The 144,179-nt window shown below is 42.4% G+C and overlaps 1 protein-coding gene and 1 pseudogene across 2 annotated transcripts; both read right to left on the minus strand.

The window, feature by feature from the left end:
- On the minus strand, window positions 255-65,106 carry RAB2A (RAB2A, member RAS oncogene family). Of its 2 annotated transcripts, XM_018058074.1 has the most exons (9): window positions 64,993-65,106; window positions 53,004-53,059; window positions 40,509-40,580; window positions 32,065-32,132; window positions 24,165-24,247; window positions 23,645-23,737; window positions 17,550-17,661; window positions 3,602-3,670; window positions 255-1,581 (listed from the first exon to the last, which is right to left on the minus strand). In XM_018058074.1, exons 2-9 carry the CDS (start codon window positions 53,020-53,022, stop codon window positions 1,486-1,488), a joined length of 612 nt encoding a protein of 203 aa, XP_017913563.1. In that variant the 5' UTR covers window positions 53,023-53,059; window positions 64,993-65,106; the 3' UTR covers window positions 255-1,485. The 2 variants fall into 2 exon arrangements, with proteins under 2 accessions (XP_017913563.1, NP_001301111.1); NM_001314182.1 differs by lacking the exon at window positions 53,004-53,059 and having other exon boundaries at window positions 1,486-1,581; window positions 64,993-65,038.
- On the minus strand, window positions 65,445-75,019 carry LOC102188689 (annotated as a pseudogene).

Consider the following 144,179-nt stretch of genomic DNA (forward strand, 5'->3'; position numbering starts at 1 on the left):
GCTAAAGTCAGTGAATAGATTAAAAATAGCTGCTTTCATTCTTAAAAATACTTGCTTATATATGTCATCAATAACAAAGAATTTTAATACTGTTGAAAAGATTTTTATCACATTCTAGCAAAATTTTTAAAAGGGGTAGTGTTAAAACATTCTGACCCTTTAAAAAAATATGCTTAAATACACATCAAAGCTGTGGATGGACTAAAAAATTAACTTCTAAAAAAGGATGTGGTCATAATAAAAAAAAAAGAACATTTTTATACATAGGATTTTATTTTGCACTGCTATAACAATTTCATTATAGACCAAGGGAGATAAAAGAAAAAGGGTAAAACCACCACACTGAGTAAATTACTAAAGCTTTTCTACATTTAACAGGATTTTCCATCTGGTAGATTTATTGTCATATCCCCTTCAAAACAGACAAGATGCTTACCATATTTTAAAGATTATAGGTTGCCACTGAAAGAAAAATTTTACACATTTCACTGTACATCAAGGTTGAAAAACTGTCCTGCATGAAAAATATACTTAGAAATCATGTGAATAAAAGGAAAAGAAAACATTATTGTTGAAAGAAAGGTTAAAGTCCTCGCAACGTGCCATCTACACACGGACACTCGTTCCTCCTGCAGTCGCTCAGGGGGAGGAGTCCTTGCTTCTGCGCAGCTCTCTCATCATACTGTGTTCCTACCCAATGGGATGCATTAAGGCAAACAAATCCTTCTCTGAAGAGGTCTTACAGAAACTGTGGACAAATAGCAAACTTTTGGCATTAAAACAGGTTAACACATACACAGCCTTTAGTAATAATGTACATTTAAGCATATTTCTCTTGGACTAGTGACAAGGAAAAATGAACATGCTTGTTAACAATGTCAAAAAGTTTTAAAATTCAGTGTCCAAGCAATTCCTAACGATGCTTCTGTAGCTTTAAGCTCTAAACAGTATAGAATTTATGCAAATGCATTAAAGAATTCAAGCTTGGCAAATTACACCCAAGCAGGTTATTAAACTATATATACAGAAAGTAAATGATAAATACAGAATTAAAAGAGTCCTTCTGTTTTCCTTAGAGCCTTGAAAATTGACAAACTTTTGAGGACAGTTCTATAATATTAAACATTAGGTAACCACGCGTATGGGGAAACCTAACTCCACAAACTGATTTAAAATACTCAGGATGACTCTGTAGTGTTTCATACAATTCAGTTTGTAGGTAGGGGCACGAGACAACATTTAACAAAAATAATCACATCAATTGACCTAGAAATCAAATGCAAATAGATATGAATACAATCTCCAAAATCTGTCTTTTTAAGTGAACATTAACCATTTATTCAAAGTTATACAAGAATTTGAAGGATTAAAGTCTTCTGTGACATAAAGCCATTTCAAACAGTTTCATGTCTCAGCTGAGCAGGAGGAGAGGGTGGAAGGATAGGTGAGCAGCCCCTTTTGGGCAGCAAGACCGTACAAACAGACTCAACAGCAGCCTCCGCCGGCCTGCTGTCCTCCCTGACTGCCTGCGTGTGTGGCATTGGTAGCAGCATGCTGAGGGCCAATTTTAATGCCATTTGCCTGCAATAAAAGAGAAAAGGATAATATAAAGGTCAAGTTCAAGAAATCCTTTGGTTTCTTAATGGTACAATATTACCAAACAACTAAAATATATTTTAAAAATACATCTATTAAGCAAATTTTTGGCAACAATTAAAACAGTATCTCTCAGGAAATGTTTCTTTCTTTTAAAGTAATACTGTGGAAATATTCCTGAAGACTATTCCTTATCACGGTCAGGTACTAGGTTAACAGAAACCTAGTTAACAGTGCTGCTTTTAAGGGAATTCTCACAATGGAGAGACTGTTTAAAACAAAAGCATTAAAGGAGGAAAATGTGCAAATCTTAGGCCGCTCCCACACAGCGGACAACCTTTCCTCTAGACAGCGTTTCTGCTCCATGTTGAATCAGCTGTACAGGCTAAGGGCATATGAGTGTTCTGTGTCATCAATAATTTCTATGATCCCCAAAGACATGGCAGCTTGCCAGGAACCCACACACAGAGTGGTTCTTTCATTCATCAAACTCACACTTATGTCTTAACCCTCACTCCCTCAAGTGGATTTTACCTAAAAATACAACGCACGGAGAAAAGTAATACAGTAGCTTCAGAAATTAAGCTCTTAAGGAAACTTGACGTCACAGTAAATCTCAGATTTATAGTGCTTGGCAGTTGTTCTGCAACAGTAGTAGCCTTGGGGTTTCTGGCACTGGCTCAGTATTGACAGCAGCTGATGTGGTTTCTTTTCGCTCTTTTGACTCCTCTTTAATAAAAAGCATGCCCTATGGCTCATTGGTTTTGCCCCCTCTGGGCTGGTAGCAACTTCTTGAGGAATCAAGGAGTCAGACTTGGCAGTAGGCCAAATAAATCGCACGGCCTGTTGGCTACTGACAGCACGTTACAATCAAAGCCGCACCAGGCACAGTAAAGCAGTCAGCTACTATATGAAACCAGACAGACACAATGAACGTGCCCTTTTTCATAGAGGTCCAATTACTGTTCAATTTATACGGCATTAGTCTCTGAATGGTGTCACCGTGAAATTAACTCAAGATCTACTGCCATAGAAACTTTATCACTACAGATTAAACTTTATCACTACAGATTAAAAGAAATCGAAAAATCAAGTACTTTTTGGAAACCCTGGGTGAACTGTTGCTTGTGTTAGCAAAGAACACTGAGGCAAATAAAAAGAGCCTCTTGCGTCCTGGCCAAGAGAGACATACATATAATGTCCTCCCAACACAGGGCCTTCCTCACTGCACCTGGGGGAGGTAGAAAGGGTTTTCTCTCGGAAACAAGAAAACCTAACATGGACTCGCAAAAACATTTATGTAAAAGTAAATAATATACCCTGTTCACATAAAAATTCTAAAATAAGGATAAATGCATAGTGGGGATTTAGGTCAAAATAATGGCTTTTGGTAAACACTCTGAATTATTTGCTTCAAACTTTTAATATTTTATCCTAATCATCTTGATCAAATCTGGCTCAGAATAATTTTACAAAAAGAGAGAAAAGAAAAGCTACCCACAAAAACAAAACAACCAGCGCCAACTGCCAATTACATGTATTACCTTGGTCTCCTGAAAACACGCTATGCTGAACTGGGAGTAATTTCCAAATTGGGCATTTCCCTCTTCTGCACCAGACAACAGAGAGAGCATCCTGCACTAGGAGCACTGCACATGCACATTTACACACTAGGAAATTATTCCCCAAGGCAGGCGACACCATATGGGTGTGTGGATCAAAGTGGATTTTCTTCTCTTTGGAGGATTTCTATTATTTTGCACTGCTTGCAATAAATGGATAGGGTCACTTACTTTAATCTGTTTTCATAGATAAACTGATGCTTTATAAAACATAAAGATTCAGCTATTAAACAACACATAAAAAACTTTCAATTACATGATTATAAACTAATGTTTAACTGACAGCATAGATCCATTTTAGGAATTTTTAAAAATATAAATTCTTGACTCAAGTAATTAAAATTCAATTATAGATTAATTATTAGCCAATTATATGTTTATACCTCATTATTAATGTCAAAGACTCCTTCTTGGATTTTTTCATAAATTTCTTTTGCTGTATTAATAAATGCCTGAAATATAAGATAGAGAAGTTAATTTATTGAAAACCACATAGTAAAAGAACATTATATAAAAAGGTCTATAAAATATCATAATGTTCAACATAAGAAAATCAACCAATGTAACACATCATATTAATAAAGGACAAAAATCATATGGTTGTTTTAATAGATGCAAAAAAAGCATTTGACAAAATCCAAGACCTTTTCACAATAAAAGCATTCAACAAACTAGATATTGAAGGGGACTTCCTCAACCCGATAAGCCATATCTAAGGACACCCAGAGCCAGTGTCAGACCCAATGGTGAAGTGTGAAAGCCTTGCCTAAGATTCAGAACAAGATGAAGATGTGTGGGAACTAACACAATCAGTCATAAAGTAGAAACAACACACCTGTTCACCAGCTGGTGAATGAAAACCAAAATGTGGTGCAACTCATACAATGGAATAATATTCAGCCCTAAAAATATAAAGCACTGATTCATGAGACAAGGTGGATGAACTTTGTGAAGTAAAGTAAGCCCAATATGAGAGGTCACATAATACGATTCCATTTACGTGAAACGTGCAGAAGAGGTCAGTCCACAAAAGGAAAATAATTATTGGCTGCCAGGGATTATGGGAAGGGAGGAATGGAGTGATGAAAATATTCTGGAAGACAGTGGAGATGGTCGCATGACTCTGAACATACTAAAATCCACTGAATCATACCCTTTAAAAAAGGGTGAATTTTATGATATGTGAATTATATTTCAAAAGAAAAAAAAATCATGGCTGGGGAGACCAAAACGTAAGAACAGCACACATGTGAAAAACACATCAACTAGATAAGCTGCACAGACACCCATGATGTAACCAGCTTATTCTTGGAGGTCACTGTTCCACATAGGATCCTGTTTGCCTGACAATGTGTTACTTAACATACAGTTCAGGGGGGAAAGGATCAAAGGGTGCTTATTATAAAGAGGTAAAGGCAGTTCAACTTCTATGTCATGTTGAATCAAGTTTCATCCTTTTCCCACACAGCATACTACTAAATTAATTCAGAAACAGCTTACATTTATGTTAAGATAATAAGATATTTTACACATTATTCCCAGTGCTACAGAAGATGTATACAAACTCAGCTTTTAAACCACCAGATTTGAGAGGTAACAGTGTTATTATATTCAATTAGCATTCTATGAAAATTCATAAAAGAAGGTTGTTCTCCACTACTACTGATACAGACAATTCGAAATTTAAAAAGTAAACAGGTCTATGGAGCAGAACACATCATACCTTCTGTCTTTTCTACACTGGCAACAACTGACTGCTGAACTTGCCACCAGAGCTTTTGTTTCCTAATTAACAGGACTGATATGTTTTCACCTTTAAAGGCCTTACAGCTCCCCAGAGTAATCAATCTCCTGCAGCTCAATTACTGCACCAAGAACACACCAGTCGGTGTTGGGACGTGCGCGACAGTGGCGGAGGCACAGAGGTATGAATATGCATCAGCTCTAAGTGGCTGATCGAATCATCAGAGAGGGTCATGAGAACTTGCAGCAAAATAATGAGAAGAATTAATCACTGCAGATTCACAAGGCACTCAGGAAGCCAATGTGCTTTTCATGTGTGCACACTGGAGTTAAAGTGAAGGAGCAATTGGCTTTCAGCCAACTATGAATTGATTCACATTCCTCAAAATGGAGGTTATCCTTATAAGTAAGGGAAAACCTAACTCTATTTCCAATAACATGTCAATTACAGTGATGGCCGGGCTAACTAAACATTAAAAGTCAACAGATTCATAAATTCACAGGGTTATAATCCTTTTCAGGAGCACCCACACTGTGTACGTTTCATTAGAACATCAGACAGAACTACAAGGTCGCATAAATGAGCTATAACTTCATATAAACAAGGATTTTTATTATGAAAATCACTACATGTGCCGATGGATGTAAACAAATTGACTTTTTTGCCAATCTGTTGATGAATTTACTTAAAAAACTGGCTTAAGAAAGCTACATTTTTATTTATGCTAAATTTTCTAAATCACTATTAGTTTTATCATTTAAACAGTACATTAAGCAAGCACCTTCAAGAATAGCTGTACCCAATGGATGTAGGATGTATTTTATATCTGAAAGATATGCAATTAACTCAATTATAATTAAATATAACAGTTATCTTTTATAATTCCTATCATCTCAATGAAATGCTATTTGGACAATACTACATTTACCTGTCATCCAACTCTGATTACATATTAAAGACACTGAAATAAAAATATTTCCCACTTCTTCCAGCACATTATAGAGATGATACTATATAAATGGATCAGTTCATTTACACCATACCAATGATTAATAGTTAATATATATTACTAAGTGATTAATGATTAATTTTAATGATACCTCAAGAGTTCAGAATCAATGTAACAGATGTAGGCAGTAGTATACCTCTTTTATGCACTGAAATTGAGTTCCCAAATATAATGACACATTAACAAAATACTGTTAAGGTTTAGTAGCGATAAAACTTTTAAGAGAAAAGCCTTGCCTGTCACAGATAGTAACTGTCCACTAAAGCTGCAAAGCATTTCAAAACTCAGAAAGACAACAGATACATTATCTGTTATAATAACTGACTAGAATTTTCTTTCATTGCTCATTTCACTCTAGTCACTGAAAATCAATCTCCATAAATATTTTCCTTTTTTTGCTGGAGGTTAATTGCTTTACACTGCTCCTGCTGTACAGCAGTGTGAATCAGCTGTATGTATACACATATCTTCTCCCTCTTGAACCTCCCTCCATCCCCTATCCCACCCCTTCATATATATTTTTTTAAGGAACAGATGTAATAGTGTGAAATACCTCTAGAACATAGAAAAAATCGAAGTAATTAAAATTAAACCATTACAAAGCCTTTATACCAGGCTCATGTTTTGCTTTTATTTTTTTTTTTTTTCGGTTGCACTGCATTGCATGCATGATCTTAGTTTCCTGACCAGGGATTGAACCTGGGGCCCCAGCAGTGAACGGGCCAAGTCCTAACCACAGGTCCACCAGGGAATTCCCTAAAGCTTATGCTTTAATAGGACAGTCTTAAATTGAAATTCCTTCCAATTTTAGACATCATTTTAACTAGTTTCACTTTTTCTATTCCCCAGGCTACCGAAGCAAATTATGAAAAGGAGGGGAAAGAAGACTGGGAAAGCGAACGAGTGAGAAGCGTGTATCTTGAGTGGCCGGTGGGGATGTGCACACAGCATCGGGGACTGAGCCAGGCTCTGGATTGGCTGCGGAGCCGTGGGCCTGTGCAGACCGGGCTCACCGCTCCTGAGGGGAGAGGGCACCTGTTGACCAAGATAGCCCAAGTCATCAAGGAGAAAGGGGCTCAGGATTCGCTGTTTAACGTAAAACAAAACACATTTTTGCCTTCATCATTCTTACAGATTTCAACGTTACCAGGGAAAGACTGTGTAACAATTAACTTATCTGGAATAGTTATTTCCTTACTCTCAGAAAAATGAAGCAAGATGATGGCAGAACTCCAGAAAATTTTCAGCACTAGTTAATTAACATAATACTTTGAAAACATGACATCCTAAAGATCATTGCAGCTTTCTGCAACACATTAAGTCAGAACCACAAATGTTACATTCATCTCTATTCCATGTTTCAAATAGTCAAATCTGAATAGGTTACAGGACAGGAAAAAAAACCCTGCTGAGAAACTGATGTGAAAGGATTTCATTAGGCCTGTGAGACAACCCAGGCACATCCATGGTTAAGAAGTATAAACAGATTTCCTCGCAGCCAACCTACCCTGGCGAGGCCTGGCCTCCCATGCAGGGCCTACGCCAGCACCTGAAGCCCAACTCTCTCCGTTTCCCATTAGCTCTCCACTCTGCTCTCCTTAATTAATTGCCATGTCCAGTTCCTTACCTTTATTAGCCATTAACTGCCTTCCACTTCAGACACTAATCTTTCAACCCCTGGCAGTAGTTACCTGAGTGATGCTTGATAATACCTTGCCTTACTGAGGTTAAGTTTTCAGGGACTTCTATAGCACAAATTAAAATATACATAACCACAAGAAATAAAGCGTATAGCCCACCTACCACCTGGCCTTTATCTAAGGGTACCTACTCCATTGTTGACTGAGCTGGTACTTCTCGGGGTATGGATGAAAGGTTCGGGGATAAGGACGATGTAGATAGATCCTACTGCTGCTGAACTGAACCAGTTTAGTCAAAAGGATCTCAGCATGAGTGCTGATATTTCAGCTGCAGATGCAGGAAACGTAAACCCTCTGCCCTGACTGACAGAAGGAGGGTGTGTGCAGGGCAGGATGGGGGTAGGGCCGGCTGTGGACAGTGCGCCCAGAGTGCCTTCTCAGCCAACAACAGGGAGCACAAAGGGGAACACGGAATCATGGTTTGTTTTTATTAGGGGTTTTACAGTTTTTAAGGCAAAATATTGAAAATAAATTGTCTACAACAGAGTAACATTTAAATTACTTCCTTGTGTAACATGCTGCCACCTGGTGGCTAGATAAAAGTTACAGCATCTGTTAGGTGAGAATTCAAAATAAATAGAAGTACCTCAGTTTTACTTAGACATCTAGAATAGATGTAAAGAGCAAAGTGTCCTGTAAAATAAGCGACTCTTTGGTTCTCCCTGAGAACTGGGAAAAGGAACTAGAGTGTTGCTGAAGTCTCACCTCCATTGCTTAATCAATGCCATGGACAATACTGGTGTTGACTTGCCAAAGCTTCTATTAACCCATATTTACCAAGTATTTACTGTATGGGCCAGTTACTATGCTAAGTGATTTACACAGGTTCTCATTATTTCTGAAAAGAAGTTCAAAGTATGTATAAAAATGAGGAAGTTAATTTTGTGGGTTGAATCTGTACCTGTAAGCTTGTTAGCAGAACAGAAGGTGGGGCTCTGAACCAGGCTTGGGGTTGGGGGGTCAAAGGCCAGTGTCGCCTCTTACCACATGCAACCTCTCTGTCAAATGGGGGCCACAATGATGCCTACGCCACAGACTTGTTGGAGGAAGAAGGTTAAGCACTGAGACCAGTGCTTGGCTTGTAGGTAGACCTTGGCGCAGCTCCCACCACCACAAGGATATGAGGGCAAGGGATAGCTATGGGAACCACAAGAGCAGCAGGTACATAAGAGCAGAACCCCCAGTGAATTAAAACATCCTAATTAAATAAAACTAAGTATCAAAAGGTAAACTAGCAACACATAATGTGTACACAGTGAGCCCTCCAGAAGAAAGTGCACTGAGATAAGACTTTGATATTATGCAGAGATAGGACAGTCTTGTGAAAAGGATATCAGACTAGAATTCAAGATGGGGCAGTTTATACATGAAGCTTCTTCAAATTCTGTGACTGATTCTATCTGCTTTAGCTTCAAGGGGAGAGGCCTCCCACACACAATAACTCCTAACGTGTTTCACGGACACCCTCCGCAGGGGCCACCCCTGGGGGGATGAGTGAGGAAGGAGGCGGCCACTGGCAGGAGAACCAGGGCACAGCCCCTACTCCACAGTAGAGCCATTCTGCTCTTTCGTCTTTCATCTAGCTTCCTGTGTTCTCTTAGAAGAGAGAACAGCTGCTGAATCTACTGACCTGTAATAATTCTCACTGTACAAACACCACAGACTGAGCTGCAAAAGGAGAAATGACTTGCCCAAGAACAGGCAGGCAACACTGGAGCAGAAGCAGGATGAAGATCCTGCCCACATTTATCCTCTTTCTATTAGGATTTTTTATCTTCAGTACAACTCAAAGGAATTTTTATTTAATTTGCTTACGTGGCCATTACAACTGAACATAAAAAGCACACACTTCTCATATCCTTTAAAAAAAAAACTTCTAGCTAGCTAGAAGCTGTTTTGGATGGCTAAGTTTGCTTCCGTGTTACTTATAACACAGAGATCTATTCTGTGGTTAATTTAGTTCTTCCATTCAACAAGCGCGCTGAACACCTGATTGATACCCGGCACTGAGCATGCCGTCGCATCCTCAGGTACATGCACGTTTTGATCTCAAGGATGTGGCAACACGGGACAGATGTGAACCCAAGACTGGAACACAGCCCAGAAACTTCCAAAGCAGTTGTTTAGAAGGGTAATAATGTGGCATGACTGCTTCTACTGGTAAAAAAAAAAACAAAAAAACAAAAAACTGTCCGGAGAAAGCCCTGTGAACGAAGGCCTGAAGGATAAGTAAGCTCCCACTCATGTATTAGAAAAATCAGGGGAGGAAAGAGCACCCTGGACAGAGGGGCAGGTTTTAAGCTTAGCTAACGTGGAAGCTGGGTAGTGAGCCATGGGAGATGAGGATAAAGAGGTGCCCAGGGAACTCTGAAAAGGGATGAAGTCTGGGGACAAAATCAGAGGGTAGCTTAGAGGAGGAGTTAAGAGGAGGCAAGGCTGGTGACAGGAAGGCCAGTAAGGAGTTTAGGACAATAATCAAGGTAAGAGGTAAAGGCCTGACAATTTGTAACAGCGGCCACCAGAATAGAAAGCAAACAAACTTAGTATCTCCTATGGAGAAATTAACAGGACTTGATAAAGAACAGGGATAAGATGATAAGATGTTTAAGGATGACTCCATTTTTGGCTTAAGTGACTGAGATGGAAGGGTATGTCGTGATTCAGGTTTTAAGGAAGGAATGTAAAGTTTATTTCAGACACATGGAACTCTGCCGCTGATGGGGAAGCCTTGAGAGCTGGTGATCTATAGAGTCATGTGAGTGTTTAAGTGTGTGACATGCACACAGCAGCATGACTGTCTTCAGAAATGTCTAGCTTCCCTGGTTTAGAAGCAGAGAAAATGGATGTAACTTTGAAAAGTTAGTCTGGTTCTGATCATTCCTGAAGTTCCCTAGGATGATGGCCAAACAGGGGGTGGGGAGTAGAGTAGGGGTGGGGGTGGGGGAAAGAGGAGAAACCTTCTAATCTTTGGAAGGGAGCAGTAAACATTTATTACACTAAATCCCCCCTAGAGGGATGCTGGAAACTTGCTAAGGTCAGGTCAGATTTACAGTGAAAAGCCCTGTGGAGAGCACATCATTAGAAATGCCAGGCTGGATGAAGCACAAGCTGGAATCAAGACTGCTGGGAGAACTATCAATAACCTCAGATATGCAGATGACACCACCCTTATGGCAGAAGTGGAGAAGGACTAAAGAGCCTCTTGATGAAAATGAAAGAGGAGAGTGGAAAAGTTGGCTTAAAGCTCAATATTCAGAAAACTAAGATCATGGCATCTAGTCCCATCACATCATGGCAAATAGATGCAGAAACAATGGAAACAGTGAGAGACTTTATTTTGGGGGCTCCAAAATCACTGCAGATGGTGATTGCAGCCATGAAATTAAAAGACATTTGCTCCTTGGAAGAAAAGCTATGACCAACCTAGACAGCATATGAAAAAGCAAAGACACTATTTTGCCAACAAAGGTCCATCTAGTCAAAGCTATGGTTTTTCCAGTAGTCATGTATGGATGTGAGAGTTGGACCATAAAGAAAGCTGAGCACCAAAGAATTGATGCTTTTGAACTGTGGTGTTGGAGAAGACTCTTGAGAGTCCCTTAAACAGCAAGGAGATCAAACCAGTCAATCCTAAAGGAAATCAGTCCTGAATATTCATTGGAAGGACTGATGCTGAAGCTGAAACTCCAATACTTTGGCCACCTGATGTGAATAACTGACTCACTGGAAAAGACCTGGATACTGGGAAAGACTGAAGGCAGGAGGAGAAGGGGACAAGAGAGGATGAGATGGTCAGATGGCATCACTGACTCAATGGACATGAGTTTGAGTAAGCTCTGGGAGCTGGTGATGGACAGGGAAGCCTGGTGTGCTGCAGTCCAGAAGTGAACTGAACGGCCCTGTGGAATTCACGACACTGAGTACAGGGCTAAGGGGTCAGCAAACCCCTCAGTTTACACCCACATTCCAGCTCTACAAAACACCTGTTCTACCACTTACAACACAGCCCAAGGCAAGGAAGGTGTCATCTCATTTGGAATTCAGTCTGCAGGATCTCCAAGGACCAGGAGCGGACACCAGTATTAACAAGAGGCCTTGAAACTGGTCTTCTTGGTTACTGAGGTCTTACCGTCACGCGCTTCCCCCCAAGACACAGAAATCCACTGATCCTTCAGGTTAGATGGCCTGGCAGATTACTACGACCTGTCTCTGGGTTAGCATGCTGTATTTTCAGTTATCATCTTGGCTCTTATCTTTAGTACTTTAGCAGCTAAATCAGGAATTTTCAGCCCTGATTTTTCAATAGTTTAAGATATTTTTAATTACTAAACTTTTGCCGCAATTTTTTTCACATTTATGTATTTTTCCTGGTTTCCCACAAATTTCCAATCTTAACTTTAAGCAAAACTGATGAATATAGGGGGAAACCACCCATCAAATGGCTAAGAGACTGGGAAGAATATCTGACACAGTGACAACAGTTTGACAAATAATATTTCACTGACACCACAGTCACCTTTGGGCCCTAGAGGGAAGGCAATAATGTCAAGTTTTGGTAATTACAACTCTGAGAAAAAGAAATGTTAATGTAGAGAGGAAATACAAAGAAAAAAACAAGGTAGGAATTATAGAAGCAAATATATCACTTCTAGAGCATTTGGACATCTTCAGAAAGTTGGCCTGCTGCTTCTGGGAAGGGGTATTTTCTCTCGCCTGCCGTAATCTTTGAGGCAGTTATTCCTGGGTCTGAAAAACCCTTTCAAACCACAAAGACTCCAGGAAGCTACCAGAGGGAGCTCCCCATCAAAGGAGAAGCCAGTCTATTATCAGTGTTTTCAACAATCTCACAGGTTTTAGAACACTTAGGGCAAAGAAGGTTTTGGACAGAATTCCACCTACAGGTTAACAAGCGGGACCAAAGCAGAAGTTGACTAAAGACTGCAGCGAGGGGAGAAGGGCTAAAGAAATTAAGGAAATACTTAACCATCCACACATTTACCTACTGTGTGGGGAAAAAATGGTGCTAGATATTTGTAGATGCCAAGATACAAAGATGGTCTAGGTTTTCAAGGACTTCTGTCCTTAGTTGAGCCAACATGAAAAACAAGAGTCGTGACGGAGTCCTGAGAGTGTGAAGATGAAGCCACGGCCAGAAGGACGCAGGAATGAGTAAGCACCGAGAAGCAAGCACATCAGGGGACTGTGGATGGCGGGTGACAGTGGAGGGGGCGGGCTGTTTGTGCCTGTCCCGTGTCACGGCATTCCATGTGGAGGAAGGAGACTCGATGACATCCTTGGAGGCTCAGGTTGGAAAGGGGGGATTTCAAGTGCCAAGAAAACTTTCTGTGAATGCACTCCCAGTTTAATAAGAAGAGCGAGGAGGGGAGGACTGGCAAATGAAGGGCCTGTCTTCCAAGCCAAGGAGTTTGATTCTGAAGTGGTGGGGAACCACTGGAGGGTTTTAATAAAGCTGGAGAGTGACATTCAATTTTCCTTTTTTAGAAAGGTGTTATAGGCAAGAGTGTGGAGGACTGAAAAATGAAGATGGGGAGTCCAGTTAGGAAGCAATCATAGAAGAGGAGAGTGTGGAGAGATACTCAGATTAATAGGCAGAAATAGTGATACACATGTGGAGAGCAACACATATAACTGAGTGTGAAGAGGCAGGGAAGGGGGTGCTCTGGGACACAGGAAAGGGGACTTCGCAGACTAGAGGAGAGGAGGGGCAGCAGCAGTGGAGCTGGACACACAGTCCAAGAAGGGTATTCCTGGGTTCAGGTGATAATTTCAACATGGAAATGTAAGACAGTAAAGGAGTCTGGAAGGCACAGATAAAAAGATTATGATATCACGAGCTAAGAGAAAAGACAGGTTGTAGAAGAGTGAGTGGTCGGAAGTATCACATACCCCCCAGGGACTGTTAACATTAGGAAGAAAAAAGTTTTGTTAGGTGAGGCAACTAGGAGGTCCAGCAAGACCCCGGCTGTGTGGCTGAAGTCAGACTGGGAAGCTAGCTCTGGAAAACAATGAGGAAACGGAGTGCGGTGCGCAGGCTGCTCCCTGCAGTGGCTTCCCGCGCAGCGGAGCTCAGAGTCTAGGCCCAGGGCTTCGGCAGCTGCAGCTCTCGGGCTCTGGAACACAGGCTCAGTACACAGACTTAATTGCCCCATGGCACATGCAATCTTCCCAGACCAGGGATCAAACCCGTGTCCCCTGCACTGGCAGGTGGATTCTTATCCACTGTGTTTCCATGAAGTCCCCTTTTTGTGTGATTATAGATGACACTGTATTTTAAATTTTGGTGTTCACTGTAGATATATATAAATACAGTAGATTTTAAAATATGCCTTGTATACTATGAACTTGCTGCATTAACTTATTAGCTCTAGTTTATTTTGTACATCCCTTGGCCAGAGGACTGGAAAAGGTTAGTTTTCATTCCAATCCCAAAGAAGGGCAATGTCAAAGAATGTTCAAACTACCACACAAGTGTATTCATTTCACATGCTAGCAAGGTAATGCTAACAATCCTTCAAGCTAGACTTCAACAGTACATGAACCGAGAACTTCCAGATGTACAAGCTGGATTTAGAAAAAGCAGAGGAACCAGAGCTACCAGAGATCAAATTGCCAACATCTGTTGGATCAGAGAAAGCAAGGAATTACAGACAAACATGTACTTCTGCTCACTGACTATTCTAAAGCCTCGGACTGTGGAAAACTTGTAAAGAGATAGGAATACCAGACCACCTTACCTGCTTCCTGAGAAACCTGTATGCAGGTCAAGAAACAACAGTTAGAACCAGACATGGAACAATGGACAGGTTTAAAATTGGGAAAGGAATATATCAAGGCTGCACACTGTCACTCTGCTTATTTAACTTACATGCAGAGTACATCATGCAAAATGCCAGGCTGGATGAATCACAAGCTAGAATCAAGGCTGCCAGGAGAAACATCAACCACCTCAGATATACAGATGATACCACTCTAATGGCAGAAAGCAAAGAGGAACCAAAGAGCCTCTTGAGGAAGGTGAAAGAGGAAAGTGAAAAAGCTGGCTTAAAATGCAACATTCAAAAAACAAAGATCACGGTATCAGGTCCCATCACTTCATGGCAAACAGATGGGGAAACAATGATGGACTTTATTTTCTTGGGCTTTAAAATCACTGTGGATGGTGACTGCAGCTATAAAATTAAAAGATGCTTGCTTTTTGGGAGAAAAGCTATGATAAACCCAGACAGCACATTAAAAAGCAGAGACAACATTCTGCCAACAAAGGTTTGCATAGTGAAGCTATAGTTTTCCCAGCAGTTATGCACTATGGAAGAATTGGACCATAAAGAATGCTGAGTGCCAAAGAATTGATGATTTTGAACTGCTGTGCTGGAGAAGACTGTTGAGAGTCCCTTGGACAGCAAAGAGATCAAACCAGCCAATCCTAAAGGAAATCAACCTTGAATTTTCACTGGAAGGACTGATGCTGAAGCTGAAGCTGAAGCTCCAATACTTTTGCCACTTGATGCGAAGAGTCAACTCATTGGAAAAGACCCTGAGGCTGAGAAAGACTGAAGGCAGGAGAAGGGGATAAGGATGAGATAGTTGGATGGCATCAATGAATCAACGGACATGAGTTTGAGCAAATTCAGGGAGATAGTGAAGGACAAGGGAGCCTGGCGTGCTGCAGGACAAGGGAGGCTGGCGTGCTGCAGTCCAGGGGGTCACAAAGAATTGGACACGACTGAGAGACTGAACAACAAATTATTCTTGGGATTTCTACAGAGATAATCATATCATCCACAAATATAAACAACTTATTCCTTCCTTTTTGAGCTGTATGCCTTTATTTTCATGCCTTTATGCCATGTACTTATATCTTCTGGAAGGAACAAAACAGAAGAACACCACAACTTTCTGGATTGCCACTTACTCTCGAACCCAACCTGAGGTATATGAGCCAAGGGAATAAAAATAAGCCAAGGGAACCCCTGATGCATCATTCCTCAGATCCCAGGGTCTCTAGCTGGTTGGCCGCCTTCCTGCCACCTTTCTGTCTTCTTATAACTGTTTTACATATAATGCTCAGAGTTTTAGTTGTACTCAGCAGGAAAAGTAGGTGGAAAGTCAGTCTACTCCATGTTCCCAGATGCAGGAGTCCTTTGGTTATTATTTTCATGTTCAAATGATTTCCTTTGGATCACAGAATGGACTTCCATCTTCTTATTTTATCATGAAACATTTTTAGCTTTTAGGTAAGATCTCACATGTTATATTATGCAATGCTTATCTATGAATCCTTTAAAAATGGAATTTAAAAAGATTATCTCTTAATATCCTTGGCTTCTGAGAGGCAAATTAATTTACATGATTAAGAAAAGTGCTGTTCTCTCAAGACTGTGGAAAATTCCTGCCCTGATCAAATTTAAACAATTATCTTCATTATTAACTGCAGATACAGAATTTTTATAATAATGCTGCCAAAACATTAATGAAATATACTTCATTTAAATGTTCAGTCAAATGACAATAGTAATTTTCTACTTATAAATAAATACCTATTGTGACTTGTTAAAAATAAGAAAATGAACACAAAGGCTTCAGAGTTAAAACTAGAAATTCAGAATTACTTTCCGGCAGTGGCTGTCTTGTCATTTGACTTCATAGGACAGCTCTTTCATAAAATACAGATAGTTCTGGTTTTAAGGTTCTCAAAATCAACAAGAAAATCCACTGTTAATAATCAATAAGGATATGTTTCATACGTCTTGAAACCACCACAACACACTAGCCCCTCCAGTTTCAAATCCAACACCTCTAGGAAAAGAATGTATCACTGAAACAGGCAGCTTTCTATTTTAAGTTAAACAAGAAGACAGAATGGATTTCTCTCTGGGTTTGCTGTGTAAAGTAAAACATTTTCATATGTCTTCAAGTTGCAATTAATTGGTAACACAGGTTAAAGCATCAGTTGGAGCCTGTAAGAAACATATTAAGGACAATCACAGAGCACCTCATTAAGTGGAGATGAGCAGGATATCTTACCTAAGAATTCTTCAGTGAAAATACCAATGCTGCTGAACTACTATAGTCAACTTCTGGGTTCAACAGGTAATTAGATGAGTATTATTCTTAATAAATATGTATTCACTGTTTACTATGTGGAAGGCACAGGGCTAGCTGTGGCCTAGGACCCCTATCCTTAAAGCACGTGCTTCTCCAATCATTGCAGAATCCCTTTCTGCAGCTGCTTTTAAAATTCTTACCCAGAAGGCAGAAACTGCAGCATTACACTGTGCAAACTACATATTTTCTTAGGTCTCATTTCTCCTTTTAGAGAGGATTAACTGCCTACTCCTGCATGTGTAGTAAATAAATACCATATCCCACATATACAAAGCACAGGAAAATATGGTGTGTTCAGAAAACTTCCACAGTTCAGGTTGACAACAGAAATAATTGAGATACCACAAATTTATTTATTAAATATGGCCATGTTGTGTATAATGTTACATAGCAATAATACTTCCTCTATTTAAGCAGAAGTGGATGCAAACAGCTACAAATGTTTAGTGTCTTGAAACACTTCCAAATTTCATTACTGTTCTTTTTTTTCCGTCTTCAGCCACATTAAAAAAGATTTTAGGGAAAGTATATACAAAGATCCGTTAAATCATTCTGACTTCAAGAGAAGCGTCAGAATATAATTTAAGAATCTAATATAACATGAATGTTACAAGGTATTTCAAAGGAAAGAAATTTTCTACTTTCAACAACTATCTGTGTCTAAAAAGCTTGTGGGGTATAACCAACAAATGATTAACAAATGATTGCTATTATGTAGAATGATAAACATTTTTAAAAGGCCTTTTATTTACCTCTTCTACATTAGAAGCAGTCTTAGCAGAAGTTTCCATGAAGATAAGTCCGTGTTCTCGTGCAAAAGCTTCACCTTCTTCCTTTTTAACTTCTCTTCTAGATTCTAAATCACTGAACATGGGAAAGAAAGGGCTCAGTTATCAACCAACACAGTACAATTAGATTCAAAGTTGTGCTGACCATTCTTCCAATTAATTTTTCACACATAATCATCAACTGCATTATCCTGTGTATTACGAGAGTCAAAGTACACACTGCTGAGCTTCAAAGAACTAACAATCCAAGCAAAGAAAGATTCTAAGTTAGAGTCCTAGAATGCTAAACCCAGAGAAACTCAAAGGGAACATCAAGCCTCAAATCCCACCTTTGAGTACAGCAGGTTCCGAAAGAAGGAACTATCTTACTCAACATAGTTCACTAGGCTCCTCATCCTGCAGCCAGACTCAGAGTCTGAACATGATTTAAAATAAGTCACACAATCCTCAGAGACTACAGGAAGTTGACTGATAAAATTCAAAGTACTACTGAAACATTAATTATTATTCATCCTAGTTGGTTTAATTCCCAATAAAACTGTTAATGAAAGAAGAGAGAGAAAAAAATAGAAGTCTAATTTAGAAAGTTTGGACAGAAGTACAGTATTCATTTTTATCATACTGGAATTGTATTAGTTAAGGTAGGGGTAAAAAGTAGCTGTCTCTTCATCAAGTATGTTTTATTGTTAAAAAAAAAAATTAAATTCAGTCTGCATAACTGGATGAAGACAATCTATCCAACAGGATCTGGGGACAGACCACTCATCAAATCAGACATAAAACACCTCGCCCCCACCTACCCCGGCCACCTCATGGAGCTTATATTCTAGCAGGAACAAAAAATAACGGTTGGGGTACACCCTCAACAATGATATGGCAGTGTGCTACTGTCAGCTCCCTTTTCTGACAATCATTCTTAAGACTTTTGTTATCTGAAATTAGCCTTAAGTTACACAAAATCTTCAAGAAAATACTTTCCCTTCACTGCCCTTCATCCCATTTTATGTGTATCAGTTCAGTTCAGTTGCTCAGTCGTGTCCAACTCTTTGCAATCCCATGAACCGCAGCATGCCAGGCCTCCCTGTCCATCACCAACTCCCGGAGTCCACCCACACCCATGTCCGTTAAATCAGTGATGCCATCCAACCATCTCATCCTCTGTCGTCCCCTTCTCCTACCCTCAATCTTTCCCAGCATCAGGGTCTTTTCCAATGAGTCAGCTCTTAGCATCAGGTGGCCAAAGTACTGGAGTTCCACCTTCAACATCAGTCCTTCCAATGAACACCCAGGACTGATCTCCTTTAGGATGGACTGGTTGGATCGCCTTGCAGTCCAAGGGACTTTCAAGAGTCTTTTCCAACACCACAGTTCAAAAGCATCAATTCTTTAGCACTCAGCTTTCTTTGTAGTCCAACTCTGACATCCATACATGACCACTGGAAAAACCATAGCCTTGACTAGCTGGACCTTTGTTGACAAAGTAATGTCTCTGTTTTTTAATATGCTGTAGAGGTTGGTCATACCTTTTCTTCCAAGGAGTAAGCATCTTTTAATTTCATGGCTGCAATCACTATCTGCAGTGATTTTGGAGCCCAGAAAAATAGTCAGCCACTGTTCCCCATCTATTTTCCATGAAGTGATGGGACCAGATGCCATGATCTTACGTTTCTGAATGTTTGTGTATGCCATGTTTTATTTAAATAATCCCTTATTTGGGGATATTTCAAGTTACTCACAAGTTTTCCCTACCAGTATCTCTGATGATGTCTACATTTGCAAATGTTATATTAGCAGAGGGTTAAGGATGTGTACATATAAGGGGTTGTTTGAACAAAAGAAAGTGGCACTTCAGTGCTCAGTTCTTCTGTTTTAGCATGCATTTCTTCAGTTTTCCAGGCATAAAATCATATTATTGTCTTTGAGTTTTCACCCCATTAATCCCACTCAAATCACTTTTACTACTTAAGTATCTTTCTTTCCTAAACCATTTTCTTAACTTATGCTTTCTTGTTTAGGGTATTCTAATCCTTTAACTATTAAAAACTTTGATCTTTGTAGACTCTGCTTTCTAATTTCCTGTATAATCAATTCCCAATGCCACAGTTAAGAAATATCTATGTCATCTGTCATTCTGACTAGCTCACTACCTTTCTCAAATGGTTCCACTGGCTCCCTACAGCTTAATTCACCTAACTCAAAAACGGCTTACTCTCTGTCTCCAGGTTTACCCCAATTCCCCTTATCTGATGATAATCCCATTTATCTCTGTTCACTGCCATTCACTCTTTGAATGTCATACTTTTTTTTCTTAGTTTCTTCCCTAAAATGTCTTTCCATAGCTAGTGTATCCTAAAGAACTACCCTTCTACAATCATTAGAAACATGTTTGGTATACACTATATTTTGCTCTTTCTTTTCACAACTGAACTTACAGGCAGCAACCAAATTTAAGCCACCTAAGTGGCTTCCCCAGTGGCTCAGTGGTAAAAAGCTGGCCTGCCAATGCAGGGTTCGCTCCCTGGGTTGGGAAGATCCCCTGGAGAAGGAAAGAGCAACCCACTCCAGTATTCTTGCCTGGCAAATCCCATGGACAGAGGAGCCTGGTGGGCTATAGCCCATGGGGTTGCAAAAGAGTCAGACATGACTTAGTGACTGAACAACAAGCTGCCCAGTCTCGTTTTAGACACAAGGAAAACACTGGTAAGAGAAAAGTGTGAAAATTTTCTTTATTCCTCAAATATTCTCCTCTTATTATTTCACACATATGGTAGTATGAATACTTCCATATTACTGAATACAAAGACCAAAGCTTCCCTCCAATAGCCTTAATCTTAAAAGAATTTTGATATCTGAGGGGAATGACAGAATCAATCCCCCATGGATATGGAGGGACAATTGTATGTTCTCCTAACAGCAAACCTCAATTAAAATAACACTAAAAAAATTTAATCTACTCAGTATAATATTTACTTGTTATATTACTTTTTTAAAACAGCTTTATAGCAATATAACATTAAAAAAATACATTTAATAGAAAACTTGATGAGTTTGATATGTGTATACCCTGTGAAGCCACCATTCCCCACTGTAATTCACCTGTTCCTTCCCCTGTGCCCTAGGCAACTAATGATCCGCTTTCTGCTATTAAAGAACAGTCTGCATTTGCTAGGGTTTTACATAAATGGAACAACATAACATGTCTCCTTTATCCTCTTTTTTCTCGGGTAAATACTTAGGAGTGAAATGGCTAAGTGGTATAGCAAATGTGTGTTTATTTTCTAAAGAAACTCCTAAATTGTTTTGCAAAATCACTGTATGATTTTATATCCCCACCAGCAGTATGAGAGTTTCAATTTCCTCTAAATCCTTGCCAATACTTGTTAAGTTGATCATTCTCTATGTAAGTAATGTTTGACAAAATCAGAATCCCTAAAATTTAAAATGCTTTCTTCTAGAGTTTTTAAAAAAATATCTTTAGCTCTTACATTGAGGTCTATAATCAATTTCCAGTTAATTTTTGTATATGGTGTGAGGTAAGGATCAAGGTTAATCTTTTGCACATGGCTATTCAATTGTTCTAGCTCCATTTGAAGAAAAGATTACCTCTTCTCCTACTGAACCATGGCATCTTTATCAAAAAACAAACTATATATGTATAGATTGACTTCTGATTCCTCACTCTGTTTCACTCATCTATGTATATCTATGCCAATATCAGAATTACAGTAGTTTTACAATAAATCTTGAAGTCACTTTACTGAAACCAGCAAATCCTCTAATATTAGCTATTCTATGACCTTCACGTTTTTAAAAAAATTTTAAAATCAGCTTGTCAATTTCTACCTGCTTAAAAAAGGCTGAAGCATTTTGATTGGGATTACAATGAATCTGCAGATCAATTTGGGAAAAGCTGACATCTTAAAAATATTTATTTTCCAATCCATGAACACGGTATCTCTCTCCATTTATTTATTTTTTGGACTAAAAAGATTCTACAGATAAGAAAGCAGTCATCTAATAGAGGAAGTTTACAAAGACTATGGTAACTACAGTTTAGAACTGGGAAATCAAACAGCTGTGAAAAATATATATTTTTAAAATTGTTTAGGGATTACTTATTTTTTGAGACACAGTTGACATATAACACTGTAAGTTTAAGGGATACAATGTGTTGACTTGAAGCATTTATATAACACAATATGACTACCACTGTAGCATCGGCTAACACTTCCATCACATCATGTGTCATTTTATTTTATGGTAACAATGTTTAAGATCCTTTCACAGCACCTGGTACACAGTGCAGGACTGTTAACTATAATCACAATGCTGTACATGAGGCACCCAGAACTTACTCATATTCTAACTACAAGTCTGCACTCCTTTAACCAACATCTCCCCAATCCATTTGTTTACACTACTCTCTTACTATCCCTTTAATATCTAAAGGATCTGTGGTGATGATACTCTTTTATTCCCAATATTGATAATGTATGTCTTCTTTTCTCAGTCTTCTCAAGAGCTGGCTTTTAGTTTTACTGGTTTTCTTTTTATTAACCGCCTTATTCATTTTTGTTTACCTTAGGTTTAAATTGCTCTTACCTTTCTAGTTTTAATCTTAATGTAAGGTTTAGGTTACTGATTTGAAATTCTTCCCTAATAAAAGTGTTTTGTGTTATAATCTCCCTCTAAGCACTGCTTTAACTGCAACCCTCAAGTTCTCAAGGATTGTAGATATACTAAAGAGAAACTAACTTATGAAAAACAGATACTAATACAAGTAATTCTTGTCCATGGAAATGCAAGCTGAGCCCTGGTGGAATACAGCTATCAGTCTGTGAATTTTGTTCAGTTTTGTATCCATCTGTAAATTCACTTCAGCATTCCTTATTTGATTATCAACGTGTGGTATTTTGAGTTCTCTTTTGAACCAACTGTATTATCTTACTGGTTCCCTCATTAATGGATGAAATAAATAAAAGCTTTGTTGGGTTCATTACCATGTAACAGTCATGCTTTTACATTTCTAAAAATATTATCTTTTAACACTATTTTATAAACCTGAAGAATGAATGAATTCTGTATCTAGCAATTTAAAAATACTAGTTTTAATTGTTACCACTGTAATTTTCTACTAAATTAGTGAAAAATTTCCTACACTCTTTAAAGTTTATAGAAACTATGGTCAAGAAACTGTTTTCTGATGTATTATACTATCATTAAAAACATAAACACAAGGACATTCATTGTAATTAACAATACCTAGAGATATAAAGTAAAATAAGATTGTAAAAACAATATTAAGATGACACTAATATGTAAGTCCTAGAGGTAGGCTTAAAAGTACTAAACATGGTATCTATTAAGCAATATTATTAATAAAAGTGCTTCAGCCTTCAAGTAGAAATACACCTGATTAATCCATGTATTGCATTAACTCATATAATACATATTATTAAATCATTGAAAAAGGGAAAAAATGTTTTTCTGAGTTCTACACAGATCCTTATTTCTATTGCCAAGTACTCTGGATAATACTGAACTTAGCCACCAAACAAATCAGTGGGTTTTATTTTAAATTACTTATCAGATCTGGTGGCTCAGATGGTAAAGCATCTGCCTACAATGCAGGAGACCCGGGTTCAATTCCTGGGTCTGGAAGATCTCCTGGAGAAGGAAATGGCAACCTACTCCAGTATTCTTGTCTGAAAATCCCATGGACGGAGGAGCCTAGAAGGCTACAGTCCATGGTGTTGCAGAGTCAGGTACGACTGAGTGAATTCACTTTCACTTTCAATCAGATAAAACTCCACAAAAATATTCTTTAAAATACACCTTCCAACAAGAACTATTTCAAATAATAATAAATTCCAATAAAGCTTATGATCTGTATTTTAAAAACCAAAAGAAACCTCTTATATTCTAAAAATCTCATCATTTAAGAAATCAATTACTTATATTTTGGACAATGTACAAGACAGGCACTTTAACAGTTACCACATAAACAGCTATCCATCTTCACCATTATGCAATAAAGATTTAAAGAATAGTCTTTTTACCTTTTATTTCCAATAAGCATAATGACCATGTTGGAATTGGAATGCTGACGGGCATCTTCTAACCAGGTTGTCAAGTGGTTGAATGTGTCTCTCCTAAACATAAATGATAATTTGATGACTATTTTCAAAGTATTTTCCCTAGTGCTATACAGTGAACAGTATACATTCCATTAAAGATTATTTTTAGCCATATGCAATGATGAAACAAGAAACAGATTTTAAGTACAGTATCTGGAGTCATGGCTCAATGACTTTAGTTCAGTTTAGGAATTAAATGTAACCTCACTTCAGGAAATTCCAATGTATAAATGTCATTACCAAACTGATCAACTTGGAATGCTTATTTATATAAGAGAGAAACTAAGTTACAGATTTCTGTAGGAAATTTAAATTTAATTCAAGATACACAGGTTTTAAAGTCAAGCAGTCAGGACAAAAAGGCAAAGTTATACTTTTACTACTGATACTCAGAAAAATTCTCTGCATTGACCACTGAGCGAAACAATCTGCAAGTTCTCACCTTGTAATATCATACACTAGCAAAGCCCCTGCTGCTCCTCTGTAATATGACCTTGTGATGGAACGGAAGGACTCTTGCCCCGCCTGTGAGGAGAGAAGAAAAGGTTGAGAGTTGCCTTTAATAAGCAGTCCTCTACGATTTCTTATTATTCATATGTGGAATATATGGACAGGGAGAGAGTACACAAAGGAAAAGAAGAAATCCTAACTTCACCAGTCTTAGGAAAAAGTCACATCATACCACTACTGCTCAAGTCAACGAGACGCACATGCAATCCACACCCCACACTCCCCAAAACAAGACCTCGAAACCTTTTTTGGCAATCCCTGACAACCCAATTTACTGAATGGCTTCACAATACATGAATCATTATTAGAACACAGAATGGACTCCTAGCAACTAAGCTCTGAAGACAAATTTGAAAGGAAGCAAATAACCCAGAGCCTCACATTTGAATTCAATAACCCACTCCCTGGGGCAGCTGTTGACACTAGAATAAATAAAGTCCATTGTAAATAAATGATGAATGACATCTTTACGCCCACCATCTGCTGGTGTAAAGGTTGTTGGAAGGCCAAGGATGCAGATTTTATCAGTTATATCATAAACTGCAGTGAGCTTTCAACAGCGATCAGATGGAATTCTTTGAGCAATCATTTTATTATGAAAAACAGAAAACGGTTCTGAATTTATGAAATTCTTTTCTCTACACTTAATCAATTTTCTCTGTATTTGATATATAATGCTTGTCAAAAGGCAGGAGGGCATAAAAGTCATCTTAATACCCACTTGTGAAAACAGACTTCAGAGATACTAGTTAATTTCTCTCTTCTACTAGTGGCACTAGTGTTCTGCTTTTTAAGAAAGGCTGGTGTGGGATATGCCTTTTGCCTGAGTTTAAAATTGAGGCAGTTCTTATCGAAAGTAACTTCATTTTTAATCATTTCAAACTTTGAGAAAAAAATGGCATGTAAATTAAGTACACAACAAAGCCTGTTTTCACAATTTTTTAATTAAAATAACTCCTTGCATTCTGAGTTCTGATCTTCCAGCGTAAATATTCAGTCCATCTCACCCTCAGAATGCACACGGACAGCTCAGGTTCTGCCCTGTTTTAGTAGTAATACTCAGGTGCTGTTACTGTGGTTCTTACTATCCTCCCAGGGCCTAGAGAAAGCCTGCTGAGTGAAAGAATGAATTCTAATGTCTCAGGCAAATGCACCACATGATTATCACTCCATCCTGATGTCACATCCATACTGGTGTCCACCTAAATGAGTGGACATCAGTAAGTCCTAACATACTAAGATTCAGTAACAAAGAACTCCTCCCAGTGGAAACTAAAGAATGAGACCTTCTTTTGGTAACTTAAAAGAAATTCTGGCACTATGTCTTGCGATAAATTAGATACTGAGAAAGCCATCACACAAAAGGGCTGTAAAAAGAGCCAACTCATTTCACAGAGTTTGAGGTTAAAACACTAGATACTAGCTGGAAGTATGAAACTACTTATATTTTTATAAAATTTATTGGGACACAGCTTAAGAAAAATTCTCTCAAATCCAAGTTCAAAAGGCCAGTCTTATGGGAATTGGCTCTTTAACTGCTGAGCATGGGAAAACTAAGGACTAGATTTTTAACAGATTTACTTCACTGTGAATGATATATACCAAGGAAGGATTACGTGGTAAACAATACAAAAAAGGTAAGTATTTTATGTGTTCAATACGAAAATCACGTTTAGAGCTCTTCTATCTCCCAAGTCTATACAAAGAGCAAACGTAAAAGTTCTTTAAATCGATCTTGGTGGGATCTTCTGTGGGATGAATTAAAATGAATATAGTTGACCTTTGAACAACATGGTTTTGAACTCTGTGGGCCCACTTTTATGTGGAACTTTTTCAATGGAAAATAGTCTGAGGTTGGTTGAATCCACGGACATGGAAGAACCAGGGATAGGAAGAACCATGGAGAAGAAGGGCCAACTATATATCCAGATTTTTGACTACGGAGGGTTGGCAACCCTAACCCCACACTGTTCAAGGGTTAACTGTACATTGCTACAGGTCATACAGAATAACTCTTATGAGATCAGCACATATCTGTATATCATTTCCATTCCTCCTAAATTGTTTTACAAAGAACAAACATGTTGCAATATGGAAATAATGTATATTATGCATCACTTTATACTAAATCCACTGGATCTGGATCTTGCCATAATTACAAAATCAAACAAAAATTCAAGCAAAAAATGACAACATTCCAAGTGATTGTTATGAACGCAGCTATACATCTTAAAATCTATGATTACTCTGTAATAAGCAAAGATCAGTATTCACAAGTTTCTTGAGACCTGATTTGTAGGAACAATATTCCATACTCTGGCCTACTAAACAACTAACTGCAGAAAGCTAGCCCAATGGTTAATTATCTTGATCATATTAAGGCAAACTAATCTAGTCTTTAAAAAACACTTTAATATAAACCTGTCCAAACTGTGATCAACTGATACTGTTTTAAGTGAAAAGAAAATCAATTTATGATATATAGATGTTTTTCATCCTCTTCACTATAAGATGGTGGCTTAAAGAGATTTTAGAAGTTTGAAACTTAACAAGATACAGCATTATTTGCAGAAAGGGACTCCTAAAAGCAGCCAAGGATATAAAGATTCCCCCAAATTGGCTTCTCTATGTGCCTTTCTGTTGATAACAATTTTTGTAGTAACCTGTTTGGTAATTTAACTGCTCCTCCTCTTCTGTTACCTCCATTAATATACAACTCTACATGCATCAAGCTAGCGTTCAAAAATCCTTACCCTGAAGGTAAATCCTAACCTCTTGGGCATCTGATTTCTATTTGTTTCTCTAGAATTTTATATTATTTTTCAATAAAAGTCTTATTCATACAGCCATTTTTTTCCTACTGGTATTCTATCCATATTCTGAATATTCCTGCTTCTGTGCCTCTGTTTTAACTCTTTGTCTGAAAATTTTTCTCTTCTACTTCCCCACTATCTATTCCCTCTGAGGACCAGTCCAAGCTCCATAATCTTCTCACAAAGCTAGGAAGCTTGTCCACCAGAGCCTATACTTAGCCTTTCCCCCTCACAAATCCAAAAACAACTTCATGTGATCATTTGGGTCTAATACTATTGATTAGATAAAATGAACACACTATTCACATGCTTATCTTTTTTCCTCCTTAGATCTCCTTGTCGGATAGCCCAGTTCAGAATAGTGAAGTTTATTTATAGCAGACACTCAAATGTGTCATCTTGAATGATCCCAAACAGCCAATAAAGTTAGAAAATTAACATTTGTGAGAATCAATACTAGCAGTAATACCTTTTAGTTTCATTGTTAGTCATTTATCTAACAACTCTAGCTACATGGAACACAGCTGACAGCCAAAAAGAAAAAAGGATTTCTAAGTAGCCAACTGAGCTGTCCAGGGCCCAAACATGGAATCTCAGGTACTTTACTCAACTTAAAAATCTAGACCTGTGATCAAGGACTGCTGTTATCAAGGAAAAAGATTCTGAAGTTTACATGCAAGAGTAAGACTTCTGGTTTGGATGATGGCAAGATTAACAAGAATAACAGTAATTTTTAGGCTGTCTTAGTGTCAACAGCCAATGGCACCCCACTCCAGTACTCTTGCTTGGAAAATTCCATGGACGGAGGAGCCTGGTGGTCTGCAGTCCATGGGGTTGCTAAGAGTCGGACACGACTGAGCGACTTCACTTACACTCTTCAGTTTCATGCATTGAAGGAAATGGCAACCCACTCTGGTGTTCTCACCTGGAGAATCCCAGGGACGGGGGAGCCTGGTGGGCTGCCGCCTATGGGGTCGCATAGTCGAACACGACTGAAATGACTTAGCAGCAGCAGCAGCAGTGTCAACAGCAAGGATGGAGAAAAAGTCAACCGGGACTATTTAATTCTAGGTTTTTAAAGGGAATTTCATATAGAAACTTAAGAAGATTCTGAAAAGAAAAATAAAGGTTGCAAAGATCTAGGAAAGAAGAGGTGTTGAATGGTTTGACAAATTTAAGAATATTTACTTTGAAAAAAGACTTAAGAGGATGTAACTGCTGACTTAAGATTCTTTTAACATTATCATGTAAGAAAAACAGGAGACCACAGGTGGGAGGTAGACATTAATGTAGAGTGACTTCAAACAAAGCATTTATGCGAGGCACAATATATGAAAAACATATTAAAGAATAAGTAAGTAGTTTAGTTCACACTACAGTAAAGGATTTGGGTTGCACAAGAATGTTTTATTAGCTAAGGAAGAAAACTGGTTTCTGTAAAACAATCACTTCTGGAAAAGAAGAAAAACTATCAATACAGAAGTAGACAATAATTTCCTTTTGGTTCAGTTCAGTTCAGTTCAGTCGCTCAGTCGTGTCTGACTTTTTGCGACCCCATGAATCGCAGCACACCAGGGAGTTCACTCAGACTCACGTCCATCAAGTCAGTGATGCCATCCAGCCATCTCATCCTCTGTTGTCCCCTTCTCCTCCCGCCTCCAATCCCTCCCAGAATCAGAATCTTTTCCAGTGAGTCAACTCTTTGCATGAGGTGGCCAAAGTACTGGAGTTTCAGCTTCAGCATCATCCCCTCCAAAGAAATCCCAGGGCTGATCTCCTTCAGAATGGACTGGTTGGATCTCCTTGCAGTCCAAGGGACCCTCAAGAGTCTTCTCCAACACCAGCTCAAAAGCATCAATTCTTTGGGGTTCAGCTTTCTTCACAGTCCAACTCTCATATCCATACATGACCACAGGAAAAACCATAGCGCTGACTAGACAGACCTTTGTTGGCAAAGTAATGTCTCTGCTTTTCAATACGCTGTCTAGGTTGGTCATAACTTTTCTTCCAAGGAGTAAGCGTCTTTTAATTTCATGGCTGCAGTCACCATCTGCAGTAATTTTGGAGCCCCCCAAAAAAGTCTGACACTATTCTACTGTTTCCCCATCTATTTCCCATGAAGTGAAGGGACCAGATGCCATGATCTTCGTTTTCTGAATGTGGAGCTTTAAGCCAACTTTTTCACTCTCCTCTTTCACTTTCATCAAGGGGCTTTTTAGTTCCTCTTCACTTTCTGCCATAAGGGTGGTGTCATCTGCATATCTGAGGTTATGGATATTTCTCCCAACAATCTTGATTCCAGCTTGTGCTTCTTTCAGCCCAGCATTTCTCATGATGTACTCTGCATAGAAGTTCAATAAGCAGGCTGACAATAGACAGCCTTGACGTACTCCTTTTCCTATTTGGAACCAGTCTGTTGTTTCATGTCCAGTTTTAACTGTTGCTTCCTGACCTGCATATAGATTTCTCAAGAGGCAGGTCAGGTGGTCTGGTATTCCCATCTCTTTCAGAATTTTCCAGTTTATTGTGATCCACACAGTCTAAGGCTTTGGCATAGTCAATAGAGCAGAAATAGATGTTTTTTTGGAACTCTCTTGCTTTTTCCATGATCCAGCAGATGTTGGCAATTTGATCTCTGGTTCCTCTGCCTTTTCTAAAACCAGCTTGAACATCTGGAATTTCACAGTTCACGTAGTGCTGAAGCCCGGCTTGGAGAATTTTGAGCATTACTTTACTAGCGTGAGATGAGTGCAATTGAGCGGTAGTTTGAGCATTCTTTGGCATTGACTTTCTTTGGGATTGGAATGAAAACTGACCTTTTCCAGTCCTGTGGCCACTGCTGAGTTTTCCAAATTTGCTGGCATATTGAGTGCAGCACTTTCACAGCATCATCCTTTTGGTTAGAGATCATTAATTAAAATCTCTAGGAAAGAAGGGAGTTTGCATATTTTACTTTTCTCTTTTCTACGCAGTTTTGAAGTCTCGTTGCTTGAGAGAACATAAATCCTGAAAATTACGAGATGCTACGAGTTGGGGGTGGGGGAAACACTAAGAAATGGTGTATGCATAAACCTGCACTGCAGAAAGAAGAAACAAGGAAGCATAAAAACAGAGTCCCATATATGATTCTGGAATAGAGCAAGGCAGAGATTTAGAGTTTCGCATTTTGGGATGACTGTGTGGTACACAGGAAAGATAAGGAAACCTAGGTCTCATGACAGCCTTCAGAAATTCGCTCGGCATTCTTGAGAATCCAGTCTGAGAGACTGAATATTCTTCAAGGTACCTTCCTTCAGTAACGGCTATTAAAGGTGACAGGTGAGACACTAAGACTGCAAGATTAGGAAGAAAAAAAAAGACCAGGGGCATGCAGCAGTAAAATTCCCTGTATTTTCCATTTCAATTACTAGTTTAGAGACACGCTGTTTGTCGTCTTAAACCTTTTGGGTTTTCTCAACTAGGGTTCAGTGAAGAATTAAGTCCTAATCGCCCTAAGGTAGTGGTGCTTACAGTGGGATACCTGGACCCCTGGGAGTCCCCGAGACTCCTGAAGGGCCCATGAGGCCCCCCATTCCCCAACTACCTATTTGTGTGAGGTTGTATTCTCTTCATCAGTTCAGTTCAGTTCAGTTGCTCAGCTGTGTCCGACTCTTTGCGACTCCATGGACTGCAGCATGCCAGGCCTCCCTGTCCACCCTCACCAACTCCCGGAGTTTATTCAAGCTCATGTCCATTGAGTCGGTGATGCCATCCAGTAGCATACTGGGCACCTACTGACCTGGGGAGTTCATATTTCAGTGTCTTATCTTTTTGCCTTTTCATACTGTTCATGGGGTTCTCAAGGCAAGAATACTGAAGTGGCTTCCATTTCCTTCTCCAGTGGACCACATTTTGTCAGACCTCTCTACCATGACCCATCTGTCTTGGGTGGCCCTACACGGCATGGCTCATAGTTTCACTGAATTATACAAGGCTGTGGTCCATGTGATTAGATTGGTTAGTTTTCTGCGACTGTGGTTTTCAGTCTGTCTGCCCTCTGATGGAGAAGGTTAAGAGGCTTATGGAAGCTTCCTGAGGAGAGAGACTGAGGGGGAAACTGCATCTTGTTCTGATGGGCGGGGCCATTCTCTTCATAGACTTCAAGAAAACAACACACAAAAGACTTGATGCAGAGGGCGACACAAGAATCCAGCCGTCTTCTACTAAGCAGAGTGTAAAGACAATTTTCAAAATGTAACAAAATGACACTCTTCACACTGGAAAATAGCTTTTTGTCTTGGGAAAATGGTCAACTTCCATAAAAATTGCATTGTTTCAGGGTTATTCTATAATCAATTAATAACGAACTGTTTAATATGTTTCTCAGCTTTAATCTCTAGTGATAGTGATAGTTATAAGCCACATAAGCAAAGGCTCTTTGAGGTCTCTACATATCAAATGTATACAATAAAGTACTTCTCTTTTATGCAGAAGATGGGAAAATAAAGAAAATAGTCATGCAAATAACTTTCCGTGGTTCAGATGAGAAACTGCCATTAAAAACTATGTGACAGGATACTGAACTGGCATTTAATGAATGTAAACGACAGGACTGGGAGCAAAGTAGCGTCAAGTGCTCAGGACTAGATCATACTTTTAGAATAAACTAATAAACTATCAGATCAAGTGACTCTATGGTACTGACATTCATATATTTTAATTCACATGTATACTTTAGACATACTGCTTGTTTTTCTTAAAAACATAGTTTCTGGAGCACTTCTATTTATATCCCATAGCCTGAGAATTTGCTCAAATATGTTCCCCTATACCTGACACCCAGCATACCTCTGTTGAAAATATTGCATGATAAAAATGAATCTTTTCTGTTACCACATTTTATGTCATGGTTGCAGGAACGTCGGTGTCTAACAAACCATAACAGTCATAAGATAACATTAAAACTGAACAAACACACAACAATGTACTTATACAAAATGACTTTACTGAGGTCATACAAGGTATTTTCGCTATACTTACCGTATCCCATATCTGAAGTTTTATCTGTTTTCCATCAATAGTTATCATTCGAGCACCAAACTCAACACCTGAATAGAACAGAAAGTGTTTTGTTAGGCAAATTAGTGGAAATATATTTCACATTTAAGGATTTTTTTTAAAAAGGGTATTTCTAGGACATGCTATGCAAAATAATACACAGATTAACAAATACAACTCCCATCCTTAGAAAATGTATAAGGCAGAGGTATTCATAAGACATAGGCTAAGAATATAATTTAACACTAAGATATCTGAGTCTTGTGTAGACATCAACTGTGGCCTTCATCTTTTGCAGGCTCAATAATATTAAAAATAACTAGAAATGAGATTCAAGAACCAATTTCTTAAAAACTATTAATGTGGTTTAACAATCACTAAAATGGACAGATGAATTTCAACATCCTAGTCTTAGTTCCATCATGGGTTATCAACTAGGAAAGAAATCTGCAAGTTCATTCACTAGAGATGACCACTGTTTAAACATATTTTCAGACATCTCAGCATGAATAAATATACCTAGAAGCATACAGTTTTATATAAATGGGAATACATAAATGCTGTCCTGCAATTTGCTTTTCAGTCACTATGTCATAAACATTATTCCATACCACAAAGTACTTTTTCAATTAAAAAATTATATAAAACTATACCATTATTTTTAATGGCCACATAATAGTCCTGTGTGTTATGCATCTTTAGATATACATGCATTTTATTAAGTTGGTACTCTATTGCTACAAATTTTGGTTGTTTTCAAATCTTCACTAAGTAGTTAATGCTGAAATAAATTTTCTGCATATATTTTTCAACTTATGATTATGATTTTTGGCAAATTACAGGAGACAGGATTGCAGGTTAAGGGAATACAAACTTTACACTTATCAGCTTACTACTCTGGCTTTTTTCCTTGAATTTACCATCTTTGAAAATACTCATTCAATCATCAAAATAGGAGGAGGAGAAAAAGAGGGGATAATTTCAGAAGAGCAAACAGCTGTGAAGGAGACTCTGCAAGAAGTCTATCACTTACATTACACCAAATCATTACTGCTTGGAGTGTGTTCTTTCAGTATTTAGATCAGAGTCAGGGTGACGGGGAGACACACATGGTCCCCAGAAACCAGATGTCATCCTGGCAGAAAAACAGCTTTTAGTTGCCCAGGGAAGGGCACACTGCCCAGTGCCAGAATTTCATTTCAGCATCTCCTATAATTCCCCCAACTGTGATCAGGAAGGTGAGCTAGAAAGGTGATTTACCCTTTCAGGTAAACTTGATTGAGTTTTTATTCTGTATTTTATTATTTTTTCCATACTAGGGGCAAAGTCAATACAAAGAAACTAATGGTATGTTTCTCAGACTCAGAAATACAGGAAAAGCACAGAGAAAAGACCTAGGAGTCAGGATGTACTAGAAAGAAAAATGCAAAACTATACAATTAACCTCATATAAAACCACTACAGTGTTTACACATCTACCTATCTATATGCATATAGTCATATACCGTCTATGCCACAGGGTGGGGGGATACCCAAAACAACAATCCACCAGCTTACTCAGTGACACGAAAATGAGTGGCTGAGGAAAGAAACTAGCGGCTAAGGACGGTACAGGTGCTCTTTGAAATGCCCACTATTTAAAAGGAATGTCCTAAAGTACAAAATTCTACAGATCAGCAAGACAATTGAGAAAATGGAAGCCTTTTCATGAATCTATTGCAGCCACAGAGAGAACTCTCGGTTTTCCTCCCACTGTCATGGGAAGGCTTTTAACCACTATCCAAAAACATCTGCACTGCTCAGTGGGATTCAAGATTTCTTAAATCCAATATGTAACGTCAAATTTGATGAAAACCAATGGCAAATTAGAAACAGACCCTTGACTGACACCATGGATGGGTAGGCAAGGCAAGCAAGGACCAGCACCCTGAGCAGAGGGATGAAGGTACTCAAACTGACTGGCAACCATTCCGTCCTTTGACAGGAGGATGGCTGTTATGGTTTCTGCTTTCCAGCCTCTTAGGATGCTTCACTCCTGCCCATTTCCAAGTCCATGTTCCCAACCTCTTGTGAATTCTACATTAAACTCCAGACACTTTAATATCCCTAATAATCTAGATACTCTAATAATCCCTTTGCTTAACTTAACCCACAGTTGAGTTCTGGCATATTTAGCCCTTTATTCAAAGTACATACAGAGACTACTGATGCTTAAAAAGTCTTCAAAGATTTTGCCTCTAAAAACACACCTAATTTTAAAACCACGTTATATGAAAATCAAGACTGTTTCTAAAGCAGGAAAATACAGAAAGATTGCCATTTTAACTTCACTTATTAATAGGATCAGGACAGAGAACAAAAACAAGAAGCCAAGAAACTAGTTTTAAAAGGCTACTACTATATTATCCAGGAATGAGATAAGAAAAAACTGACAAGCACAGTTGATTACTGAAAAACTATGATTTCTGTTTTCCTATCAAGTGAAACAGAAACAAAGAATTCAAGTTTAGCTTCAAAAACATAACTCTTTCCAATTTACCTTCTCATAACTGGGTTCATTCAGTGCTGGCTTTACCTTTGTATTCTATATGGCAAAAGAAAATGCTGAAAGCTGAAGTGTCCTAGAAATTTTAGAAACAAACAAAAACCCCAAACCTTACACATCTCTGGACTGAAAAAATTTTAAATCGTTTTAGTTAAGTATATATTTGTACGTGTGTGTGTGTGTGTGCGTGTGTGTGTGTGTGTATGCTTAAGAAGCTTATTTAGAAAGTTTTCTTTTTTTCTTAATGAGATAAACCATCATCCCCTACGCCCTTGAGCCTCTCTTCCCAGATACATTTTCAATTAACAGCCAATTCTGGCTGCCAAAGAAATTATCTGTGGAGCCAAAGGCCAGGCCTCATTTACCTGACACTGTCAGGGAGTGATGCTTATTTTTTCAGATGTTACACTTCCAACCTTCCAGGACAAAATACTCTGAGCGTAAATACACACTTTCTAAATTACCTCTGGATCGTGATCATCCTTGTAGAGTAAGTGCTTGCATCCTTGCATAGTAAACATTTATTTAGTATTTAACAATCAATACCAACTAATTGTGTGACCCTGAGCAAGTTACTATATCTCTTCTGTTTTAGTTTTTCTTATGTGTAAATCATATTAACAATACCCATCTAAATATTTCTTCCAGATTAAGAGTTATTACATATGTAGAATCTAAGAAATGATACAAATGCACTACAGACACAGAAAACAAACTTATGGTTATCAAAGGGGATGGGGGGTAGACATAAATTAGGAGTCTGGGATAAACACATACACACTACTACATTAAAATAGGTAAACAACAGAGACCTACTATATAGCACAGTATTCAAGATCTTGTAACAACCTATAATGGAAAAGAATCTGAAAAAGAACACATATATGTACATATGTACGACTGATTCACTTTGCTGTACACTTGAAACTAACTTAACATTGTAAATTAGTTATACCTCAATTTAAAATAAAGTTACCACATGCCTTAGTTACCATATACTTACTGCCTGGCACACAGTAAGTATTTTGCATGGATGCATTATTATTTCCTACTATACTCCAAGATTTCTAACTAATGATGACACAACCTCATGAGGTGACTGCTGCTGACAGCCCCAGTGAGAAAGGGCCCCCTGCCAGAGCCAGGGCACGTGGAGGTGCGGAGGCAGGGTGAGGCTCCTCCCCGCAGATGGCACTGCCAAAGCAGACAGCAGGGCTGGTATCAAGTTAACAGCCATAAAGAGCCTTCCTTAGACCGTCTTGAGAAAAAAAAAGGATGTACTCCTGGAACTTAGAAACTGCAGAAGTTCAAAACAGAGACTGGTGGCAAAGAAAGCTGATACTCCTAGAAACAAAACTATAGATACTAGCAAAAACAAAAGGTATAGATATTAGCTAGGAAAAAACTGACTTACAGATAAGGCCAAAATATCTACCTAGAACATGCAAAATAATTAAACAATAATAATGGTGGGAAAAACCTGTTTACAATAGCAACAAAATCCATAAAATACAAAAATAATGTCAAAGCACAAGACCTTATATAAAACTTTACTTAAAAGCATTTTAAAAGCTGGAATAAAAGAAAACATCTTATGTGTATAAACTGCTAATCTTAATACAGTAAAAGCATAAACTGTCTCCAAACTAGTCCATAAATTTAATATATTTCCTACCAAATTTTAAAAGCCTCACTAAATTTTTTGCAATTTGGCAAACAGACTTAAGTTCAACTGGAGAACAAATATACAAAAATAAGAAAATTCAGAAAATTTTTTAGAAATTTAGAAAATTTTTAGAAAAGGAAAACCGTCAATCACACATTAAGTAACTAGAAAGTGACTGTAAATGCCAGTATGATATTGCCTCATGAAATAGAAAAAAAAAAAGAGAGTCCCCAAACAAGCTGACATATATAGAGATTTAGCACATAACAAAGGCTAAATCAAATAAGAAAGAAAGAATGGCTTATTTAATTAATGATGTGGGGCCACAAGTTATGTAGGGATTAAAGAAAATAATCTACATGACCATATACCAGATGAAGTATAAATTCATAGTATGAGAAGAATATTTTAAAGAATATGTATATAACGCATACACACGAAAGGGGATCCCTTCCTTAGTAAGGCTTGAAAGTCAAAACAAAAAGCATCAATGAATTTGACTAAAGAAAACTAGTAGAAGAGAGGGCAAAGATAAAACCACATAATTCAAAGAAAAGACACAGAAGTGTTTCTTAAACATATTTTAAAAAGTTCAGCCGCACTAAAAACTAAAGAGTTGAAAAGTCAAATAGCGACTTTTCTCCCTCCAGTTCACAAATATTAACGTCATTCACAAGCTGCAGTCAAGGCAAAGGTAAGAACAGGTACTTTAGTACATCAGCGGAGGAAAAGCAAAAATGAGAACAGCTCTGTATGTGTGTTTATAATATATTTAAAAACTCTACAAGGTGATACACATACCAAGTTCTTCACAGTGGTTGCTGGAGGGCCAAAGGCAAGCTTACGTGGGGAATTTAACTTTCTTTGGATTTTTACAGTGTTTTCATAACAATCACACGGAGAAGGCAATGGCAACCCACTCCAGTGTTCTTGCCTGGAGAATCCCAGGGACGGAGGAGCCTGGTAGGCAGCCGTCTACGGGGTTGCACAGAGTCAAACACGACTGACGCGACTTAGCAACAGCAGCATAACAATCACAACCCGTCAGGAAAGTATCCTTATGTTCTAGGATCAGGAAAATGGTCTTTGTGAGATCTGAACTGGATGCTCAGAAGGTTTTTTAAGCTATCTTCCTAGTTCTTGGCAATGACATTCTAAACAACTTTATCAGAAAACTGAACCCCAAATAAATGAAGCATACTTTTAATTGATCTCTTGTGGGGCACCTGATATGGGAAACAATACCACCTTTTCCCCAAGAGTATACTTTCACTTTCAGCAGTCACTTCCTAGAAGCTGATGGTTTAAAGCGGGGGAGAGAGGAAGCAAGGTGTAATGAACATATAAATGGCCTAGCTTCTGGATCAGTATTTGTCAAGCTGTCCACTAGAAAGAAGTAAATAAACATAGTGGGAATGAGTGGGCTCTAACTAAGAGGGAGGACAAGGCAGCTGAGGGTGTACACAGGGGTAATTATAATGATGTAACTATAAGGCTTAGAATTAAAGCTGGGTAAGGGGAGAAGTAAGAAAGCAAGAGAGGTGAGAGTACAAAGATGGCAGAATCAATGGATTTTACATCTGATGGGGTAAATAAACTTTTAGTGTTAGGAACCAGGTGTGTGAGCTGAAAGGATGGCAGGGGTGGTCAGATAGCCAGTCACATGAATCCAATCCAGAGTAGTTCCAGACTCTGGTGACAGAAAGGTCCTGGGCAGGACTGTGCAGATGAGGAGCTCAGTGGAAGCAGGATCTCAGAAGAAGCGCAAGTAAAGGAAGCGAGGGGCCAGGATGTGTGTGGATGTGTGCACAGGGTCAACAATATGAAGCCTATTTCCACCTGGGGAATCCACACACATACTCACAAAAGCCACTGATCCAGTGATTCTCAGCCTTTAACGTTCATGTGAATCACCTGGAGACCCTGCTGAGCTGCAAAATGGGAGCCAGTAGATTCTGTAACAACTCCCACACAATGCTGATTCTGCTGGTCTACAGAAACAGCCCCTAAGCCATCCTCTGGATGGCAAGGCTGGAGTCTGGATCTTCAGTGAAATTGTGCCCAGGAAGCTATTATAGATGGCTCTTTGATTCCGGCACAGTTCTCACTGAGATAGCAGTCAAAGGGTAAGGAACATTTTATATAGTCTTCCCTTGCCTTTTATTTCCTCTTTGCTATCAGTTAATAATTCTTCATCACGACCCAACCTTAACCTTGTCACCTTCCTCTATTCATCAAGCAAAAGGCAAGTATGCAGCAGGATCAAGACACTGCCTCATGCCTACTTTAGCAATCATTCTACACTCCTCGAAAAAGTATGTACTAAGGACCTTCTAAATGATTTCTGTGTCAGAAAAAGAAATTCTAGTGATGGGTGTCATGAATATAGTAGTTGGCGTCCAACCAGAAAAATAGAAATCATACTTAAGCATTTAAAACAGAGGGGATTTAAAGTACGGAATTGGTTACACTGAAGGAAGGGCTGAGAAACCCAAGGAGCAGAAGGTAACGCAACCCAGAGATCAGTAACAGCCGGAAGTTGCTGCTGTCCCCAAGCCGGGGAGGGGCAGAAAGAGAAACCAGGATTTCCGGAGCCCAGGAACCAGACAGCCAGTGACTCTGACAGGCAGGGGCTTGTACTGAAGCCATGGAGGACACACAGTAAACCCTGGCAGAGAGGGGAGAAGACCCTCAGCTTTTTTTTGCTTTTCTCCTCTGAATTCCCAGGGCCTCCCATCAGCGAGCCCAGAGGGAAGCCAGCCAGTGCAGTCACATGAGTTATGGTTTGCTGAGAACGCCTTCTGACCTACTTCCCTATCTCTCTTCACAGCAGAGCCTATCCTCTGACAGCAGCGAGGCTCAGGCCTATCCTCCCTACAGGGTGTGCTTCAATGAAAAGGAAGACACTTTTGACAGCACCCTATAAAAAAAATAACTGGCTAGCTGTCTCAGGACCTAGTCATGCCTAAGAGGTGGCCTCAAGGTGCAGACCTATTGAAGAACAGATCGTACAAAAAAGGAGCTCACCCAAGTTAAAACGCATCATGAGAACCAGCATGAAAGAGCAACACCTGTCTTACCCATCATTAGCAGATATAATTAAAACTACCAAGATGAAAATGGAATCTGCATGTTCTTACTATAAGTAGCCAGTAAGGAAAGATGTTTAATATATGCACAAAGTACATTAGGCTTGGGTGAATACCATCAACTGATCCAATAATCTGATTTATAAACTGTATCTTCGACTTGGTACTTTAAAAATACACAGGACATGAGAATCAACTTATTATGACTAGTGAGTTAATGATACCTATAGAAAACAAGCAGACGCTGGCTGAAAACACACACTAAGCTATCAGCTGCAAACTTTAACTAGATTTCCAATTATCTTATTTATACATGGCTGACTAATCTCTACTGCAGCCACAGAAGAAGAAATCTGGATTCTTTAGCTTTCGGGGTATAACTTTTTAAAACAGATTAAGAACCCTGAAAGAGCACACTTACTTCAAGTTTTTTGTTTTTCACTTAATTTTATACTTTTGCATATTAATGAATAATATCACTAAAAACAACCAGTAGAGCTAACAGTAATAATAGCTAAAATTTGTTGACCATCTCTTACCAGGAACTCTCATTTATTCTTCACAATTGAGGAAACCAAAAAATGCTTGATGGTAGTTTTTCTGGATTAGTAATTACAGGCAGGCCTGGAGCACTTACCACACTGCTAGGCACTGCTTCAATGCATCACATTTATTAACTCACTTACTGTTCACAACGATTTTGTGAGACGGTCCTACTACTTTTCTCATTTTACAGACAAAGAAACTGAGGCATGGAGTGGGGAAGGGGTGTGTCCAGCTAGTGGCAGAGCCCTGATCCGAACTCCAACAAACCGGTCCACAGTCTCTGCTGCTACCCAGCCGTCTTGAGATACACTGTCTCCCAATCTTCTGTTCCATCGTTAAATACAATCAAGATCAAGTATGACTGTCTGCTGCATTCCAACCACTCTTACAGAGTTGTGTAATATTATTTTTACTGTAGATACAGTTATTTTAAACCCAGTGATGGAGACTAAACTCTGGTACAGCAACAGATCTAGTTTCACTGATTTCTGACTCCTTATTAATGCAATGAGCTCTCTAGCATATTCCATGTCCACTATCCCAAATTTGTGAATGCGTCTCATCTCTTTACAACACTTACCAATAGTAAGGTCATGCACTGGCTGAAACCTCTTGTCTGTAAACTGTAGCAATAAGCATGATTTACCAACACCTGAAAATTAAAAAAAATAAATAAGTAAGAGAAAAATTCACAGAAATTAAGAAATACTTCATAAAAGCACTTGGAAGAGAGACATTCAGGGTTCCCAGTGCTCTGAGAGCAACGTGCCACGCTTTCTCAGTGCTCTACCACTGATCTGAGCGGAAGGTGGTGACCAACCCAAAACAGCCTTTAAATCCTTCATGTTCATTCAGCACTTCAACCTGAAAGATGGGAGTGGCAGGAACTCCCGGAAGACAACCAAGCAGCCTCTATCCCAGGATTCATGCAGGGAAGTGTTCCTGCACGCTTGCTTTTTCTGTAGTAGTGAAAACATTTAAAAAACAGCACTTTCCTCTTTTTACAGTTCATTTTACCTTGGTCTCAGAAAACAAAGAAACAAGAAGCAAGTGTCTGGGATCTGCTTTAGTGGGAAAAGCTGCTTGTTCTACCTTCTGGCTGATTCACTTTGAAAGTGAAAGTCGCTCAGTCGGGTCCAACTCTTTGCAACCCCACAGACTACACATTCCATGGAATTCTCCAGGCCAGAATACTGGAGTGAGTGGCCTTTCCCTTCTCCAGGGGATCTTCCCAAGCCAGGTCTCCCGCATTACAGGTGGATAGATTCTTTACCAGCTGAGCCACTAGGGAAGCACTGATTCACTTTGGAATCGACTTTAATCTGAATGGTATTCCTTTACTCTTATCATTGAAGTCTTGAATAACTTCCCAATATTCAAATTAAAGGCAAAATTTCTATATATATCCTACTTGCCCTCTGAGAAGAACTGAATATTCATACCACTTCCTACTCATTTTCAGGCCCATAACCTTACAGGAGACCAAATCTGCTTACTTGGTAGCATCGTGCACTTATGAAACACAAAGGCAGTCACCATTCATTCATCCATTCACTTATTCAAAAAGTCTCTGGTGAATGCTAACTACGCACATGGAAAACTGATTTGCTTGCTTCCTTACAGCCTAGCAGAGGGAAAGAAATTGAGCAGAACAAATGCCCGAATAATCTGTATGAACTGGAACTTCAAATAATTATAATAACTGCCATCTGAAAGAAGAAAATAAAGTACTATGAGAAGAGTAACAGAAAAGACTTCATTTAGACTGAAGGGCTGAAGAAGGTCTTTCTTAAGTGACACAAACTGAACGGTTCAATGTCTTCTAGGTTATTCACTCAATGAGAGAAGGACAATGAATACCTTGTCACTTGCTACCTGTCTTAAGGCAGAGAGAAGTCACTCAATAATTTTGCTGAAGTGTCAAAATGAACAATAACAAATCAAAGATAAATTCTGTGTGTGTGTAAGTTATATAAGTTCTCTGTGTGTGTATCTATATATAGTGCTTTTTTTTTTTTTAACTTTTCTTTTAAAAAATGTTTTGGCCTTAAGGGGCAGCATATGAGATCTCAGTTCCCCTTGCGGTGGAAGCATGGATTCTTAACCGCTGGACCACCAGAGAAGCCCCCCATATGGCTGTGTTTTAGGAAGTATTTTATTTGCTCCAAGTTTTTTGAATGTTTTAAGAGTCTAGTTAACTGAAAATAAGATGGAATTTCAAAACATTTGACTTTTTTTCTCTTGTATTCACAATTTCTCTTTTACATTACAAAAGGCACAAACCCATTAGATTTCTAATACCCCTTCAACAGCCTTGCAGGTCTAGGAGAGAAAGGAAAATTATTAAGTGTTAAGGTACAAAATAGGTGAGCAACTGAGATATGAATCTTCCGTTCTGCTTTTAAAAAGAGACTTTATTTTTGGGAGCAGTTTTAGGTTCATAGTGAAACTAAGCGGGAAGTACAGCAAGATCCCATAGCCTCCCTTCCCACGGGAGCACAGCCCCCTTCACTACCAGCCTCCTGCACCAGAGCTGTAACACCTGTCCCAACTGATGAACCTGCCTTGACATACCATCACTCAAAGTCCGCACTTCACATCTGGGTTCATTCTCGGTGTTCTCCATCCTATGGATTTTGACAAATTATCATGTACCCAGTTACAGTGTCACACAGAACTTTCACTGCCCTAAACATCCCCAGTGCTCTCTCAGTCCTGCCCCCTCACCACTCATCTTCTTCCTGCTCCGTAGTCCCCCCTCTCTCTGACTGTCACATAGCTGGAATCATAAGGTATGTAGCTTTTCCAGACTGGCTTCTTTCATTTAGCAATATGCACTTAAGATTCCTCTTTTTTCTTCATTTCTATTTTTAGCATTCAAAATTTCCCCATATGGTAGAGAAAAAAGTTATAATTAGAAATCACAGATTTTATTACTGAGGGACCTCAAGAATCATCTCACAGTCTGGTAATTACTCTAGTCATACAAGAACCTGAAACCCTCTTACCATCTCACAACAGAGTATGGATTGCTCTGCTAATAGCAATACCACTTACTCTGGCCAAGTACTGACCTCACTTTCAAGACACCACATCCTTTCTTCAGGGAATCAAAGTATCTTTCAAAGCAGAGATTATATCCAAGGGCCACTATGGTGTTTCCCAGGCCTCCTTAGTCACCCACCTACTGATCATTTGTCAGGACCAGTTAAGTTTCCAGATAGCTTGTCTTATTCAATATATGTTGACTTCTACTATTTTAATTCTGGATAAAATACTTGGGGGTTCTGGCTCACAATCACGGACACTTTTCCAAATTGCCAAATTGAATTAGCTAGGCTTTTTCTCAGTCCTCAATTTATTTGACCCAGAAACATGATCTATTTGTGCCATAAAATATTTCTGTAAAATTTATCTACCTACAATCTCCTTAAAAATTACCACTTCTGGCTTTTTCAGGCTGTAATCATCTCCTTGGTCCCTTAATTCTGTGACAACTACTCCTTTTCTTAAATACTGGAGGTTTCACCACCATTTCATCTTTGGTTATCTTTTCTCTTCAGCTGACAGAACTAACCCAGGCCTATAGCCCCAACATACATCTATAGTGATTGCCAGACACATCTCTCTAGCCACCATCTTAATTAATTTCATTCTCATTATATCCAACTGCCTTCTGAACATGTCCACTTTAACTCTTTCAGGTTGGGAAGGCAAACTTGTAAAACCTAATCCATTCTGTTTCATGTTCCTGCCTACCATTCTTCCAACAACTCAAGAGTCACCTTCAGTACTTCTTTATCTCTGGAGTTGGTTCCCAATGGATCACATCAACAAGAAAATCTCTTAATTCCTTTTCTTCCTACAGCTAATGGCTCACCAATCTCATCAGTTTCTTCAGAAATACCTTAAATTCCATGCTTTCCCCTCTTAATCCTCAGTGCTCCATTTCTGGCTCTCAATAAGACATGGTCTTGGCTTCCCTGGTGGCTCAGAGGTTAAAGCGTCTGCCTCTAATGCGGGAGACCTGGGTTCAATCCCTGGGTCAGGAAGACCCCCTGGAGAAGGAAATGGCAACCCCCTCCAGTATTCTTGCCTAGAGAATCCCATGGATGGAGGAGCCTGGTGGGCTACAGTCCACGGGGTCGCAAAGAGCCGGACACAACTGAGCGACTTAACTAACTTTCCGCCTTCAACCTTTGCCTCAAATCTATTTGTATAAACCTCTGAAAATTTTTGCTAAAATGCACATATATAAAATTTAAGCCCTCCAAAAGAGTAAATGATGTTCTTTGAGAAATTGTTATCCCAACAGATCATATTATCACACCATGGTCTACAGCCTGTGGTTAAGCACAACACATCACCTTCTGTCCTCCGAAATGACACTACATTCTTCCTCTGGCATCTCTTACCCAGGAACTTGTCACTCCTTGGCAACTCTAAACTCATGCTTAGAGATTCCAATGCTTTCTTCACTAAAGCATTCCTGTTCCAAAGATGCTATCAATTCCCACGCAGAGCTAATATGGGGATTAGTTCCTTGGGTTTCCATAGTATTTCCTTTATGCCTCAAAATCCTGGTAAGAATCCTAGCTCTGTCACTTACTAGCTATAACATGGGGCAAGGAAATTGACCTTCTGAGCTTCAAAATTCTATCTATAAAATTGGGGAAATTCCTACACTTTCTTTGATGCATTCTTGCAAGAATCAGATGAAATAAATTTAAGAGGGTTCCTGTACAGTAAGAGTTACCTGTGTCCAGTTTACAAACCTTCTCTGAGCTATATATTTAGGACATGTGCCTTTTTCTATAAGCACAATATACTTTAATAAAAATGAAAACACTGTGATGATCTTTCTGATGCATCAACTTGACTAGGCCTTCCAATTACTGGGTGCTGCTGTGAAGGCATTTGGTAAGATATAAGTCCACCCTCAGTTTCATATGGTCTAAGTTTCATTCTTTTGTATGTGGCTGTCCAGTCTTCCCAACATCATTTAATGAAGACTGTCCTTTCCCCACTGTATATTCTGGGCTCCTTTGTCAAATTAATTGACCGCATATGAATGGGTTTACCTCTGGGTTCTTTATTCTGTACCATCAATCTATGTCTGTGCCGATACTAATACCATACTGTTTTGAGTACAACAGCTTTCTAATATAGCTTAAACTCAGGGAGCATGGTGCCTCCAGATTTGTTCTTCTTTCTAAAAACTGCTTTAGCTACTCAACCACTCTTTAATAGAAACTGCTGCACTTAACAGCTGTTAGAGTTTCTACTGTGAAGTCACCTTACCTTCTTCCTTTGCTGCTGCTAAGTCGCTTCAGTCGTGTCCGACTCTGCGCGAACCCACAGACAGCAGCCCACCAGGCTCTGCCGTCCCTGGGATTCTCCAGGCAAGAGCGCTGGAGTGGGTTGCCATTACCTTCTCCAATGCATGAAAGTGAAAAAAGAAAGTGAAGTCGCTCAGTCGTGTCTGACTCTTAGCGACTTCATGGACTGCAGCTTACCAGGCTCCTCAGTCCATGGAATTTTCCAGGCAAGAGTACTGGAGTGGGTTGCCGTTGCCTTCTCTGACCTTCTTCCTTTACTAAGGGTCCAATACACTGTCCTCAGTAGGCCTCAGTGTTGTGGTGAGAACTGACTACCTGATTACCACATCAATGCCAAACAATTATAAGTAACACTCATTAAAATCGTAGATTCCTAAAGCCTCGCCCCAGAGATTCTGATTCAGTCTTTGGTTAGACCCAAGAATCTAATTAATAAACCGCCAGCGATGTTTTTAGGCAATGGAGCCTTCTCCACAAGGAGGATTGGTAAAAGTACTAGGTATTCTACTGAAGTTTATTTTTCTAGTCCTAAACCAACTTCTACCAATTTCAAGATAATTTTAAAAAAATTGATGATTGTTCCATTTTAAAAATCATAAGACAGTTTAATTTAAAATATGTGGGGGAAGCAAAGATCTAAAGTTTCATCCATCTTTTATCCTGAAATCATAGCTACACACTGTCATCTACGATGTTGGGTCCCCAAAAGCAGAATGAACCAGATGTTCTACAAATGAATGACCTGTCTTCATGACTAAAAGTAATGCATTGAAGAACTCTATGTTTTAAAGTCATACCAAAGAACTGACAGACCTCAAACAGACTATGCAGAGAGGTGGCAATCTGGTGTAAATATTTGTGGCTTATTTTGCAAAGAGAAAATTTTATTCTTCATGTTAACATTCCAAACCAAGAAACCCGTGAAACATGACACAACAATGAGGTCTGCTCTTTTAAATAGAAAATTAATAAACGCAGCAAGATACATTAAAAAGAACATAAGCTTTATAGTTGTGACACCAGGGTTCATCTGTATTATTTCATAACTTGTAACCTCAGACAAAATTCATTATAGAAACTAAGCTCCATTTCCACATTTGTAAAATGGGAAAAAGAAAAACATGCCATTTCTACTTCAAAGGAATATCATAAGGTTCAAATTCCAAAATTTTGAGTTTTTCATATTCAAAATTTTTAATGAAAACAGTAGAGGATTCTTCAAGATGAATACAGTTGAGAAGCAAAATCTCCAACCAAACTGATCTGACCTTGAGTTCACATTTTTAAATATCTAGTTTCTACAACTGAAGAAAATATTCACAATCTATAATTATCTTTTAAATAAAATGACTTCAGAGTTGTTTTCATGCTGCTGGTTTCCCACACATCATCCCCCTCACACCTGAGACAGCAATCCTTTCATTTACTGCTATTAGATACTGCTCTGATGCTGACTGGAGTGCGTTAAAGAGACATGTCTAAGTCCCAACTCCTGGAACTTCTGAATGTGACCTAACTTGGAAAAAGATCTGTTCAGGTATAATTAAGGATTCTGAGATGTGATCAGCCTGCATTCAGGTTGGGCCTAATTCCAGTGATAAATGGATACGCAGGGGAGAAGGCTGTCTGAAGACAAAGGAGGAGACTGGACTTGTGCTGCCACAAACCCAGGAGCCCCTGGAGCCACCAGAAGCTGGAAGAGCAGCAAGGATTTTCCTTGGCGCCTTCAGAGGAAGCACAGCCCTGCTCACCCCTAGATTTTGGACTGCTGGCCTCCAGAACTGTGAGGGAATAGGTTTTTGTTGTTTTGAGCTCTGAGACAGGTTTCTTAAAATGCTTAAGTAGCACAAGAAACCCTATAAAAATGCACTCATGAGGAGCAATTTTTCCTTCCTCCCCCTCCTTGGACTCCTTGGTCTCTCAGTCTTGTTGACTCCATCTCCAATGATTCCTACTGTGGTCAGTAAAAAATAAAGAGACTCAAACACCAGAAATATTAAAATAAGGGAAGAGGCAACAGGAAATACAGAGCATTTATTTGAGAAACCTCTCAGTGAAGGCTAAGAGGGCAGGGAGGAAGACACTCTGGATCCTTCTATGAAATGGCCAAGCCATCTCCATCTCCAGAGCTCTGATGGACTCTACCAGCACTGCCAGACCAGCAACCCCTAAGGACAGGAACACATCTAATTTGCTTTTGAAATTCTTCTCAGAAATGTGCTTTACATTTGGTAAACTTTTACCATTGCAGCCTCCTGTATTTCAATGTACACCACCAATTTAAGAGAGAAACACTGGACTATATTTGGACCCCACATGTGACAACGGTAGAAAAAGCTGTTTCAGGTCTCAAGGCCTTGTTTGCTTATCATATCACGGTAATCATACATTCACTTTACTCAGAAAGCTACTGCAAGGAATAAAAGAAATGGCACGTAAAGAATAAAGGTAACAAACACATCTATGCTTCCTTCCCTTTCCTGGCACAAATTCAGACGAACACTTCATTGCACGCTGCGGCCATAGTGCTCTCTACACACTTCATTAAGCACCTCTTGTATCATACTTCTATTATCAATTCACACATCTACCTGCCTCCCTTAGGAGCAATAACATTCTGCATTTAGAAAACCACTCTGCTCTGTGGCCTGGCTTAGAATTAATAGATGCTCAGTGAATGCAGAATTTATGGCCTGAATGCGCGCTGAAAGGATCAAACAGTGACATACTCGCATTTTCTATATAATGACTAACAAGTCTACATTTTAAGAAGTCAATTTCTCAAAAAAATTTTTATTCCCAACAGTGGCTTTTTCAGGTAGAAAAATGATGTTGGAGAATGAAATCATGACCACGTGACATTAAGAACTGTGTCTCTGACACTATCCGCCCCTGATTTAAGTGTAATTTCCCTCTGAAAACGTGAGGTCTCCAGGGAGTGTTCCTTCCTCCCACACTCTGCCTCTGTCTTAGGGACAGTGGCTGGGCCCTCCACCTGCTGTTCTGTATTCTTTAGAATTCTCCTAGTCCACTTCCCCATTACTCTAACCCCACATTAAAGTCAGTGGTTCTTTATACCAGACTTCCCCTGTTCAAAATTCTGTTTGTAATTTCCATCTCCTACGGACTCTTAGAATTAGTATGATTAATCCATCCTTCATCAGAAGAAAATTTTAATTTGGTGAAGCTGAGGGTTTTTTAATATAAGCTGAGTTTAGATATTCTTAAGAAAGACCTAGCTTGTGCAATATTTTCATGAAAACAAAGCTAGGTGCAATTTATAACTTTTTAAAACTTAAAAAATAAAATGGAGCACTAGCTAATTTACATAGAGAATAAAAGACAGAATATTAAATTTAATAGCAAGTAACATAGCAGAAATGTGGTTAAAAATAGCATCCCTTTCCTTTTTCTCCTCCCACTCTTGGGATTTTCTCGAACTAGTTTGTTTTAATGGTGGAAAATGGCTTAGAGTGAGAAGAATCAGAATGAAGGAAACTGAAGTATACCTCTCAGAATCTTAGAAAGTCACAGTATGTTGGAAGCAAAGGGGCCCTCTGTGCAATGTTCTCTAAATAGTAGGTTGTAACCAGTGAAATCAATTTACTGGATTACAACTAGCATTTAAAAAATGAACTAGAACAAAATAGCAAATACTAGACTGCAGGGACTCAATAAAGATAGGACAAGTGCTATATGCAAGCTATTGCCATACACACACACACACACACATATGCACTTACACACATATTTAAACCCTGGGCTGCAACGTAAGATGTACCTCTTATTGTGCTGATAAGACACAAATTTGGAAATTATTCTCCAGCATCTCATCCAATCACACACCCAGGCAAAGAACCCATCCACAACATTTATGCTAGGATTCACGGCAAACAAATCAGCTGAAGAATCTAGATCACTTCTGTTCTCTTTTAATGAATATTTACAAGGACAGGGATCAAGGAAAAAACAAGACTAAATCATCACAGTTGGAAATTTAACATAAACCAATCAACCAACCAACCAACCACCCACCCAACCAACCAACCACCCAACCAACCAGCCAGCCAGCCAAACAACCAACCAACCAACCAACCAACCTTGGGTACCATGAGTCATCTAATAGGGGACAATTCTATTGCATAACCCTCTTTGTAAAGATTTTTCAAACAGGTAAAATGAGGATGACACTGTATCCTTGTTTGCCAGGGACAGGCTTAGTTACCCCTGGTGTCCTGATGAATTAGGGATCAGCCTAGATGATGAATTACATGCCTTCACTAAAGCGCTGATTCCCTAAAGTGCGCTTCTCCAGAACAGCAACATCAGCAGTACCTGGAAACTTTCAGAATGCAAATTATCAGCTCCACCCCAAACTTAATGAGTCAGAAACTCTGGGGTGGAGTTGTTAAATCAGTGTTTCACCAAGTTCTTCAGGTGATCCTGATGTGCCCTGAAGTCTGAGAATCACGGGCCTAGCTATAGTCGACTAAAATACTGGTCTCAGTGTCCAATCCTCTTTAGTTTTCCAGCTACAACTAATATGACACCATTACCTGCTTGGTATAACAGATAAGTAACAAAAAATAGTGAAGATATGCTGTTGTACCTCGGTACAGGTTAAGTTCAAAACAGGGTTACCCTGGTTTCCACTTAGAATCTCTGGCGATCACTGAGCTTAGAATAGTGAGACTACCTGATACCTGCCTAATTCCCAAAGGACCCACTTCAATATGAACAAGCAGTTTTTACTGCAGCGATGGACTTCTATAATTGAGTTCAAGCTAACACACTCTTGTCTTATGTAAAATATATGCATGACTTTTGAGATTTTCAAGGTGAAAACACGCTCTCTCTTCACACACAATCTTATTTGACCATAACAGTAAGCCTATGACATCAGTAAAGCAGGAATGATAATCCCTCTTTTTTTTTTTTTTTGGCCACATCACACAGCTTGTGGGATCTTAGTTCCCCAACAAGGGATTGAAACCAGGCCATGGCAGTGAAAGTGCTGAGTCCTAATCATGGCCTGCCAGGGAATTCCTGATAACCTTATTTTAAAGATGAAGGAACAGAGGCTTAAATGACATGCCTCAAGTTAAAGCACAGTAAGAAGCAAAACTGAAACTCAAAATAAGGTTTTAAAATTTACAATATAAGTCACATTTTTCCACTGTACCACCCAACCTCCTGAGTTTGTTCTTCTCTGATACATATTACTACTTGCAAACAATACCTCCTCTAACTAAAAAGAAGCTATCTCCCTCACCATGTATTAGCATCAATAGTAAGATAAAGAAAGGAAATATTCTATAAGCTTAAAGACTCTGACAGAGCAGAAATTTAACAAAGGAAGGTTTTAAAAAAGTAATAGATCAGGTGTGTCAACGTATTTTAACCTGACCATTTTCCTGACTGTTTCATAAAGTAAAGATCTCACAAATAAATTTCAGTGAAGGAGCTTGAAGAGGATACTTTCTCATGATGCTATGAAAGGAAGAAGGTGTCTGGATGTAAACGTACAATATAATCACCATACAGTAAGTTTACTGCACATGATGTCTAAGTAGTATGTTATGATGTAAATGAGTATCAAAATCAAAGACTGTAAGCAGAACGATCCATTTCTTGCAGTGCTAGGTTAATAAGAAGTACATGATAACAGTAACTAAATCAAGCTCCTTAAATCCCTGCAGACTTGGTATCAGTCGACACAGACAATGTTGAGGCTAGCCTGTTGAATTTAAGTATTGATACGTGAATACTTAAATTCACAATTAAATACTAATATTCTTTCTAAATTCCTATTCTTAATGGAAGATGATTTATGACCTTCCGTTGTGGTCACATTTGACCTCGGCTGGGCCCATCAGATGCACCTGTTCAGAATTTGGAATCTTGAAAGAATGCGTCAATATCAGGAACCAGAAAGAATCCACAGTGGCTACAGAGGAGGTGCCGGATGACTGGCATGTACCAGCATCTGCTTCAGCAGGTTGTATTGACAGCAGGAGTCTGGCTGTGTCTTGCCTTCCCTGGTTGTGCCATTTTCAAGCTTGATTATACTGCCTTCCTATCAATTCTATGGAGCATCCTATCTTTCCAATAAAATGCTGCTCTGCCTAAGTTGACCACAGCAGGTTTCTGCTGTCTGCTAGCACAGACCAGGACTAAGAAAACTGAGGACTGACTGAGGTAATAATGATTCAGCTATGCAGGTTTTTAAAAAGAATGAGATAGATTCATTCGTGATATGTTAAGACACCCAAGATTTACCCTTAAGCAAAACAAAGGTGAAGAACAGCACCATTTATATAATCATATTGGTGGGACTGGGACAGATGGACACACACACACAAACACACACACAGACGTGTTTAAAGATGCACAGAAAATTTCTAGAAGGATACACAAATCATTACTATCCTATGTAAAATGGAGTATTTAAATTTTCATTTTTCACCATAAACATTCATCGTTTTTATAAAAAAAAATCTGAGTTTTTCAAAGGATCTATTTTAGCATCAAATACTATATAAGCAATACTTTCACTAGCCCCATCCAACAACCTCCAGTGTGATGTGGCATTTAAATAACTAGCACAACGTCTAGTGTGACCATAAATAGTCACATTAAAATACTGGTCTGCTAAGAAAATTAGAAGCCTGAAAGTAAAATAATGCATTGCGAAACTGAAGATTTTGATTTCCTTTTTTAACTCCTAAAAGCCACTAAGGAATAACTAATCAGTAGTACTTTTATGGCTAAGGCTCAACATTCACAGATTCACATTCAAATCCAATATGATTTTTCTATTTCTTGGGTAAATTCTCCAAGAAAGGAAACTGTAAGCCAAAATGGATGGGGGGAGGGGTGGGGGGTGGGGGAAATCAAGAAAGAAAAAAGGTTAAATGGTGGAAAGGCCTCAATAACTCCTGTCAGAAGTCTGAGTGAAGAGTTAGTTATCCCATTTAGAGATGGAGAATAAAGCTTCTTTTATGAAGCTGTACCCAGAGCATATGAAACCAACTCTTTATACCACACAATGCTCTTCACAGTGTGGTCCCAAGATTCCTGTATTTCTGAGCCTCCACAAATTCCAACAAAAAGCTCCATAGGACCACACTCTGCAGAACATTCCTGGTATAGAGTCATCCCACCTTCCTGGCAAAATAGAAGACTGAGGAGCTCAGTTCCATTCTCTGTTCTCCATACACAACAAATACATAAACGGAGGCAAAAGCACAAACTGATTCTACAGGATTATCAGGTAGGGAAGTTCTCAAAGCGTCTGTGTCACGTTTGACCATTTGTAAAATGGGGTCAAGAGCTATCTAGGATTACTGCAAGCAATGTATGGAAGCTACAGCACAGTTCTCAGCATGCAGTGGGTCCTCAATAAATGTTTACTAAAAACCTAAACGTCATGAGCTGTTCACTCCAGGTAGAATGAATGAGTCTTCTCCATGCTCCTTCAGTACTCTGCATAGACAAGTCTCTATTACACCATCTTGTCACTGTGGCAAACTTGTCTCCCTCTTAGGGTAGGGCAGTCCTGCTCCTTTTTCTTAACTCCAGCACCAGGAATGCCCACATAATACCTTAACTTTCTTTAAAAAGAAAAAAAAATTTTTCAAATCCAATCCCCTACTGGTTGCATAAATTTCATCTTCCATGCCCTAATGTGTCAATCAAACCTCTGCCTGAACAGCCCCAGTAACCGACCTACTCACCACTTAACACTCTTTCCATTTCACAGCGAGTCGTCTACTTGTAGTCCTGATTCTGTCTGCAAAAAGCCACAAAGGGTAAGTTGAAGCCCCTTTTTAATATGACAGTCACCTAAGTATTTGAGGTCATTGTTATATTCTCCTTTAACTCTTTTTTTGTTAAAATGTTTCAGTTATTCTTCCTTTCCTAAATATGTTGGGAAATATGGTTGGCACACCTTTGTACCACCCTGACTGGTCTCTGAGCACAGATTCCAATAAGCAGATGTCCCTCTGAAACAAGTTTCCATAACTGAACTGCAGTTGAGTCCTGACTGAGCACAACTACTACCTGCCTTGTTTGTACATTACACTTTTCCTGAGAACCACACTTCTTCCTTTGTGGACTCCTACTGGACTTAGTTATGTAAAACTTCTAAGTTTTTAGACATGTGTTGCTATTTAACCAGCTACCTCCATCTTTTATATATATATATATATATATATATTTTTTTTTTTTAAGAAAAAAGTGCATAGGGCTTTCACTTCATTTTTATTAAACTCCACTTTGCTAAATTTAGTCAGCCATTCTGGATTCTGTCTGGTGTAATCTACACATTAGCTCTTTCAACCAAAGTGGAGTTTATCCAAGTTGTTGCCAATATAAAATGTAAAAATCTAGGATTGAATATAGCAGCATTCCCTCTCCAGGTGGACTAGATGGACAGTACTTAAGGATAGTTATTCAACCAGTTAAAATTCCACTTAGCTGCAAAACCAGAAGAAATTCTTCACCCCATACCAAAGGTCATCCTGGAAAAGTGTAACAAATATTTTCCTTAAAGGATTGGTCAATTATCTCACCAGGCAAACAACTACTACTGCTTCAGTTTATAACCTAGCAACTAATTTCCCTATTTATTAATATCTGTATCAAGTAAAGCTTTTAACATAAGTGATTGTGGACAAATGTACTTTTACTTTGCCCTTTGAAATGGTTAAAACTGAACCAACAATACTTGGGCCAAACAGAGAAGATAACTTCTGATCAACAGATTCATTTATACCGAAGATTCCTGCAGACCTATAGAACTGCCTCTTTCGAAAGGGGTTCAAAATTAAAAGAAACCTTATCAAGGAACCTCAAGACACCATGAGTGAGTATAGGAAACAACTCTCTGTCTTACAACCTCTTTTCTGGAGACCAGTGAAAAAGAGCACCTCCTACCCAATATTCTTCTCATCCAAGTTTGGAAAAGACTTTTTCTTTTATAGAGTCCAGAAAGAATTTCAAGATCAAAGAACTGCCATTTTGCAGGTTAACATGTTGTTTTCCTTCTTTCAACTCAAGTAATTATAGTTTAAAGTCAACATGCTGCTAAGTCACATCAGTCGTGTCCAACTCTGTGCGACCCCATAGACGGCGGCCCACCAGGCTCCCGTCCCTGGGATTATCCAGGCAAGAATAATGGAGTGGGTTGCCATTTCCTTCTCCAGTGCATGAAAGTGAAAAGTGAAAGTGAAGTTGCTCGTCGTGTCCGACTCTTCGTGACCTCATGGACTTAGCCTACCAGGCTCTTCCATCCATGGGATTTCCCAGGCAAGAATACTGGAGTGGGTTGCCATTGCCTTCTCCATAAAGTCAGCATAGTGAATACCTTTTTCCATAGGCAAGACACCCCCTCAAACACACAACTTAATTTTAGGATACTCAACATATAAGAAAAATTATCTCTAAAATACTACCATTAATAAAGCACCCTGCAGCTTCAAAGCATCTGTGTACAAGGTTTATTTCAAGCTAACAAAAATCCTGTGAGGTAGGTAACTTAGACAGTACTACTGACATTTTCTAGATGAGAAAACTGAAGCTAAAGATGCCTGAACTTTACCAAAGCAATGAGTAAGCAGGAGCCACCATGCCAATCCAGATATTTTTCTAATCACAAACAGCAGGCTCTTGAGAAATTTTTAAGAATACAGTCTAAGCTAAAATACCCAAGAGGACTTAGAATAACGTATTATTTGCCTCCTAGATGCATAGTAGTTACTGCTGCTGCTGCTAAGTCACTTCAGTCGTGTCCGACTCTGTGCGACCCCATAGATGGCAGCCCACTAGGCTCCGCCGTCCCTGGGATTCTCCAGGCAAGAATACTGGAGTGGGTTGCCATTCCCTTCTCCAATGCATGAAAGTGAAAAGTGAAAGTGAAGTCGCTCAGTCATGTCCGACTCTCAGCGACCCCACGGACTGCAGCCTACCAGGCTCCTCCGTCCATGGGATTTTCCAGGCAAGAGTACTGGAGTGGGGTGTCATTGCCTTCTCCAAGTAGTTACTGCTAAAGGTGGACAAATGTTAAGGGGGAGCTATCCATCAATGTTAATAATGTCAGAGGCTGCAGAGCAGACATAAATGCACCACTTACACTGGTTTTATCAATTGTAAATAAATGAAGGGAAACAAACTACTGACACTTGAGTTTCAAAGACACCTACAAAGTTAGAGGGAAAAAACCCAAAAACTTAGAACACTGGTGGACAACTCTATAGAGTACACTAAGCCAGTAGTACTACCCACGTTTTACAAAGAGAAAACTCAGGAATTTAAATGAATTGTTCATTTGCACAAATAAGTTGTGGGCAGGTATCCTCTACCCAGATTGTCCTACAAGGACACTACACAAGCCTGGGAGATCTGTCTACCATACTGTTTCCTGTGTGGGACAAGTGTGTCTCCCCAGGAAGTCCACAGCAAAGGGGTAACCTGGGACCTAGGCCGTGACCCCTGCTCATGACTGAACTAGGCTGGTGCCGGATGGCAGGAAAAAATTCAAATTCACTAATGATTACATTCTCCTGGTAAAAGACAACCTCTCAGACTGAATTTTTTAAAAAAATAAGAGTACTGGGCTATACAAAAAATACTTTAAAAAAAGTGAAATAGTAGGGCTGAAACAAAGATGAGAGTTGCCAGAAAACCACTCTGGAGAAATGAGAATCAAAGATGGCAGACTTTCAAGTTATCAGCTGGCCACAAATGAGCAAGCTACCCAAGGAAGTGAAAAAAAAAAAAAAGTCAACATAGTAACTATTATGTGAACATATTAGTTCACACGGAGGGTGAAAGAAATGATTTTTGCTATGAACAGCATTATTCAAACACTATATAGCATTGGTCAAGTTTGGTTTTTCAAATGCATATGGGGAAATTCTTGAAGACATTCAAAGAAGTATAAAAATGACAAAAAAGACAAAAAATGAAGATGAACTATTAACCATTTATTTAGTCAGGGTCACACACAAAATCTCATTTAGTCATTTCATTTTATAGATGAAGACACTGAGATTCAGAGACTGAGGAGGCTGCCCAAGCTCACAGAGTTGCTGAGGAGCAGTAAACAGACTATCCTTGCTTTATTGATAGAATATTTCTGCTCAGTTTTGCAGAGTGGAGGTAGTTTCTGTTTCAGTGTAAAAGCGAACTGAGGGACTGTGTACTTCCACATCAACTCAACAGACCAAGCAGCTGATAAGCCAACACAAGAGATATGATATTGAATATGTGGGAATTAAGAAGTATGTATGACATGGGAGAGAGAGCATGGCCTTTGGAGTCAGAAAGATCTGGGCTCAAATTCCAGCTTGGTCAGTTAACTAGCTGTGTGATATGACAATCAGTCCACCTTTCTTCACTGTAAAGTAGAGCCTTCCTCATGCATATAACTGTTCAGATTCAATGAGTTGTACCCCTAGAAAAGGCCCCATATGTTCAAATATGCGAGTGTGCATGCTAAGTCACTTCAGTCGTGTCTGACTCTGGAGATCCTATGGACGGTAGCCCGCCAGGCTCCTGTGTTCATGGGGATTCTCCAGGCAGGAATACTGGGGTGGGTCCCATGCCCTCCTCCAGGGGATCTTCCCATCCCAAGGATCCATCCAGCATCTCTTATGTCTCTGGCATTGGGAGGCAGTTCTTTAGCCCTAGTGCCACCTGGGAAGCTCATGTTCAAATATACTACTTGTATATCTACATTTTTCACCATACTGTATTCTTTTTAAGAGAACCAGAAGAAAATGTCTTTCAAGACTCAATTAAGGACTAAGTATATGAGTACACATACTTTTAAAAATTGATGATTACTATAAGTAAGTAGATGAGAGAGAGTTCTCTGCAGTGCAGTTCACTTTAGCCCCAGAGTTGTGTCCAATTCTGTGACCCAATGGACTGCAGCACGCCAGGCCTCCCTGTCCCTCACACCTCCCGTAGTTTGCCCAAGTTCACGTCTACTGCATCGGTGATGCTGTCCAACCATCCCATCCTCTGACATCCTCGTCTCCTTCTGCAGTGGTGCTAAATACAGTGTCCACTTCAAAAAAGTGTACAAAGCATGGATATTAATGCTATTTCTGACTTCAATTTGTTTCTACCTACTGCTTCTCCTCAGCCTGCTGTAGTAGGGAGGATAAAAACCCCACTCCCCCCCTTCAAGATACACACACTCTAATCAATCCCCAGAACCTATGGGTATGCTACCCTACAAGGCAAGGCGCCCATACAGATGTGATTAAGATTACAGACCTCAAGATGAGGAGATTATCCTCGATTATCCAGGTAAACCCAATCTAATTATATAAGTCTTTAAAAGCAGAAAACCTTTCCAGGCTTCAATGAGAGACTGGATGACTCAAGAAGAGTCAGAAACACGTGGCACAGAAGGACCTGACCCACTGTTGCTTTGAAGATGAAGGAAGGGGGCCCTGGGCCAAATCACGTGACTAGGTGGGTAGACTCAGGAAGCCAGGAACTGATGACACCAGCAAGAAAACGGAGACCTCAGCACAGAACAATTCCGCCAACAACCTGAATGAGCATGAACCCTCCAGAAGTGAACCCAACCTGCCAAGAACTTGATGGTAGCATAGTGAGACACACATCAGACTTCTAACGTGTACTGCCACGTACATGAACTTATGTAGAACTTCAGAACTCTAAGATTTGCATTGCTGGAGCTGCTAAGAATATGGTGGTTTGTTATGTTAGCAACATAAACTAATACACTCTCTCTTACTTGCATTTAAAACTGTAGAAAGGGCACTTATGTAAGTGCCCTTAAATCCTTTTTGAAAGGAGAAATAAACTGGTCAATATGTGCAGCCTAAGCAGCCGAGGCTGCCTAGCGCATGTTCATCGTGTTTTGAGGCACTAGCCCTGTGCCTTCAAGAACTTCACTCATCATCCATCAACATTCATTTTCCTCTTTATTCCCTCAGATTGGACCAGAAACACAGTAACAGTCAGCTACCCCTGAGAATGGCAACACTCAAGAATGAACTGGAGAAACTTAGAGGTACAGCATAGCTATGAAAAGTAGAGGAGCTTGTGGGAGAGAAGAAATAGTTTGCCCCAAAGGACACAGCTCAGTTTCTTCATCTATGAAATGGTTACTTCACACAAGGCAGTTAAAGGATTAAAAGCTTTCGATACTGCTCATGAACTACAAAAAGTGTAGAGAATTCCTAAGAATCCACTAGGTAGACAGAGTGCCAAAAACTAACGTGATGGAGATTTCTCCAGGATATGCCTCAGTGGTGGTAGTGTTAGTCACTGAGTCATGTCTGACTTTCTGCGACCCCACAGACTGTAGCCCACCAGGATCCTCTGTCCATGCTCCAGGTAAGAATACGAGAGTGGGTTCCATCCCCTTCTCCAGGGGATCTTCCCAACCCAGGGATTGACCCGAATATGCCTTAGCAATTACTTGAAATCCCAGAGAGCAGAACACCTGACAGTAGGAAGGAATTAATTTTAGAAAAAGTCAGGCAGAGAGGCTCAGCATTGGCAAGGAGAGGAGCGCCACACACCACTGCAAAGGACGGTTTCAAAAAACACAGACGTCCAGGACTCGCTGCAGAGCCACGAAAACAGCATCTCCAAGGGCGAGACCCAAGTTGTCTGAGTTGAGGAACACTGCAGGCACTAAAGGAGAAGGCGATGGCACCCCACTTCAGTACTCTTGCCTGGAAAACCCCATGGACAGAGGAGCCTGGGGGGCTGCAGTCCATGGGGTCTCGAAGAGTTGGACATGACTGAGCGACTTCACTTTCACTTTTCACTTTCATGCATTGAAGAAGGAAATGGCAGCCCACTCCAGTGTTCTTGCCTGGAGAATCCCAGGGACGGGGGAGCCTGGTGGGCTGCCGTCTATGGGGTCGCACAGAGTTGGACACGACTGAAGCGACTTAGCAGCAGCAGGCATTAAAAAGGGTGACTATGAGTGTATGACAGCAGAGGGAACTCTGCATCTCTTTGATGGGTGTCCTTTACTTGCAAGAGAGGAATAACAGCTAGAATGTGGAGTATTTTAAAACCTGCAAATGAACGTGACTGATAAAAACAAATGGGGAAGTGTCACAGAAAAGGAAAAGTCAGAGAGAGGGAAGGGGCCAGTCAGTACGTGGTTGTATCTTTTGTGGCAAAGGACACAGCCTTCCAGACTGAGGATGAGCACAGAATAACAAAATGGAGCAAGCACAGCTGGGCCAGAGTGAGAGGGAAAAACAGCTGAGCTGGCAAAATTAGGATCTGCTCAAGTCAAACAGCAAAACGACAGGCTAAGAGGAGAGCTGTTGAGATAACATGGGGGAGGAGGAGCAGGGGGAGAGATAAAGGAGGAAATTAATTTCACGTTGGAGTGGGAGCAGCAATGGAGTGGGGACAGAAAGGACAGGAGCACTAGACAGAAGAGTGGGGCATGACCGGAGATGCGGAGGCAGGTCCACCAGGAAAGAAATGGGCAAAGGGATGAGAAACCCAGGGCCACGGCCTCTGTGGCTCAAAAGGAAGTCTCAGGAGCAATATAACTATTAGGGGAAGCAGGCAGCAAATACACTGTGGGAAGCAAAGGGAAAGGGGAGTCAAAAATCCTGAAGGACAGTAAATAACATGCAGAATGCAAAAACTTCAAGTAGATTCTGGGTGACATTAAAAGACATGTTTCAGGAATGTAGCTCTCATTTAATAAAACAACTAAACACATCCAAAAATGGGCAGAACTAGGCACTATAGTTTAGGGATGTGTTAAGTGAGACGTCTACGAAGAAAAGCTAAGGAAGGACGAATACAGGACTCAGGTGAGAGGAAGCCTTGTGGAGACTCAAGTGATGAGGCTCTGTATTTCTCTCGCATGGGTTATCTGATTCAACTCTATTCTCTAAACTGTGTTAACATATACTATGAATTTGTTTTACATGTATGATATATCTTATAATTTCTAAAAAGTTAATGAAATTTTTCTACTTCCCAACTTCCCAGTTTGTTTTCCTACTGTGTGTTTTCCGAAACAGTCTAACAAACTTGCTCATATAATTATATAAAACGATTAGTGTTTCTGGCCTTAGGTTTTACAACATGAAGCTCCACTTCAGATCGAGTGATTCAAAATCACTGAGGGTTAGGCCCTCAGCGACTCCTTAAAAGAAAAAAAAAAAACACCAAAAAACCAATACACCAGGTGACTCATAAGAATCTAAAGAAACTCAAATTAGAGTGTCCCAGAGGAAGATGTTTTCCTGCTGTTACAGTTCCAAACCTACAGAGAATCAAATACTGTTCTTTCCCAGAATCCTCTGGGATTTAGCCCCTGCCCTTTCTCTAGTAATTTCAAACTTTTGACCTCAAGTCTCCCCTATCCGAATAAACATACACACACCAGCCAACTTGATCTTTCAATCAACTCTAAACTTCTCACTCTTTCCTTCTCTTTCACATGCAAAGTCTTCAATAAAATGGCCCATGGTACAGTTCTGTTCTCAACTTCCCAGTATCACAGGGAGGTCTGGCACGCTGCAGTCCATGGAGACACAGAGTGAGACAACAACAAATATCACTATGTTTTAAAAACATCAATGACTGAGCTACAAACATGTACTTGCAATTATCTATTAGATATCTCCCCTTTGCCCACCTGGCAAATCAAGTATTATCTTCCAGGCAAAGCCCTGCAGCACCTCCCCCAAGAGCCCATCCACTTATCTATTAAACATGTCTGATACTGAATGCCTACCCTGACTTTTAAAACAAAGTCAAAAACATTCCAAACAAACAAACATTATTTAAGACACTGTAGCAATGGCACCCCACTCCAGTACTCTTGCCTGGAAAATCCCATGGACGGAGGAACCTGGTGGGCTGCAGTCCATGGGGTCGCTAAGAATCGGACACGACTGAGCAACTTCACTTTCACTTCTCACTTTCATGCACTGGAGAAGGAAATGGCAACCCACTCCAGTATTCTTGCCTGGAGAATCCCAGGGACAGGGGAGCCTGGTGGGCTACCGTCTATGGGGTCGCACAGAGTCGGACACGACTGAAGCGATTTAGCAGCAGCAGCAGCAGTAAAGGTGATAAAAAAGTACAAACTTCTAGCTATAAGTCCTGGGGATGTAATCTACAGCATGATGAATACAGTCATCAACACTGTATGGAACAGCTGAAAGTTAGGAGAGTATATCTTAAAAGGTCTCATCACAAGGAAAAAACAACTTTCTTGCTATGTGTGGTGATGGATGTTAATGAAACTTATTGTGGTAATCATTTTGCAACATACTTACTTACCAAATCATTACAGCTGTGTGCCTGAAACTAAAACACTGTATACTTCAATCATATCTCAAATTAAAAAATACATTCAGATGTTATTAGGATAAGGTGTGTTCAGGCTTGTCGTGTTTATTTCGACTCCACTGTCGGTACCCATCAGGCTTCTCTGTCCATGGAATTCTCCAGGCAGGAATACTGGAGTAGGTTGTCATTCCCTTCTCCAGGGGATCTTCCCCACCCAGGAACTGAACCCAGGTCTCCTGCTTCGCAGGCAGATTCTTTAATGACTAAGCTACGAGGGAATCCCTTCTCATACAACACTTGTCCTTAAAAGTTTTTAAGCAAAAAACAGGCAAACCAAACTGTGGGGGTGGTTAAATAAAGAAAGAGAGGAGGGAACTAGTACAGGGAGCTAGGGAAGGGTGGGGTTTGTTATCACCCTGAAAGAATGAATGAATGAACGGGAGCTGCTAAGGTAATAAAAAACTCTGACCTGACTTTCAGTTTGTCTTGAGTTGGGTTTTGGGGAGTGGAGCCCAGAAGAAAGGGTATTTCAGATAGAACATCACTAGGTTTGTGCTTCTGTGTACCAAGATGAGAGGCAGGAAACGAGAAGGAGGGCAGTGATGAGATTGAATGGGAGGCAGATGCCAGAATTTAGAAGCAACAATTAAAGGTTTATTATAATTTTTCTCTCCTTCTGCATTTGATAATTATCTGCTTATGATATTAGTCCAGGCTTGTTAAAAACCAATTTCCACTTTATATCTAGGTTTAAATGACACATTTTCCTAAATGATTTTTCAGGAATAAGGCGTTACCCATGAAAAATTTTAAAGCTATATTTTAACTGCACTTGGCCCTATAGTAAGAAAAGGAACATTTCAGCAACATCATGATCACTTGCAGTGTTTTCATATCTGTCCTTACTTAATCTATGGGGGGGCATGATAATAATGACTGTTTCAATAGGGAGGAAAACTGAAAATCAGGAAAAGGAGTGATTTTCTTCATTTTAAAAATGCATGTTTTCCACACTATGACGTGAAAAAAAAATGAGGATGGCTCTCCCACTATTGATCTACTATCATTCTTGTGTGTGGGGGGCCACATTAAGTGGGTCTACTTTGAATTAAGAAAACATGGTAAAGGGGTCTGGTCAAAGTTGATATAAATAGAAAGTGGCAGAACTTGGCTAAAAAATTCTTCTGTCAAGTTATCAATGTATACTAATAGGAACATTATGGCCTGTTTGGCTATTCTTTCAATAACGTAATTCAGTATCTGGGGCCTACCTTCTACTAAGCTCTTCCTGGCATACAAAACCATGCAAAAACACCTTTTCTGCCTGCAAGAGATACGTAATCAAACACAAATGCCCACCCAAGTATCTACAAAACAGTCAGGAATTAATACAAAGGGGGATACATCCAGATAAGGAGGTGGAGTCACTTCCAGTTGGGATACCAGCAATGCCTAACACACCAAAAGAACTTAATAAACGCTGACTGTGAAATCATTATGTAAGACTCTAGTCCAACTTTGAGGACAGACAAATTTGGACAGAGAGGCACCCCAAACAAAGTGCAGGAGCAGCAGTGACCAGGTAAAAGCACAGGGCCTCACCGGCAGGGGGAAGGCAGGGACTAGTAACAGTGGGAAAGAAGACCAGCGTGGGAAATCATGCCTAGACCTGGAGGTCCCTGAAGGTCAAACAAACGAATGGAAAGGGAGGGATGGCCCCTAAGAGCCCTGTCTGCTCTTCCTGGAGGGGGAGAAAGGCGGCGCAGTGGACAGTCTATTGCCAAGGGTACCTGAACCAAGTGGCAACAGCAGCAACGGCAAGGATGAATGTCTTCCCTCTGAACTGCCTGGACGCTGTTTTGGCATGAGGGCAAATTCCCAAAGAATCCAGTACCAACTTGCTAACATTTGCAGCCCCACTACTCCCAGCACAACTCCTCACCTACAGTAGATGTTTGGTAGGTATGCTCAAAGAGAGAGACCTGCAAAGGCTAATTTCAACGGTCACTACTGCTGATGTCCATAATCACCCCTTCCACTTCCCAAACCCACTAGTATTACAGTTATTGGGAATTTCCTCTTCCAATCTCACTGATACAACCTAAATTAAAATGTACCAGTAGGCTTCGAAACCTCACTTCCTTCAGCATTTTAAAAAGTATATAAATTTGCTACTTGAACATCTGCAAAACATTGCTTTATCCAGGATTCTGCATAGAGAACCATCAAGTTTCCACGCGCACGCCAAAAAACATTGCTGAAACACTATTTACAGCAGAAAATCTTTCTTTTAGGCAGCAATCAACATGCCTCTTGTGTTACTTATTCAACCTGACATATCACTAGTACAACCACAAGCTGCTGCTTACATTTCCAAAGTTGTGCAAAGGGTCCAAAGTTGTGCAAGAGTCATCACTGAAATCAGACTCTGGTATATTAATAGTTGTAACACCTGAACACGTCTTAGTTTTATTATTAGATTCACAGTAATGCCAAAAAATCCATAATTAAAAAATATATTTTCAATGAGTTTGACTACTTTGTCTGCAAAATACACTGGGATGTCACTTTAAGTGAAAAATAGCTGTATGTCTTTCTGCTTCAAATGGACATTAGGTCACCTGATTAACTGGCATTTGTGGGCCTGGATTTCATGTATCGGAAAAAAAGCCAGTATCCCCAACACGCACACGCACCCGAGAGCACTGAACGGCCTTGCATTACTATCAAATAACGCGAGTTTACACGTGGCAAAAGTCGACAGAGACAGAACTCTTCCGTGTTTTAATGACCTCGAAAAGCATTCCCCAGGCGTCAAGTAATGGGATGTTACTTATTCTGACTTGGCAGTTCAGTGATAAAAATACATATATACACACACATATATATCTTTTTTTTTTAATGTCTCCTTCTCAGCTAGCTGTCCCACGCCGGGGAGCGCTTTGCCCAGGCCGTGGCAGATGTGAACGGGTCGGAGAAGGTGGGATGTGTCAGGGAAGCCAAGACCCTCCTTCCATCCCCTTCTGCTCTCCCCGGGCCCCGCTTTTCCTTTCTCGGGGGCGGCGGCGAGGCCCAAGGTGAGAGGCTCCGGGCAGGGCGTGCAACCCTCAGAGCCAGGCCAGCTCCCCTATCATCTACTCCCCAGACCGGGCGGCGAAACGGCTGCCGCGGCCCCCGGTTGCAGGCCCGGCCTGGGCCGGGGCGGGGGCGACGGGCCAGGCCGCGGCCGCTCGCAGTGCCCACGTCACCAGCTCCAGCACTGCGGAAATGGAGCGGCGGGGAGGCGCCCGGCGGCGACCGAGGCTGCGCCGCCGCCCGACGCCGTTTGCCCCTCGGCCCCGGCCCCCGGGCCGCCGCCTCCCAGGCGGTCGGCCGCCGCGCCCCGGGCCTCACCTGTGTCGCCGATGATGATGTACTTGAAGAGATAGGCGTACGCCATGGCCGCGGCCGCTCGGTGCCAGGGCACACGGCTCCTCCTCCTGCTGCTGCAGCTCCTCCTCCTCTGCGCCCCTCACCCCGGCGCCACTCGGCCTCGAAAAGCCAGGCCCCGCCCGCCGCAGCCGCCGCCGCCGCCGTAAGCCGCCGGGAGTGAGGGGCCGAGGGGAAGCTGGACAAACTGACAACGACCGAGCCGAGGGAGACAGCGCCCGGCCGAGCACACTCGAACAATAACAGCCGCCGCGGCTCCTCCGCCCCGCCTCCGCGCCGACCCGGAAGTGCTGCGGCCGCTGGCGCCGCCGGAGGAAAGGGGAGGAGCCCTGCACGCCGGCCGCGCCCCGCCCCGCTTGCTGGAGCCCCGCCCAGCCAGAGCCACGCCCCCTCCGGAGCTCCGCCCAGCGCCGCGCCTAGCCGGCCGCGCCCATCCTCCCGGTCCACCCAGAACCGGGCAAGGCCGGGCGCCGGTCCTTCCGGCCCTTCTGAGCGGGCGACGCCGTCGGCCGAGAGACGCTAGGGGAGGGGAGGGGCCGGGTGGCTCCGTCGCCGCGACGCGCGCTCGGCCGCGTCCTTCCGCTCTGCGGCGGGGACGCGGGGTACGTGGTGGAAGGCGGAGATCGCTTTAGGCGCTGGGCCTGCCCTGGGCTCGTGACCAGGGGTTTGAAAATGATGGAGCCGCTGGGATGGCGGGCAGGGGGGAGGGGTTGGAGGGCGAGGGTATTTCTGCGCTGGGGGACGGGGCTTTGACAGTGAAAATAATGGAAGTGTAAATCTGAAACCCTAAATCAGGGAATGTGAGGGGAACCTTGGTGTACCCCTACGGTGGAATACTGCGTTGTCTTAATTAAAAGGAAGAAAAAGCCTGTCTTCTGCCAAGTGAAAATAAGGAACAGGACTCAGTCTATAAATATATACTTATGCAATGGCACCCCACTCCAGTACTCTTGCCTGGAAAATCCCATGGACGGAGGAGCCTGGCGAGCTGCAGTCCATGGGGTCACTGAGAGTCGGGTATGACTGGGCGACTTCACTTTCCCTTTTCACTTTCATTCATTGGAGAAGGAAATGGCAACCCACTCCAGTATTCTTGCCTGGAGAATCCCAGGGACGGAGGAGCCTGGTAGGCTGCCATCTATGGGGTCGCACAGAGTCGGACACCACTGAAGCGATTTAGCAGCAGCAGCATGCTATATGTATTTATAGATACAGCTATTATATGTAATAAGTGATATATATTTGTATATAAGCTGTATTGTTATGCAAATAAAGATAACTTTTATTTTTTACTATTGTGTAGAAAAATGACAGGAATACACTTAAATACCCTTATGTACATAGTCTGAAAGGACACAACTGGGACCAAGGGTCGGAGGGAATATAGTTGGGGGGAGATCTGATCCCTGGGTCCGGAAGTTCCCTTGGAAAAGGAAATGGCAACCCACTCCAGTGTTCTTGCCTGGAGAATCCCATGGATGGAGGAGCCTGGCCGGCTACAGTCCATGGGGTCCTAGAGCCGGACATGACTAAGCGAGCTCACTTCTACTTTTCACTGAGTTTTTCGAGTGCAGTTTGGATTTTCAGTGCTCATGAATTACCTATTGAAAAATGCCCTCAAAAGAACACAATGACTTCTTCATTCATTCAACTAACACCAAGTACATACTATATTTCCTGCACTGCTAGGCATTGGAACTAAAAGCAGAGTCTGTTCTAAAAGAGCACAGATTTTGGAAGAGGAGATGGAGAACAGGATAGTGTCAGAATAGGTTATCGAAAGTCTATCATCTCTGGACTAGACATATGAAGGATGAGTAAGAGTTTGTCAAAGGACAAAAGGTCTGGAAGGGAACTGAAAGTTAGGCGCAAGAAACAATGTGCAGAGGTCCTGAATCTGTTGAGGGAATTCAAAGTTGCCTAAGGGAGCTCATTTGCTAACCCGTGGCTTCTGCCCTTGGCAGTGGAAGGAGAGTTGTTGTTAGGGCAGAAGTGACTAGGAGACAGTGGCCCTGGTTCCTGTTGCCTAATACTTTCCTCTCCCTTTTGAAATCTGTCATTCTACTGCCACCTTCATGTGGGGCTGGCAGTGGTTGACTGGTATGTGGTTGAATGACCTTTCCAAACATCAGCTCAGAGGGATTTTTCTTCAGTGTTTGGAAGTGGTTTTCAGAGATAGCACTCAAAAATTTGACGTGAAAAATTACCAGGCATTTCATAACCTGGTTCACTTATCTTTGGTTTGGGAGGTGGGAGAGACGGTCTCTGCTCGAGTCCTCTGGAATTTCAAAGGTCATTTTGTCCCTCCCATCTGAGTGCCTTCACTCAAATCTTTCCTGACAACAGACACCTAGAAAGTCCCTGCCTTCCAGAAGAGACTCAGTTCCCTGCTGTTCCCAAAAGTATGTTCTTTATCCATAGTCTGCACAAGACCACTCTGTGAGGATGTTACCCAAAGGTCTAGCGTCCTTACAACCAAAAGCATTCCCATGCAGTTACAGGAAGTGAGAAATGGGAAAAGTCACTGGTGTCAGGTCATGCGGGGGCTACCAGGGGTTGGTAGCTGGGTAGTTGGCATGCAGCAGTTTACTCAGTGAACACAAGGGGAACTGGGGAAAGAAAGGTCAGAATTGCATATGTAAAAAAAATTATAGAAAGGGTATGTATGGAGCTATAGAGGCAATGAAGTATAAAGAGAAGGATTCAGGAAACCTGCCTTTGACCCTGGCCCTACCACAAACAGATAGAATGATTGTGGCAAATCTTTTGGCTTCCTAGAGAGTTTTGATGCACTCATCAATAAAGTGATCAAGTTACCTGAAAGGTCTATTCCAAGTCTGAAGTCCTTCAGTTTTATGTCTGTCCATCTCCAGATCTAAAGCACCTGTAAAGAGGTCGTAATCCTCTCATGAAGATGTCGTGGCCACAGGAATCAACTGTTTGTTGTTCTTCCACAGAACTGAGAGGCATCAGTTACTGGTCCACAGGAATTGTAACAATCAGTGGTGTTGAAAAAACAAGGACTAGATTTTCCAAGTCCCTCCCTGAGCCTCGGTCTTCTTTTCTGGACAATGTAAAGAATAATTGCCTCAAAATTATTGCCTTTTCAGTTTTGGATCAAATGAGATAATGTATATGAAGGTATTTTGTAAATTCTGAAAAATGTATACTTAATATGAGAAACCCTTCAGTTCAGTTCAGTTCAGTCTCAGTCATGTCTTTGCGACGCCATGAATCGCAGCACGCCAGGCCTCCCTGTCCATCACCAACTCCCAGAGTTCACTCAAACTCACGTCTATCGAGTCAGTGATGCCATCCAGCCATCTCATCCTCCTGCCCCCAATCCCTCCCAGCATCAGAATCTTTTCCAATGAGTCAACTCTTCGCATGAGGTAGCCAGGGTTTCACTGGAGAAACCTTTAGTGCTGCATATATTTTTAAAAATTACCTTGAGGAAGTAGAGGCCTTATCAGTATATAAATTCATGTTATAAAATCAGCTCCACTCCTGTCTCTCTAGTTTATGTCTCTACGTTTATTTTCTTCTATGTGTAATTCATATTTTGTTTTATTTTCTCTAAGCCTATACGCTATCTTGAATTCTCTTTTAAATAATACAGAGTATAAATAAAAGCCACACAGACTTCATCTCAAACATTTTATTTAGCCCCCAAAATCCAAAGACATTTTTCAAGAAAAATTTCTTAGGCAAAAATGATAGAAATAAGCTGTTCTTCCCTTAAATCGTAGGATACTTCCTAGGATTTTCCATTCAGTTTATTTTCAGCTATTTCACTCCCCTGAGGATGAATTCTAATAACCTCATCTCTCAGTCTTACCTCACATGTGATCTGAAGATCATGACTATGAAATTTAAAGATAGTCTACATTCTCCAAGGTCTCCTTGTTCAAATTTTCCATGACATTTTTAAGTAGAGCATTACATTAGAATTTTGAATTTGCTCTTCCCAATCAAACTTTTCATGTGTTTAAACTTTCTCTGGTTTTGATGGCTCTCAGACTGTGGGAAGAGAGGTAGGGAGGAATAGGATAGGAGAAGAGTGGTTTGGAGTACTGTCATCATAGGGTCTTACTTTGGTTTCCATGGTTTCCTTGGCTAGCCCTTGATGCGCTCTGGGAGCCGTGTGATCCTTGTGAAATGGTATGCACAATGCTGTGTGTATTTGCATATATGTAATTTTATGGGAGAGATCCCTGCATGAGTCCATGACCCAGAAATAATTAAGAACCACGGTGAAATGCTTTCAGCCATTTCTAAACACCACGCCAGAACTAATTTTCCTGCAAATACTAATAAGCTCAGTACCAGTTTTGGAGGAAGAAAGAGGTTCAAATCCTGAATTTATCTCCTATCAGTTGAGTGATCTTGGATAAATTACTAAACTCTCTAAGCCTTAGATTCCTCATGAGATGACACAAGTGCAATGTCTAACAAAGTGTCAAGATCGAAGGAGACGCTAAGTCAACACTGAAGTCATTTCTGCCTTCCCTTCATCCTCTGCCTGTCCTTCACCTCCAACTCGTCGCTAAGAACTGTGGGAGTTAAATAAACCCAACCAAGACACTGCCTGGAGGAAGATTAGAGTCTCTTTGTGCTAAGTCATGGGTAGTTTTGGCTTGATGAAGGCTAACGGGAGAGGTACAGTGTTATCTTAGAAGACAGAATTTTGTTCTGGGAAATAAGGGTAGATTTTACAGGAGAGCCATCTAAACTGACCCTCAAAGGACATTATCTTTCATGGTTACTGCTTTAAACCTAATCATTCCAAATGCTTCAACAGCCCTCTCCACTGTGCTTCATTCACCTTACCCATCGCATCAGCCATTTTTATTCTTGCTGGGTAACACACTTAGCACTCCCTATCTTACTTTTCTACTTGCGACCTATTTCTGACCACTTGTCAAAGCCAAAGATGACCGTTTTCTCTCTTCCATTCCATTCTGCTCCTTCTTTAAAGGTTTACTTGAAGAGACAAAATGGAATGATTGCAAATTCACATCCTTAATCAAAGTGTGTGCAAGTGAGTGAAGAAACTTTCTTTTATATGTTGTTCAGTTGCTCAGCCGTTTCTGACTCTCTGCGACCCCGTGTACTGCAGCATGCCCAGCTTCCCTGTCCTTCACCATCTCCCGGAGCTTGCTCAAACTTTGTTTGTAGGTTAGTTTTTTTAATCAGTGGACTTAACATTAATGATAGCACGGGATCTATGTAGGTGCGTGAATGAGAGAAACACTGAATATTAGAATAATAATAAGCTCATAATAAGTTCAACCAAAATTGTGTTCTTAAATTACCCACTTTTCTAAGTCCTTAACAGTGGCCTGGGGAAAGGCCCTATATTAGATTCCAGGAGGTCTAAATTATAGTCTTTCTTGCCACCAACAAGCTGACCCTGAGAATTTTTGTCATATACTCAATAGAAATAATAATTCCAGTTGCTAATAGAATTGCTGGGAGGTAGATGTGAGGGAACTCTGAAAAGTACATTATTCCTGGTAGAAAGTCTATATACCAAATCTCAGTTGAATGATTTTCTGAAAATGTATCTAAGTACATTAGAAGACTGACCCTTACAGAACCGCATTAATGTCAGCAGTATTTTACTCTCTGCATTGGTGGGTTTTGTCAGCAGAGACTAGACCATGCAGTTACTTCAAACCCTTCCCTCCACTTATCCTTGCTATGTTCTATGTCCTGTGTTTATTGGTAGGGACCCTTATTTTGGAAAAGTCAGAATCATTATAAGAATGAGGAAACATGAGACATATACCTCATGTAGTGCGAAGAGAGAACCAATTATCACTCCCATGAGTACTTCAATTTATTTTAATCATTACCCATAAAGGTCTTTAAATTTTGATAAAGGGAAAACCATTTCTCTCCATTTTTGAGGACATAATAAGCTAGCTATGTCCCAGTGGGAGATGTGGACACAGAAAACCTTCTGTCACTGATATCTTTTGTTAGAGATGGGTGCCAGGAACTATGAGATCACATGTCAACCTTCTTCCACGTCCCCGTCCTCCTGTATCAGGAAGATCCCCTGGAGAAAGGAATGACAACCCACTCCAGTATTTTGCCTGGAGAATTCCATGGACTGAGGAGCCTGGCATGCTGCAGTCGTTGGGGTCTCAAAGAGTTGGACATGACTGAGTGACTAACACTGTCCTCCTGTATACCCCTTATCTCTGCATCTAGCGATCTCATTATCAGAATATTCAACACATGGAGTGAGAGAGGAAAACGATATCAAAGAGTCACATTTTCACTTCTAAAATGGAGAAAATAGAAGTCTATTTCTTCCAGCTTTTTGATTTTAAAAAGTTATTAAAAGAATAAATCTTTTCTTCCAAAATTGAGATTACCTCTAAAGACTCACGTTTAAAAATCTGCAAGGTTAATTTAGATTTGCCTAAGAATCATTGCTGCACTTTTACTGTTTTAAATTTCTCAATTTAAGGAATCTGGGGATCAATTCTCAACAATTTCTTCAAATAAATAGATTTTAAAAACTACAGTATAACCTTAAAACAGCAATAAACATTTATTCTCACACAAAGTTTGCACATCAGAAATCAGGAGCAGCTTAGCTCAGTGGCCCTGGCTTGGAGTTTTCTCATGGGGTTTCAGTTAATCTCTCAGCCAGATCTGTAGCCTGCAGACCCCTGAAGGCTTGACTAGGGCTGGGTGGTTTATTTCCAAGGAGGCTCATGCACATGACCGAGGCCTTAGTTCTTTATGATGTGGACCTCCCAGAGAACTGCTTACTATCTTTGTGACATGGAAGCTGATTTCTCCCAGTGGGAGGGAGGTGAGAGAGTGAGCAGGAGGCCAAATCCTCAGTATCTTTCATGACCTATCCTTGGAAATCACTTCTGCTGTATCCTAGTTGCGCAAATGAACAGCTGGACATTTGGGTCTGGAGCTTAGGGGAGTGGTCTGAGCTCCAGGCAGAAATACCATATAGCTGGTTATGGTTATTGGGGCCAAATGTTTTTTTCAAGTGTCTGGTAGAGACTTGTGGTTCTTTTAGTTTTGTTTTTAAACCTCTTAATGCGTTTATTTTAAACTTTTTTTTGGACATTAAGTTTCCCTCTCAACAAAAAAGTATTGGTTGTCCCATCCCCTCCCCCATCCCCACCAGCCAGATCAGTCCCTGCTGTAAGGGCACTTCTGTTGCCCCTGAAATCTGGAAATAAATATCGAAAGAAATGGCATCAAGTCTTCATGTTGAGTGATGGCACGAAGTGGGCCCCAGAAACCTGTCATGCAGCATGTTACCAGGTCTGGACAGCCTCAAGGTGTCGTGGAGAATGTGGGGGCTTGTTGCTGTGGTTACCCGTCCCTGGGCTCGGGGGCTGCGCCGATGCCACCAGGTGGCTGGCTGCTCGGAGGCTGCCTGTAACCTGTCTGGGAAGTTGTCCACGGCTGGGATGCCTTCCTTCAGGCATTTGTGCTTGCGTGTCTCCACCACCACTTGACTGGGCAGTTGGTGTTTTTGAAGGGGTTGCCAGGCAGGATCTGCCTGTTGTCGAACACACACTGGGGGAAGGCCTGGCCACCCGTGTTGGACCTCAGGTCAGTAGTAAAGCCAAAGGACTCATTGACAGGCAGGTAGGCCTTCCACGACAAACATGGGGGTGCCAGCCAGCTGGGTCTCCTCGAAGACGTGGCCCCACTTCCTGTTCAGGACACCATAGATACCACCAGCCACTTGTTTTGGGCACTGGATCTCCACACGGTAGATGGGCTCCGCGAGCCGGGGATGGGCGGTCAGCACACTGGCATACAGGCAGCACCAGGCCATGGGGATGTTCTGGCCACCCCCACAGTGGATGGCATCAGTATGCAGTGTCACATTGTGAACGCCAGAGCACACGCCCCACATGTACTTCTCGCATAGCACCCCCTCCTTGGTGGCCCACTGGAAGCCAGCCACCACACTATCCTTGATTTCACTGAGGTATTGCATGCCCTTGGCGATGTCCGTGAGGATGCTGATGCCCATGCCGTCAGGGCCAAAGCGCCAGATCTTGCGGGCCTTGGCCACATCCTACTCATAATTCTCAGCCAGGTAGTGGGCTCCCTGCTTGAGCTCCTGGCGGACAGACACCTTGCCCTTGTCGATGTCCTTGGCCAGGCCATTGGGGAAGGGCCATGCCTTCATATAAAACCTATTGTGCTTGATGGGGGACCTGGACAGGCAGAGCATGTTCGACTGCTCGCTGACAGTCTTCTGGTATGAGACAACTGGGTCAGATTTCTCTTGATGGGGATGCAGACATGGTCCTCCTCCACGTCCTTGAGGCAGATCTCCAAGTGCAGTTCCCCAGACCCCCATGATGATGTGCTTCCTGGACTCCTCGCTGATACACTGCACCATGGGGTCCGACTTGGCCAGCTGCTTCAGGCCCTCCACCAGCTTGGGCAGGCTGGCTGGGTTCTTTGCCTCCACAATGACCCTGACAGCAGGGCTCACACTGAACTTTATCACCCATGTGTTGTGGCTACACTCAAAGGTGGTGATGGTGTCGGTCTTCACCAGGAATTGGTCCACGCCCACCAGGCCCATGATGTTGCCACAAGACACATCCTCGATGGGCTCTACATAACAGCCCATCATCAGGATTGTCCTCTGGATCTGCTTCAGGTACAGGTCCTCCTTCTCCCCGGAGTTGGGCCCCATGATGCAGACCATCAGGCCAGTGTACACTACCCCCAAGAAGACCTGGCCAAAGGCATAGAACCGACCTTTGTCAGAGGTTGGCACCATTTTGGAAGTGTACATCATGAGAGGGCCTTTGGAATCACAGCTTTTACTGCTCATGGCTGCCTCATCGCCTGGGGGCCCCTCATACAGGACCTCACAATGGTACTTCTGGACCATTACAGGGGAGGGCAGATGGATGGTGATCATCTGTAGCAGGGTGTCCCCAGCAGGCAGCCAGCAGTGCATCACAGCCTTCAGAAGTGATTTGCCCCCCTTATCCTTATCTTTGCTGTCCAACTTGATGTCTAGGTTTTCCAATTAGTTTTGCTATCTCCTCTTTCTTGAAGTTCGTGATTGCATCAGACACCTTGAAGATGGGGTCCAGGATGAGCTGGCAGAACGTTGGCGGCAGCTTCTTATCATTGAGCTGTTGGCTGACTTGCTGAACTTGCTGGTGGGTGGATCAAAGTACCAGTCTCCCCACAGCTCTTTCATTATGTCCTCCACCTTCTTGGCCCGCTCAGCAGGCCCCAGCTGGCCTTCACCCTTGGCAACAAACTTGGCCACATACAACTCTGCAAACTACTTCAGGGTAAAGGCCCAACTGTGGAGACCAGACCTGAAGCCAACAGTACTGAGGACAGGGTTGATTATGATATTGCCCATGGGGCCACTCTCGCCCTTGCCATAGGTGGAGATGATGACGTTGATGTTCTCCACAATGTGCTGGAAGGGCTTGTAGAGCTCCTTGGGCTCCTGCTGCAGTTCAAGCAGGGCCCAGTCCGTCTTGTTCATCATTAGCACCGGCTCGATGCCCTTGGTGACAGTCTGGCACAGCACCGTCTCTGTCTGCACACACATGCCCGACATGCAGTCCACCATCACCAAGGTGCTGTCGGTGACACGGAGCGCAGCTGTCACCTCTGAGGAGAAGTCCACATGCCCCGGGGAGTTGATGAGGTTGATGAGGAAGCCAGAGCCATCCCTGCTTTGCTTGATGAAATTCAAGTTGTTCTCTGAAGGCTTGTAGAAAAGGGAGATGGCCATTGACTTGCTGATGCAACACTCCTGCTCATCCTTCCGGGTATTCGTGAAGCAGGTCTCCCCAGACCGGGCAGAGGCAATGATACCCACCTTGCACATCAGGAAGTCCATCAGAGTGGACTTGGCATGATCCATGTGGGTGATGGCGCCCATGTTCCTGATGTTGGCTTTCTTGTCCATGATGGCCTGGATCTGGTTTACTGTGAAGTTCACCATGGTGGTGGATGGTGGTGGTTTCTCCCAGGCAGATCCAAGTGAGCTAGTTCTTGCTGAGAATGGTGACGATGATGTTGGAAGAGAACCAGATCTTCTATTATATGTTATCTATGTGTATGTTCTGTGTATCTAGTAAGTATCTGACAATTATTGTTAAACTTCACATACATTTAATACAATTGAAAATGTGTAACAAACCACCCAAATCATCTAATCTTAACAAATCTGGTAGCTTTTAATTTATGTATTTTTATTTTTTGCATTTTACCCTGAGAGTTTTATTTTAAATTGGAGTATAATTGACTTTCAATGTTGTGTTGGTTCTTGGTGTGCTGCAAAGTGGTTCAGTTATACATGCATATGTTCTTTTTCAGATTCTTTTTCCCTACAAGTTGTTACAAATATTAATATAGTTCCCTGTTCTATATAGTTCCTTGTTGGTTATCTGTTTTACACATAGTAGTATGTATATGTTAATCCCACTGATAGTATTTTTTTATTTAAGTACTTATTTAAAGAAAAACAATAATAATCAGAAATGAAAAAAATGTGAGAAAGTGAGAATTCTTTTGTAAAACTTGAAAGGGCAAATTGATTTTTACAAAGATGGTGAAATGAGTATCAAAATGCTTTAATACATACAAACTCTTTAACCTAAATTTCCAAGTTCTGATAATATAGCTAAAAAAATACAAAATAAATATACAGAGAAAAAAATTTTTTTGATAGAAAAAGGGACTGAGGCTTAAAGAGATTAAGTAATTTCTCATATCATGATAGCTAGTAAGTGACAGTGCTAGGGAAAGCTGGTTGTGTGGGTCTAATGAGAGTTCTGACCTCCGCATACAAATTTAGAAGTCATTAGCATATAACACGTAAGAAAAACATATTTGTCCTCCACAAGGAATTGATGAAAGCTTTATGTTCATGAAAAAGGGTTATATTCACTGTCTCAAGAGAACTCACAGGATGGTATATATAGTAAATCAGGCTTAGAAACCTGATTTCTCTGCACATCAAGAGTGAATCCATCTTTCAGAAATGGCTCACTTTAACCTAGTTTATGAATCTGATTTTTAAAAGTAGAATGTCAATTGCAGCGAGAAATCACTCTCCCAGAGATGGGAATACATAAAATTAATGCCACTAATTTTTTCTTATCCTAGACAAAGAGTAAAGTGTATGGAAATATTTGATGACTTTAAGCAGAGGGAACGTGAAACATTCATCTTATGTTTGGGATGGCCTTTCTGGGGACAAGAATCTGTGACTCCTAGTGCCTTTCATTCTCTCACTCATTTCATCAGCCCGACTATACCCTGATGTCTCATTCTGATCTGAAAGCTGTATCCATTTGGCCTCCAAAAGCATTTGTAAACCTGGTCAAATGCCCTTATGCCTGGGCACTCAGTCTCTCAGTTGTGTCCAACTCTTTTCAACCCTAATGGCCTTACTCAAGTACCAAATACTTGGATGAGTCAAAAACTCCCCTAAGTAATGTTTCAGTGAAAGTGAAAGTATAGTTGCTCAGTCGAATCTGACTCTTTGCCACCCCATGGACTGTAGCCCACCAAGCTCCTCTGTCCATGGAATTCTCCAGGTGAGACTACTAGAGTGGGTTGCCATTCCCTTCTGCAGGTGATCTTCCCAACTGAGGGATCAAACCCCAGTCTCCTGCACCAAAGGCAGATTCTTTACCTTCTGAGCCACCAGGAAATCTATAATATTTCAATAGAGAATATCAATTTTTATCTCCAAGATTTTCATTTTTTGCGTCTCTAAGACTGACTAATCCTCCTTCTGACGGACTTAGCTGATTCAATCAAATTACCATCAAGTTCTGTCCCCAGGATTCAACCTGTATTTTTAAGTCTCTCCTGTAACTTCATTTTGCAGTATATTAAGCCCCCAACTCATTAATTACCTGCCATCTGACCTACCAAAGACATCGATCCCATCTGTACTTGAGTTCCTTAGTCTGTAGAATGGGAAAAAGATCCCATCTGTACTTGAGTTCCTTAGTCTGTAGAATGGGAAAAATAGCATCAGAATCATAGGATGACGTGCAGCACCTTGGGCATGTGAAGCTATCTGTGTGTTATCACTACGTGGTTGTCATCATTGTTAACATGTTGAATTGTTAACATTAATTCTCAGGGCACAAACTTACACCTAAGTTCTTAGGTGAATGCTTGCTGTAAAACCCAATGGTTGTAATGTCTGTCATATGTAGTTCTGATGCTAAGAAAAAAATGGTACAGTGGGCTCTGTAACTTGAGCATCAAAACTGAACTGAAAAGCAGTAATCAGAAAGATTTTTAAAATTAGGAAACATGGTGTTTTGGTGTTTTCATTTTTCTTTTAGCAGTAGATCCCATTAGTATTCAAGTAAAGTTCATGGATAACTGCTCAGAATAATGCTTTAAAAGGTATAAAAAAATAAGGATTACAGGAAAAAAATTACATTAGAATTGTATTAAAATATTCCCCAAATAAATTCCTGTTAGAGTAATATGTGCACTTCTTTATAAATATATTAAAAACCAAGATCTAAGAAGAGATCTAATAATGACCATAACTTAGCAGCTGGGATGTGTGTAAATGATACGAGATATTCGTATTGATTATACTGTTAGGTGACAATATCCATATTCCTGTTAGTGACAAAGCCATAGATACTGCTAATATACCATAGTGTTGGCAACAATCATAACTGAATAAAATGTTGAATTTCAACTAGAGTTAATACAAATAAAGATCCCCTCATCCGAGGGGCATGTTCTTTACAGAGAGACAGCAGGACCTAAGAGCCTAAAAAAGATATCAGGTAGGTTACTTGCTGTGGTAAACAACAGAAAATCAACATTTTGAGATTTATTATTGATGTAAGGAATACAGGTGATTTATAGCCCTCGCTCAACAGAAAAACTCCAGAGAGGAGCAAAAAGTTTTACAAGAAAATTTCCAGGGTAAAAAAAATCTATTTCTTCCAGATGTACTCTCTCCAGAGAACTCCCTAGCAGACCTCCGTTTACACTTCATTGACCCAAACTGCATACTTATTCCTGGACCATGTCCTGTGGCAGAGAAATTCCATTCCATTGACTTACCAACCACTGGGTGAGTTCCTGAACAGTCATTCACAGGAAGCACCGTGCTCCCTCTGGACCAGTTGCTCAAGCAGAGCTTTAGCATTCAAGTGTGTGTTGGGCATTTTAGGTTGCTAGAACAACTGCAAGAGGAAGTTAGGGGTGCAGAACACCCCAAGATGCCTGAGACAGTTCTGCAAAGAGTTGCCCAGCCCCAAATAGCATTGTGCCTGGTGCTAAGAAATACTGCTGTAGATACCACCCTTGAATGTCACTGGCATCTTATAGAGCTGGGGTATAATAAGAAATACTTTTGGTTTGTCTCTATTCGTGGCACATAGCTCCTAAAACCCTTGGAATTTCCCGAGTGATCAGAGAGTCCTTTGTTATTCATGTGTGTGTGTGTGTTTTGTGTGTGTGTGTGTGTGTGTGTGTGTGTGTGTGTGTGTGTGTGCTTGCTTAGTCACGCACACACTCTTTGCCACCCCATGCGACTCTTTGCTACCCCATGGACTGTAGACTGCCAGGCTCCTTTGTCCATGGGGATTCTCCAGGCAAGAATACCGGAGTGGGTTGCCATGCCCTCCTCCAGGGGATCTTCCCAACCCAAGGGTTGAACCCAGGTCTCCCACATTGCAGGCAGATTCTTTACTGTCAGAGCCACCAGGGAAGCCATTGTTATCCATAAAGAACTCCTGTTTTGATCACCTGGGATTTTAAGCTAATACGATGACTTAAAGCTGTGTCCCTACATAGCCTCAGGATTGGGCTGGTCACCAGAAAGACTGAGTGATTAAAATGGTTGGAACTTTCAGGCCCACCCACAAACCTCTAGGAAAGGGAGAGGGTGCTGCAGATTGAGCTCTATGTAAATTTTTGTTGTTGTTGTTGTTTTTAATTTTCTTTGGAATAGAAATTGCTTTACAAAGTTATATTAGTTTCTGCCGTGCAGCAAAGTGAATCAGCTGTATGCATACAGGTGTGTGAGCCTGTGCTCAGTCCTTAGTCTTCCTTAGTCTTTGCAACCCATGGACTGTAGCTCCCCCATGGGATTTCCCAGGCAAGAATACTGGAGTGGGTTGCCATTTCCTGCTCCAGGGGATCTTCCCAGCCCAGGGATTGAACCCATATCTCTTGCATTTCCTGCATTGGCAGGTACATTCTTTACCAATGTGCCACCTGGGAAGCATATATATATCCACTCTTTTTCGGGTTTCCTTCTCATTTAGGCCACCACAGAGCACTGAGTAGAGATCACTGTGCTATATAGTAGACTCTCATTAGTCATCTATTTTATACATGAAGTGAAGTGAAGTGACAGTTGCTCAGTTGTGTCTGACTCTTTGCGACTCCATGGACTATACAGTGCATGGAATTCTCCAGGCCAGAATATTGGAATGGGTAGCCTTTCTCTTCTCCGGGGGATCTTCCCAACCCGAAGATCAAACCCAGGTCTCCTGCACTGCAGGCAGATTCTTTACCAGCTGAGCCACCAGGGAAGATTTTTATATATCGTAGTAGTGTATATATATGTCAATCCCAATCTTTTGAACAATGAGACATTGATGAGCTTCTGGGTTGGTGAACACATGGAGATGCTGGGAGGGTGGGGGATGGGGAGAGTGCCCCTTTTTCATCTGGGTGTTCCTGAGTAGTATCCTTTTTTTTTTTTTAAGTAGTATCCTTTTATAAAAGCCAGGTAAATGTTAAGCAAATGTTTCTCTGAACTTTGTGAGTCATTCTAAAAATTATCAGACCCAAGGACCCCTTGGCTTTCTGGGAACTCATTTATGACTGGTGGGTCAGCAGGAGGCCCCTGGACTTGAGATTGGCAGTAATTCAAGTTGGGGAATCTGGTGGGACTGAGCTGTTAACCTTGGGATGTAATGGTTTCTCCAAGTTCAGTTCAGTTCAGTCGCTCAGTCGTGTCCAATTCTTTTCGACCCCATAGGCTACAGAATGCCAGGCTTCCCTGTCCGTCAAGTAGAGAGGATCAGAAGTGTAAGTGTTACCCCTCAGCCTTGTCTGACTCTTTGTGACCCCATGGGCTGTAACCTGCCAGGCTTTTCTGTCCATGGAATTTTCCAGTCAAGATAGAGTCAGAATTGAATTAAATTTGTAGGACATCCAGTTGATTATCCACTGCACCTTGTAGAATTGCTCGGAGGTGATGGAGAACACTTTCGGGGGGTGAGATGGATATCTGAGCAAAAGTGTGGAAAGAATCGTAAATGGGTTTGGGGAAGACAACCGACTACAGCTGCTACAGATATTATAGATTTCAGAAGCAGAGAGCCTGGGGTTTAAATCCTGGTTCTTCCTTTCCAGCGCTGTGTGATCTTGAGCAAGTTGGTTAATGTTTAAAAGCCTTATTTTCTTTAATAAGTAAAAATGGAATAATAAAACCTACCTCTGAGATTTCTGAGAGGATTGATTAGGGAATGTATGCAAGTCTGTCAAACGTCCTGGTCCCTGGAAGGGATGCCATAGAGTGTCAGCTTCCTCTCTTCCTGCTCTTATATGCCTGCATTTCCAGGATAGCTATCTGATAGGATCCAAAGGGATCAGTACCTTGCTGTTTCCAGCAAATGTTTTTGAGGTGCTAAGATCTTCTAATGACAGCATCAGCCGTCATTTAAACCATTAGATTAGGAACATTACAGATGGTCCCAGCACAATGTGTTCAGTGTCACAGATGGCTCATAACAGCAAGTCAGTAGTAATAAGCAAGAAGACACGTATCAGTTTTAGCTCTGGGCTTTCAACCACTTCTTAAATGTACTAGTACTGTATAAAATAAATAAAATATGTATGTACACGTATGTTTGACTTTCTGTATACTTCATTTTAAATTATTTTATTATTATTATTTTTTGGCCGGGCTATGTGGCTTGTGGGATCTTAGTTCTCCAAGCAGGGGTTGAAGCCAGGCCACACCAGTGAAAGCGCTGAGTATAACTACTGGAACACCAAGGAATTCCCTCTATATGTTTCATAATCAGGTGAAGATGCATAGGAAAATGAGCTCAGTTCCATTTTATTTTTAGTTGGAGGATAATTGCTTTACAATGTTACGCTGGTTTCTGCTGTACAACAACATGAATCAGCTGTAAGTATACATATATCCCCTCCCTCTTGAGCATTCCAGTTTTGAAGGCATCTTCTTTCCTTCAAACAGAGGTCTTTGTGCACCCTGCATCCTGCCCTCCTTGTCTGGAAGAGAACTCTTATTTTTCTTTCAGAGTCCACGTGAATGATCAGTTCCTCTGGAAAGTCCTTCTGATTTTCCAGACTAGGTAGGAGCTCCTGTTTTTGTTCTCATAGCCTCACATTTTTTGCTATCTACTGATGTATTACAAACCACAACTACATTCAGTGGATTAAATACTAACAGGCTATGATTTCCCATGATTCTTTGGGTTGATCTGGTGGTTCTTCTGCTTTGCGACACTTTGACTGTAGTGCAGACATAGCTGGAAGGTCTCGAGGCCGGTCTATCACACTGGACACCAGCTGGGAGCTCAGTTGGAGTTGCTGATCAGGGCCCTTTGTGATCCTCCATAGGGACCATCCACTTCCAGAATGGCAACTGGATTCTAAGAAAGGGCATTCAAAGAGGCCCAGTCTCATTGAGCAAGTACTCATCAAACCCCTGCTGGTTCCATGTATATAATGTCCCAACAGTCACAGTTACTTATGTGGCCAAACCAACGTCAACATGGAAGAAGACGGCCCAAGGTTTGGTTCACTGGGGGCCAAAGTCTGCCACATCCAGTGAAACTTTCCTTCATAGGACTCATCATTGTCTGCAATCATGTGTATATGTATATGCCAGTTATCGTGGAACAGAACCTTAAATGCAATTGAAATGATTTGCTGAGGCCCATGCATGCATGGATGCTCAGTCACTTCCGTCATGTCCCACTCTTTTTGACTCTATGGCCTAGCCTACCAGGCTCCTCTGTCCGTAGGACTCTCCAGGCAAGCATACCGGAGTGGGTTGCCATTTGCTCCTCCAGGGGATCTTCCAGATCCAGGGATCGAACTCATGTCTGCTGTGTTTCCTGCACTGTAGGCAGATTCTTTACAGCTGAGCCACCAGGGAAGCCCTGCAGAAGTCCAAGTGACCGAGAAACTAACAGGAGGTGCCACAGTGCAGGTCTTATAAGAGGGACTGGTCCTGTCCACTGTTAGCTGATCACCTACCACCACACTATTTCGAGGATAATCATAGGTATTCTGTGTTCCCTCTCATCTCAAGCCACGGGAGGATTTCAAAATTTATTTGGAGACCTTAACGTGTGATCCTTGAATTTTGATGCACCATTCCTGTGAGCATCCCAGTGCTTGCAAGCACCAGGATTGTTTGTGGGCATCAGACCCTACAAGGGGAATGGCTCAGGACTGTCCTGCCAGGCAGCCCCTCTGAATAAAGGAATCTGTACATGTCCTTGACAGGCACCCAATGCTGTTTTCTACCAAAAGACATTAGCTGCATTTATCAAGGGCCTCTGTTTCCAGGATATCACATACATTTTTTTCTAATGTGTAGGACAACCCTGCAAGGTATGTAGATTTTATTCATGTTTTACAGATGAGAAAGCAAACTGAGATTGAAATACATGCCACCATCACATAGCTGATAAATACCAGAGCTGTGTTTCCACCCTAGGTCTGTCTGTCTTCAAAATTCCAGTCCTTTCACCAGCGCCCCACTGTCACAGTTCAGGCAGACATGGAGAAGACAGCCCACGTGCAGCAATGAAGACCCAGTGTGCTGGGTCTTCCCCAGTTGTGGTGAGGAGGGGCTACTCTCTAGGTGTGGTGCGTGGGCTTCTCATTGCGATGGCTTCTCTTGTTGCAGAGCACGGGCTTTACGTGCGTGGGCTCAGTAGTTGCAGCTTCTGGGCTTAGTTGCCCTGAGGCAGGTGGGATCTTCCCAGACCAGGGACCAGACCTGTGTCCCCTGCATTGGCAGCCTGATTCTTCACCACTGGGTCATCAGGAAGGTCTGACGCATGTCTTCAAAGGCTGACATGGAGAACAAGTTTGGGGTATATTTGATAGGGATCAGTGCCTATAAAAAGAAGGGGGTGGAAGTAGCGTTGGGCAGATGGAGAAGCTGCAGTGCAGGCATCAGGAACCACGTAGCAGCTCTGGGACATGTAGTGTCCACTGTGCGTCATCCTTCTGGATGGAAGACTGGACCTGATACCTCTGCCTTATGCAGGCACAGGATGTGCGTTGCCCCCATGTAATAGTTAATTTTGTCAACTTGATGGGGACATGGGGAGCTCGCATACTTGGCTAAATGTTATTTCAGGATGTGTCTGTGGGGGTGTTTCTGGATGACATTAGCGTTTGAACTGGTAGAGTAAGTGAGGCAGATTGCCTTCCTCATGTGGGTGGGCATCGTCCCCTCAGCTGAGGACCCGAATAGAGCAAAGGTGTGGGGGAGGGGTGGATTTGAGGTCTCTGCTGGTGGTGAAGCTGGGATGTTGGTCTTGTGTACTTGGACTGGGACTTACATCATCACTTCCTCTGGTTCCCAGGCCTTGTGATTTGGACTGGAATTGACACCACTGTTTTTCCTGCTTGCAGATGGCAGATCATGGGGTTCTCATCATGTGAGCCAATATCTTGTAATAAGTCAGTCTCTCGCTGTGTAAATTCAGTCTTTTTCAGGGCTTTCCTGGTGGCTCAGTGGTAAAGAATCTGCCTGCCAATGCAGGAGACGCGGGTTTGATCCCTGGTCTGGAAAGATCCCCTGAAGAAGGAAATGGCAACCCACTCCAGTATTCTTCCCTGGAGAATCCCCACGGACAGAGGAGGGTCCCAAAAGAGTCAGACACAACTTAGCAACTGAACAACAATCTTTTTCTATCTCTATATCCTATTGACTCTGTTTCTCTAGAGAATTCTAATACACCCAGGAAACGTCTGTCCTCAGGCAGGGTTCTCTCTGCAGCTGAGACCAGCCCCAAAGTGGCCAACAAGTGGTGTTATCTGCTATCTGCACACCCCGCAGCTGGCAGCTCGTCTTTCCTGCGCTTGGCAGCACATCTCCATGTCTACCACACATCTGAGCTATTTGTTTGTGGCATTTTTATTATTTGACTTCAAATTATACCTTATTAGTATTTATGTTTTAACAAAAGTTATCTTGACATTCATTTACTATTTTATCAGATTTGAGCATGTGATTTAAAATCTGACTGCTGGTTAAAATGATCACTTTCATGTTATGTATATTTTATAACAGTAAAATAATCTATGACTCCTACACATTACTTATACGAGAGTCTAAATTCCTTATCGTGGTCCAAGAAACCTATCAGAGTCAGATCTGAAACTATATTTACAAGCTTCTACTGTTGATCAGTCTTGCCCCATTCTCAGCCTCCCATCCCGGACTGCTCCTGCTTCTGGACAATGCTTCAGTGATATTCAAGTTTTCACTGATCCCCAAACAGTCCATCTTCTTCATCTAATTAGCGTTTTGCACAGCCTAGATAATTTGCATTATGCTTCCCTGACTTCTCTGCCTGATGAAATCCTACTAATACCATTCAAGACAAAACATAAAGGGGGCTTCCCTGGTGGCTCAGAGGTAGACAGTCTGCCTACCACTGCAGGAGACATGGATTTGATCCCTGGTCTGGGAAGATCCCACATGCTGATGGGCAACTAAGGCTGTGTGCCAAAACCAGTGAGCCCGGGAACTGCAGCTACTAAGCCCATACTCCCCAACTACTGAAGCCCGCACCCGGGAGCCCATGCTGTGCAACAAGAGAAGCCACCTCAATGAGAAGCCCATGCACCGCCACTACAGAGAGGCTCACCACAGCTACAGAAAAGCCCGCACAGCAGTGAAGACCCGGCACAGGCAAAAATAAAAATAAGTGAAATCACACTGATAAGACAAAATATAAATATTATTTTGACTCTTGGCAAATTTTCTATATCCTTGTGCTTTCCTGTTATGTAGCGTCTAAGTATTCTTGATTTACATATACATGCGTGGGTATGATTGCATTACATATACATGTCACATCATTGCATTGTGTCAGGATGGTTTTGGCTGCAAGTAGCAGAAAAATAGAGAGGTTTTGCTTTTCCATTGGTTCCATTCTTTTTAACCAATGATTCTATTTAATGTAAACATTGGATGTCTAGTGGCTACGTGACACAGTTTGGCACCCTCTGTCTAAGGTCATCTTCAGTGAAATCTGGCAAACGTCGGTAAGGCACCGTGTTCCATCCTGTGTAGCATTTGAAGAGCTGAGAAAGTCAAGATGAATGAGGCAGGGAGGAGTTCAGACAACCGAGCAGTGACCTGGGTGACAGAGATACAGGATTGTTGCCCTATGCAGCGAATTAACCGCTGCTTCTCATTTGAGAAGCAAGAGGGATCGGGGGAGGATTCCAGGTGGAAGGAACACAAGTGAGGCATAGAACAGGAGTTCAGGCTGTGGTTGGGGATGATGAAACCCTTGGCTAGAGCACAGAGCATATGCAGGTGGGCACCAAGCAAAACAACTCAACAGAAATCTGGGGCGGCATCGTGGAAAGCATTGTTCAGAGAGAGCTGAGTCATCAAGGCTTTTGAACAGAAATGAGGCTTGCTCCCGGTCCTGCTCCATGACTGTCTCCTGGGGAGCATCATGTCAGCCCTTGACTGCATGGGCATCTTATTCTCATTCTTTCCTGACAGCAAAGGCTCCTTCAAAAATAAAAAACAAAACAAATAAACCAAAAAAACCCTGTCCTTGAACTGAATCTCTTTCTAATAACTTTCTCCTAAACAACCAAGCCCATGAGAACAGGCTAGAATCTCTGTGTTGGAATCCCTTGCTTTTTTGTGTGTTTTTATTTTTGAATGGGGGCCTCAGCTGGTGGCTTGGGGGTTCCCAGGTGGCCTGAGTATAAAAGAACCTGCCTGACAATGCAGGAGATGTAAGAGACGTAGGTTCAGTCCCTGGGTCAGGACGATCCCTTGGAGGAGGGCATGGCAACCCACTCCAGTATTCCTACCTGGAGAATCCCAAGGACAGAGAAGCCTGGCAGGCTACAGTCCACAGAGTCGCAAAGAGCTGGACACGACTAAAGTGACTTAGCATGCATACACTGTGGCTTGTGGAGGTTTTATTTGCCCACAAGAGGTTGAGTCAGAGCCCTTGGCAATGAAAGCCTGGAGTCCTAACCACTGGACCACCAGGCGGTTCCCATCCCCACTTCTGTTATACCTATATATCTATCGATTGTCTATACATGTGTGGTTAGCCACTCAGCCATGTCAGACTCTATATGACCTCATATAGAGGTGGACTGCAGCCCACCAGGCTCCTTTGTCCATGGAATTTTCCAAGCAAGAATACTGGAGTGGGTTGCCATGTCCTTCTCCAGGGGATCTTCCCAACCCAGGGATTAAATCTAGGTCTTCTGCATTGCAGGTGGATTCTTTACGGTCTGAGCCACCAGGGAAGGTGGCGGATTATCTATCTATCTACCCACACACGCGTGCGTGCACACACACACACATACACACACACACATCCTACTGGTTCTGCTTTCCCTTTCCATTCCCTTCTCCAGGGGATTTTCCCTTTCTCTGGACTGCCTGAACCAACAGCTGCTGCGGCTCCTGCTGCTGGTAAGTCGCTTCAGTGGTGTCCAACTCTCTGCAACCCCATAGATGGCAGCCCACCAGGCTCCCCCGTCCCTGGGATTCCCCAGGCAAGCATGCTCGAGTGGGTGAACCAACATAAGAGGATCTCAAATTCCAGGTGTGTTAGACTCATGCAAGGTATCTTTCTCATAATGCCAAAGATACAGTGAGTCCCTTTCACATAGTTTGGCTTCAGTGAGTCTGGGATGGCCTGAAATTGTGCATTTTCACAGTCTCCTCAGTTGATTCTCACACATGTGGTGAGAGAGTCACATTTGAGAAACACTGCTCTGCATGCTCTTTCTGGAGGGTCTCATCAATTCTCCTGTCTCTAATGTTGTCTATGAGATGATTACTTTCAGATCTATTTCTCTTGGCCAGAACTCCCGATACCAGGTTTCTATAACTGTTTCACATTCAGCTACTTGTTCCTTAAGCAACTAATCTCACTATTTCCCCTATAACATCTTTTTATTTTTTCAGTTGACAAGTTCACTTTATTTTTAATATTTATTTTTATTTATTTATGTATTTGTCCACACAGGGTCTTAGTTGCAGCACATGCAATCTTCCATCTTTGTTGTGGCAAGTGAGATCTAGTTACCTGATCAAGGATCGAACATGGGCCCCCTGCATTGAGAGCATGGAGTCTTAGCCACTGGACCACCAGGGAAGTCCCTGTAACATTATTTCAGTGAAGGACATCAACATATATCTGTTCATTTAAAGGAAGAACCTGGAGTCCTACTGAAACCCTTCCTCCCGCTTCTCTTCTTCCTTAGTATCTTTTGTATCTTCCTCATCTTTCCACCCCACTGCCATTGCGGTGGTCTGAACCCCCAAACCTCTGGAACCTGGGCAGTTTTAATTAACTCTACTCCCTACTCATCCCCTACCCTCCCAGTCCAATCTCCCCTGTTTTGCCAGATCCATTTTCTAAAATCAAATCTGATCACAGTTAAACCCTTTAATTGCTTCTACAGCCCACAGGATAAAGCCTCAATTCCCAGGATGATGTAAAATCGGCCCTCTTCGTTTAGCCCTGCTCCCCTTTAGAGTAATGCCTCCCTTCCCTCTCAGGCTTGTGCTGTGCCCAGCTGTTTGCAGCCACCAAAACACACGAGGCTGTTCTTGGCATTTTTGTAATACTGGTTAACCTGATTCATCTACCTAGAATATGCTGTCTGTTCATGCAATATACATTTCACTCATCTCACAAGACTCACGAATCATCTTTGCTGTCAAGCCTTTTCTGATATTTTCAGGTAAAATCAAACGTTTCCAGTCTTATTTTGATCATATCACCTGAAATACTTTTTTGCACATATTTATTCACATTTGTGGTGTGGTGGTGGTTTAGTCGCTCAGTTGTGTCCGACTCTTTGCAACCCCATGGACTGTAGCCTGCCAGGCTCCTCTGTCCATGGGATTTACATGGGTAGCAGGAAACAAATGACAAATAATTTCCTATCAGATTGGGAATTAATTGTTCACTTTTATATCCTGGACACCCTGTACAGAGTCAGACATAACGTACAGATTATGTGTGTGCCTGTTGAATATATATGAATTAAGCATAGTGGAAAGTACATCATTCTAAATAAGGTCTGAGGATCTAATATATACCATCATGAGTAGGGTTGATAATACCATATTGTATAACTGAACTTTGCTACAGAGTAGATCTTAAATGTTCATACTCCTCTCCAGAAAAAGAAAAAATATATATAAGTATATATATGAGGTGACTGATATGTTCATTAATTAGGTGGGAGAAATCTTTTCACAATGTAAATACATCAAATCTCAATGTACACTTAAAATATCTTAGAATTTTATTTGTCAATAAAACTGGAGAATAGTTAAAAAAAGAAAGAACATTGTTCTAGAAGTTCAATTACATGAATCTACTCCTGGCTCAATGCTAATGAACTTACTGCCTAGGACAAGTCATTAATTCTCATGCACTCCAGGTAGCTTTGTGGTTTGCTGGAAAGGAAGTAGTCAAAACAGCAAAATGATGACAGAATTGGCATGTGATCCTGCTGAGACTGTCATGAGCCGCTCTAAAAATTATTATCGGTACTGGTTTATGTACCAATAATCCATGTTCTGTGATGTCAATAAGGTTTATAGTGCTAAAAGGATTGGGGCAAAGAGTGACTCATGGTGCAGAAATAATACAGATCTCCTTCCGATCAATCCGGAGGGTATGAAAGGAGAGACTTGGGGGTAATCAGAAGTCAGGTGGGGGTGTTCAGCCCTCAGAGGGATGGAGGGGGCCTCTGCATCACACAACGTGCAACTGGTATAGCTGTGGGGAGGGGCTCCCCCTTGTCTCCCATGCAGGGCACATGACCGCAAACTGCCCATCACTGATCATGAATTAGAGACCCTGGGTGGCAGTTGGGTTTTCTGATTCTATGCCGGGTTTAGGGTGGATCTATTGTTTGAAAAGAACCCTGTGTTCAAGCTTCCTTTTGCTCAACCACTGGAGGAAAAGCAAATGAAAAGGAGAACTGGGATTCTCAACTAATCATTGTTTTGATTTCTTTTCCTTGATTCAGGCACAATTCCCCTAAAAAGTTAAAGGACACTTTTTACTTGAAGCATGAGTAGGAGTGTCCCCCTTTCTTTGGGAGGGGGCGGGGAAAGGTGGTTTAGAATTAGCTGTTAACCTAACAACAACAACACAACACAACAATGGTAGCAGCTACTGTTTGGGGGACAGATACTGTTTTCTAGGCTTGGTACTAACCATGTGGCACACATTGCTCACTTAATATCTGTGATAATCCTATGTGATAAGGTCACTTGTTACCTCCCTTTATAGATGAATAAATAGGCTCAGATGGATTAAGGAACCTACCTGAAGCCACACAGTGAGTTAAGAGGCAGAGCTGAGAAACAATCTAGATCTGACTCCAAATTCCTCCTAACTACAGTCTTCTCTGAAATAATCCCAATCCATAGCATATGCTCAAAAATTTATATTGAGGATTCTATCAATATATTCTTTGAATTTCATCTTTGAATTGATTGAGCATTATCAATTGTTATATGCATAGACATGTACATGATGTATAAGAAAACGTATGACAACTGGAAAATATGGGTGTTTGGATTTTTCTGATTAAAAAACCCCTCAAATGTGGGACCTCCCCAGCAACTCAGTGGATAAAACTCTGCCTTCCTATGTAGGTGGCATGGGTTTGATCCCGGGTTGGGGAACTAAGTTTCCACATGCCGCAAGATTCAACCAAAAAACACCAAAACCATCACCAACAAAAACCAACCAACCAACAAAAAAACCCCAAAACAACCAACTAACCAATCAACTAACAAAGATCTCTTATGATAGAAACTTTCTCAGTACTGGTGAAGCCACAGGTTCATGGACTTGTGAGTCATCTGTTGAATCATTTTTACCCTCTAAAGTACACTCCATTCTCAAACACTTTATCAGTGAGAGATTAATGCATGAACTCTGAAAGTCTTAAGAATTATTTACTGTACATCTTACTTGCTCATCAGCTGTTTTCCCCATTTATGGGTCTGACCAATCATTGCTTCAGATATGTTATATTTCCAGTGATAATGTTGTTCACTCACTACTCATACAAGCTCATTTCTTCTGAGCCCTGTCTTCCACTGAGTGCTCCTTTTAAACATTGTTTTGTGATTAATAATTTTTCACTGCCGACTGCTGTGATTCATGGGTAATAAGCCTGGAAGTAGAAGACATTCTTTTTTTCTTTAATATTTATTTGTGGGCTTCCCCTCTGGCTCAGTGGTAAAGAATCTGCCTGCAGTGCAGGAGACACAGGAGACATGGTTTCAATCCCTGGGTCAGGAAGATCCCTTGGAGGAGGAAATGACAACCCAGTCCAGCATTCTTGCCTGAAGAACCCCATGGACAGAGGAGCCTGGTGGGCTACAGTCAAAATATTTATTTGCATTTACTTATTTATTTGTTTGACTGCACTGCATCTTTCTTGTGGGAAATTAGTTGAGGCATGTGGGATCTAGTTTACTGACCAGGGATTGAACCCAAGCCCCTGCATTGAGAGCGCTGAGTCTTAGTCACTGGACCATGAGGGAAGTCCCAGGAAAGACATTCCTACTTTCCCCTTAATGTGGCTATTCCAACACTGCTTTCTGGTTCACCCCTCTCACCCCTATACTCTTTTCAGAGCCCGATTGTTGTTGAAATCGTAAGCTCTGTGAGTTATACAGAAAGATCGTTCCCTGTCTAAACACTGCCTCCATCCAGACGCAGATGATTCATCCAGAAACACTGGCTATACCCGTCACCGTCCAGGACCAGCTATTACTTCCCAGCCTTGGGAATCAACACCTCCAGGCTTCAGAGATTTGTGGCTCATCTTTATCCTCTTGAAATTAGGATGCCAGGTTTCACGCTGCTGCCATCCGTGACAGACTCTAAATTCCCATGGGACACCACCATAAAAATCGCTTCCAGGCAGAGCCCTAGGCTTCCCTGGTGGCTCAATGGTAAAGAATCCACATGCAAGGCAGGAGACTCGGGTTCAAACCCACGTCTCTTAGGTCGCCTGCATTGGCAGGAGGGTTCTTTCCACTGAGCCACCTGAGTGTGTGTGTGAGTGTATTCATAATGTGTTTCTTATTATATTTTGTATTAATAAATGGGGGTTCTCAACTTGCAGGTGAAGATTATGATTTGATGGATCGTATCAGGAAAATATCGAGTCCCTTGGGCTGCAAGGAGATTAAACCAGTCAATCCTAAAGGAAATCAGTCCTGAATATTCATTGGAAGGACTGATGCTGAAGCTGAAACTCCAATACTTTGGTCACCTGATGCAAAGAATTGACTCATTAGAAAAAACCCTGATGCTGGGAAAGATTGAAGGCAGGAGGAGAAGGGGACAACAGAGGATGAGATGGTTGGATGGTATCACCGACTCGATGGACATGAGTCTGGGCAAGCTCCGGGAACTGGTGATGAACAGGGAAGCCTGGCGTGCTGCATTCTATGGGGTCGCAAAGAGTTGGACACGACTGAGTGACTTAACTGAACTGAAAGGCATATCAGTCTCTGGAGAATTGGGGTAGGGATGTGTGTTTGTTTTATTTTATATGAAAGTGAAAGAAAGTGAAGTCGCTTAGTCATGTCCGACTCTTTGCGACCCCATGGACTGTAGCCTACCAGGCTCCTCAGTCCATGGGATTTTCAAGCCAAGAGTACTGGAGCTCTGCTCACAGCAAAGTGATGCAGTTATACAAATACATATGTTCTTTTTCATATTCTTTTCCATACGGTTGATCGCACGATATTGAATATAGTTCCCTGTGCTACACAGTAGGACCTTGTTTGTTATATGTGTAAAGTTCCTGATTATAATATACTTCTCTTGCTACTTCCCCAGCACTGGCACGGGTATGCATGCGCACACACACACACACACACACACACACACACACACACACACACACAGGGTTATACACACACACACACTCTGCTGTTGTTGAGAACAATCATGTCTTATGCATCTGAATAGCCCCTATTCCTGAAACAGTGCCTGGCGCTTGGGGGTACCCAATCAATGCTTATAATTGTCAAATGGCAAAGCTTTGAAGGGTAAAAGGTGGAATCTATGGAGTTTTCTTTCACCATGCTCAGCACACACTTGGGACTTGATAAATCACTGGGTGTGATCGTGATGACTTAGTGAAAACAAAAATATAGCCATGAGAAGCTATATGAATCAAGGGCACAGGTGTGATGAACAGCCGCAGAGCGGGGCTGGCCTTCACAGCAGAACAAAGCTCTCTTTACCCCTCAATGCACTTCAACAAACCCATCCAAACCAGGAAACCTCAGGGACAGAGTGGCTGTCATCTCCCTAAGTAATAGGGCCTATCTCCTCTTAACCTTTGTGACCCTCAAAAACCAGTAAATTCCTTCTTTTATCTATCCCAAATCCTTTATATTACCCTCTAAGCCAATTTTCTGTTGTACTGTATTCAATGGGAATTGAAAACAGCTGGTCACCATCTGCTGTAGATTAATTCTTCATGTACTTGAAGCCTCTAATTAGGTCATTGCTCAGCCTTCTCTTCTCCAGGCTAAATATCTTATTTCCTTTAGCCCTTCCCCAAAGGTTTTATTTTCCAGTTATTCAATTGTCTTCCTAGTGTTACTCTCAACATCAGGCTTTGTGTTCTCTGCACACCTCAGGCGGAGGGGGCTGATCAGTGTGAAGGGTGATAGGTGTTGAACGTCACCCCTGCCACTTCTGAGGAGCTATTTTTTTTTCCCCCTGTGAGTTGTTTACTTTCAGAGGGCCATTTAGAAATGAACAGCAGCCTTGACTGCTATGCTGAAATTGCAAACAGAGGAATCAGACAGTTGTGCTTTGCTTCTACACTAACTTCAGACATGCTAGCCCATCACCTTAATGGCACACCCCGAACTATGAGATGGTCATTGCAAATTTACAAGCAGTAACTTCAGTCCTGATTACAGATGCATCACTAGAAAGGCACTGTGGAAGTGCCTTGGGAGCCTGGAAGTTCAGTGACAGCTGGAGCAAGAGTTTTAACTTGACCAAGCTCAGGAAACAAGAGTCTGGTAGAGAGAAGTGTCCTCGCTCTTAAGCTCAGGAAATAGCCCACACAGGGAATGGCCCAGGTGTCCAAGCACCATTCTCCAAGGCAGCGGTTCTATTACCTGTCTCCCTTCTGGAATTACATACATACAAGGCATTCCCTAGTGTCCAGATTTTTTATGAAATTCAGAAATATTTCACGGATCGATTGATTTTTGAAATGATTGCAATCGTATCTTCACTTCTGGAGCTTTCTTGCTCTGTCTCTCAAAAGTGTGTTGAGGGACTTTCCTGGTGGTCCAGTGATTAAGAACAATCATCTCCCTTCCAGTGCAGGGGGTGCGGGTTCAATCCCTGGTCAGGGAACTAAGATCCCTCATGCCTTGAGGTCTAAAAATGGTAACACAAAGCAGAAACAATATTGTAACAAATTCAATAAAGGTTTAAAAAATGGTCCACATCAAAAAATAAAATAAAGCATGTTGGACTTTTGGTTGGAAGAAGTTATACCCTGTTTATCTGTCCTGTAAAGAATCCGTCATTACTCAGAAATGATGACCAGGCTAGATGTACTTTGCTTAACGTTATAGGCCCTCCCTGCTCGCTGAGAGCACCAGGGCTGGGTCAGAAAGAGCCCCGAATGCGTGGATTCTGTGATGTAACGTGCACAATCCCTTCAAGAGTTAAATAAGCATCACTCTCATTTTTACAGATGACACAGACACAGAGAAATTGTCTTTAAATGTGTTTCAGTTCAGTTCAGTTGCTTAGTTGTGTCTGACTCTTTGCGACCCCATGATTCACATCATGCCAGGTCTCCCTGTCCATCACCAACTCCCAGAGTTCACTCAAACTCACATCCATCAAGTCGTGATGCCATCCAGTAATTTCATCCTCTGTCATCCCCTTCTCCTCCTGCCCCGAATCCCTCCCAGCATCAGAGTCTTTTCCAATGAGTCAACTCTTCACATGAGGTGGCCAAAGTATTGGAGTTTCAGCTTCATCATCAGTCCTTCCATTGAACACCCAGGACTGATCTCTTTTAGGACGGACTGGCTGGTTGTCCTTGCAGTCCAAGGGACTCTCAAGAGTCTTCTCCAACACCGCAGTTCAAAAGCATCAATTCTTCTGCACTCAGCTTTTGTCACAGTCCAACTCTCACATCCATACATGACCACTGGAAAAACCGTAGCCTTAACTAGACGGACTTTTGTTGGCAAAGTAATGTCTCTGCTTTTTATATTTATGATAGCTTAGCTTCCCAGGTGGCTTAATGGTAAAGAATCTGTCTGTGGTGGAGGAGATGAGGGCTCCGTCCCTGGATCCAGACAACCCCCTGGAGGATGAAATGGCAACCCACTCCATTATTCTTGCCTGGCATATCCCATGGACAGAGGAGACTGGCAGGCTGTAGTCCACGGGGTTGCGACGATCTGGACATGAGTGAGCCACTCGGCGTGCACATTCAGCTGCTTAGGCGGCAGAGCTGAGATTTGGTTCCTGGTCTGTTTGGTCTCTAGTGTCATCATGACTTCCTCCGTATACTTGTTAAACTTCAGACCTCAGGATCCCGTCTCAGATTCTGAGTCAGGAAACGGGGCCCAGGAATCCGTATTTTCAATCCAGCATTCCAGCAGAGCTGATGCAGGAAACCCAGGTCCCTTGTGTACAAAAACACTGTCTAACTTGGTCCCCGGATGAGGAAATCTAGGTCACTCTTCCTCAGACTCTGTTGTACATCTGCCCAGGAGCTGGTTGGGAAGAGGCTTGGATTCCACTTCCCAGCTACTGAGTCAGAAGCAAGGGAGGGTTGAGCCCAGATGCTGTATTGTTACTGTGCAACCTGCGGTCTATTTGTCGTTATTCAGTCGCTCAGTCGTGTCCGACTCTTCGAGACCCCATGGACTGCAGCACGCCAGGCCTCCTGTCCATCACCAACTCCTGGAACTTGCTTAAACTCATGTCTATTGAGTCTGTGATGCCATCCAACCATCTCATCCTCTGTCTCCTTCTCCTCCTGCCTCCAATTTTCCCAGCATCAGGATCTTTTCCAAAGAGTCAGGATCTATTCTAAGTCATGCTGAATACTGAAAACTGCTTCTGTCAGTCTCCCTGCCAGAGATTTCCTATCCCCAGCACTTCTAGATGCTTTGTGGAAGATGGAGTCTGGTAGGGTGAAAGACAAGAGGCTGTGGGCTTAGGGGTCTTGGCTTCCTGATTGTGGAAGGAGCTCTTGACTAAGAGAACAGTTGAGGTAACCCCTGAGAATGCCTGTTGCCTCACCTCCCACAGAAGAAACCTTTACCCTAAGGATGAAAAGCCAGGGTTTTGAAAGTCAAGTGTTATATTTGATATCAGAAGTCCAGTGAAGAGATAGCCATTCCTTGCAGTGATGTAGCAGGTAGTGTTGCCTTGGCAACATAGCAGGGGACTTACCAAGAAGACAGACGACAGATGAACAGATGGGCAGGTGTCATTGCTTGGAGAACGCAGGGGTGACAAAGAGGTTTACTAAAATGAGCAACTTGAAAAAAGACTTGGCACCCTCAGAAATCCAGTCATTGAAGATGAAAACTCACAAGTTTTGGTTCTATGAATACATTTTAAATCTAAAAAATATGTTTTAACAGCAGGAGTAAAAGTGTCATCACAGACGTCTGAGAAATCTTTATTCTACGGACCTCCTTTGCAAGTAGCTTTCTAGTAAGTCACATTTTGTACCATGTGTGGGGAGAATGAGTGGAGTGTTTGCACTTAAAAGCCAAAGCTATGCCAAGATAATTAAACCGTCACTGGAGGACCTGAAGAGAATCAATTTGATTCAGCATGGCAGTTTCTTGAATCAGTATTTATCAGGTATGTAGGTGGTAATAAGTTTCAAGGTTCGTGTACACTTATATTTAAATTTCAGTTTTATTATATTCTGTTCAAAAACAGATCTAATTTTAATTCCCTCGATGAATTCTGACTCCTATTTATTTAATTCATTCTTACTTTGAACTAAGGAAAGTTTATTACTTGACACTTCAACATTTATACTCCATCAATTTCCCAGATACATGATAACCAAATCAAGACTATTGGGGTGAAGGGACCCTCTGGACATCAATAATTCAGCTTCACTAGTTCTTAACGTACCACATTTAAATTGTTTAAAGAGGAAACATATGCATTCTATACAAATGTTTATCTCATCACTTGATACAGATCAAGCAGGGTTTTCTGCTAAGTTAGGCAGTAAACAGATGCTGACCTTATCAGCTAGGGCAGGGGAATTCCTTACATTTTTCTCCTTTGAATTGGTCCCTGAGCTCTAAGGATGCAAAAAAGAAGGACAATTTACACACGTGAATGAACTCGCCTCTGAACGCTCCTTGGGATACACGGAGAGAATGCTTCCTGTAGGGAGGTGCGTAGGGCTGCTCCTCAGCCCCGTGCAATTGTACTCTTCTTCCTCGTGACTCGATGTAATTCACCTATTCAAAGTCTCCCTTTGCTTCAGAGAAATGAAACGAACAGCTTCCAATCAGAGCATCTCTCTGCCTGGCATGTCTCTGGGCGCATTAGGTACTGCCTTGGGTCCCTGTGTTCCAGGCTGCCTCACAGATCACATCTTCAGCTTTCAAGGATGACTCTCCCTCACTGCTTCTTCCTGTGAGATGTGGAGCTCTTCAAATCCAATTCTGAAGCAGGCAGACTTGCTCAGGACATCAACGAAGAATGGAACTAGGCTCTTGACTCTTTGGGACCCACGCTGTCTGTTCCCGGTCACCAACCCCCACTTCCCCCAAATCCCACCCTTTCTTCATGTCAGCACTGAGGAGGGTAATCGTGGTGAAAACTGAGACCAGCTTTTAAGGTGTGACCAAGTGAGGAACTTGTAATTCCATGACACAAACAGGTTGGGATAAAGATGGTCAGAGTGAGGCTATGACCTACTTAATGATCTAACATGCTCCGCCTGTCTTTCTAGTGAGTCTGTGTTTCTAATCATGCTGACGGCTTCAGTCGTGTCTGACTCCTTATGACCCCATGGACTGTAGTCCACCAGGCTCCTCTGTCCATGGAATTTTCCTGGCAAGAATTCTGGAGTGGGTTGCCGTTTCCTTCTCCAGGGATCGAACCCAGGTCTCTTGCACTGCAGATGGATTTTTTTTCTAACCACTGAGCTACCAGGGAAGCCCTTCTAATCATTCCTGTAGCCTTAAAAGTCTCAAAATGGAGCTTGTTTCTACAAAAAAAGGAATGCCTCAAACTCTGGAATGAATCTTTGCTACTTAGGACTCTTGTTTGCAAATCACAAAAACTGATTAGAGCTAGCCTGAGCAACAGGGGAGATTTTGTTTTCAGGTGAGGGAAATCAAAGGGCAGGGCTGCAACCCAGGACTTGGGTAGGTACGAGAGAATGGAGTCCATCGAGGGTCAGTCTATGCTGACCCTTGCTGGTTTACATTCTTGCTCATCCCTTTCTCTGTCGACTGGTTTATGCTGCTTTTCATTCTCCACATTGGAAGTGTGGGCATGGCCACAGTCAAATTGTCCGGTTTTGTTTCTTCCATTCAGGAGGGAGCCTGGCTGAAGCGCGCACACATCTGGCACAAAATTGAGGAGGGAAGATGGGACTTTGTTCTTGTTTCGTTGCTAAGTCGTATGTCATTCTTTGCGACCCTGTGGACCATAGCCCGCCAGGCTTCTCTGATCATGGGATTTCCCAGACAAGAATACAGGAGTGGGTTGCCATTTCCTTCTCCAGGGGATCTTCTGAACTCAGGCATCAAACCCGCACTTCCTGCATTGGCTGGCGGATTCTTTACCATGCCGCCAGGGAAGCCCCAAGATTGGAATAGCCTCAGTAAAAAACCTCCCACTTAGAACACAGAAAAAGAAGAGCCTTCACTGGTGAAGAGTCCAGAGCCTGTGCCTTCTATCTCTAAATAACAGGAGCCCAGAGTCTCAGGAACATCAGTGCCACCTCCCTGGTGGTGATGCTGTGAGTTCTCTGCTCAGTGGATCTGGAGGTCCTGAGCAGGTCCTGACTGCTGGGTGCCCGTGTCCAGTGTCTTTCCAACCCTACCGTGGACGCACATGATGTGTGTGTTCAAAGCAGCCCACTTTCTATCTGTGCAAATACTTGGGCTTTGGGAGTGGTTTAGAAACTGAGAAATTATAGGGCCTCCTGCACTTTTTTTTTGTTCAATCGCTCAGTCATGTCAGACTCTTTGTGACCCCATGGACTGCAGCATGCCAGGCTTCCCTGTCCTTCACCATTTCCCAGAGCTCGCACCAACTCATGTCCACTGAATTGCTGATGCCATCCAACCATCTCATCCTCTGTCATCCCCTTCTCTTCCTGCCCTCAATCTTTCCCAGCAACAGGGTCCTTTCCTGTGAGTCAGCTCTTCCCATCAGGTGGCCAAAGTACTGGAGCTTCAGCTTCAGCAGCAGTCCTTCCCTAGATCTGAGTATTCTTGGGTTTTGTTTTTCTTTCCTGTTTCCAATGCAACTCCCTTAAATCATTCTTTTAAATTCTGGGGACTCCGTTTGGTAATAACACTGGAAGAAATCCTATGTGTCTGTCTCCTAGCATGGGGGCAGGGCACGCTCTCCCTTGCCCCTGGCTTTCACCTGGAGTGATGAGTTTCCTTCTTAATCTGCCCTGGAATGTTGCCCCAGCCTAGTCTGTGAGCTCCATCACCTGTGTCTGCCAGGGGAGACTTGGGTCTAATCCCCTGCTCCTCAAAGGCTGTCTTCAGAAGAGTCTATCCAGGTCTCAGGAATGAAGGGTTGAACAAAGAGCAGCGATTATTCACTCACTCCACTCCCCAGCCCTGGAAACTGGACAGAGTAGCCACATAGCACACATGGGCTGCCTTTCCAAAGCAGAATGCACGTGGTTCTGGTGGAAGCAGTTGCATATTCTAAACAATATAACAATATCCACCATTAAATACAGTCTAAAAAGATTTAAGGCCTATCTAGTCAAAGCTATAGTTTTTTCCAGGAGTCATGTACAGATGTGAGAGTTGAACCATAAAGAAGGTTGAGCACCAAAGAATTGATGTTTTTGAACTGTGTGCTGGAGAAGACTCTTGAGAGTCCCTTGGACAGCAAAAAGATCAAACCAGTCAATCCTAAAGGAAATAAACCCTGAATATTCATTGGAAGGACTGATCCTGAGGCTGAAGCTCCAATACTTTGGCCACCTGATGTGAAGAGCCGACTTATTGGAAAAGACCCTGATGCTGGAAAAGATTGAGGGCAGGAGGAGAAGAGGCGGAAGAGGATGAGGTGGTTGGATGGCATCAATGACTCTATGGACATAAGTTTGAGCAAACTCCAGAAGATAATGAGGGACAGGGAAGTCTGGCGTGCTACAGTCCATGGGGTCACAGAGAGTTGGACACAACTTGCTGACTGAAAAATAACAACAGTGACAACAGTAAGATTTAGAGACACTTCCTTGGTGATCCAGTGCCTAAGACTTTGCCTTCCAATGCAAGGGATGAGGCTTCAATCCCTGGTCTGGGAGCTGAGATCCCACATGCCTCATGGTAAAAAAAAAAAAACCAAAAACAGAACATAAGCAACAGAAGCGACATTGTAACAAATTCAATAAAGACTTAAAATAATAATATTTAAATAATGTTCTCTCTTCCTCCTCCCAAAAGTCTGCTCACACTCACTGTCTGGTCTTCTGGGCTGAACTCTTAGCCCTGGAGTCAGAATTCATTCTCTGTGTCCTGTAACTCTGGGCTCCTTTCTTGGCTGTGTGAATGGTGGCCTTGCTATTGTTTCCATGTGTGTCTGTGGCTCCAGTCTTGCCCTTTTCCTCATGATCTCTGATCTCACTCCAGCCCTATGACCCAAGAGATTTTGGGCATCCTCAGGCTTGGGGTGAGGGGAGGGAAACACACAGTGGGGAAACACTTCCTTGTCTTCATTTTTGCCGAGTCTGTACTCAGCACTCGGGTATTGGGTCCTCCCTACTGTGGTCAACCTAACTGTGCTGTCCTTTTTTTTTTTTTTTTCAAATTATTATTATTATTTCTTTTCTTTGACTGCGCTTGGTCTTTGTTATAGCACATGGGCACATAGGATCTTAGTTCTCTGACTGGGTATTGAATCCACATTCTCTGTGTTAGAAGGCAGACTTTTTAACCACTGAACCACCAGGCAAGTGCCTGGTTTGTCCGATTTTTTAAAAAGACAAGGGTGTCATGGTTTGGTTGTTGTCTCCCTCCTTCCCTCTTTAATGTCTTTCTTCTTCTAAAGATTTGTGCCAAGCCACTTCAGTCATGTCCAACTCTTTGCAATGCCATGGACTGTAGCCCTCCAGACTCCTCTGTCCTTGGGATTCTCCAGGCAAGAACACTGGAGTGGGTTGCCATTCCCTTCTTCAAGGGACCTTCCTGACCCAGGGATTGAACCCAGGTCTCCTTCAATGCAGGCAGATTCTTTACCGATTGAGCCACCAGGAAAGCCCATCCCCACTTTACACTTAAGGAAATGAAGGCTTAAAGAGTTTAAGTGGGGACTTCCCTGGTGGTCCAGTGATTAAGAGTCCTCCTTTCAATGCAGGGGATGTGGGTTCAATCCCTGATCAGGGAAGTAGAACCCCACATGCCGTGGGGCAACTAAGGATGTGCACCTCAACTAAGACGAGATGCAGTCAAATAAATAAATATTTAAAAAATTTAAAATGGGATAAATTGAGAGAGTAGCATTGACCTATATACACTACCAAGTGTGAAATAGCTAGCTAGTGAGAAGCTGCTCTATAGCACACGGAGCTCAGCTCAGTGCTCTGTGATGACCTAGAGCGGTGGACTGAGGGGGTGGGAGGGAGGCTCAACAGGGAGGCGATATGTGTATACTTATAGCCGATCCCTCGGGCGCAGGAGGGCCGGGAGGAGCTACTCCACGTTCAAGATCACAAGGGGCGGCAGTGAGGAGATATCCCTTGTCCAAGGTAAGGAACAGTGGCTGCGCTTTGCTAGAGCAGCCGTGAAGAGATATCCCATGTCCAAGGTAAGAGAAACCCAAGTAAGACAGTAGGTGTTGCGAGAGGGCATCAGAGGGCAGACACACTAAACCCATAATCACAGAAAACTAGCCAATCTGATCACATGGACCACAGCCTGGTCTAACTCAATGAAACTAAGCCATGCCCTGTGGGGCTACCCAAGACAGGTGGGTCATGGTGGAGAGGTCTGACAATGTGGTCCTCTGGAGAAAGGAATCGCAAACCACTTCCGTTTTCTTGCCTTGAGAACCCCATGAACGGTATGAAAAAGTAAAATGATAGGATACTGAAAGAGGAACTCCCCGGGTAGGTAGATGCCCAATATGCTACTGGAGATCAGTGGAGAAATAACTCCAGAAAGAATGAAGGGATGGAGCCAAAGCGAAAACAATGCCCAGCTGTGGATGTGACTGGCGATAGAATCAAAGTCTGATGCTGTAAAGAGCAATATTGCATAGGAACCTGGAATGCCAGGTCCATGAATCAAGGAAAATTGGAAGTGGTCAAACAGGAGATGGCAAGAGTGAAGGTTGACATTCTAGGAATCAGCAAAATGGACTGGAATGGGTGAATTTAACTTAGAAGACCATTATATCTACTACTGTGGGCAGAAATCCCTTAGAAGAAATGGAGTAGCCATCATGGTCAACAAAAGAGTCCAAAATGCAGTACTTGGATGCAATCTCAAAAACAACAGAATGATCTCTGTTCGTTTCCAAGGCAAACCATTCGATAACACGGTAATCCAAGCCTATACCCCAACCAGTAACGCTGAAGAATCTGAAGCTGAAAGGTTCTATGAAGACCTACAAGACCTTTTAGAACTAACACCAAAAGAAGATGTCCTTTTCATTATAGGGGACTGGAATGCAAAAGTAGGAAGTCAAGAAACACCTGGAGTAACAGGCAAATTTGGCCTTGGAATACGGAATGAAGCAGGGCAAAGTCTAATAGAGTTTTGCCAAGAGAACGCACTGGTCAAAGCAAACACCCTCTTCCAACAACACAAGAGAAGACTCTACACATGGACATCACCAGATGGTCAACACTGAAATTAGATTGATTATATTCTTTGCAGCCAAAGATGGAGAAGCTCTATACAGTCAGCAAAAACAAGACTGGGAGCTGACTGTGGCTCAGATCATGAACTCCTGATTGCCAAATTCAGACTTAAATTGAAGAAAGTGGGGAAAACCACTAGACCATTCAGGTATGACCTAAATCACATCCCTTATGATTATTCAGTGGAAGTGAGAAATAGATTTAAGGGCCTAGATCTGATAGATAGAGTGCCTGATGAACTATGGAATGAGGTTCATGACATTGTACAGGAGGCAGTGATCAAGATCATCCTCAAGGAAAAGAAATGCAAAAAAGCAAAATGGCTGTCTGGGGAGGCCTTACAAATAGCTGTGAAAAGAAGAGAAGGGAAAAGCAAAGGAGAAAAGGAAAGATATAAGCATCTGAATGCAGAGTTCCAAAGAGTAGCAAGGAGAGATAAGAAAGACTGCCTCAGCGATCAATGCAAAGAAATAGAGGAAATCAACAGAATGGGAAAGATCTCTTCAAGAAAATTAGAGATACCAAGGGAACATTTCATGCAAAGTGGGCTCAATAAAGGACAGAAATGGTATGGACCTAACAGAAGCAGAAGATATTAAGAAGAGGTGGCAAGAATACACAGAAGAACTGTACAAAAAAGATCTTTACGACCAAGATAATCACGATGGTGTGATCACTCACCTAGAGCCAGACATCCTGGAATGTGAAGTCAAGTGGGCCTTAGAAAGCATCACTGCGAACAAAGCTAGTGGAAGTGATGGAATTCCAGTTGAGCTATTTCAAATCCTGAAAGATGATGCTGTGAAAGTGCTGCACTCAATATGCCAGCAAATTTGGAAAACTCAGCAGTTGCCACAGGACTGGAAAAGGTCAGTTTTCATTCCAATCCCAAAGAAAGGCAATGCCAAAGAATGCTCAAACGACCGCACAATTGCACTCATCTCACACACTAGTAAAGTAATGCTCAAAATTCTCCAAGCAAGGCTTCAGCAGTACTTGAACTGTGAACTTCCCAATGTTCAAGCTGGATTTAGAAAAGGCAGAGGAACCAGAGATCAAATTGCCAACATCCACTGGATCATGGAAAAAGCAAGAGAGTTCCAGAAAAACATCTATTTCTGCTTTCTTGACTATGCCAAAGCCTTTGTGTGGACCACAATAAACTAGAAAATTCTGAAAGAGATGGGAATACCAGACCACTTGACCTGCTTCTTGAGAAACCTGTATGCAGGTCAGGAAGCAACAGTTAGAACTGGACATGGATCAACAGACTTGTTCCAAACAGGAAAAGGAGTATGTCAAGGCTGTATATTGTCAGCCTGCTTATTTAACTTCTATGCAGAGTACATCATGAAAAACGCTGGGCTGGAAGAAGCACAAGCTGGAATCAAGATTGCCAGGAGAAATATCAATAACTTCAGATATGCAGATGACACCACCCTTATGGCAGAAAGTGAAGAGGAACTAAAAAGCCTCTTGATGAAAGTGAAAGAGTAGAGTGAAAAAATTGGCTTAAAGCTTAACATTCAGAAAACGAAGATCATGGCTTCCGGTCCCATCACTTCATGGGAAATAGACGGGGAAACAGTGGAAACAGTGTCAGACTTTATTTGGGGGAGCTCCAAAATCACTGCAGATGGTGATTGCAGCCCTGAAATTAAAAGACACTTACTCCTTGGAAGAAAAGTTATGACCAACCTAGATAGCATATTGAAAAGCAGAGATATTACTTTGCCAACAAAGGTCCATCTAGTCAAGGCTATGGTTTTTCCAGTAGTCATGTATGGACATGAAAGATGGACTGTGAAGAAAGCTGAGTGCCGAAGAGTTGATGCTTTTAAACTGTGGTGTTGGAGAAGACTCTTGAGGGTCCCTTGGACTACAAGGAGATCCAACCAGTCCATTCTAAAGGAGATCAGTCCTGGGTGTTCAATGGAAGGACTGATGCTGAAGCTGAAACTCCACTACTTTGGCCACCTCATGTGAAGAGTTGGCTCATTGGAAAAGACTCTGATGCTGGGAGGGACTGGGGGCAGGAGGAGAAGGGGACGACAGAGGAAGAGATGGCTGGATGACATCACCGACTGGATGGACGTGAGTCTGAGTGAACTCTGGGAGTTGGTGATGGACAGGGAGGCCTGGCGTGATGTGACTCATGAGGTCGCAAAGAGTCGGACACGACTGAGCGACTGAACTGAACTGAACTGATAGCTGATTCACATTGTTGTACGGCAGAAACTAATACAACAGTGTAAAGCAATTATACCCCAGTTAGAAAAAAGGAGCTTGAGAAACTTAAGGTCACTTAGCTAGCAAATGATGACGGTAGCCACTCTTGCAGCCATCCATGGAATCTTTATAGTAGGACAGTCACTGTTACAAAGCCACGTTCTGTGCTTCTTGGCTTTCATTATAAAATAGGTCAGGCGTGTCCTTTTTTGGACGATGGTTAACAGTGTCGTTCATACTGTGACAGTCTGTGACTAAAAATATGTGCAGTAGTTGAAAAAAATGGGAGAATATCTTTAAATCTGTAATAAAAATCACTCCAAAAATACATTTGAAAAGTCAACTCTCTTCTCAGAAATCGTTTAACATTGTATACAAATATAGCTAGAAACTTCCCTGGCTGTCTAGTGGTTAAGATTCCCCCTTTCAAGGCAGGGGACATGGGTTCTATCCCTGGTTGGGGAACTAAGTTCTCGTAGGCTGCTCGTGCAGCCAAAAAAAAAAAAAAAGCTAGAGAGTAAGGCACATTTGCAACAGTTGAACTGTGTTCTGTTTCAATTTCCTAAAGGATTTCACAGTTGTACTTATGGATATGATTTCACATTGAAGTATTTGGATAAGAAAATGCTTGTGATTAATTACATATGGACTGAGTATTCGTCTGTGAACTCAAAGAATCACTATTTTTACTTATTCCTTGCTTCTCAGTAAAACAATCAAAATCCCCTATATTTGGGGACCACATGTACACATTTATGTATAAGTACTGCTTTTCCTTCCTACCACTAAAGAGAGAACTCAGAAATCACTCCAATTAAACTTATCCGAAATGTTATCTGTGAACTGTGATTCAGAATGCTTCACACACTCCTGTAGCACTCTGCTTTTAAATGTCTAAAAGTATGGAATTGAAATGCAAGATTTTAATGGCTTAGTGGGAAGAAGGCGAGATTTATAATCAGAAAATTAGTGTTTGGATTTTGGCTCCAATATCTACCAGCTTTGTAACTTTCCAGCATCAGGTTCCTTTTCTGTCAGATGGGGACATGTTCTTTTTGTTAGTTTAAAAATATGGAGTCTAGGGAAATAAGGAGTTGATAGAAGCAGGGGGTAGGGAGTGGGGGAAATTGGAAAAGGTGGTCAAAAGGTACAAACTTCCTGTTATAAAATAAATAAGTCCAGGACATTAATGTACAACTTGGTGATAATAGTAAATGATATTGTATTTATATTTAAAAGTTGCTAAGAGAGAAGATCTTAAAAGTTCTCATTACAAGAAAAAAATATTTGTAACTATGTGAGGTGATAGATGTTAACTAGACTTACTGTGGTGATCCTTCAGCAATATATACAAATATCTAATCACTATGTTGTACACTTGAAACTAATATAATATTTTCTATGAATTACAGCTCAATAAAAATCCCATTAAATATATATATATTTATATATTATGTACATACATATATATATTAAATAAAACCTATTGTCACATCACTTTTGGTGGATTAGATACCTGGAGAGTTTCCTAACCACAAAAATTCTTCATAAAAATATAGTGTATCTAATCAACAAGGACCTACTGGATAACACAGGGAACTCTGCTCAATGTCAAGTGGTGGTGTGGATGGGAGTGGACCTTGAAAGAGAATTGATGCATGTATATGCTTGGCTGAATCCCTTCACTGTTCACCTGAAACTATCACAACATTGTTAATTGGCTATAAGTTCAGTTCAGTTCAGTCCCTCAGTGTTCGAGACTCTTTGCGACCCCATGGACTGCAGGACCCCAGGCTTCCCTGTCCATCGCCAACTCCCAGAGCTTGCTCAAACTCATGTCCATTGAGTCGGTGATGCCATCCAACCATCTCATCCTCTGTTGTCCCCTTCTCCTGCCTTCAGTCTTTCCTAGCATCAGGATCTTTTCCGACGAGCCAGTTTTTCGCATCAGGGGGCCAAAGTATTGGAGCTTTAGCGTCAACATCAGTTGGCTACACTCCAATTTTGTAAATTGGCTATGTCCAAAACAAAATAAAAAGTAGAAAAAAATATAGTGTATCTATATTAAAGAATAGAAATATGGAGGTCTGGGGAAAGAACAAGTGTCTCCTAAAGACTCATGTCAGAAACATCCCCTGTTAAGTCCTTCACATCTGCAATGACGTTAAATCCCCACGATGCTTCTCCATGGTGAATAATGTTATCCTTTACTTATAGACCAAGAGGCAAAGGCTAGGGACTTCCAGACATGCATGTGCTTATTAACAGGCAGGATCAATGGTGAAGAGCATCGAGACCACCTCTGGATAGGAGAAGGAAGCTCACACAGCTGAACTTTGTTGTGGAATCTTGTGTTCTCTAGCTCTTTGACCGAGTTTGTCTTCAGTGCACAGCCCAGGACGATGTCCGGCAAAGGCTTCCGTCCTATCCTGGTCTGAGTCATCCTCCTCTGGGGCTGCAGATAAAGGCAGGCCCTTCTGCTAAACTTCTGGTTCTTGTTGGCCCAGGTTTGTTATCTCTCAGTCCACACCTGGGGTTGTATGTTTGTATCCCTCTCCTCCTGAGTCCCATCCTCAGGAAGATTTCCTTCTTGTCTGGGACTTCTTCCTTTATCCTGAGATATCCATTCAGGATACAACATTGTCTGAAAAACAGACACACGTACATAGGAAAACACCCCCTCTTTCTTTGTGTAAATAGAGAATTATACTCTTCACTCTAAGTTTGTGAATTTATCTTTCCACCTCTTCACTTGACCTTCCCCTCCGGGTAGCTTTAGAAAGTGGGCTTCCCTGGCAGCTCAGTGGTAAAGAATCTGCCTGCTAGTGCAGGACTTGCAGGAGACGCAGGTTCGATCCCCTGGAGAAGAAAATGGCAACCCACTCCAGTATTTTTGCCTGGGAAATCCCCTGAACAGAGGAGTGACATTGGGTTTCAAGTCCAGCTGTAGTGCTGGGGTCTGTGGGTTGCTTTATCCACTCCCTTCATGAGCGTTTGTGTGAGTACCATCCCCCAGTGCATCTTCACGTTTCCTTATTCTGTGTGTGAACACGGCTGCGCTTTCAAGCTCACTATTTCTCCAGATAGGGTTCAATATAATTGACTAATTCTCCTGATTGCCTATTACAGTCACACCCCAAATTGGCCTCCTGTGATACTTCTCGAGTCCTCTTGGATTGGCATTTTGGGTGTTTCTGATCACATTTCAACAGTCTCTTGGATTAACCAAATGACTCTTACATGGAACATAGACTTGCCAGCAAGGCACTTTGGGGACTCTGGGAGGTGGGCCCCTCCATGTTGTCCACCCGGCTTTATACACTGTGGTCCAGGGAAAATGAGGAGTTTTGGTCCCTTTGTCCATCAATTCCTGGCATCTTCTTGCTGCCCTTCTTGGGGATTTTCCTCCTTCAGACAACTGGCCTTCACCTTTCTTGGCAAATGTCAAGTGGTGCACATTTAGGTCTTGGTTTCCTTCCTTCAAAAGTCACACGTGAGGGAATTCCCTGGTGGTTCAGGGGTTAGGGCTCTGCGCTTCCACCCCAGGGGGCTTGAATTTGATCCCTGGTTGGGGAACTAAGATCCTCCATGCTGTGCAGCATGGCCAAAAAAAAAAGTCCTAGGTGAGCCCTCCCGAGCTAACATGAGTGGCCCAGACTGACCTGTGGGGCTATGCGGGCCTCTAGCGGCTCCATCTCAGCGGGATTTCCTGACTGTCCCCTCACCTGTCCCCTGCTGCTCCCCTCCGGTGGGCCACCCTGCCTGCCTGCTCTCTTGCTGGGTTGAATCCTGGCCTCATGCCTGGCTCCCCGACCCCAGAAAAGGTCTGCCAGCTGCTCTCTGATGGATGATACTCAAGGACACGCTGGCAGTTTGGCCCCATCCCAGGATGGTCTTTGTTAAAGCCAACAAAATGAAATGTGCCCGAGTAGAGAATGAGTTACTTTGGGGAAAAAAGTTCAAAAAAGTATGTTAAGTATGTTCTTAAAAGTATGTTAAGAATAGTACATTTCACAATATTTTACAATGCCCGGCACAGTGCCCTGGGCTAATAAATAAAGAAACAAAAGAGCAGGAGTGAATTGTTTTTCACTGTAAAGACGTCTCGACTGCAGTTAACTCTTCACAAACATCATGCTGAGCTTCCCCTCTGGCACAGCGGTAGGTAAAGAATCCGCCTGCAATGCAGGAGATACCGGAGATACAGGTTTGATCCCTGGGTTGGGAAGATCCCCTGGAGGAGGAAATGGCAACCCACTCCAGTGTTCTTGCCTGGAGAATCCTGTGGACAGAGGAGCCTGATGGGCTACAGTCCATGGGGTCCCAAAGAGTGGGACGCAACTGAGTAACTGAACACACACACACACACACACACACACACACACACAGACATCCTGCCAAAATAATAGCGTTTTTGTTATCAGAACTCTGTGAATTAATCAGGAATTTATAAAACTTATCAGATGTTGCAGCTGTAAAGTTCATCTCCTGATTCTAAAATTTTGTTGTTAAGAACACAGCAGGGGCCAGAGCCAGGTCATCTAGAATGCAGATCTTCTTGTTCTGAGTTCAAGGCTCTTTCTGTTATAATTGATGACACAGAATCACTTCCTTCAGTGATCAGCACCTCAAAGGCAAGTGTGTGGGGAGGAAGAGGTGAGCAATTAATTGGCTTAGAACTCAGCCCAACCTGAGATCAAACCCTGGTTTTGCGGGTGCCAAGTTGAGGGACCATGAGTAAGGTAGTTCACCACTCTAAGTATCAATGATTTTCCAGCTGAGATGTCGAAATAATAATAACAAATAATGAGAATTATTACTATGTAATAAAGTAAATGGTGATAATGCACATGAAGTACACAGAGATTAGTCAAATAATAGCTTTTATTACATATATATTTATTCAGTTCAGTTCAGTCGCTCAGTCGTGTCCGACTCTTTGCGACCCCATGAATCGCAGCATGCCAGGCCTCCCTGTCCATCACCATCTCCCGGAGTTCATTCAGACTTACGTCCATCGAGTCTGTGATGCCATCCAGCCATCTCATCCTGGGTTGTCCCCTTTTCCTCCTGCCCCCAATCTCTCCCAGCATCAGAGTCTTTTCCAATGAGCCAATTGTTCGCATGAAGTGTCCAAAGTACTGGAGCTTCAGCTTTAGCATCATTCCTTCCAAAGAAATCCCAGGGTTGATCTCCTTCAGAATGGACTGGTTGGATCTCCTTGCAGTCCAAGGGACTCTCAAGAGTCTTCTCCAACACCAGTTCAAAAGCATCAATACTTTGGCACTCAGCCTTCTTCACAGTCCAACTCTCACATCCATACATGACCACAGGAAAAACCATAGCCTTGACTGGACAGACCTTAGTTGGCAAAGTAATGTCTCTGCTTTTGAATATACTATCTAGGTTGGTCATAACTTTTCTTCCAAGGAGTAAGTGTCTTTTAATTTCATGGCTGCAATCACCATCTGCAGTGATTTTGGAGCCCCCCCCAAAATAAAGTCTGACACTGTTTCCACTGTTTCCCCATCTATTTCCCATGAAGTGATGGGGCCAGATGCCATGGTCTTCGTTTTCTGCATGTTGAGCTTTAAGCCAACTTTTTCACTCCCCTCTTTCACTTTCATCAAGAGGCTTTTTAGTTCCTCTTCACTTTCTGCCATAAGGGTGGTGTCATCTGCATATCTGAGGCTATTGATATTTCTCCCAGCAATCTTGATTCCAGCTTGTATATATTTATTACATCATCATATATCCACCATTCCATCAGCCTAATCAGTGGAGACAGCAAAACTGGATGGTTGGTCAAGGCTTGTGAGGATGAATAAGAATTCTGTCTGTCTCTCTCTCTCTCTCTCTCTTTTTTTTTTTTTGGCCTCACTGCACAGCATGTGGGATCTTAGTTACTCCACCAGGGATCGAACCCACACCCCCTGCACTGGAAGCACAGAGTCTTAACCACTGGCTCACCAGGAAAGTCCCAGAACTCTCTTGTAGAACAGGGTGTCATCACATAAGCTGATGGCTCTCAGGAGAGCTTTTGGTTGGAATCTCACTCCAGTGATACTGATCTATTTCATGGTATTGGCTCCAATCAGGTTTCTATCTGAATTCCTGAAAAGAAAATGATGAACTTGCAAAATAAGTTGGAAAAAAATAATTAGATTGAATGTAGGTCATGGTGAATCTGACATCCATTTTTTGGAAAATGTCCCTTTTTTTGAGAATATAAACAAATCCTATATTTGTATAGAGTGTATAAGGGGCTTCCCTGGTGGCTCAGATGGTAAAGAATCTGCCTGCAATGTGGGAGACTCAGGTTTAATCCCTGGGTTGGGAAAATCCCCTGGAGAAGGGAATAGGAACCCACTCCAGTGTTCTTGCCTAGAGAATCCCATGGACAGCGGAGCCTGGCAGGCTACAGTCCATGGGGTTGCAAGGAGTCAACATGACTGAACAACTAACATTTTCACACTTTTCACTTGAGTGTATGAAGTACTTTCCTACCTATGATCTCGTTATATCCTTATGATACCTTATGAAATAAGTGTGTTAGTTACATCTCCATACATGGAGCAATCGAGCTTCAATTTATTTTTATTAGATTCCCATCTAAGATGCTAATTTCAGGGCTTTCCCTCCAAGTGGTGACCAGCCCTGGAGAAACAATGCCTGTATGCGGCTAATGAAAGGCAGGCTTCTTACAGACACGTACTTTTCTTGCCAAGAGCCTTTTATTGGGCTGTTATGTTTCATGGTCAACAATCACAACGACACGTGTGAGTGGAACACCTCCAGTCTGAGACAGTGTCAGTGTTTTCATGTGTGTGCGCCAGGCGTGGTCTGCTTAGACCCAGTGTCACCCTTGTTCTCTGCTTTGTTATCTCCAGAAACCACCCTTCCTAGGGCCCTCTGTCTTCTGACTTCCCCCTCCTCCAGGCGGCGGAGGGCGGGGGGAGGATGCTTCTCTCAGCTCGCCTCCTTGTGTGGACTGTCTCCATCTCAAGCTAGTTCTTCTCTGTGGCGTTAGTCCTCCTGTCCCACTGCAGCCCTAGCTCCTGCTGATTAATAACCCTGACTCCTGGGCTCTGTACAACCCCCACCTTCCTTTAACCTGCCAGCAGCCAGTCTCAGGATGACCTCTTTGTTCTATTTGGCTCTTCAGCTCTTCCATCTCCTGTGGAACCAAATTCCCTCCTTGAATCCCAGCTATTTTGTTTCATGACCAGTTCATGCAGCTACAACATGGTATTATTACCTCTTATCTTTACAACATTCTAGGGAGGAGGTTATACTATCATCTCCATATACAGTTATGGAAATTGAAGCTCGAAAGAGACAAATGGTGTGCCAAGCCTCATATGATCCATGAACAGGAGCTCTGGGGCTTGAAGACAGCATCTCCAGCTGACAAGTGACTCTGACTGAGTGAATTCCAGTGTCAGTTTCTGGAGCCCGAGTGTGTCTGTATACATCACAGCCCTCACAGCATCTCCCCAGTTACAGATGAGGACACAGAGCTCGGAAACATTAGCTCCACAAAGGCGTGAAGCTAGTAAGTAGCAGAGATGGAATTCAGACCAGATCTGTCTGACTCCAAGCTTGTTTTTGTCTACCGCTGCAAGTGCTTCCCCTAAAGTCAGGGTATATCACCACTGTGGAGGTGTAGGGTAGTTGCAATCTAAACTCTTAGTCCTCAGCCCCAGAAGTTCCAGTTCAGTAGCTTTGGGAAGGGGCCCTGGAAACAAGCATTTTGCACATCTGCCCTAAGGGATGCGGAAGCCAGGGAGTGTGGAAACCTTGGGAGGCCAACCTTGGCTATCCTCCATGCTCCCCCCACACCTGTGACACCCCGTGTGCCTCTGTGTGCCTCTCCCGCCTGCCTCTTTTCCTCATCTGTAAAATGAAAAGTTGGATTGGATAATCTCCAAGATCTCTAGGTCTATGCTGAGTCCCCATACCTGTGTGCTGGAGGAGTGCAAAACACATGGTGTCATCCTTCCGAGGAGATCACTGCCGTGCCACTGAGCCCTTCAAGTGCACCCCTGAGCACCAGGGGTCTAGGGTTTCTCAGGGATGCCCCAGGCTCTGAGATCTGATAGGAACCCGGTGGCTTGAGAGTAAAGGAGAGCCCTGTTTATCTGTTTGCAGTGGTTGGCAAGCCGGCATTTTAAAAAGGAAATGAATTGTGTGGGGTGGGGGTTTCAATTCAGGGAGATATTCGAAGACTTCAGTGTTTGCTCTGAGAGGTCATTAAATAAGTTTTGTTCCCACACCCTCTGGAAAAATGATGCTTCATTAAAATGGCAACATGAGGTGTAGAGAAAATGGTGAAACGGGGAACACTGAAAAGACACATTCACCAGATTCCACTTAAAATGTAAAAGGAGTGTAAAGAAAACAAATGGACATTTTCTTGAGGCAGCTGAGCGATACAAAACACAGGCATCTTTGTCTCCTTCTTGAAAACTTCCACAATGTGCTCTCCTTTCTTCCTCTTGACTAATCTCTGCTTCTAAGAGGTGTTGAGTTTCGGCCAAACTTTCTGCTCCGCTCGCATCAAAGGCTGCCATCCAGTGAATGGCCAGCTCTCACCTACCGATCCTCTTACTCACTCCTGCCCAGCAGACGCAGGCCATTCCCCATAATTAGCTCACAGACAGAATTTCCAGGCGGGGTCTGGGAGCATCAATCACAGGATGAATGGGAGATCGGTGCGTGGGAACCGCGGGAGGAGCTGGGTGCAGAGCTCGCAGTGGTCCCTCCGACCGTCTCCCTGAGATGCTGAGATGTTTCCTCAGTTCCCCTCGGGCTACATCTGTGCTTGACAGACAGGTTATGCTCGTTTCCACACAGACTCAGAGGTGCAGAATACCCCATCGGAGGGAGGCAGGAGAAGTTTCTGTTTTTGCTGTATCATGATGTGTGTGTGCGCTCAGGCATGTCCAACTCTTTGGGACTCTGCGGACTGTAGCCCACCAAGCTCCTCTGTCCATGGGGTTCTTCAGGCACAAATTCTGCAGTGGGTTGCCATGCCCTCCTCCAGGGGATCTTCCAGACCTAGGGACTGAACCCATGCCTCTTATGTCTCCTGCATTGGCAGGGGGGTTCTTTACCACTAGTGCACCTGGGTAGCCCACCTGGGAGACTGGGCTTCTGTTTTGTCCTTGTTGTCTTCTGCTTAACGGCCTGATTTCTTAGGTTTCAATTTTTCAGCTATAATATGAAGGTGAAGGGTCAGAACTATTAGCTATAATGAATAAGAGCGAGGTCAAAACACTGAAAATACAAAATAACGTCAACTATGACGTCCTCGTTTGCTCTTTACTAACATCCTCTGCCGGTGGTCTTGCCAAGGAAAGTGCCCCAGGTTGCCTCGTCCTCTGGAAGCTGGTTCCTGCTCACACCAGATCTTCAGAAGGAACCAGGGCCTCGGAAACGATGAGTTCGGCGCCAACCTCAATTTGGTCGGTTCTGATGCCTGGTGTATATTGTGCATTGATCCGTATGCCTGACATCTTACACACGCCTGTTCTCAGGGACCACCTCTCCACCTCTCGCCATCACCTGGTTCAAAGTTGAATTCTTTGCTCTGTGTAGGGCTGGAGGAGGGGCTGGACCCCTGCCCAGGGCAGTTCCCAAGGGCTATGGGCCGAGGTGTCTGGGGCGCTTCCTGATCCTCCAGCACAGAAAGGCTTTCCGGGGGGGAAGGGAGGGCACTTTGACACTAGAGAAAGGCAAGGGCAAAAACCTGGTGAAGTCTAAAGCAGCATCTGGTCTATGCTGCCCCCTGGTGGTCACGTGTTGTGCTAAAGCCGGCCCAGAGTCGTAAAACTACAATTACTCCTCTATCTCTGTCCTACAATGTGGAAGTCTAGAGCCCTGAGGAGTCAGTCAAGATAGCTTAAGGGCAGATCTTATCTTCTTGTAGGACTGAAGACAGAACTTTTACTGTGGGAGCCATTTAGTCTTTACCTGGTAATGCGTATAAACTAGTCAACAAGGCCAGAATAAAAATCATACATTGAATGGATTTAAATTGTTTTTGACGGTTAAAAATTAAAAATTAGAATATTTCATCTATTTTGACTTTTACCAATTTATTTTCGAGTTCCATCTCATTTTTACAGTTTACAATAGTTTGAGGGGAAGAGAATAATGTAGTTTTTTTTTTTTTTAGCTTTTTATATTGGAGTATAGCCAATTAATCATGTTGTGATAAGTTTTAGGTGGACAACGAAAGGACTCAGCCATGCATGTACATGTATCCATTCTCCCCCAAACTCCCCTCCCATCCAGGCTGCTGATAACATTGACAAGAGAGAACAGTATAGCTTTGTAAAAAAGATAGAACAATTTTCCTTTATTCTAACTTATAACAAGGCCCTTACAAAGTTGTACCATGATGACTGTTTCAATTTTTGCACTTTTTAACCTTTTATTTTATACTGGAGTATAGCTGATTAACAGTGTTGTGAGAGTTTCAGCGAAGGGACCAGCCATTCATATACAGGTATCCATTCTCCTGCAAATCCCCCTGCCATCCAGGCAGGCACATAACACTGAGCAGAGTTCCTTGCGCTGTACAGGAGGTCTTCGTTGGTTATCCATTTTAAATAGAGCAGTGTGTGAGAGAACAATATAGTTTTAATCCCTGTTTCGCTGACATGAAACAGAGTCAGGGGCCTAAGATCTCTGCAGAGTCAGGGCTGCATCTGGCCCTGCAGATGGGTCGCTGGGCCCTGGGTCAGAAGTCAGACATGGGGCAGGGCCATCAGCGCAGACCCAGGGGGCTCTCCTCTCGGATCCAGGGCCCCCCCCTCCACTTCTGCTCACTCCTGTCATTTGCACTGGGAGTTTCTAGTCAGCTGTGTACGCTATGTTAGGCATTTCAAATATGTTTCTGGAAGTTGTCAGAGCTGTTCTCTATGAGGCCTGAAGGCAAAATTCAATGTTTGTAGTAAATAAGTACTAAAATTATACCAGCTCTTGAGAGAATGGATTATTTCCAGGTTGCTTAGCCATATTGGCTGAGTGTTGAATTCGGCAGTGGTGCCAACATGTTATGCACAAGAATCTTGTATTCCTGGACTCTGAGGATCACACTGAAGGTGACGGTGAGGAATCTGCTCAGGGTGTGGTCAGCAGCATTCAAGAAGGAGTTTATGGAGATGCAAGAGAAGGTTCCGAAAACTTTGGTGGGATGGCACAGCCCTTGGGCTAGTTGCAGCATCAGAAGCTAGATGGTGTTTTACAAACAGTGGGCTCCACGGAATGTTTATTCCTGGAATCGGAGCCACCTCTATATGGGATTCTGTCTTCCCATCTCTCAGGGTCTCTGTTATGGACTGAATTGTGTTCCTCCAAAGTTCCTATGTTGATATTCTAGACCCCAGTATCTGAGAATGTGATCTTATTTGGAGAAAGGGCATTTGAAGAGGTGATTAAGTTAAAACGAGGTCATTAGCATGGGCCCTCATCCAATATGGACTTATAAGGACTACCGTCCTTATAAGAAGGGAAATTAGGGTGGGGACATGCAGAAAGGGAGGGCCATGTGAGGACACGGTGACAAGTTGGCCAAGCAAGCCAAGGAGAGAGACTTCTGAGCAAACCTACCCTGGTGGCACTTTGATTTCAGACATCCTGCGTCCACACCACCGGGAAATGAATGGATGTTGTCTAAGCCAGTCAGTGTGTGGTGCTGTGTGACAGCAGTCTGAGCAACTAAAACGGTCTCTATTTGAATTTAGGGAACATGGAGTGACTGGCCCATCCACTCAGCATCCACACCAACCAAGTGAAAACCATCAAAGCCACTCCGTAAGGAACTAAAACATCTTGAAAAACAGGAAAGTGACTTGTGAAATAACATCTGGTTGGAATGGCATCCTGTATGTTTTACTAGACAAGATATATTAGACTGATTTCTGGAGAAAAGCCCAAATACATGCCACAAATATGTGCGCCACGGCAATGATTGAATATAAATCTTTCTCCCCCCCTCCCCAGCTTTCTGGTATCCTATGGAAGGAATCCAAATAGTATGAAAAATATCTTCAGGTCTAAGTGAATCATACAGCCAAGCTATAAAGTTATTACAAGAAAAAAATATTCACCTATGTTACCCTTAATTTTTCTATAGGCTGTTCTGAGGTATCTGATGTTTAGCATATAGGTTACATTATTTTTTAAAATAATGATTTATTCCTGGCTACACAGGGTCTTCGTTGCTTCATGCGGGGCTTTCTCCTGTTGTGGAGCACAGGCTCTAGCTGCACGGGCTCAGGAGTTGTGGCTCCTGGACTCTAGAGCACAGGCTTAATGGTCATGGTGCGCCGGCTTAGTTCCTTTGAGACATATGGGATCTTCCCGGACCAGGGATTGAACCTGTGTTCCATGCATTGGTAGGGAGATTCTTAACCATTGGACCACCAGGGAAGCCCATCGGTTACATTATTTTATGGAACTCTACAAAAGACTTAGCACAAAAAAGAAACCTGAGAACCCAAGGCTTGGAATGCAGGTGTTCTGCAGAGTATCGTCAATGACAGCCATGAGGTTAACATTAGAGATGAGCTGACTTTGACTGAGCATTTCTCATGACCAAGGCACTAAATGAAGTGCTTGGAACAGGTCACTTAGGTCTCACAGAAACACTAGTAGAAAAGATATGGTATAAGCTAGCCCTTCAGTCTTGGACACTGCTACTCTTCAGCCTCGGCTTCTTGAGCAAACAACTTTACTCTCCACGACTGTCTTCTCATTTCAAAAGGTTGTTATTGATGTAGTTGAAAGTGCTTGAAATAGTACCTGGCACCAAGGAAGGTTTTGGTAAGTGTATGTTGCAGGTATTTTTGTTTTTACTTTTATTCTATGGTAGTATAGTTGATTTACAATGTTGCATTAGTTTCAGGCTATACAGCTAATTGATTCAGCTATCCATATACATACATCAATTCTTCTTCAGAGTCTTCTTAATGTCCTCATACGAGGGAACAAAGGACAACAGAGATGTGAAGCTCTTTGCTCGGCACCTCGGGTCGTGTTGTGCGGAGGACATCCAGGCTGCGCACTGCGCCAGCACATCACATTTGGTGACATTGTCCTTTGCAGATGTTGTTGTTGTTTTTCAGTTGATAAGTCATATCCGACTCTTTTGTGACCCCATGGACTATACCCCATCAGGCTCCTCTGTCCATGGGATTTCCCAGGCAAGAATACTGAGTGGGTTGCCATTTCCTTCTCCAGTGGGTTGCCATTTCCTTCTCCTTCTCCTGAGCTAGGAATCAAGCCTGAGATCCCTGCTTGGCAGGCTGATCCTTTACCACTGTACCACCAGAGGTAATTGTGACCTTATTCTTGACCTTACTCGTGCTGGGACATACAAGTGGGTGTTCTTAATATGTGTGACACATGGTCCTTTAACCCTAAGTTCTAAATCAGTGTGCATTTTCTAAAAATAAGGACATTCTTTTTAAAAACCACAATAAAATGGCCAAAGTCAGGAAATTAACATTGATCTGATAATGTCAATCTATAAACTTCAATCAAAATTTGCTGGGACTTCCCTTGTGGTCCAGTAGTTCAGACTCTGGGCTTCCACTGCAGGAAGCAAAGATTTAATCCCTGGTTGAGGAACTAGGATCCCACATGCTGAGTGGGGTGTGGCCAAAATTAATTGCCAACTGTTTCATTTATCTCCTTTACAGGAAAATTGAGTAACCTCAGCTTATAAATTTTTTTTTTTAAATTTTTTTGCTTTTCATGACTTTTGACACTTTCAGAGCATAGGGTTTTTATTTTGAAGATGACCCTTCAATTTGAAAACAGATTTATTTTTAATATGCATTTCTTAGAAACACAAATTTACCTAAAGGAATGAAAAAATAGTGGGAATATATGGACATCACAACAGACACCAGGTGGGAATATGTGGAGGTAGGTGGATCTTCTGACAACATTTAAATTGAAATAATTGGTGGATATTATGGTTGACACTGTACAAAAGTTGTTCTCTGTTAGTCTTATTAAGTCAGTTGCTTCATACCTAAGATTCAGTTCAGTTCAGTTCAGTTGCTCAGTCGTGTCTGACTCTTTGTGACCCCATGAATCACAGCACCCCAGGCCTCCCTGTCCATCATCAACTCCTGGAGTCCACCCACACTCATGAGTTGGTGATGCCATCCAACCATCTCATCCTCACCCTTCTCCTCCTGCCCTCAATCTTTCCCAGCATCAGAGTCTTTTCAAATGAGTCATCTCTTCACATCAGGTGGCCAAAGTATTGGAGTTTCACCTTCAACACCAGTCCTTCCAATGAACACCCAGGACTCATCTCCTTTAGGATGGACTGGTTGGATCTCGTTGCTGTCCAAGGGACTCTCAAGAGTCTTCTCCAATGACACAGTTCAAAAACGTCAATTCTTTGGCACTCAGCTTTCTTTATAGTCCAATTCTGACATCCATACATGACTACTGGAAAAACCATGGCCTTGACTACACGGACCTTTGTTGACAAAGTGATGTCTATGCTTTTGAATATGCTATCTAGGTTGTTCATAGCTTTCCTTCCAAGGAGTAAGAGTCTTTTAATTTTATGGCTGCAATCACCATCTGCAGTGATTTCCGGGTTTGATTTCTATGGTCTCTAGCATTGCCTCTGGCTCTGGAATTCTTGTAATACTTTGAGACTGTGAGATTTGTGCCTGTTAATGGTGCTATTTACATACTTTCTTTATGTGTTCCCTCCCTGATTTCCCCTGGGAAAGGAATATCCTGGTTAATATCACTTATCTCCAACCCATTCAATTATCTCTTCCTCTAACCTTTACAATTTTTATTCTGTTTTCTTCAAGCACTCAAATGCCTTATTTGGACTATGCTTCTGCCATGTGACTGCTCTTGGAGTGTAGAAATGCCTCAGATGCTAGGACTGTGATTCCAAAATATTTCCTCCATGGAGGAGACAATCAGCTCCCAAAGAACAGCACCACTCCTGAGATCTCAGCTCACCACCACTGCCCTGGATGCTGGTGGCTTGTTCTTCCCAGGAAATCACTTGCTGCATATACACACCTGGCAGGAACAGAACTGGGCCTCCCAGGTGATGCAGTGGTAAAGAATCTGCCTGGGTCAGGAAGATCCCCTGGAGGAGGAAATGGTAACACGTTCCAGTGTTCTTACCTGGAAAATTCCATGGACAGAGGAACCTTGTGAGCTACACTCCGCGGGGTCGCAAAGTCAGACATGACTGAACGCACACACACACACACACACACACACACACACACACACAGAGGAACAGAACTACCTGCTGAATGGCAGTGTAGACAAGGAGTGGTTGCAATGCATTGTTGCAATGCCATTGTGGATTTCAGGCACACTTTCTAGATGTTCCAAGGGCTTTATTTGCTCCATTTGGGGTAAAAGAAAGACACAAAAGGCCCATTGGAATGTTAGACTTTGGAAGTGCGTCAGAGAATAATGATGGCTAAAAAGAAAGATATCATTTTGTTAACAATGACACAGTGAAGGTGTAGAGTTTCTAGTTGCTGTTGAAATTTGAAAGAATTGGCTATTCACTTAAAAGGTAAGAAGAAGAATGGGTGTCTACAGGAAAAGGGACTCGTGAGTTCCAGGGAGCCATCTGTGTGTTGGTTACGGAACAAAAGGAAATAGAAACATTTGTACATTATGTAGCACTTGTAAGCTGGTCATGCAACCAGGCACTTGTCCATTCGCTTTTCTATTTATTGAGTGTGTCCCAGTTTCCATCCTGGGCTCTGAGGATGCAGAGGTAGAAAAAGGAGAGCCTCAGTCCATTCACGGGGTAAGACCTCGAAAAGGGTAATTACAATGTGGTAGGAGCTGTAAATCAGGAAGATCCCCTGGAGGAGGGCATGGCAACTCACTCCATTATTCTTGCCTGGAGAATCCCAGGGACAGAGGAGCGTGGTGGGCCTCAGTCCATGAGGTTGCCAAAGAGTCGTATACGATTGAATCGACTTAGCAAGTATGCATGCAGCAGCTGTAAAGGGGCCATGGATGGGATGTTGTGGGGATAGAAGAAGGACTAGGTCAGGAAATATATATGGAGTGGGAACACTTAGTCAGGATCTTGCAGTACGTGTAGGAGTTTGCTGTGTAGATGAAAGATTGCACTTCAAGTATACGAAAAGGCCTGGAGTTACAAACAAAAGGGAAATGATTTTTATGAGATCAGAGCAGGCAGAGTCCTTGGTTTTGACTGACTCTGTGGGTACGTTCAGCCAAGCAGCATCTGATTAGGCAGAATCAGCCCAGGTAATTTCAGGAAGGGGAGACACTCCCTGAAGCATCTCTGTGCACCCTCCTGTGTCTGCCTGGATCTTCCTCCTTTGATCTGTTGGAGGGAAAGGGCTCTGAAGGATCTGATTAGTGAAAGAGAAAAATGAATAACAATTTAAGAGAGCTGTTCTTACCCAGACCACACTGGAGGATCTCCTTGGGAAATTTTTGAGATTTTCGTGGCCAGGAAGTTCCAACTCAGGGATATCTCTGATGGTCCAGTGGCTAAGACTTTGTGGGCTCCCAGTGCAGGGAGCCCAAGTTCGATTCCTGGTCAGGGAACTAGATCCCACATGCAGCAACTAGGACATGGAGCAGCTAAATACATAGATAAAATAATAATAAAAAAGAAAGTCCAACTCAGAGGCCTGGCCCCTTCAACAGAGCTTCTCAGGTGCGTCCTTGGAGACCGTCTGTTGTAAGCATCTCCTCAACATGGAGTATCCGCCCACGGGAAGAAAGGACATTGGGTGCCGTACATCCACCTTAGACAGGACCTGCGGACTCTCCTGGATGAACCACATTCTTTATCCCACTGGGCTGGGAGTAAACTCTAGTGACAGGAATGTCACCCAGCCTCCCCACCAAGTGCGGCTCAATTTCGAGAGATGCTTCCAAATAAGATTTTCTAATCTCCTCTAGAGTCTCAGACTCTATTTTCATCATATTTTCTGTTAATTTTTATCATCAAGTTTGAGGCTGGGAGGGGGCACATCCAGGGCTTCTTGCCGCTTTTACCCCACAGTGACTGAATGCTGATTACATGGGGCCTTTGCGTTGCAAACATTCAGCGTACTGCTCACTTACCGTATGCGTACTTCTGTAAAATATCTTATCTATTTATTTACGGCTGTGCTGGGTCTTTGTTGCTAGGCTTTTCTCTAGTTTCAGTGAGTGGTATCTGCTCTCTAACTGCGGTGCCCCGCGGCATGTGGGATCTTCCAGACCAGGGATTGAACCTGAGTCTCCAGCATTAGCAGGCAAACTCTCCACCACTGAGCCACCAGGGAAGCCCCAGGTGTATACTTTTCAGTCAGTACGTAATACAGTATTTTTTCCAGTTCCTTTTTTAAATTAATGAAATAGGGCTTCCCTGGAGGTCCAGCGGTTAAGAATTTGCCTGCCAATGCAAAGGACACTGGTTCAAACCCTGAAGATCCCACATGCCTTGGAGCAGCTGAACCTGTGTGCTGTAACTACTGAAGCCCTCGAGCCTAGGGTCTGTGCTCTGCCACAAGAGGAGCCATCGAAATAAGGAGTGCTTACACCACGGTGAAGAGAAGGAAGCCCCTTGCTCCCCTCAACTAGAGAAAAGCCTGAGCAGCAATGAAGACCCAGCACAGCCAAAAATAAATAAATCTTTTAGAATGCATTTGAATCAGTTCTAATGACGTGGATGAAACTGGAGCCTATTATACAGAGCGCAGTAAGTCAGAAAGAAAAACACCAATACAGTATATTAATGCATATGTAGAACTTAGAAAGATGGTAATTTAACGATGACCCTATATGCAAGACAGCAAGAGAGATATAGATGTAAAGAAGAGACTTTTGGACTCTGTGGGAGAAGGCGAGGGTGGGATGATTTGAGAGAATAGCACTGAAACATGTATATTACCATATGTGAAATAGATCGCCAGTCTAGGTTCGATGCATGAGACAGGATGCTCAGGGCTGGTGCACTGGGATGGATGGGGAGGGAGGTGGGAGAGGGGTTCAGGATGGGGAACACATGTACACCCATGGCTGATTCATGTGAATGTATGGCAAAAACCACCACAGTATTGTAAAGTAATTGGCCTCCAATTAAAATTTAAAAAAATTAACTGTTAGGAATATACAAAAAAAAAATCTCAAAAAAATGGAAGAATCGTTGATTAACAGTGTACAGCAAAGTGATTCCGTCTTTAGATTTCTTTTCCATTCAGGTTTTTACGGGATACTGAATATAGTTCCCTGTGCTATACAGAGGGTCCTTGTTGTTTATTTTATATAGAACAGTGTGTAGCTGTTAATCCCAATTTCCTACTTTATCTCCGCCTCTTTCCCTTTGGCAATCGTAAGTTTGTTTTCTGTGAGTCTGTTTTGTAAATAAGTTCATTTGTACCATTTTTTTTTGATTCCACATATAAGGAATATCACATATTTGTGTTTTTCTGACTTACTTCATTAATATGATAACCTCGAGGTCCATCCATGTTGCTGCAAATGACATTATTTCCTTAAACAAATCATGCTGTAATGAATGCAGAGCCCCTGTTTCCCTTGATCAAACCCCTTGCTGCAAGCGTATTCCCAGGATGCGCCTGGGCTCTGCGCTTGGCAAGGATGCAGCTGGGGGTCCAGGCAGAGGCACCATCCCCGGTGTGTGGACCACTCCGCAGGCTGTGGGAATAGCAGTCTTGGATTTCCTGGCTTTTGTGCATTGACCGTCTCACTCACAGAGTTGCATTAACCCTGTTTCGTAGCCTGAATGAAACCATTGGCAACTTTCTGATTTGTGTTTCATCCCGAGTCCAGGCTGGTAACGGAGCCAGGAGTCCCCAAGCTTTCCCAGGCGGGTGGGCATGGAGACACACTGGGACTCCTTTTTCCTCTCCTCCGTCCATCTGCAGGCCAAGTGCACCTCGGTCAAAGGCAAACTCTGAATCGAGCTTTGTGTCAGGCTCTGGAAAGGCGCTGAGGAGCGTGCGATGGGGGAGAAGCGACGGTGCTGGTGGCAACCGCACTGGCGGGCCAGCCCCGTCACTATCGGCGCAGGACGCCGGCGGGCACGCTTCATGAGAACTGTCCACCCGCTGGAGAATGGGGCTTTTGACATCAGCTGAGGCCCCGGCTGCCTTACAATGAGAGGCCTGTTGGTGAGAGCCAGACTGTTTAATGAACTGAGAATCAGAGGCCAGCTCTAGCCATCTGGACTGAGCATCTCTGCAGAAACTCTTCACTGTAACCGGCCACTCTTGAAGCTCACGGCCTTTCTAAGAAAGGAACTGCAACAATAAATTCATATTTCAAAGTCGTGCACAATAAATTCATATTTCAAAGTTATGCACCATAAATGTATTTCAACACTGTGAACTTTTAGATACTTGTGTCTGTGTGTGTTTTGTGTGTGTGTGTGTGTGTGTGTGACACAATGGTAAAGAATCCGCCTGCCAATACAGGAGATGCAAGGGATATGGGCTCAATCCCTGGGTCAGGAAGATTGCCTGGAGAAGGGAATGGCAACCCACTCCAGTATTCTTGCCTGGAGAACCCCATGGACAGAGGAGCCAGGTGTGCTGCAATCCGTGGGGTTACAGGGTCGGACACGACTGAGCATGCAGCAGGCTCGTGTGAATGCGTGTGATGGAAAACGTTGTAGAAATGTTAGATATTATAGTACCACCTTATTGGCAGCTAAGCCTGAAAAAGCATCTCACTCTTGGCTCTGAGGTTGACAATGATAATGACGTAGGGTAGCGATGTCCTGTAAAGGATGTGGAAATACTCTCTGAAAATGAAACCCGTGAAAGCCCTCAAGATCAGGTGAGGAAGGCAGGTGATCACGATTGTCACCACTTGGCTGGTGAAATGCGGCGGGCCCAGGGAGGAGGCTGACTCATGGCCAAGGTCGAGTGGCAGGTGGGAGGTGGGGCTGATATCTAGCTGTGTCCTCCAGCCCCTGGCGCAGGGGAAGGACACGTAAGGCTGGCGCTGACTTTTCCTGGCAGGCTCGCTCTTCGCAGCCAGAAGGCAGGTGGCAGTGTTGTGATTGCTGGCCTAACCTTCAACGCGTCAATGATCCTCTCGGCTGGCGCCAGGCCCCGGCTGAGAGTCACAGCGCAGCGCCCAGGCATAAGCGACACATGCCGAGGTTTTCCTAGCGGCGTCTCATTTATTAGTTGTGTTGGAAAGAAATCTCTCACGGCTAACTGGGTACCTCTGGATTTTAACAGCTGTGGTTTACAACGGATGAGGAGGGGCTTATTTTCAAAGTGCCTTTCAGAAAGTATCACCTGCGACGGGAGTTTTCCTTCTATTCCGGGAAGGACTGACAACGGTTCTCTGCTCAGAAAGTCAAGCCTGCGAGAAAGATTGGGCTCTAATTTCTCACAAGCCATTTTAGCCAGGGTTCATTCATGCCACCTTCCCGTCTTCTTCACTGGCAACAGTCTCCATGCAAGGCCTTTTTTGTTTTTTAAACTATTTATTTTATATTGGAGTAGAGCCAATTAACAATGCTGTGATAGTTTTAGGTGGACAGCAAAGGGGCTCAGCCATACATACACACATATCCATTCTACCTGGACTACTTTTAGCTATAAATGTGTTGTCATGTCAGAAGTCACTCCTCTGCAAAGGATAGAAAGCAGACACTGGGGCAAAGGCAGAGAGCAGGAGAGCAGTTCAGACATGCAGGAAGCCAGGAACCTACCATGGCCTGAACCACCATGATTCCTGGAGACCTGCTGAGAGGTGGTGGAGTTCTGGAGGGGTTTTAACTTGCTTGTGGACTGGATTGGATGAAGGAGTGAGAGGAAGAGGAGTCAAGGATGATTCCACCTTTTTGGCTCAAGATACTGGAAAAAATGAAGTCGACTGGAAGACCTGGGGGGAGGGGGCAGGGAGGGAGGTGGTGTCAGAAGCCCAGTCCTGGGTGCTCAGTTGTGAGCTCGGGGTTGTCAGGCTTGAACTGGTTTCCTGTCACCTGGATTCAGGTGGTGCTTACACAATGAGGCACACAGTCCTGGACATGTAGGGAGATTCAAATCTGGGATGTAGAGCACACAGAGGAGACTGGGGGAAACCCACAAGCGTGGGAAGAAAGAGAAGTGGTCCAGGACTGGGTGGGTCACTCCAACGCTTAGAGGTTTAGGAACCGGAAAACCGAAGGCGTTTGAGAGGGAGCAGAGGTGGGGGAGGCCAGACAGCAGGAGGCTGCAAGGCCAGTGGAGAAGGTTCTAGGTTTCCACAAGCATCCTTCAGTGTGCCTGTTTCTTCCCTTCCAGCATTTCTTGCACTTCCCCGGGGGCTCAGTCAGTAAAGAATCCGCCTGCAATGTGGGAGGCCAGGGTTCGACCCCTGGGTTGGGAAGATCCCCTGGAGGAGGGCATGGCAACCCACTCCAGTGTTCTTGCCTGGAGACTCCCATGGACAGAGGAGCCTGGTGGGCTACAGTCCATGGGGTCGCAAAGAGCTGGACACGACTGAGCGACCAAGCACATCATTTCTTATTACATATGAAATAAAGTAGGAAATGTCGGATTCTTCCCATTTGCTTTGTCTCCCTCATTTCATCACCTTGGGGTGACAGTTTGGGTACAAAAGATGGGATTTCAGAGCCCATTCCATCCATCACAAGTGTCCTGGCCCTCCCACCTCCATCAGCTCATAGACATGGTATGGTGGGGAAGGAATGCCTTTGACCAGCTGAGGGGGAGAACCAGGGCCAAGCTTAGTTCAGCCTGGAATGAGCTTCTGGCTAGGAATGGACGGCGGCTGTCCTCTGGCCCCACGCAGGTGGGCCCTGAAGGACAGAGGGGACGGACACCCAAGAGGCCCAGAGTTGGATGGAGCACCCGATCACTCCACTCGGTGTGTAAGGAGGACAGCCGAGGCTCGTGGCTTCCCAAGCAGTGGCTGATGGCCTGGAGGGCTGTCAGAAGCCTGCGAGGGGAAAGCCTGGACCCTCAGGGCTGAGTGAAGCTGAGGAAGAAGCAGATGGTCGAGCACTTGGTAAGAAGGGCTTTGTTCCTCAGTGAGATCTACAGACTGGAGCCCCCTAGCCTCCTCTCCCACCAAATTCCCCAGGGCTGGCCAAGTGGCCTGTGGATGGAGCAGCACGGCTGGCAGGATTGGAGGTGATGCGTGGGTCATTGGCGGGCTCCTGGTCACCAGACCACTGGCTGCAAGGGTCCAGTCAAGACTGATGCTGAGCCCTGAAGTGACACCTGTGCTCCACTGGCCTCACAGGAGCGGGGTGCGCTGGCCTCACAGCCCAGCCCCTCCTCTGTCGAGTCCTGTTCTCGCCACGCCCCTCCCTTTCTCGAGAGCACCCCCAGGAGCGCTCAGCAGGCAAACATTGGTCTTTGGGGCTTCCCAGGTGGTGATAGTTCTAAAGAACCCCTCTGCCAAAGGAGACTGACCCCAACTTGCCCGTGAGTGTCCAGGAGTCTCCGGCAGAGGCGTGGGTCGGCGGCGGTCTGCTGCAGGGTTGGGGGAGCTGAGTGTAGCAGTGAGTGCATGCGACCTTTCGAAGGAGGTCACCATTAGCCTCATTACCTCCACCTATCAAACAACAGGGAGGGAACACAGCCCTGCCCATCAACAGAAAATTGGATTAAAGATTTACTGAGCATGGCCCACTCATCAGAACAAGACCCAGTTTCCTCCCCAGTATCTCCCATCAGGAAGCTTCCATAAGCTTCTTATCCTTCTCCATCAGAGGGCAGACAGAATGAAAACCACAATCACAGAAAACTAACCAAACTGATCACATGGACCACAGCCTTGTCTAACTCAATGAAACTTTGAGCCACGCAGTGTGAGGCCACCCAAGACAGACAGGTCATGGCAGAGAGTTCTGACGAAACGTGGCCCACTGGAGAAAGGAATGGCAAACCACTTCAGTATTCTTGCCTTGAGAACCGCATGAACAGTACGAAAAGGCAAAAAGATAGGACACTGAAAGATGAACTCTCCAGGTCGCTAGGTGCCCAACCTGCTACTGGAGAAGAGTGGAGAAATAACTCCAGAAAGAACGAAGGGATGGAGCCAAAGCAAAAATAACACCCAGTTGTGGTGACTGGTGATGGAAGTAAAGTCTGATGCTGTAAAGAGCAATATTGCCATGGAACATGGAATGTTAGATCCATGAATCAAGGCTAATTGGAAGTGGTCAAATAGATGGCAAGAGTGAACTTTGACATTTTAGGAATCAGTGAACTAAAATGTACTGGAATGGGTGAATTTAACTTAGATGATCATTACATCTACATTGTGGGCAAGAAGCCCTTAGAAGAAATGGAGTAGCCCTCGTAGTCAACAAAAGAGAATGAAATGCAGTACTTGGGTGCAGTCTCAAAAGTGACAGAATGATCTCTGTTCATTTCCAAGGCAAACCATTCAATATTGCAGTAATCCAAGTCAATGCCCTGACCAGTAAGTAACGCTGAAGAAGCTGAAGTTGAATGGCTCTATGAAGACCTACTAGAACTAACACCCAAAGAAGATATCCTTTTCATTATAGGGGACTGGAATGCAGAAGTAGGAAGTCAAGAAACACTTGGAGTAACAGGCAAATTTGACCTTGGAGTACAAAACGAAGCAGGTCAAAGGCTAACAGAGTTTTGCCAAGAGAATGTACTGGTCATAGCAAACACCCTCTTCCAACAACACAAGAGAAGACTCTACACGTGGACATCACCAGATGGTCAATTCTGAAATCAGATTGATTCTATTTTATGCAGCCAAAGATGGAGAAACTCTATACAGTCAGCAAAAACAAGAGTGGAGGCTGACTGTGGCTAAGATCATGAACTCCTTATTGCCAAATTCAGACTTAAATTGAAGAAAGCAGGGAAAACCTTTAGACCATTCAGGTATGACCTAAATCAAATCCAGTGGAATTGACCTAAATCAATTCCAGTGGATTATACAGTGGAAATGACAAATATATTCAAGGGATTAGATCTAGTAGACAGAGTGCCTAAGAACTATGGGTGGAGGTTTGTGACATTGTACAGGAGGCAGTGATCAAGACCATCCCCAAGAAAAAGAAATGCAAAAAGGAAAAATGATTATCTGAGGAGGCCTTACAGATAGCTGAGAAAAGAAGAGAAGCTAAAGGCAAAGGAGAAAAAGAAAGATATACCCATTTGAATGCAAAGTCCCAAAGAATAGCAAGGAGAGATAAGAAAGCCTTCCTCAGTGATCAATGCAAAGAAATAGAGGAAAGCAATAGAATGGGAAAGACTAGAGATCTCTTCAAGAAAATTAGAGATACCAAAGGAACATTTCATGCAAAGATGGGCACAATAAAGGACAGAAATGGTATGGACCTAACAGAAGCAGAAGATATTAAGAAGAGGTGGCAAGAATACACATAACCATACAAAAAAGATCTTCATGACCCAGTTAACCATGATGGTGTGGTCACTCACTTAGAGCCAGACACCCTGGAACGTGAAGTCAAGTGGGCCTTAGAAAGCATCACTACAAACAACGCTAGTGGAGGTGTTGGAATTCCAGTTGAGCTCTTTCAAATCCTAAAAGATGATGCTGTGAAAGTGCTGCACTCAATATGCCAGCAAATTTGGAAAACTCAGCAGTGGCCATAGGACTGGAAAAGGTCAGTTTTCATTCCAATCCCAAAGAAAGGCAATACCATAGAATGCTCAAACTACTGCACAATTGTACTAATCTCGCACACTAGCAAAGTAATGCTCAAAATTCTCCAAGCCAGGCTTCAACAGTACATGAACTGTGAACTTCCCGATGTTCAAGCTGGATTTAGAAAAGGCAGAGGAAGCAGAGATCAAATTGCCAACATCCGCTGGATCATTGAAAAAGCAAGAGAGTTCCAGAAAGACATCTACTTCTGCTTTATTGACTATGCCAAAGCCTTTAACGGTGTGGATCACCACAAACTGTGAAAAATTCTTCAAGAGATGGAAATTCCAGACCACCTGACCTGCCTCCTAAGAAATCTGTATGCAGGTCAAGAAGCAACAATTAGAACTGGGCATGGAACAACAGACTGGTTCCAAATCAGGAAAGGAGTACGTCAAGGCTGTATATTGTCACCCTGCCTATTTAACTTCTATGCAAAGTACATCATGAGAAATGCCAGGCTGGATAAAGCACACACTGGAATCAAGATTGCCAGGAGAAACATCAATAACCTCAGATATGCAGATGACACCACCGTTATGGCAGAAAGTGAAGAGGAACTAAAGATCCTCTTGATGAAAGTGAAAGAAGAGAGTGAAAAAGTTGACTTAAAACTCAACATTCAGAAAACTAAGATCATGGCATCCAGTCGCGTCATTTCATGGCAAATAGATGGGGAAATAATGGAAACAGTGTCAGACTTTATTTTGGGGGGCTCCAAAATCACTGCAGATGATGATTGCAGCCATGAAATTAAAAGACACTTGTTCCTTGGAAGAAAAGCTATGATCAACCTAGACAGCATATTAAAAAGCAAAGACATTACTTTGCCAACAAAGGTCCATCTAGTCAAAGCTATGGTTTTTCCAGTAGTCATGTATAGATGTGAGTTGGACCATAAAGAAAGCTGAGCACCAAAGAATTGATGCTTTTTGAACTATGGTGTTGGAGAAGACTCTTTAGAGTCCCTTGGACTGCAAGGAGATCCAACCAGTCAATCCTAAAGGAAACCAGGCCTGACTATTTATTGGAAGGACTGATGTTGAAGCTAAAATTCCAATACTTTGGCCACCTGATTAGAAAAACTGACTCATTGGAAAAGACCCTGATGCTGGGAAAGATTGAAGGCAGGAGGAGAAGGGGACAACAGAGGATGAGATGGTTGGATGGCATCACCGACACGATGGACATGAGTTTGATTAAACTCCAGGAGTTGATGGTGGACAGGGAGGCCTGGCGTGCTGCAGTCCATGGGGTCGCAGAGTCGGACATGTCTGAATGACAACTGAACTGCCAAAGGCAGGAGACGTGAGATGAAGGTTCAGTCCCTGGGTTGGGAAGATCCCCTGGAGGAGGGCATGGCAACTCAGTCCAGTGTTCTTGCCTGGAGAATCCCATGGACAGAGGAGCCTGGTGGGCTACAGTCATGGGGTTGCAAAGAGTCGGACATGACTGAAGTGACTTAGCATGCACCGTCTGTCTTTGAGTCGTCCCTGGGGAAAGACATGGAGGGACACGGAAGAAACGGAAAATAGAAAAAGAGAAAATGAGCATCCAGCATGATGTCATTGATTGATACAGAAGATGCTTCTCCTTTCTGTCTGTATCTTTCATTTCTGCAGCCAACAGGGGTACATGCAACTTTTATTTTATTGAATATTTTGGATATATCCACTAGGTGGCGCACTTGCATCAAGTTTACCACCCAAACTGTGCCGCCCCGCTTGTCCATCAAGGGAGCTGCCATTTATGGACGCGGTTATTTCTTTCTTTAACCATTATTGAGATGAAATGATGGGTTCCAACAGACAATGAGATCCATTTATGGCTCTTCTTAGTGGCCTAAGCTTTTCAAACAGTATAGGCCTGAAAACATTATATAGAATTACATTTCTCTTGTGATTGACTGTTACTGTGGAATGTTTTTAGGAGAAAAAGATTCGCTGGGAGAGGAAAAGCTAAAACTTCTACATAATCATTTTTGTTGAACGGTGACTCTTGATTAGTTTGTTATGATTTATTCTAAGCTCTTTTAGATTTTCAAGATTCTTTTTGCATCTCTGAAAGTGAGGATTGATTGAAAGATAACTGCAGATTAAGGAAATAATTTTATTCATTAAAAAGCGTATCTGCTCAGGTGCTTTGTACATTTCAATTTTCAACTACTGGGCAAAGGAATTTCTTTTTGTATGCGTTGTTATTCTTGCTGATTATTGAGAGTTTTATTGAGGTCACAGAAGGTAGGTTAATAGAATTGAGTATTCTGTGCACTCTTGGCTGTAGCTCTGAACTGTAGGGGTGTGTTCCCCATTCACCTGCCAGCCAGCTCTGCCCTGGGACCACGACCCCAGGAATCCTTGCTGCCCCCAGATGAGGCTTCTGCGTGGGCTTCTCTCCTACCACCAGGGTCAAGAGCCCTGGACAGCCGTAATGCTGTCCCAACAGGGCCTCCCCAAAATAGTGCAGACCAGAGTCTTCCTCCGAGGGCAGCTTAAAGCACAGATTAGCAAATCTAGCCCCCTGTCTGGGTTTCACAGCCATTGCACTCAGAGTGGTCTTTACAGTAGAACATTTTCAATCAATTAGACGATAGCAACTTTTTTTCCAAGATGGATTCCAGCCCAGAGGCCTATGGGGGATTTTGGCATCACCTACTCTGGGTGTGGTGCCCCTCCTTTTCGGCCCCCAAGGAGCCTTTCTGTGTATATGCAGTGTCTTATTTGTCCCAGGGATGGGAAATATATGACCTCTTGATCTTTTACTCAGACAAGGTTTAGCCCCTCTCTTTTCTTGCCATGACTGTTATCTTAAAAATGTCTTCAGGGGACTTCCCTGGAAGTCCAGTGGCTAAGACTCCAGGCTGCCAATGCAGGGGACCCGAGTTTGATTCCTGGTCAGAAAGCTAGATCCCACATGATGCAACTAAGAATTCGCATGCCGCATCTAAAGATCCTTAGTGCCTCAATGAAGACCCAGCCCAGCTGAATAAATAAATGAATAAATTTTTTTAAAGTACCTGCTGCATCTTAAATAAAGTGTCCTCCAGAGACAATGCCTGGCTATTTGCCTTGTTTTTGTTGTTAATTCTGTTTTGAAGTGCAAACAGAAGGCTGACTATAAATGTCTAACCCGAGCCCACCTAGCTCCTGTCTCAGGAAATGCAAACAAGAGGCTGGTTTCAAGTATTTGGCCTGAAGCCCACAATTTTTCTGCCCCAGGAAATGTAAACAGGAGGCCAGTTGTAAATGTCTAGCCTGGAGTCCACTTATCTCCCTCCTCAAATGAAGTGAAATATTTTCCTTTTTTTCCCTCCTTACAAACTCCATTCTTCTTATAATAGACCTGTATTGCAAAAAATCATCCTCAGTTATGATATTTTGGACTTTTTAAGTTAAAATCAGTGGGAATCTGTTTTCTCTTGTAACTCTTGTTCAGTCACTAAGTCGTGTCCTACTCTTTAAAACCCTATGGACTGCAGCACGCCAGACTCCTCTGTCCTCCACTATCTCTGAGTTTGCTCACACTCATGGTCCATTGAGTCCTGGATGCTATCTAACCGTCTCATCCTCTGCCTTCTTCTCCTTTTGCCTTCAATCTTTCCCAGTAACAGTCTTTTTCAATGAGTCAGCTCTTCACATCAGATGGCCAAAGTATTGGAGCTTCAGCTTCAGCACCAGTCCTTCCAATGAATACTCAGGGTTGATTTCCTTTAGGATTGATCTCCTTGCAGTCCAAAGACCTCCCAAGAATCTTCTCTAGCACAATTAGAAAACATCGATTCTTTGGTGCTCAACCTTCTTATAGACCCACTCTCACATTTGTATATAACTACTGGAAAAACCACAGCTTTGACTATGTGGACCTTTGTCAGCAAAATGATGTCTCTGCTTTTAAAAATGTTGTCTGTTTGTCATAGCTTTCCTTAGAAGAAGCAAGCATCTTTTAATTTCATGGTTGCAGTCATCGTCTGCAGTGATTGTGGAGACCAGGAAAATTAAATCTGTCACTGCTTCCACTTTTTCCCCTTCTATTTGCCATGAAGTGATGGGACCAGATGCCATGATTTTAGTTTTTTTAATGTTGAGTATAAGCCAGTTTTTTCTCTCTCCTCTTTCACCCTCATTAAGAGGCCTCTTTAGTTCCTCTTCACTTTTTGCCGTTAGAGTGGTATTATCTGTGTATTTGAGGTTGTAGATATTTCTCCCAGCAATGTTGATTCCAACTTGTGATTCATCCAGCCTGATATTTCACACAATGTACTCTGCATATAAGTTAAATTAGCAGGGTGCCAATGTACAGCCTTGTTATACTCTTTTTCCAATTTTGAACCGGTCTGTTGGTTCATGTCCGATATTAACTATTGCTTCTTGACCTTCATACAGATTTCTCAGGAGGCAGGTAATGTTACAAGGTATTCCCATTTCTTTAAAAAATTTTAATCCACACAGTCGAAGGCTTTAATGTAGTCGATGAAGCAGAAGTAGATGTTTTTCTGAAATTCTCTTGCTTTCTCCATGACCCAGTAAGTGTTGCATTTTGATCTTTGGTTCCTCTGCCTCTCTTTGAGACCCAGCTTAAACATCTGGAAGTTCTCAGTTCATATACTTCTGAAGCCTAGTTTGAAGGATTTTGAACATAACCTTCCTGGCATGTGAAATGAGTGCAACTGTGCGGTAGTTTGAACATTTTTTGGCATTTTCTTTCTTTGGAATTGACCTTTTTCCAGTTCTGTGGCCATTGTTGAGCTTTCCAAATTTGCTGACATATTGAGTGCAGCACTTTAATAGCATCATCTTTTAAGATTTTAAATAGTTCAGCTGGAATTCCACCACTTCCACTAGCTCTGTAATGCTTCCTAAAAGGCCCACTTAACTTCACACTCCAGAATGTCTGGCTCTACGTGAGTGACCACACCATCATGGTTATTTGGGTCATTAAGATCTTTTTGTATAGTTCTTTTGCGTGTTCTTGCCTCCTCCTCTTAATATCTTCTGCTTCTGTTAAGTCCTTACTGTTTTCTCTTATCCCTTATAGTTCATCCTTGCATGAAATGTTTCCTTAATAGCTCCCATTTTCTTGAAGAGGTCTTTTGCAATACAAGTTCCTAAATAATACTCCCATTTTGCCTTTGGATGCACAAAACTTAAAGTGCTTACTATCTGGGCTTTATCAAGAAAGTTTATTGACTCCAGTTGTAGAGGACCTGTCTACATAAAGTAGTGTTTGAAACACGTGACTTGTTTCTAGAGACAGGATTCCTGGTTTTCTTTGATCTGAAGGATGAATGTGATCACTGAAATGTGAAGAACCACCAGCCTTACTGGATGAGGGCCCATCACTGCCCTTACTACTAATAATAATCATAGTGATAACGATTATGATTATATGATGATAGCTTAAAGCATTATGAAGCCAAGGTACAAATAATGATCAAAATATTGTCATATGAATTAAAAAAAATTCATTTATTTATTTTAATTGGTGGCTAATTACTTTACAATACTGTGGTATTTTTTTTCCATATGTCAGTCAACACGAATCAGCCACTGGGGTACATGTGTCCCCCCATCCTGAACACCTCTCCCATCTCCCTCCCCATCCCATTCCTCTGGGTTGTCCCAGAGCACCGGCTTTGAGTGCCCTGCTTCACGCATTGAACTTGCACTGGTCATCTGTTTTACGTATGGTAATATACATGTTTCAATGCTATTCTCTCAAATCATCCCACCCTCACCTTCTCCCACAGAGTCCAAAAGTCTGTTCTTTACATCTGTGTCTCACTTGCTATCTTGCATATACAGTTGTCATTACCATCTTTCTAAATTCCATATATATGCATTAATATACTGTATTGGTGTTTCTCTTTCTGACTTACTTTGTATAATAGGCTCAGTTTCATCCATCTCATTAGAACTGACTCAAATGTGTTCTTTTTTATAGCTGAGTAATATTCCATTGTGTATATGTACCACAACTTCCTTATCCATTCATCTGCTGATGGACATGTAGGTGGCTTCCATGTCCTGGCTATTGTAAACAGTGCTGTGATGAACATTGGGGTACACGTGTCTCTTTCAGTTCTGGTTCCCTCAGTGTGTATGCCCAGCAGTGGGATTGCTGAGTCATATGGCAGTTCTATTTCCAGTGTTTTAAGGAATCTCCACACTGTTCTCCATAGTTTGCCATATGAATTTAAGGGAACCTAGGAGAAGGCAATGGCACCCCACTCCAGTACTCTTGCCTGGGAAATCCCATGGACCGAGGAGCCTGGTGGGCTGCTGTCCATGGGGTCGTGAAGAGTTGGGCACGACTGAGCGACTTCACTTTCATGTTTCACTTTCATGCATTGGAGAAGGAAATGTCAACCCACTCCAGTGTTCTTTCCTGGAGAATCCCAGGGATGGGGGAGCCTGGTGGGCTGCAGTCTATGGGGTCGCACAGAGTCGGACATGACTGACGCGACTTAGCAGCAGCAGTAGCAGCAGAGTAGGGCTGAAATGAATTATTAAAAATTTGTGAGTAATTCTTCAGTTCCAATCACCAAACTTCTATTTTGCTGGGACTAGGGTAGGTACTTGGTTTTTGTTTGATCAGCTTTATGACATAATGTGAAAAACAGGAACCTCCTTCTTTGATGCACTTGAGAAAGGCTTGGTGCTTGGCACTGGATGTTTAATTTGGGCCTGTGATTGAACGACCTACATGAACACAATTAACTGGACATTTGAACTGTCAAAGGCACAGAATTTGGGTTATGCCATCATTTATTCTTATGAATTTGAAGCTAATTAAAATTTGTTTTATTGGGGTATAGTTGCTTTGCAATATTGTTGTGTTAGATTCTGCTATACAGCAAAGTTAATCAGCTATTTGTATACATATGGAGCACTGAGTAGAATTCCCTGTGCTATACAGTAGGTTTTCATTATTTATTGCTTTTATACATAGTATCACTAGTGTTTATATGTCAGTTTCCATCTCCTAGTTCATCCCCCACCCCAAAGAAGTTAATTAACCAAGATGGAGAGGACTGAGGCTACAAATAGTATTTTGGGGCATTCCCTACATTTTGTAGGGCCCACTCTGTTGTTTAGGTAGTGACTGCAAGACTCTGAGGAATTAGCATCTTTTAGAAAACAGAGAGGGGCAGAGAACCTTCTGAGAACCAACAGTGATTCCTTAGAATGCAAGTTCGATAATTTAATTCCATTCAGTTAGAATTTCTGGAAGGCTGAGTCTTCCAGTCTTTTCAGTTCCTGTCCATGTGAGTATTCAGATAGGTTAAATGAACATTGGCCACACCAAACACGCCCTTCCTTTCTTGAGCTGGCTCCAATTCATCCGCTCTGCAAAGCAGGTACAAAGCCCCACCCACTGGAAAGAAGAAAGGTCTGAAAGGAAAACAGAGATGAGACCACTGCCTGGAATCACAGACAGCAAATTCTTGCTCAGCAACCTTGGAAGTGCTTCTCAAGGGACTGTCCTTTTTCTCCCAAAAGGATGCTTGTTCTGGTTTATAAAAAGGAGGATTCAGACACTTTCTCCTTTGATTGAGCTGTTTGTGTTGTTGTGAATTCTGGCAAATGTCTCTTAGGGCTTAGCTGAGTGGTTTGAGTACATCGTCACTGACTGTTCCAATTTAAGAAACTCTCCCGAGATTGCAGGGAGACAAAGAGGCTGCTGGGAGTGCAGCCTCTAGCACCTGGATGCTCTAATCTGAGCAGTGTTCCCACAGTCCTTTCCAATCCTCTTGTCCCCACTGCAGCCAGCAGCCTAGGGAACGGCAGCTGGAGCAAAAGTTGCAGGATACAGATTTAATTCAATCTAATAAACATTCCCGAGGTGGTGCAGTGGTAAAGAACCTGCTCGCCAGAGCAGGAGATGCGGGTTAGCTACCTGGATCAGGAAGATCCCGACCTGGAGAAGGAAATGGCCACCCACTCCAGTATTCTAGCCTGGAGAATCCCAGGACAATGGGAATCCCAGGACAATGGGATTTACAAGACAATGACCCAGGACAGAACAGGTACCATTAACTGACATTAGGTTTTCATCTAACGCAAACTCACATCTCACCAATTTAAATTCAACTCATTTCTGACTCTTTTTGATCCCATGAACTTCAGAGGAGCCTGGTGGGTGACAGTCCACGGGGTCATAAAGAGTCAGACATGACTGAGTGCCTAAGCATGAACAAATGGTTACTAGTTATAGGCAGTTAACAATGTTTGATAGTTTCAGGTAGACAGCAAAGGGACTCAGCCATACATATGCATGTATCCATTCTCCCCCAAACTCCCCTCCCATCCAGCCTACTACAAAACATTGAGCAGAGTTCCCTATGCGATACAGTAGGTCCTTGTTGGTAAAAATACAGCAGTGTGCACATGTCCATCCCAAACTCCCGAACTATCCTTTCTCCACCTCCTTTCCCCCTGGCAACCGTAAGTTCGTGCTTTAAGTCTGTGAGTCTCTTTCGTGTTTGTAAATAAGTTCATTTATATCATTTTTTTTTAGATTCCCCATATAAGGGATGTCATACTCTGTTTCTCCTCCTCTGTCTGACTTACTTCACTCAGTGTGACACTCTCTATGTCAAAAGGGCATAGCTTTCTAAGCTGGCAAGACCAGGATTATAATCATGGCTTTGAAAGTGATCACTGTGTGACTTTGATCAATCACACGACCTCTCTGAGACTTCATTTCCTCATTTGTACAATGGAGATGACCACATCCACCCTGCAGAGGTGCTGTCCAGGTGGAGTGTGTGCGTGCTCAGTTGTGCCTAACTCTTTCAGACCCCATGGACTGTAGCCCACCAGGCTCCTCTGTCCATGGGGTTTTCCAGGCAATATTACTGGAGCAGGTTGCCATTCCTTCCTCCAGGGGATCTTTCTGACCCGGGGATCGAACCTGTGTCTCCTGTGTCTCCTACATTGGCAGGTGGGTTCTGTACCACTAGGGCCACCTGGGAAGTCCATCCAGGTGGAGAAGTTATTAAAAGGACAGCTCCGCACCAGACTTGTAAGAGGTGCTCAGTGACTGATGATTGTTATTAGCTCATGTTAGTTTGGAGCTCAGGGGAGAAATTGTCTGAAGTTAGACTTTCAGGGGTTGTGTCTGTGGCAGCTGTGGGTGACTTATAATTTCCCAGGCAGATCATGAAGAGAAAAAGACAATGACCCAGGACAGAACAGGCACCATTAATTGACATTAGGTTTTCAGCTAACACAAACTCACATCTCACCAATTTAAATTCAACTAATTTCTGACTCTTTTTGACCCCATGAGCTGTAGCCCGCCAGTCTCCTCTGTCCATGGAATTTTCCAGGCAAGAATATTGGAGCGGGTTGCCATTTCTTTCTGCAGGGGATCTTCTGGACCCAGGGATCAAACCTGAGTCTCCTGCGTCTCCTGCATTGCAGGTGGATTCTTTACCCGTTGAGCCACCTGAGAAGCTCATTTAAATTTTATGATACTTCAGGCAAAAGTGGGTTGCAACTTACCTCTGTGCTATTTATGAGAAAATTAAAAGGGAGAACATGTTTCTGAGCTCCTAATTTGGGGATGTTTAACCTACTTAATCAAGCCAAGTAAAATTCTATTGGAATCAGTTTAACAAGATTAGTTTATGTAGAGACAGTGTATTACTTTACATGATTTAGAGGTAAAATTAGAATGTTGGAGCTGGAAAGGAAAAAGAGATCATTAGCACAAGCTCCTTATTTTAAAGATGAGAGAATAGAGGGATCACAAAGGTCAGCTGACTTGTAGAAGAACAAACAACAGAATTAACAACAAAACTGATGAGAATTCAGGTCAGCTGACTCTTGAATAATATTCCTTTGAATATTCTAGGTGTCAATTCTTACATGAAAAGTGGTATTTTTTTCCTCAGCCACATCTGGTTAGCCTTTATTAATACTTTTTTTTTTTTGCAAATTCTTTTTAAAAAATTTTATTTATTTGACTGTGTCAAGTCTCAGTTTTGTATGTGAGAACTTCTATCTTCACTTGCAGCACATGGGACCTTTAGTTATGACATTCGAACTCTTAGTTACAGCATGTGGGATCTAGCATGCGGGATCAAACCTGGGCCACCTGCATTGGGAGCTCCAAGTCTTAGCCACTGGACCACCAGGGAAGTCCCTCTTGTAAATTCTTGATAGTAATTAAGGAAGTGCTATTTACAAACGATCGTGTAATTCAGACTGATGCTTGTTTCATGCCGTGTCCCCAGTGAGGTTCTGGAATGGATGACAAGACTTTGGCCGGTTTACTTGGGCAGTTGTGAAAGGGAGACCGCACAGCGGGTAAGTTCCTATTGGCAGCATCACTCCAAACAAATGTTCTTTATTAAAAAAAAATTGGCTCTAAATACTCAATTTAACTTCAGTTCAGTTCAGTTCAGTCGCTCAGTCGTGTCTGACTCTTTGCGACCCCATGAATTGCAGCACGCCAGGCCTCCCTGTCCATCACCAACTCCCGGAGTTCACTCAAACTCACGTCCATCGAGTCAGTGATGCCATCCAGCCATCTCATCCTCTGTCGTCCCCTTCTCCTCCTGCCCTCAATCCCTCCCAGCATCAGAGTCTTTTCCAATGAGTCAACTCTTCACATGAGGTGGCCAAAGTATTGGAGTTTCAGCTTTAGCATCACTCCTTCCAAAGAACACCCAGGACTGATTTCCTTTAGAATGGACTGGTTGGATGTCCTTGCAGTCCAAGGGACTCTCAAGGGTTTTCTCCAACACCACAGTTCAAAAGCATCAATTCTTCGGCGCTCAGCTTTCTTCACAGTCCAATTCTCACATCCATACAATTTAACTTACTGGTCCTTAATTAGAACCGTTGTGAGTTTAAGATTTGTTGTGCATTGTAGATTTTCTGAATCCTGAAGTCTGGCTGGCTCAGCAGCTTAGTCTCAGCTAAGATCAAAAGCATTTCATGAACACGACAACACTCTCCCCTTGTGATCAGGTGGCAGAGAACTCTGGTTGATGTATTTTTCAGGGTCACTTTTTTTCTTTTTAGCCTTAGTAGTTGAAATATGACACGAACACACTCATCCTGTTGGAGGTGCCCTGAGAAAAATTAGCTGACTGAGGTGAATGGTCTTAGTGGATTTATGTAGGTCACTGTTGGCTATGAAATCTTTTTTCTTTTTTGGCCAAGAGTGTAAGGTCTCTAGAATTCCTATTATCTGACTTTGGGGGAATCTGAAAAGAAGGAAATCTAGTGTGATGCAGTTTCAAAAGGTCCATGTATTTGTTTGACTTAAAAATTAGTACCCTCATTACCATTGCCCCAGGCTGTCAAGACAAAATAAATCGGTGTGTTAACTACTTGCACAAGATAACAGTAGAAACATAGCTGCAACAAATGGAAAGAAAACACACAGAAGGCGTATTATTCCACTGTGGCAGATTACAAACTAGGCTGGAATTCAATACAAAGAGAAATGGTAAAAATGGAAACTTTTTCACTCTGCAAACCACACAACGATTAAGCACTGTGCCTTCTTTCTACTTGGGGATGAAGTACATTATGAATCACCTTTTAACCTATGAGATTCCCATAACTTTGTCTTTTTCTTCTCCTCTGACTTCTTCTTGGGATAGTTTAATCACTGTATTGGGAAAAAGAGTACAGATCAGCCTTAAATATTAAATTGTTATTCAGTTGCTAAGTTGTGTCTGAATCCTCGAGACCCCATGGACTGTAGTGCACCAGGCTCCCCTGTCCTCCACTATCTCCCAGAGTTTGCTCAAATTCAAGTCCATTGAGTCGGTGATGCTACCTACACAGTCGGAATCTGTGCCCCCGGCAGTAGATGTGCAGAGTCTTAACCACTGGACCACCAGGAAAGTCCCCAGAGCTAGGTCTTGAAGGCTGAGTAGGACTTCCCCAGATAGAGAAGGATGGAAACAAGAACCCAAATAGGAGTGGAAAATGCCCCTTCTTATATAGAGACCTCAGGTTAATTTAGATCATGAGATTCTTGGAAGTTATGACTAGCAGTAAAGTAAATGACAGGATCATTGGGACTTCCCTCTCGGTCCAGTGTATAAGACTCTGTGCTCCCAATGCAGGATGCATGGGTTGGATACCTGGTTGAGGAACTAAGATCCTACATTCCACCTTAAAAGAAAAAAAAAGAAGAAGGATCATTGACTAGCTGAGACGGTTTTGAAAATTATTTACTAAAATATACGAGGACTTGTGTTGAACAAGTTACTTCTGTGAACTTCATCCTAAAAGCAAGTCCGAAAAGCAATTAGTATCTAAAAGCAGGTACTAATTAATTAAAATGTGCTGTACCGTGCTTAGTCACTCAGTCATGTCTGATTCTTTGTGACTCTATGGACTGTAACCCGCCATGTTCCTCTATCCATGGGGATTCTCCAGGCAAGAATACTGGAGTGGACTGCTATGCCCTCCTCCAGGGGATCCTCCCAACCCAGGGATTGAACCCTAGTCTCCTGCACTGCAGGTGAATTGTTTATTGTTAGAGCCACCAGGGAAGCCCGCTAATTAAAATATCACCTGGTAAATAGCAAGTGATTAGGAAGATTAGGTAACTAGCTAAAGATCTCCTAGCTAATATGTGGATCTGAACTCGGTTTTCTCTGGTTCAAGAATCTAAAGTGTTAGTTGCTCAGTTGTGTTTGACTCTTCGTGACCCCATGGACTGTAGCCTGCCAGGCTCCTCTGTCCATGGAATCTTGCAGGCAAGAATACTGGAGTGGATTGCTCTTCCCTTTGCCAGGGGATCTTCCCAACCCAGGGATGGAACCCAGATCTCTTGCATTGCAGGTAGATTCTTTACTGTCTGAGCCACCAGGGAACCCCTCAAGGGTCTAAGTTGTGCCTTAAATTTATGACTAAGGAAGATAAAGGAAAATGCCTTAAACTTAAGAGTCTAAGCCAGTGCTGTCCAGAAAAAAAAAATAACGTGAACCATATATGTAACTAACACATTTTTTAGTGGCCATGTTAAAAAAATTAAAAGAAGCATGTGGAATTATTTTGAATGATATATTTTATTTAACTGACATATCAAAACTGTTATTTTATCATGAAATCAGCATAAAGAAATTATTAATGAGATGATATACATTCTTTCTCCCATATTGTCTTTGAAAACAGTATACATTTTACATTTAAATTATACCTCAATTTTCTCAATTAGCAGCATTTCAAGTGCATTTTGGACACAATCCACCTTGGACAGCAAAGGCCTGAGCCCTTAACACAATCTCTGAGTCTTTTATGATTCTGGTTAGCAATTGGGTGGTTCAAAGGGAGGAAGCATGGATTTTCATGTTTTTCCTAGGAAACTCCAGATTCAGTATGTTGCTCCTCATGTCCTCAGTTTTATTTACAGAAACTGTGTTAAGTCTATTTCTGTATTTCATTTCTAGGACATCCCTATTTAACTGCGTTTGTTCTCTAAACTTGGTCATAAGAGACGTGATTGGGTTGATTACAAGAAGCAGGCAATGCTGTTTTGTAATTGGCATCGTGTGTGGTCAGTTTCTATCTCTGAACTAGCTTCTGAGTCATTGAGGGCAGGTTAGAACTCCAGGGCCTAACACATACTTAGCTGTGCAGTACAGTCTGCTGAGTGTTAAGTGAATATTTCCACAAGGAACCCTGGCCACTATTTCTCTCTTTTTGTGAGTTATTTGGAATCATGCTACTAGGCGAAATCTTGAAAGTTTTCTCCAGGACATCTGTTCAGCCTTGACACGGATTTTAGTACCCAGAAGGGTCACCAAGCAATTTTTATAAGTGAACTTGATATTGCTTGGAAGTTACCAGTATTAACAAAATGGAATGGCTTTAAAACCCTCTTGAAGCATTTTAAAAACAAGACCTAAGAACCCATTAACAAGGAATGTGGTTTAGTGGGACTTTCTTGGTGGTCCAGTGGTTAAGACTCTGTGCTCCCAATGCAGAGGGCCCAGGTTTGATCCCTGGTCAGGGAACTGTATCCCACAATGCTGAAACTAAGGGCCTATCCACTGCAACTAACAATCCCACATGCTGCAACTAAGACCACTGCAGCTAAATAAATTAAAAGAAAAAAAAAAGACTATTATTGAGCTTGCAAAGTGATTCATAAAGTTCACGATCTGTTTTAAGCTCATGTTACCTAAGTCTCTGCTTTATTGACTATGCCAAAGCCTTTGACTGTGTGGATCACAATAAACTGTGGAAAATTCTGAAAAAGATGGGAATACCAGACCACCTGACCTGCCTCTTGAGAAACTTGTATGCAGGTCAGGAAGCAACAGAACTGGACATGGAACAACAGACTGATTCCAAATAGGAAAAGGAGTACGTCAAGGCTGTATATTGTCACCCTGCTTATTTAACTTATACGCAGAGTATATCATGAGAAACGCTGGACTGGATGAAGCACACACTGGAATCAAGATTGCCGGGAGCAATATCAATAACCTCAGATATGCAGATGACACCACCCTTATGGCAGAAAGTGAAGAAGAACTAAAGAGCCTCTTGATGAAAGTGAAAGAGGAGAGTGAAAACGTTGGCTTACAGCTCAACATTCAGAAAACGAAGATCATGGCATCTGGTCCCATCACTTCATGGCAAATAGGGGGGAAAACAGTGGAAACAGTGTCAGACTTTATTCTTGGGGGCTCCAAAATCATTGCGGTGGTGACTGAAGCCATGAAATTAAAAGATGCTTACTCCTTGGAAGAAAAGTTATGACCAACCTAGATAGCATATTAAAAAGCAAAGACATTTCTTTGCCAATAAAGGTCC

This window comes from Capra hircus, chromosome 14, assembly GCF_001704415.2.
Source record: "Capra hircus breed San Clemente chromosome 14, ASM170441v1, whole genome shotgun sequence".
NCBI classification, from domain to species: domain Eukaryota; kingdom Metazoa; phylum Chordata; class Mammalia; order Artiodactyla; family Bovidae; genus Capra; species Capra hircus.

Excerpts from the sequence above, each read along its gene's own strand:
- RAB2A (NM_001314182.1), bottom strand. The coding sequence starts at position 65,038 with ATGGCGTACGCCTATCTCTTCAAGTACATCATCATCGGCGACACAG. Across the intron at positions 40,581-64,992 it reads CATCATCATCGGCGACACAG|GTGTTGGTAAATCATGCTTA; the intron begins GTGAGGCCCGGG and ends TTTAATTTTCAG. Across the intron at positions 24,248-32,064 it reads AACTTCAGATATGGGATACG|GCGGGGCAAGAGTCCTTCCG; the intron begins GTAAGTATAGCG and ends CTCTCCTCACAG.